The sequence below is a fragment of the Cibotium barometz genome, chromosome 13 (assembly GCF_041138505.1).
Source record: "Cibotium barometz isolate CiBa-2024 chromosome 13, ASM4113850v1, whole genome shotgun sequence".
NCBI classification, from domain to species: Eukaryota; Viridiplantae; Streptophyta; class Polypodiopsida; order Cyatheales; family Cibotiaceae; genus Cibotium; species Cibotium barometz.
Genome location: NC_141058.1, coordinates 57,524,631 through 57,668,809, shown reverse-complemented (window position 1 = coordinate 57,668,809; position 144,179 = coordinate 57,524,631).

The following is a 144,179-nucleotide window of genomic DNA, read 5'->3' as shown; positions in this document are numbered from 1 at the left end:
AGGGCCCACATTTGTGAATATCCTCTCATGAACTTTTCTACTATTAGCTAGAATCTTCTCATCCAACCATCCTACACTTGCACATTCTGACTCTAAAAGATATGATTTCGTTGAAAATTACTAGGTAGATATGTATACTAAGTATGGATTGCTTGCAGAAGTACATACTTTTCTTGCTTAACGCCCATCAATTCCAAGCAACGATATAGGCGGCCAAAGCATTCTAGATTTTTGGTCTAAGCCCAGAAGTGCTCTTCTTCCTTCCTTAAGAGGATTGTCCATGGATTCCTTACTACTTGATCATTCCAAGAGAATTTAGCCAGTGCAAAGAAAACACACTCCTTTGTGTGTGCTGGCTGCGCATTGCTTCCTTGGGAGGAGGATCTTGGTTGGCTAGATGCATTGTATCATCAAATAATGGTGTCATCTGTGACAACATATTGTGCTCGGTGAGAAATAGTGCAGTCATTTGACAACATATTTGTGGATTATATGTATATTAAATGCAATGCCCTTGCAAAGGAGCATCTGAGAAGGATTAAAAAGTATTTTATGAGCCACAACACAACATTTAATATATGATTAATGCATAGACCCCCTGATCCAAAATGAAACATCCTGAAAGAGCCCACATTTGTGAATATCCTCATGAATTTTTCTGCTATTATAGCTGGAATCTTCTCACATCCAACCATCCTGCACTTGCACATTTTGACTCTAAAAGATATCATTTTGTTGAAAATTACTAGGTAGATACGTATACTAAGTATGGCTTACTTGCAAACATACATACTTTTTTTGTTAGCTCATCAAATCCAGACCAAGATATAGGCGGACAAAGCATTCTAGATTTTTGAGATAATCGCAGAAGTACTCTTCTCCTCCTTGTTAAGAGGATTCTCCATGGATTCCTCACTACTTGATGATTCCAAGATAGTTCAGCCAGTGCAAAGAAAACACACTCCTTTGTGTGTGCTGGCTGCGCATTGCTTCCTTTTTGGGAGGAGGATCTTGGTTGGCTAGATGCATTGTATCATCACAAGCAATGGTGTCACAAGCCTTCCAGACCTTACGTGCATGAAATGGTTTTCATTGTCTAAAAATTTAGATTTACACAGATCTATCCAGAATCATGCTCATGTGATAAGAAATCGTGCGCATGATCACGACAGGAATCACATCAAAAGTACTATTTATTCTCAGACCTCACAACTTCCCATAGTGTTAAGAAGTCCCTACGTGCTTCTCTTCTCGATTCTGAAGATATTAGTCAACTTGATTTTGCAGGGTTTAGAGTCATAGCCGTGATCATCTTTAGAATCACCGTGATGGTCTTCACCCTAATCAGCCCAACCAATTGTTCAAATGAGTTTTATAATACCCCTAGGAACTATTTCAAATGTCTATCTTATTAAATTATAAAGTTTATGTGGTGTGCTTCCGCTTTCTTGCTGCTTGTATGCATGTTTGGTGGGAAGAGTTTGGGTGCCATAGGTATGCATCTTGTCTCTTGGAATGCACTTATCGCATGATATTACCAATTTCTTTTAAGATGATTCAATGTTCTCACCTCTCTCAAGAGTCTTTGTGAAGATCCATGGGCCAATACTAGAATGAGATAAACTTCTTTGCAGAGAGACTCAAATTGAGCAATGCATACACGCTGATCCATACATGAGCATACCCCAAGTGTGAAGTCATGAGATGAGACAATCTCATTACATCGTGGAAATCTTAAGAGACTCCTAGAGTACATGTCAAGAGCGGTATTCCAAAATGAAACATCCTAAAAGGGCCCACGTTTGTGAATATCCTCTCATGAACTTTTCTACTATTAGCTAGAATCTTCTCACATCCAACCATCCTACACTTGCACATTTTGACTCTAAAAGATATCATTTCGTTGAAAATCTAATTACTAGGTAGATATGTATACTAAGTATGGATTGCTTGCAGAAGTACATACTTTTCTTGCTTAACGCCCATCAATTCCAAGCAACGATATAGGCGGCCAAAGCATTCTAGATTTTTGGTCTAAGCCCAGAAGTGCTCTTCTTCCTTCCTTAAGAGGATTGTCCATGGATTCCTTACTACTTGATCATTCCAAGAGAATTTAGCCAGTGCAAAGAAAACACACTCCTTTGTGTGTGCTGGCTGCGCATTGCTTCCTTGGGAGGAGGATCTTGGTTGGCTAGATGCATTGTATCATCAAATAATGGTGTCATCTGTGACAACATATTATGCTCGGTGAGAAATAGTGCGGTCATTTGACAACATATTTGTGGATTATATGTATATTAAATGCAATGCCCTTGCAAAGGAGCATCTGAGAAGGATCAAAAAGTATTTTATGAGCCACAACACAACATTTAATATATGATTAACGCATAGACTCCCTGATCCAAAATGAAACATCCTGAAAGAGCCCACATTTGTGAATATCCTCATGAATTTTTCTACTATTATAGCTGGAATCTTCTCACATCCAACCATCCTACACTTGCACATTTTGACTCTAAAAGATATCATTTTGTTGAAAATTACTAGGTAGATACGTATACTAAGTATGGCTTACTTGCAAACGTACATACTTTTTTGGTTGGCCCATCAAATCCAGACCAAGATATAGGTGGACAAAGCATTCTAGATTTTTGAGATAATCCCAGAAGTACCCTTCTCCCTCCTTGTTAAGAGGATTCTCCACGGATTCCTCACTACTTTATGATTCCAAGGTAGTTCAGCCAGTGCAAAGAAAACACACTCCTTTGTGTGTGCTGGCTGCGCATTGCTTCCTTTTTGGGAGGAGGATCCTCGTTGGCTAGATGCATTGTATCATCACAGGCAATGGTGTCACAAGCCTTCCAGACCTTACGTGCATGAAATGGTTTTCATTGTCTAAAAATTTAGATTTACACAGATCCATCCAGAATCATGCTCGTGTGATAAGAAATCGTGCGCATGATCACGACAGGAATCACATAAAAATTACTGTTTATTCTCAGACCTCACAACTTTCCATAGTGCTAAGAAGTCCCTACGTGCTTCTCTTCTCGATTCTGAAGATATCAGTCGACTTGATTTTGCAGGGTTTAGAGTCACAGCCGTGATCATCTTTAGAATCACTGTGATGGTCTTCACCCTAATCAGCCCACCAAAGTGTTCAAATGAGTTTCCTAATACCCCTAGGAACTATTTCAAATGTCTATCTTATTAAATTATAAAGTTTACGCGGTGCGCTTCCGCTTTCTTGCTGCTTGTATGCATGTTTGGTGGGAAGAGTTTGGGTGCCATAGGTATGCATCTTGTCTCTTGGAAGGCACTTATCGCATGATATTACCAATTTTCTTTAAGATGATTCAGTGTCCTCACCTCTATCTTGTCAAAGTGGGGTTGGTGGAAAATAGTGGTGTCACCTGACAACATATTGGGCTTGGTGGGAAATAGCGGGGTCACTTGACAAGATATTGGTGGACTATGTGTATATTAAACACAGTGCCCTTGCAAAGGAGCGCCTAGGAAGGATAAAAAATGTTTAATCAACCACCACAGGAGCATTTAATATACGAGCAATGCATACACACTGATCCATACACGAGCGTACCCCAAGTGTAAAGTGATGATCAGACAATCTCATTGCGTCGTGGAAATCTTAAGAGACTCCTCGAGTACATGTCAAGAGCGGTATTCCAAAATGAAACATCCGCAACAAAGAGCCCATGTTTGTGAATATCCTCATGAATTTTTTTACTATTGGCTGGAATCTTCTCACATCCAACCATCCTACACTTGAACATATTGACTCTAAAAGATAAGATTTTGTTGAAAATTATTGGATAGATATGTATACTAAGTATGGCTTGCTTGATTTTTGAGTTAAGCCCAGAAGTGCCCCTTCTCCCTCCTTGTTAAGAGGATATTCTCCATGGATTCCTCACTACTTGATGACTGCGAGACAATTCAGCCAGTGCACAGAAAACACGCTCCTTTGTGTGTGCTGGCCGCGCATTGCTTCTTCCTTGTTGGGAGGAGGATCCTGGTTGGCTAGATGCATTATTATATCATCAAAGGAAATGTTGTCACAAGCCTTCCGGACTTTACGTGCAAGAAATGGTTTTCATTGTCTAAAAAGTTAGATTTGCACAGATCCATCCAGAATCATGCTCGTGTGATAAGAAATCGTGGGCATGATCACGATAGGAATCACATCAAAATTACTAGTTATTCTCAGACCTCAAAACTTTACGTAGTGTTAAGTCCCTACGTGCTTCTCTTCTGGATTCTGAAGATATTAGTGAGCTTGATTTTGCAAGGTTTAGTCACAGCCGTGATCCTCTTTAGAATCACAATGATGGTCTTCACCTAAAGCAGCCCAACGAATTGTTCAAATGGGTTTCGTGGTACCCCTAGGAACTATTTCAGATGTCTATCTTATTAAATTATCAAGTTTACGCGGTGGTGTGCTTCCGCTTTCTTGTTGCTTGTATGCATGTTTGGAGGGAAGAGTTTGGGTGTCATAGGTATGCATCTTGTCTCTTGGAATGCACTTATCGCATGATATCACCAACTATTTTTTTAAGAGGATTCAATGTCCTCACCTCTATTTTGTCGAAGTGGGGTTGGTGGGAAAATAGTGGTGTGACCGACCACATATTGGGCTTGGTGGAAAATAGTGGGGTCACTTGACAACATATTGGTGGATTATGTGTATATTGAATGCAGTGCCCTTGCAGAGAAGCGTCTAGGAAGGATTAAAAAATGTTTGATCAGCCACCACACCAGCAAACGTTTGGGCTGCTCAACCAAGGATTCTCCCATAATGGAGGCCTTACAAACTAGAGCTAGCCGCCGCCAATACCTAGAAGAGAGGGAAGCATTAATTTGCAGCAACATTTCCACCCATAGATGAGCTGCCTCTTCAGTCCAATGGTGAGTCAATGAAAATGTTTTATAGCCTCTCTCTAAGAGTCTTTGTGAAGATATCCATGCACCCCCTCAATGTCCACCCATAGATGAGCGACCTCTTCGGTCTCTAAGAGTCTTTGTGAAGATACCTATGCACCCCCTTAATCTCCACCCATACATGAGCTTACCTCTTCGGTCCAATGCCGATCAGCGAAGATGTTCTTTTAGAACATCTCTCTCAACAGTCTTTGTGAAGATATGGGGCAATACTAGAATGATATAAACTTCCTTACAGAGAGACTCAAACTGAGCAATGCATACACACTGATCCATACATGAGCATACCCCAAGTGTGAACTGATGAAGAGACAATCTCATTGCATCGTGGAAATCTTAAGGGACTCCTAGAGTACATGTCAAGAGCGGTATTCCAAAATGAAACATCCTAAAAGGGCCCACATTTGTGAATATCCTCTCATGAACTTTTCTACTATTAGCTAGAATCTTCTCATCCAACCATCCTACACTTGCACATTCTGACTCTAAAAGATATGATTTCGTTGAAAATTACTAGGTAGATATGTATACTAAGTATGGATTGCTTGCAGAAGTACATACTTTTCTTGCTTAACGCCCATCAATTCCAAGCAACGATATAGGCGGCCAAAGCATTCTAGATTTTTGGTCTAAGCCCAGAAGTGCTCTTCTTCCTTCCTTAAGAGGATTGTCCATGGATTCCTTACTACTTGATCATTCCAAGAGAATTTAGCCAGTGCAAAGAAAACACACTCCTTTGTGTGTGCTGGCTGCGCATTGCTTCCTTGGGAGGAGGATCTTGGTTGGCTAGATGCATTGTATCATCAAATAATGGTGTCATCTGTGACAACATATTGTGCTCGGTGAGAAATAGTGCAGTCATTTGACAACATATTTGTGGATTATATGTATATTAAATGCAATGCCCTTGCAAAGGAGCATCTGAGAAGGATTAAAAAGTATTTTATGAGCCACAACACAACATTTAATATATGATTAATGCATAGACCCCCTGATCCAAAATGAAACATCCTGAAAGAGCCCACATTTGTGAATATCCTCATGAATTTTTCTGCTATTATAGCTGGAATCTTCTCACATCCAACCATCCTGCACTTGCACATTTTGACTCTAAAAGATATCATTTTGTTGAAAATTACTAGGTAGATACGTATACTAAGTATGGCTTACTTGCAAACATACATACTTTTTTTGTTAGCTCATCAAATCCAGACCAAGATATAGGCGGACAAAGCATTCTAGATTTTTGAGATAATCGCAGAAGTACTCTTCTCCTCCTTGTTAAGAGGATTCTCCATGGATTCCTCACTACTTGATGATTCCAAGATAGTTCAGCCAGTGCAAAGAAAACACACTCCTTTGTGTGTGCTGGCTGCGCATTGCTTCCTTTTTGGGAGGAGGATCTTGGTTGGCTAGATGCATTGTATCATCACAAGCAATGGTGTCACAAGCCTTCCAGACCTTACGTGCATGAAATGGTTTTCATTGTCTAAAAATTTAGATTTACACAGATCTATCCAGAATCATGCTCATGTGATAAGAAATCGTGCGCATGATCACGACAGGAATCACATCAAAAGTACTATTTATTCTCAGACCTCACAACTTCCCATAGTGTTAAGAAGTCCCTACGTGCTTCTCTTCTCGATTCTGAAGATATTAGTCAACTTGATTTTGCAGGGTTTAGAGTCATAGCCGTGATCATCTTTAGAATCACCGTGATGGTCTTCACCCTAATCAGCCCAACCAATTGTTCAAATGAGTTTTATAATACCCCTAGGAACTATTTCAAATGTCTATCTTATTAAATTATAAAGTTTATGTGGTGTGCTTCCGCTTTCTTGCTGCTTGTATGCATGTTTGGTGGGAAGAGTTTGGGTGCCATAGGTATGCATCTTGTCTCTTGGAATGCACTTATCGCATGATATTACCAATTTCTTTTAAGATGATTCAATGTTCTCACCTCTCTCAAGAGTCTTTGTGAAGATCCATGGGCCAATACTAGAATGAGATAAACTTCTTTGCAGAGAGACTCAAATTGAGCAATGCATACACGCTGATCCATACATGAGCATACCCCAAGTGTGAAGTCATGAGATGAGACAATCTCATTACATCGTGGAAATCTTAAGAGACTCCTAGAGTACATGTCAAGAGCGGTATTCCAAAATGAAACATCCTAAAAGGGCCCACGTTTGTGAATATCCTCTCATGAACTTTTCTACTATTAGCTAGAATCTTCTCACATCCAACCATCCTACACTTGCACATTTTGACTCTAAAAGATATCATTTCGTTGAAAATCTAATTACTAGGTAGATATGTATACTAAGTATGGATTGCTTGCAGAAGTACATACTTTTCTTGCTTAACGCCCATCAATTCCAAGCAACGATATAGGCGGCCAAAGCATTCTAGATTTTTGGTCTAAGCCCAGAAGTGCTCTTCTTCCTTCCTTAAGAGGATTGTCCATGGATTCCTTACTACTTGATCATTCCAAGAGAATTTAGCCAGTGCAAAGAAAACACACTCCTTTGTGTGTGCTGGCTGCGCATTGCTTCCTTGGGAGGAGGATCTTGGTTGGCTAGATGCATTGTATCATCAAATAATGGTGTCATCTGTGACAACATATTATGCTCGGTGAGAAATAGTGCGGTCATTTGACAACATATTTGTGGATTATATGTATATTAAATGCAATGCCCTTGCAAAGGAGCATCTGAGAAGGATCAAAAAGTATTTTATGAGCCACAACACAACATTTAATATATGATTAACGCATAGACTCCCTGATCCAAAATGAAACATCCTGAAAGAGCCCACATTTGTGAATATCCTCATGAATTTTTCTACTATTATAGCTGGAATCTTCTCACATCCAACCATCCTACACTTGCACATTTTGACTCTAAAAGATATCATTTTGTTGAAAATTACTAGGTAGATACGTATACTAAGTATGGCTTACTTGCAAACGTACATACTTTTTTGGTTGGCCCATCAAATCCAGACCAAGATATAGGTGGACAAAGCATTCTAGATTTTTGAGATAATCCCAGAAGTACCCTTCTCCCTCCTTGTTAAGAGGATTCTCCACGGATTCCTCACTACTTTATGATTCCAAGGTAGTTCAGCCAGTGCAAAGAAAACACACTCCTTTGTGTGTGCTGGCTGCGCATTGCTTCCTTTTTGGGAGGAGGATCCTCGTTGGCTAGATGCATTGTATCATCACAGGCAATGGTGTCACAAGCCTTCCAGACCTTACGTGCATGAAATGGTTTTCATTGTCTAAAAATTTAGATTTACACAGATCCATCCAGAATCATGCTCGTGTGATAAGAAATCGTGCGCATGATCACGACAGGAATCACATAAAAATTACTGTTTATTCTCAGACCTCACAACTTTCCATAGTGCTAAGAAGTCCCTACGTGCTTCTCTTCTCGATTCTGAAGATATCAGTCGACTTGATTTTGCAGGGTTTAGAGTCACAGCCGTGATCATCTTTAGAATCACTGTGATGGTCTTCACCCTAATCAGCCCACCAAAGTGTTCAAATGAGTTTCCTAATACCCCTAGGAACTATTTCAAATGTCTATCTTATTAAATTATAAAGTTTACGCGGTGCGCTTCCGCTTTCTTGCTGCTTGTATGCATGTTTGGTGGGAAGAGTTTGGGTGCCATAGGTATGCATCTTGTCTCTTGGAAGGCACTTATCGCATGATATTACCAATTTTCTTTAAGATGATTCAGTGTCCTCACCTCTATCTTGTCAAAGTGGGGTTGGTGGAAAATAGTGGTGTCACCTGACAACATATTGGGCTTGGTGGGAAATAGCGGGGTCACTTGACAAGATATTGGTGGACTATGTGTATATTAAACACAGTGCCCTTGCAAAGGAGCGCCTAGGAAGGATAAAAAATGTTTAATCAACCACCACAGGAGCATTTAATATACGAGCAATGCATACACACTGATCCATACACGAGCGTACCCCAAGTGTAAAGTGATGATCAGACAATCTCATTGCGTCGTGGAAATCTTAAGAGACTCCTCGAGTACATGTCAAGAGCGGTATTCCAAAATGAAACATCCGCAACAAAAGAGCCCATGTTTGTGAATATCCTCATGAATTTTTTTACTATTGGCTGGAATCTTCTCACATCCAACCATCCTACACTTGAACATATTGACTCTAAAAGATAAGATTTTGTTGAAAATTATTGGATAGATATGTATACTAAGTATGGCTTGCTTGATTTTTGAGTTAAGCCCAGAAGTGCCCCTTCTCCCTCCTTGTTAAGAGGATATTCTCCATGGATTCCTCACTACTTGATGACTGCGAGACAATTCAGCCAGTGCACAGAAAACACGCTCCTTTGTGTGTGCTGGCCGCGCATTGCTTCTTCCTTGTTGGGAGGAGGATCCTGGTTGGCTAGATGCATTATTATATCATCAAAGGAAATGTTGTCACAAGCCTTCCGGACTTTACGTGCAAGAAATGGTTTTCATTGTCTAAAAAGTTAGATTTGCACAGATCCATCCAGAATCATGCTCGTGTGATAAGAAATCGTGGGCATGATCACGATAGGAATCACATCAAAATTACTAGTTATTCTCAGACCTCAAAACTTTACGTAGTGTTAAGTCCCTACGTGCTTCTCTTCTGGATTCTGAAGATATTAGTGAGCTTGATTTTGCAAGGTTTAGTCACAGCCGTGATCCTCTTTAGAATCACAATGATGGTCTTCACCTAAAGCAGCCCAACGAATTGTTCAAATGGGTTTCGTGGTACCCCTAGGAACTATTTCAGATGTCTATCTTATTAAATTATCAAGTTTACGCGGTGGTGTGCTTCCGCTTTCTTGTTGCTTGTATGCATGTTTGGAGGGAAGAGTTTGGGTGTCATAGGTATGCATCTTGTCTCTTGGAATGCACTTATCGCATGATATCACCAACTATTTTTTTAAGAGGATTCAATGTCCTCACCTCTATTTTGTCGAAGTGGGGTTGGTGGGAAAATAGTGGTGTGACCGACCACATATTGGGCTTGGTGGAAAATAGTGGGGTCACTTGACAACATATTGGTGGATTATGTGTATATTGAATGCAGTGCCCTTGCAGAGAAGCGTCTAGGAAGGATTAAAAAATGTTTGATCAGCCACCACACCAGCAAACGTTTGGGCTGCTCAACCAAGGATTCTCCCATAATGGAGGCCTTACAAACTAGAGCTAGCCGCCGCCAATACCTATAAGAGAGGGAAGCATTAATTTGCAGCAACATTTCCACCCATAGATGAGCTGCCTCTTCAGTCCAATGGTGAGTCAATGAAAATGTTTTATAGCCTCTCTCTAAGAGTCTTTGTGAAGATATCCATGCACCCCCTCAATGTCCACCCATAGATGAGCGACCTCTTCGGTCTCTAAGAGTCTTTGTGAAGATACCTATGCACCCCCTTAATCTCCACCCATACATGAGCTTACCTCTTCGGTCCAATGCCGATCAGCGAAGATGTTCTTTTAGAACATCTCTCTCAACAGTCTTTGTGAAGATATGGGGCAATACTAGAATGATATAAACTTCCTTACAGAGAGACTCAAACTGAGCAATGCATACACACTGATCCATACATGAGCATACCCCAAGTGTGAACTGATGAAGAGACAATCTCATTGCATCGTGGAAATCTTAAGGGACTCCTAGAGTACATGTCAAGAGCGGTATTCCAAAATGAAACATCCTAAAAGGGCCCACATTTGTGAATATCCTCTCATGAACTTTTCTACTATTAGCTAGAATCTTCTCATCCAACCATCCTACACTTGCACATTCTGACTCTAAAAGATATGATTTCGTTGAAAATTACTAGGTAGATATGTATACTAAGTATGGATTGCTTGCAGAAGTACATACTTTTCTTGCTTAACGCCCATCAATTCCAAGCAACGATATAGGCGGCCAAAGCATTCTAGATTTTTGGTCTAAGCCCAGAAGTGCTCTTCTTCCTTCCTTAAGAGGATTGTCCATGGATTCCTTACTACTTGATCATTCCAAGAGAATTTAGCCAGTGCAAAGAAAACACACTCCTTTGTGTGTGCTGGCTGCGCATTGCTTCCTTGGGAGGAGGATCTTGGTTGGCTAGATGCATTGTATCATCAAATAATGGTGTCATCTGTGACAACATATTGTGCTCGGTGAGAAATAGTGCAGTCATTTGACAACATATTTGTGGATTATATGTATATTAAATGCAATGCCCTTGCAAAGGAGCATCTGAGAAGGATTAAAAAGTATTTTATGAGCCACAACACAACATTTAATATATGATTAATGCATAGACCCCCTGATCCAAAATGAAACATCCTGAAAGAGCCCACATTTGTGAATATCCTCATGAATTTTTCTGCTATTATAGCTGGAATCTTCTCACATCCAACCATCCTGCACTTGCACATTTTGACTCTAAAAGATATCATTTTGTTGAAAATTACTAGGTAGATACGTATACTAAGTATGGCTTACTTGCAAACATACATACTTTTTTTGTTAGCTCATCAAATCCAGACCAAGATATAGGCGGACAAAGCATTCTAGATTTTTGAGATAATCGCAGAAGTACTCTTCTCCTCCTTGTTAAGAGGATTCTCCATGGATTCCTCACTACTTGATGATTCCAAGATAGTTCAGCCAGTGCAAAGAAAACACACTCCTTTGTGTGTGCTGGCTGCGCATTGCTTCCTTTTTGGGAGGAGGATCTTGGTTGGCTAGATGCATTGTATCATCACAAGCAATGGTGTCACAAGCCTTCCAGACCTTACGTGCATGAAATGGTTTTCATTGTCTAAAAATTTAGATTTACACAGATCTATCCAGAATCATGCTCATGTGATAAGAAATCGTGCGCATGATCACGACAGGAATCACATCAAAAGTACTATTTATTCTCAGACCTCACAACTTCCCATAGTGTTAAGAAGTCCCTACGTGCTTCTCTTCTCGATTCTGAAGATATTAGTCAACTTGATTTTGCAGGGTTTAGAGTCATAACCGTGATCATCTTTAGAATCACCGTGATGGTCTTCACCCTAATCAGCCCAACCAATTGTTCAAATGAGTTTTATAATACCCCTAGGAACTATTTCAAATGTCTATCTTATTAAATTATAAAGTTTATGTGGTGTGCTTCCGCTTTCTTGCTGCTTGTATGCATGTTTGGTGGGAAGAGTTTGGGTGCCATAGGTATGCATCTTGTCTCTTGGAATGCACTTATCGCATGATATTACCAATTTCTTTTAAGATGATTCAATGTTCTCACCTCTCTCAAGAGTCTTTGTGAAGATCCATGGGCCAATACTAGAATGAGATAAACTTCTTTGCAGAGAGACTCAAATTGAGCAATGCATACACGCTGATCCATACATGAGCATACCCCAAGTGTGAAGTCATGAGATGAGACAATCTCATTACATCGTGGAAATCTTAAGAGACTCCTAGAGTACATGTCGAGCGGTATTCCAAAATGAAACATCCTAAAAGGGCCCACGTTTGTGAATATCCTCTCATGAACTTTTCTACTATTAGCTAGAATCTTCTCACATCCAACCATCCTACACTTGCACATTTTGACTCTAAAAGATATCATTTCGTTGAAAATCTAATTACTAGGTAGATATGTATACTAAGTATGGATTGCTTGCAGAAGTACATACTTTTCTTGCTTAACGCCCATCAATTCCAAGCAACGATATAGGCGGCCAAAGCATTCTAGATTTTTGGTCTAAGCCCAGAAGTGCTCTTCTTCCTTCCTTAAGAGGATTGTCCATGGATTCCTTACTACTTGATCATTCCAAGAGAATTTAGCCAGTGCAAAGAAAACACACTCCTTTGTGTGTGCTGGCTGCGCATTGCTTCCTTGGGAGGAGGATCTTGGTTGGCTAGATGCATTGTATCATCAAATAATGGTGTCATCTGTGACAACATATTATGCTCGGTGAGAAATAGTGCGGTCATTTGACAACATATTTGTGGATTATATGTATATTAAATGCAATGCCCTTGCAAAGGAGCATCTGAGAAGGATCAAAAAGTATTTTATGAGCCACAACACAACATTTAATATATGATTAACGCATAGACTCCCTGATCCAAAATGAAACATCCTGAAAGAGCCCACATTTGTGAATATCCTCATGAATTTTTCTACTATTATAGCTGGAATCTTCTCACATCCAACCATCCTACACTTGCACATTTTGACTCTAAAAGATATCATTTTGTTGAAAATTACTAGGTAGATACGTATACTAAGTATGGCTTACTTGCAAACGTACATACTTTTTTGGTTGGCCCATCAAATCCAGACCAAGATATAGGTGGACAAAGCATTCTAGATTTTTGAGATAATCCCAGAAGTACCCTTCTCCCTCCTTGTTAAGAGGATTCTCCACGGATTCCTCACTACTTTATGATTCCAAGGTAGTTCAGCCAGTGCAAAGAAAACACACTCCTTTGTGTGTGCTGGCTGCGCATTGCTTCCTTTTTGGGAGGAGGATCCTCGTTGGCTAGATGCATTGTATCATCACAGGCAATGGTGTCACAAGCCTTCCAGACCTTACGTGCATGAAATGGTTTTCATTGTCTAAAAATTTAGATTTACACAGATCCATCCAGAATCATGCTCGTGTGATAAGAAATCGTGCGCATGATCACGACAGGAATCACATAAAAATTACTGTTTATTCTCAGACCTCACAACTTTCCATAGTGCTAAGAAGTCCCTACGTGCTTCTCTTCTCGATTCTGAAGATATCAGTCGACTTGATTTTGCAGGGTTTAGAGTCACAGCCGTGATCATCTTTAGAATCACTGTGATGGTCTTCACCCTAATCAGCCCACCAAAGTGTTCAAATGAGTTTCCTAATACCCCTAGGAACTATTTCAAATGTCTATCTTATTAAATTATAAAGTTTACGCGGTGCGCTTCCGCTTTCTTGCTGCTTGTATGCATGTTTGGTGGGAAGAGTTTGGGTGCCATAGGTATGCATCTTGTCTCTTGGAAGGCACTTATCGCATGATATTACCAATTTTCTTTAAGATGATTCAGTGTCCTCACCTCTATCTTGTCAAAGTGGGGTTGGTGGAAAATAGTGGTGTCACCTGACAACATATTGGGCTTGGTGGGAAATAGCGGGGTCACTTGACAAGATATTGGTGGACTATGTGTATATTAAACACAGTGCCCTTGCAAAGGAGCGCCTAGGAAGGATAAAAAATGTTTAATCAACCACCACAGGAGCATTTAATATACGAGCAATGCATACACACTGATCCATACACGAGCGTACCCCAAGTGTAAAGTGATGATCAGACAATCTCATTGCGTCGTGGAAATCTTAAGAGACTCCTCGAGTACATGTCAAGAGCGGTATTCCAAAATGAAACATCCGCAACAAAAGAGCCCATGTTTGTGAATATCCTCATGAATTTTTTTACTATTGGCTGGAATCTTCTCACATCCAACCATCCTACACTTGAACATATTGACTCTAAAAGATAAGATTTTGTTGAAAATTATTGGATAGATATGTATACTAAGTATGGCTTGCTTGATTTTTGAGTTAAGCCCAGAAGTGCCCCTTCTCCCTCCTTGTTAAGAGGATATTCTCCATGGATTCCTCACTACTTGATGACTGCGAGACAATTCAGCCAGTGCACAGAAAACACGCTCCTTTGTGTGTGCTGGCCGCGCATTGCTTCTTCCTTGTTGGGAGGAGGATCCTGGTTGGCTAGATGCATTATTATATCATCAAAGGAAATGTTGTCACAAGCCTTCCGGACTTTACGTGCAAGAAATGGTTTTCATTGTCTAAAAAGTTAGATTTGCACAGATCCATCCAGAATCATGCTCGTGTGATAAGAAATCGTGGGCATGATCACGATAGGAATCACATCAAAATTACTAGTTATTCTCAGACCTCAAAACTTTACGTAGTGTTAAGTCCCTACGTGCTTCTCTTCTGGATTCTGAAGATATTAGTGAGCTTGATTTTGCAAGGTTTAGTCACAGCCGTCATCCTCTTTAGAATCACAATGATGGTCTTCACCTAAAGCAGCCCAACGAATTGTTCAAATGGGTTTCGTGGTACCCCTAGGAACTATTTCAGATGTCTATCTTATTAAATTATCAAGTTTACGCGGTGGTGTGCTTCCGCTTTCTTGTTGCTTGTATGCATGTTTGGAGGGAAGAGTTTGGGTGTCATAGGTATGCATCTTGTCTCTTGGAATGCACTTATCGCATGATATCACCAACTATTTTTTTAAGAGGATTCAATGTCCTCACCTCTATTTTGTCGAAGTGGGGTTGGTGGGAAAATAGTGGTGTGACCGACCACATATTGGGCTTGGTGGAAAATAGTGGGGTCACTTGACAACATATTGGTGGATTATGTGTATATTGAATGCAGTGCCCTTGCAGAGAAGCGTCTAGGAAGGATTAAAAAATGTTTGATCAGCCACCACACCAGCAAACGTTTGGGCTGCTCAACCAAGGATTCTCCCATAATGGAGGCCTTACAAACTAGAGCTAGCCGCCGCCAATACCTACAAGAGAGGGAAGCATTAATTTGCAGCAACATTTCCACCCATAGATGAGCTGCCTCTTCAGTCCAATGGTGAGTCAATGAAAATGTTTTATAGCCTCTCTCTAAGAGTCTTTGTGAAGATATCCATGCACCCCCTCAATGTCCACCCATAGATGAGCGACCTCTTCGGTCTCTAAGAGTCTTTGTGAAGATACCTATGCACCCCCTTAATCTCCACCCATACATGAGCTTACCTCTTCGGTCCAATGCCGATCAGCGAAGATGTTCTTTTAGAACATCTCTCTCAACAGTCTTTGTGAAGATATGGGGCAATACTAGAATGATATAAACTTCCTTACAGAGAGACTCAAACTGAGCAGTGCATACACACTGATCCATACATGAGCATACCCCAAGTGTGAACTGATGAAGAGACAATCTCATTGCATCGTGGAAATCTTAAGGGACTCCTAGAGTACATGTCAAGAGCGGTATTCCAAAATGAAACATCCTAAAAGGGCCCACATTTGTGAATATCCTCTCATGAACTTTTCTACTATTAGCTAGAATCTTCTCATCCAACCATCCTACACTTGCACATTCTGACTCTAAAAGATATGATTTCGTTGAAAATTACTAGGTAGATATGTATACTAAGTATGGATTGCTTGCAGAAGTACATACTTTTCTTGCTTAACGCCCATCAATTCCAAGCAACGATATAGGCGGCCAAAGCATTCTAGATTTTTGGTCTAAGCCCAGAAGTGCTCTTCTTCCTTCCTTAAGAGGATTGTCCATGGATTCCTTACTACTTGATCATTCCAAGAGAATTTAGCCAGTGCAAAGAAAACACACTCCTTTGTGTGTGCTGGCTGCGCATTGCTTCCTTGGGAGGAGGATCTTGGTTGGCTAGATGCATTGTATCATCAAATAATGGTGTCATCTGTGACAACATATTGTGCTCGGTGAGAAATAGTGCAGTCATTTGACAACATATTTGTGGATTATATGTATATTAAATGCAATGCCCTTGCAAAGGAGCATCTGAGAAGGATTAAAAAGTATTTTATGAGCCACAACACAACATTTAATATATGATTAATGCATAGACCCCCTGATCCAAAATGAAACATCCTGAAAGAGCCCACATTTGTGAATATCCTCATGAATTTTTCTGCTATTATAGCTGGAATCTTCTCACATCCAACCATCCTGCACTTGCACATTTTGACTCTAAAAGATATCATTTTGTTGAAAATTACTAGGTAGATACGTATACTAAGTATGGCTTACTTGCAAACATACATACTTTTTTTGTTAGCTCATCAAATCCAGACCAAGATATAGGCGGACAAAGCATTCTAGATTTTTGAGATAATCGCAGAAGTACTCTTCTCCTCCTTGTTAAGAGGATTCTCCATGGATTCCTCACTACTTGATGATTCCAAGATAGTTCAGCCAGTGCAAAGAAAACACACTCCTTTGTGTGTGCTGGCTGCGCATTGCTTCCTTTTTGGGAGGAGGATCTTGGTTGGCTAGATGCATTGTATCATCACAAGCAATGGTGTCACAAGCCTTCCAGACCTTACGTGCATGAAATGGTTTTCATTGTCTAAAAATTTAGATTTACACAGATCTATCCAGAATCATGCTCATGTGATAAGAAATCGTGCGCATGATCACGACAGGAATCACATCAAAAGTACTATTTATTCTCAGACCTCACAACTTCCCATAGTGTTAAGAAGTCCCTACGTGCTTCTCTTCTCGATTCTGAAGATATTAGTCAACTTGATTTTGCAGGGTTTAGAGTCATAGCCGTGATCATCTTTAGAATCACCGTGATGGTCTTCACCCTAATCAGCCCAACCAATTGTTCAAATGAGTTTTATAATACCCCTAGGAACTATTTCAAATGTCTATCTTATTAAATTATAAAGTTTATGTGGTGTGCTTCCGCTTTCTTGCTGCTTGTATGCATGTTTGGTGGGAAGAGTTTGGGTGCCATAGGTATGCATCTTGTCTCTTGGAATGCACTTATCGCATGATATTACCAATTTCTTTTAAGATGATTCAATGTTCTCACCTCTCTCAAGAGTCTTTGTGAAGATCCATGGGCCAATACTAGAATGAGATAAACTTCTTTGCAGAGAGACTCAAATTGAGCAATGCATACACGCTGATCCATACATGAGCATACCCCAAGTGTGAAGTCATGAGATGAGACAATCTCATTACATCGTGGAAATCTTAAGAGACTCCTAGAGTACATGTCAAGAGCGGTATTCCAAAATGAAACATCCTAAAAGGGCCCACGTTTGTGAATATCCTCTCATGAACTTTTCTACTATTAGCTAGAATCTTCTCACATCCAACCATCCTACACTTGCACATTTTGACTCTAAAAGATATCATTTCGTTGAAAATCTAATTACTAGGTAGATATGTATACTAAGTATGGATTGCTTGCAGAAGTACATACTTTTCTTGCTTAACGCCCATCAATTCCAAGCAACGATATAGGCGGCCAAAGCATTCTAGATTTTTGGTCTAAGCCCAGAAGTGCTCTTCTTCCTTCCTTAAGAGGATTGTCCATGGATTCCTTACTACTTGATCATTCCAAGAGAATTTAGCCAGTGCAAAGAAAACACACTCCTTTGTGTGTGCTGGCTGCGCATAATAATGCATCTAGCCAACCAGGATCCTCCTCCCAACAAGGAAGAAGCAATGCGCGGCCAGCACACACAAAGGAGCGTGTTTTCTGTGCACTGGCTGAATTGTCTCGCAGTCATCAAGTAGTGAGGAATCCATGGAGAATATCCTCTTAACAAGGAGGGAGAAGGGGCACTTCTGGGCTTAACTCAAAAATCAAGCAAGCCATACTTAGTATACATATCTATCCAATAATTTTTAACAAAATCTTATCTTTTAGAGTCAATATGTTCAAGTGTAGGATGGTTGGATGTGAGAAGATTCCAGCCAATAGTAAAAAAATTCATGAGGATATTCACAAACATGGGCTCTTTGTTGCGGATGTTTCATTTTGGAATACCGCTCTTGACATGTACTCGAGGAGTCTCTTAAGATTTCCACGACGCAATGAGATTGTCTGATCATCACTTTACACTTGGGGTACGCTCGTGTATGGATCAGTGTGTATGCATTGCTCGTATATTAAATGCTCCTGTGGTGGTTGATTAAACATTTTTTATCCTTCCTAGGCGCTCCTTTGCAAGGGCACTGTGTTTAATATACACATAGTCCACCAATATCTTGTCAAGTGACCCCGCTATTTCCCACCAAGCCCAATATGTTGTCAGGTGACACCACTATTTTCCACCAACCCCACTTTGACAAGATAGAGGTGAGGACACTGAATCATCTTAAAGAAAATTGGTAATATCATGCGATAAGTGCCTTCCAAGAGACAAGATGCATACCTATGGCACCCAAACTCTTCCCACCAAACATGCATACAAGCAGCAAGAAAGCGGAAGCGCACCGCGTAAACTTTATAATTTAATAAGATAGACATTTGAAATAGTTCCTAGGGGTATTAGGAAACTCATTTGAACACTTTGGTGGGCTGATTAGGGTGAAGACCATCACAGTGATTCTAAAGATGATCACGGCTGTGACTCTAAACCCTGCAAAATCAAGTCGACTGATATCTTCAGAATCGAGAAGAGAAGCACGTAGGGACTTCTTAGCACTATGGAAAGTTGTGAGGTCTGAGAATAAACAGTAATTTTTATGTGATTCCTGTCGTGATCATGCGCACGATTTCTTATCACACGAGCATGATTCTGGATGGATCTGTGTAAATCTAAATTTTTAGACAATGAAAACCATTTCATGCACGTAAGGTCTGGAAGGCTTGTGACACCATTGCCTGTGATGATACAATGCATCTAGCCAACGAGGATCCTCCTCCCAAAAAGGAAGCAATGCGCAGCCAGCACACACAAAGGAGTGTGTTTTCTTTGCACTGGCTGAACTACCTTGGAATCATAAAGTAGTGAGGAATCCGTGGAGAATCCTCTTAACAAGGAGGGAGAAGGGTACTTCTGGGATTATCTCAAAAATCTAGAATGCTTTGTCCACCTATATCTTGGTCTGGATTTGATGGGCCAACCAAAAAAGTATGTACGTTTGCAAGTAAGCCATACTTAGTATACGTATCTACCTAGTAATTTTCAACAAAATGATATCTTTTAGAGTCAAAATGTGCAAGTGTAGGATGGTTGGATGTGAGAAGATTCCAGCTATAATAGTAGAAAAATTCATGAGGATATTCACAAATGTGGGCTCTTTCAGGATGTTTCATTTTGGATCAGGGAGTCTATGCGTTAATCATATATTAAATGTTGTGTTGTGGCTCATAAAATACTTTTTGATCCTTCTCAGATGCTCCTTTGCAAGGGCATTGCATTTAATATACATATAATCCACAAATATGTTGTCAAATGACCGCACTATTTCTCACCGAGCATAATATGTTGTCACAGATGACACCATTATTTGATGATACAATGCATCTAGCCAACCAAGATCCTCCTCCCAAGGAAGCAATGCGCAGCCAGCACACACAAAGGAGTGTGTTTTCTTTGCACTGGCTAAATTCTCTTGGAATGATCAAGTAGTAAGGAATCCATGGACAATCCTCTTAAGGAAGGAAGAAGAGCACTTCTGGGCTTAGACCAAAAATCTAGAATGCTTTGGCCGCCTATATCGTTGCTTGGAATTGATGGGCGTTAAGCAAGAAAAGTATGTACTTCTGCAAGCAATCCATACTTAGTATACATATCTACCTAGTAATTAGATTTTCAACGAAATGATATCTTTTAGAGTCAAAATGTGCAAGTGTAGGATGGTTGGATGTGAGAAGATTCTAGCTAATAGTAGAAAAGTTCATGAGAGGATATTCACAAACGTGGGCCCTTTTAGGATGTTTCATTTTGGAATACCGCTCTTGACATGTACTCTAGGAGTCTCTTAAGATTTCCACGATGTAATGAGATTGTCTCATCTCATGACTTCACACTTGGGGTATGCTCATGTATGGATCAGCGTGTATGCATTGCTCAATTTGAGTCTCTCTGCAAAGAAGTTTATCTCATTCTAGTATTGGCCCATGGATCTTCACAAAGACTCTTGAGAGAGGTGAGAACATTGAATCATCTTAAAAGAAATTGGTAATATCATGCGATAAGTGCATTCCAAGAGACAAGATGCATACCTATGGCACCCAAACTCTTCCCACCAAACATGCATACAAGCAGCAAGAAAGCGGAAGCACACCACATAAACTTTATAATTTAATAAGATAGACATTTGAAATAGTTCCTAGGGGTATTATAAAACTCATTTGAACAATTGGTTGGGCTGATTAGGGTGAAGACCATCACGGTGATTCTAAAGATGATCACGGCTATGACTCTAAACCCTGCAAAATCAAGTTGACTAATATCTTCAGAATCGAGAAGAGAAGCACGTAGGGACTTCTTAACACTATGGGAAGTTGTGAGGTCTGAGAATAAATAGTACTTTTGATGTGATTCCTGTCGTGATCATGCGCACGATTTCTTATCACATGAGCATGATTCTGGATAGATCTGTGTAAATCTAAATTTTTAGACAATGAAAACCATTTCATGCACGTAAGGTCTGGAAGGCTTGTGACACCATTGCTTGTGATGATACAATGCATCTAGCCAACCAAGATCCTCCTCCCAAAAAGGAAGCAATGCGCAGCCAGCACACACAAAGGAGTGTGTTTTCTTTGCACTGGCTGAACTATCTTGGAATCATCAAGTAGTGAGGAATCCATGGAGAATCCTCTTAACAAGGAGGAGAAGAGTACTTCTGCGATTATCTCAAAAATCTAGAATGCTTTGTCCGCCTATATCTTGGTCTGGATTTGATGAGCTAACAAAAAAAGTATGTATGTTTGCAAGTAAGCCATACTTAGTATACGTATCTACCTAGTAATTTTCAACAAAATGATATCTTTTAGAGTCAAAATGTGCAAGTGCAGGATGGTTGGATGTGAGAAGATTCCAGCTATAATAGCAGAAAAATTCATGAGGATATTCACAAATGTGGGCTCTTTCAGGATGTTTCATTTTGGATCAGGGGGTCTATGCATTAATCATATATTAAATGTTGTGTTGTGGCTCATAAAATACTTTTTAATCCTTCTCAGATGCTCCTTTGCAAGGGCATTGCATTTAATATACATATAATCCACAAATATGTTGTCAAATGACTGCACTATTTCTCACCGAGCACAATATGTTGTCACAGATGACACCATTATTTGATGATACAATGCATCTAGCCAACCAAGATCCTCCTCCCAAGGAAGCAATGCGCAGCCAGCACACACAAAGGAGTGTGTTTTCTTTGCACTGGCTAAATTCTCTTGGAATGATCAAGTAGTAAGGAATCCATGGACAATCCTCTTAAGGAAGGAAGAAGAGCACTTCTGGGCTTAGACCAAAAATCTAGAATGCTTTGGCCGCCTATATCGTTGCTTGGAATTGATGGGCGTTAAGCAAGAAAAGTATGTACTTCTGCAAGCAATCCATACTTAGTATACATATCTACCTAGTAATTTTCAACGAAATCATATCTTTTAGAGTCAGAATGTGCAAGTGTAGGATGGTTGGATGAGAAGATTCTAGCTAATAGTAGAAAAGTTCATGAGAGGATATTCACAAATGTGGGCCCTTTTAGGATGTTTCATTTTGGAATACCGCTCTTGACATGTACTCTAGGAGTCCCTTAAGATTTCCACGATGCAATGAGATTGTCTCTTCATCAGTTCACACTTGGGGTATGCTCATGTATGGATCAGTGTGTATGCACTGCTCAGTTTGAGTCTCTCTGTAAGGAAGTTTATATCATTCTAGTATTGCCCCATATCTTCACAAAGACTGTTGAGAGAGATGTTCTAAAAGAACATCTTCGCTGATCGGCATTGGACCGAAGAGGTAAGCTCATGTATGGGTGGAGATTAAGGGGGTGCATAGGTATCTTCACAAAGACTCTTAGAGACCGAAGAGGTCGCTCATCTATGGGTGGACATTGAGGGGGTGCATGGATATCTTCACAAAGACTCTTAGAGAGAGGCTATAAAACATTTTCATTGACTCACCATTGGACTGAAGAGGCAGCTCATCTATGGGTGGAAATGTTGCTGCAAATTAATGCTTCCCTCTCTTGTAGGTATTGGCGGCGGCTAGCTCTAGTTTGTAAGGCCTCCATTATGGGAGAATCCTTGGTTGAGCAGCCCAAACGTTTGCTGGTGTGGTGGCTGATCAAACATTTTTTAATCCTTCCTAGACGCTTCTCTGCAAGGGCACTGCATTCAATATACACATAATCCACCAATATGTTGTCAAGTGACCCCACTATTTTCCACCAAGCCCAATATGTGGTCGGTCACACCACTATTTTTCCACCAACCCCACTTCGACAAAATAGAGGTGAGGACATTGAATCCTCTTAAAAAAATAGTTGGTGATATCATGCGATAAGTGCATTCCAAGAGACAAGATGCATACCTATGACACCCAAACTCTTCCCTCCAAACATGCATACAAGCAACAAGAAAGCGGAAGCACACCACCGCGTAAACTTGATAATTTAATAAGATAGACATCTGAAATAGTTCCTAGGGGTACCACGAAACCCATTTGAACAATTCGTTGGGCTGCTTTAGGTGAAGACCATCATTGTGATTCTAAAGAGGATGACGGCTGTGACTAAACCTTGCAAAATCAAGCTCACTAATATCTTCAGAATCCAGAAGAGAAGCACGTAGGGACTTAACACTACGTAAAGTTTTGAGGTCTGAGAATAACTAGTAATTTTGATGTGATTCCTATCGTGATCATGCCCACGATTTCTTATCACACGAGCATGATTCTGGATGGATCTGTGCAAATCTAACTTTTTAGACAATGAAAACCATTTCTTGCACGTAAAGTCCGGAAGGCTTGTGACAACATTTCCTTTGATGATATAATAATGCATCTAGCCAACCAGGATCCTCCTCCCAACAAGGAAGAAGCAATGCGCGGCCAGCACACACAAAGGAGCGTGTTTTCTGTGCACTGGCTGAATTGTCTCGCAGTCATCAAGTAGTGAGGAATCCATGGAGAATATCCTCTTAACAAGGAGGGAGAAGGGGCACTTCTGGGCTTAACTCAAAAATCAAGCAAGCCATACTTAGTATACATATCTATCCAATAATTTTCAACAAAATCTTATCTTTTAGAGTCAATATGTTCAAGTGTAGGATGGTTGGATGTGAGAAGATTCCAGCCAATAGTAAAAAAATTCATGAGGATATTCACAAACATGGGCTCTTTTGTTGCGGATGTTTCATTTTGGAATACCGCTCTTGACATGTACTCGAGGAGTCTCTTAAGATTTCCACGACGCAATGAGATTGTCTGATCATCACTTTACACTTGGGGTACGCTCGTGTATGGATCAGTGTGTATGCATTGCTCGTATATTAAATGCTCCTGTGGTGGTTGATTAAACATTTTTTATCCTTCCTAGGCGCTCCTTTGCAAGGGCACTGTGTTTAATATACACATAGTCCACCAATATCTTGTCAAGTGACCCCGCTATTTCCCACCAAGCCCAATATGTTGTCAGGTGACACCACTATTTTCCACCAACCCCACTTTGACAAGATAGAGGTGAGGACACTGAATCATCTTAAAGAAAATTGGTAATATCATGCGATAAGTGCCTTCCAAGAGACAAGATGCATACCTATGGCACCCAAACTCTTCCCACCAAACATGCATACAAGCAGCAAGAAAGCGGAAGCGCACCGCGTAAACTTTATAATTTAATAAGATAGACATTTGAAATAGTTCCTAGGGGTATTAGGAAACTCATTTGAACACTTTGGTGGGCTGATTAGGGTGAAGACCATCACAGTGATTCTAAAGATGATCACGGCTGTGACTCTAAACCCTGCAAAATCAAGTCGACTGATATCTTCAGAATCGAGAAGAGAAGCACGTAGGGACTTCTTAGCACTATGGAAAGTTGTGAGGTCTGAGAATAAACAGTAATTTTTATGTGATTCCTGTCGTGATCATGCGCACGATTTCTTATCACACGAGCATGATTCTGGATGGATCTGTGTAAATCTAAATTTTTAGACAATGAAAACCATTTCATGCACGTAAGGTCTGGAAGGCTTGTGACACCATTGCCTGTGATGATACAATGCATCTAGCCAACGAGGATCCTCCTCCCAAAAAGGAAGCAATGCGCAGCCAGCACACACAAAGGAGTGTGTTTTCTTTGCACTGGCTGAACTACCTTGGAATCATAAAGTAGTGAGGAATCCGTGGAGAATCCTCTTAACAAGGAGGGAGAAGGGTACTTCTGGGATTATCTCAAAAATCTAGAATGCTTTGTCCACCTATATCTTGGTCTGGATTTGATGGGCCAACCAAAAAAGTATGTACGTTTGCAAGTAAGCCATACTTAGTATACGTATCTACCTAGTAATTTTCAACAAAATGATATCTTTTAGAGTCAAAATGTGCAAGTGTAGGATGGTTGGATGTGAGAAGATTCCAGCTATAATAGTAGAAAAATTCATGAGGATATTCACAAATGTGGGCTCTTTCAGGATGTTTCATTTTGGATCAGGGAGTCTATGCGTTAATCATATATTAAATGTTGTGTTGTGGCTCATAAAATACTTTTTGATCCTTCTCAGATGCTCCTTTGCAAGGGCATTGCATTTAATATACATATAATCCACAAATATGTTGTCAAATGACCGCACTATTTCTCACCGAGCATAATATGTTGTCACAGATGACACCATTATTTGATGATACAATGCATCTAGCCAACCAAGATCCTCCTCCCAAGGAAGCAATGCGCAGCCAGCACACACAAAGGAGTGTGTTTTCTTTGCACTGGCTAAATTCTCTTGGAATGATCAAGTAGTAAGGAATCCATGGACAATCCTCTTAAGGAAGGAAGAAGAGCACTTCTGGGCTTAGACCAAAAATCTAGAATGCTTTGGCCGCCTATATCGTTGCTTGGAATTGATGGGCGTTAAGCAAGAAAAGTATGTACTTCTGCAAGCAATCCATACTTAGTATACATATCTACCTAGTAATTAGATTTTCAACGAAATGATATCTTTTAGAGTCAAAATGTGCAAGTGTAGGATGGTTGGATGTGAGAAGATTCTAGCTAATAGTAGAAAAGTTCATGAGAGGATATTCACAAACGTGGGCCCTTTTAGGATGTTTCATTTTGGAATACCGCTCTTGACATGTACTCTAGGAGTCTCTTAAGATTTCCACGATGTAATGAGATTGTCTCATCTCATGACTTCACACTTGGGGTATGCTCATGTATGGATCAGCGTGTATGCATTGCTCAATTTGAGTCTCTCTGCAAAGAAGTTTATCTCATTCTAGTATTGGCCCATGGATCTTCACAAAGACTCTTGAGAGAGGTGAGAACATTGAATCATCTTAAAAGAAATTGGTAATATCATGCGATAAGTGCATTCCAAGAGACAAGATGCATACCTATGGCACCCAAACTCTTCCCACCAAACATGCATACAAGCAGCAAGAAAGCGGAAGCACACCACATAAACTTTATAATTTAATAAGATAGACATTTGAAATAGTTCCTAGGGGTATTATAAAACTCATTTGAACAATTGGTTGGGCTGATTAGGGTGAAGACCATCACGGTGATTCTAAAGATGATCACGGCTATGACTCTAAACCCTGCTGTAAGATCCCTGTTCCCACCGAGCAACGGATTCGGTTACTGGCAGCGGAAGTAGCGCTTCTCGCGCGGGACAGGGGTCCCACACTCGGGGCCTCGCCCACGGATATCCGGATAAGAGACTAATCCGTCGGTTGTTCCAAAACCGAACCCGAAAAAACTTTCTTAACCGGAAGCACGGGCGATTCCACCAGGATAACTTTTTACTCTAACGTAGTCAAGATCATTTCTGATCGAGATGATCCAATTACATCTATAAGATACTTAGTCAGTTCAAGGAAGAAACTTGCACTTGGATCATTGGGATCAACGCTTTTTTCCCCATTCAAGAGGCACAGCCGTTGATTCCTATCCATAGAACAGTTACTGTCCGGGATTTGTTTTTTTTTTTTTTCTATCGTAAAAACAAAAGTTTGAGTCTCGATTTACGGATCCATCAGTCCAGCCTAACCCCATCCGATCCCATGGGTTAGCCAACCGCCCAACCACTGTAGTGATGGGATCCAATTAAAAATTTGGTTAGGTTTTGTCCCGGGTACCAAGGAAAAGAGTTCCAAGGCCCCCTAGCCGGATGTTCATGCAAAATAAAACTAGTCACACCACTCACACACCCAATATGAAATTGCCTTTTTCAACTAGATTCAACCAGTTTAAAACAATCCTTTAATAAAACCATAGTATCATTGATCACCATCTTCCAATTTATCCAATTGATTCTTAATTTCCCATCATTCCTTCATCAGAGTATCTATGGCATCATTGGCAACTAGAACGCTCAGGAGCCGTTTCGATAGTTCCTAGCCCATAATACTTGGCAATATAATCACTTAACAAGATGGACTCTCGTTGAAGATCAGCAAGATCAACCAACAGATCCATATAAGGAGCCATGGACTCATCCATTGAAGACCAGCAAGGTCAATCAACCAGATCCATGCTCGATTTCAGAAAACAACTCCAACTCTGTTCCAATATCTTCCTCGACGCACGCGTGGGTATCCTAGGCAACCCAGAGCCCGAGCACCGTATGGTCAGCACCCTCTAGGATCCTTCGCAGGTAACCTAGCGCTTCACGCATAGGCCGCTTCCTTGGCCCCTCATCCACCGTACCGGAAGCTCACCATTTTAATCGCACCGAGGCTGGTCAAGACCTCGGTCGACCTTGCTACGCGAGACGTCCTTCATTGACTCCCCGTCAGCAGTTGCAACTTTACCATCACGACTTTAATCACAAGACGGTCAAAATGCTCCCCCCATCATTCTTGACATAAAACAATCATTTACAAACAGCATTTACAAACAGTTTACAATACAATTTCTATTTTAACTTTCATTTTTCCACATTATCCCTCATCAATCTACATTACTTATTCCATATTCCATTTATATGTATACTCATCCCATCACATCATTTCTATCTCATCACTTCAGATTCCCTCACATCACATATCGCATATTCACATCCATACATCTACATCTATATGCGTACATTCACATCTACATACATACATCTACATCTCTATGCATACATCTACATCCACATTCACATTCACCTCCATCCATCTACATCTATATGCATACATCTACCTCCACATTCACATCCACATCTATACATCTACATCTACATGCATACATCCACCTCTACATCCACATCTACATCTATACACCTACATCTACATGCATACATCCACATCTCCATTCGTATCTACATCTACATCTACATGCATCCATCCACCTCCACTTTCACATCTACATCTATACATCTACATCTACATGTATACATCCACATCTATATCTATACATCTACATCTACATACATCCATCCACCTCCACATCCACATCTACATCTATACATCTACATCTACATGTATACATCCATATCTCCATTCTCATCTACATCTATACATCTACATCTACATGCATCCATCCACATCTCCATTTACATCCTCATCTACACATCTATTTCTACATGCATACATCCACATCTCCATGCATACATCCACCTCCACATTCACACTCACATCCATACCTCTACATCTACATGCAAACATCCATATCTCCATGCATAATAATATTCTTTTATTTAATCTAGGATGATAGTTCCTAGAATATGGTAGGAATTCCTCTTTTTATGCTTTGAATGAATTTATTTTATGCGTAATTTCTATAAAAATTTTGCCATAGCTCCGCTACTATGACTGATAAATCTCAATTTTTTTTTCTAAGGGATAAAGCTCATTATTAAAGAAATAATTAGAATGGTCTCTAATTGGATCATCAATCCATAATGGTCTCTAATTGGATCATTAAGAAAACAATTAGAATGGTCTCTAATTGGATCATCAATCCATAATGGTCTCTAATTGGATCATTAAGAAAACAATTAGAATGGTCTCTAATTGGATCATCAATCCATAATGGTCTCTAATTGGATCATTAAGAAAACAATTAGAATGGTCTCTAATTGGATCATCAATCCATAATGGTCTCTAATTGGATCATTAAGAAAACAATTAGAATGGTCTTTAATTGGGTCATCAATCCATAATGGATTGAATCATCAATGTGCATAAACTAAAACCATAGCAAAAAGCCATTAATTTGGCCTCAAGCATAGCTTAATCTTGGATTAAGGAAAAGCTTTATGAAAAGCTTCATTTGGATTGAGAATGGGTCGTGAGTATGACCATTTCTTGAGTGAGAGAGAGAAATTATAAAAACCATTAGAATTTAAATATAAGTGGAAATTAACTTCTATAGCATTTATTAAATTATGTAACTCTTCACTACTATTCACCAATTAACTTCAATAGCATTAAAAAAAAAACCATACCAATTAAACTTCTCAAGCTTGAGAGGGGTTGAGAAGAGAGAATCATTGAGAAATCATAGAAAAGATCAACATTCAATATACTTACCTTATGATTTGCTTGATTCTTTATTCACGGTAGAGGCCCCCAACCAATCAATTGGTTTAGTATGTTGATGGAGCCACCAATGGGGATTGAATAAAGAGGGAAGTATCAAAAACTAGTGAAATATTAAAGAATTCACAGTTCTTGGCTTAGGTAGAGTAGAGTAACAAGGCATAAGACACTATATATTTTAGCTTAGGTGGAGTAGAGTAACAAAGCATAAGACTCTATCTAATTTGGCTTAGGTGGAGTAGAGTAACAAGCACAAGAGACTATATATTTTGGCTTAGGTGGAGTAGAGTAACAAAGCATAAGAGATTATATTTTGGCTTAGGTGGAGTAGAGTAACAAAGCATAAGAGACTATATTTTGGCTTAGGTGGAGTAGAGTAACAATGCATAAGACATTATATTTTGGCTTAGGTGGAGTAGAGTAACAAAGCATAAGAGACTATATTTTGGCTTAGGTGGAGTAGAGTAACAATGCATAAGACATTATATTTTTTTCAACAAGGGGAGGCTTCTATTTATAGGAAAATTTGAGCTCCTAACCAAACAAACTGATTCTAGAATTTTCCAAGTCAGTTTGGTTGAATTTGGACTAGATTTGGACCTAGTTTGGTTACTTTTTGATTCGGTTTGGTTCCATTTTGATTTGGTTTGGTTCAAGAGAGATGAGAGATAAAAATATCACACTATTTTTGAGTTTAAAACTCATTCAAGCATGTGAAATATGCACCTCCTTTAAAGAATTCCCCTTCCTTACATATGTGTCAAAATTTTATTGCTCATAGTTTTTTTACTAATAAACCTTGTACATTTTCAACTCTTCATCTTATGTGAAATGTGCACCTCCTTTAAAGAACTCCTCTTCCTTACATATGTGTCATAGTTTTTTTACTAATAAACCTTGTACATTTTCAACTCTTCATCTTATGTGAAATATGCACCTCCTTTAAAGAACTCCCCTTCCTTACATATGTGTTTATTTACTAATAAACCTTGTACATTTTCAACTCTTCATCTTATGTGAGCATTTACTCAATTTTTGGGTATCTTCTTTTACAAATTGGATTTATCTCCTCCCTACACATGGATTGATGCTATTGGCCCATAGGAACCTTAATTGGACCATAGTCTAAAGATTTATGAAAATCTAGACTCTTAGGCTAAGGTTCTTTATACCTATTTCCAATTAATTCCAATTGCACATTGGAAAATTCTTTTTAAATTTCTGTTTCAGGGGAGCTCATCTGAATTATAAGAGATATTTTTCTATCCAGAATTATTCAGAATCTGAATATTCTCTCTCTAGAATATTTTCTCTCTCTAGGTTAAAACAGTCACAAACAAGATCTCTTATATTTCAGGAAAGGAATTGATTACAGGAGAATATACTAGACATCAAAAAAGGGGTTGGGGGAGGAATCTTACATTCTACCCCACTTAAAAAATGCGAGATGTCCTCATCTCGCAAACTGGGATAATTTTACAAGATGCACGAATATGAGATTTAGAGAAAAATTTTAATCAAGATTAACCACCAAGAAAAGTCTTAAAGAGAGCAAGATTCAAAATAAGAACAAGATTTAAACTTTATTCATTCTCGGAACTTATACAGTAAAGATAGAGAAACTCTTTACACTTCCATAAGCCCGTCCATCATATGGTCACAAAAGCAGTCCTCACAAGCTGCACAAGTATAGGGTAACTCATCTATGGGAATGATTCTGCTGGTTATTGCCGCACATATCTCAGTGGTATGAGGTGATCTAACAAAAGGACCTCTGAGAGGCAATCCAAAAACGGGATAAAGGCATATCTTCTCATGAGGAAGAAAACACGCCAATAAGAAGACCCGCTCAGAAAACCCAAGATGCCTTGATCTCATGACGCAGTAGTATCGGGGACCCAAACCCAAAGCTTCAATAACCATGGCCAAGCGGACATTGTTACGAAAGTGCTGCTGACCCCAGGGTGTTACCCTAGTTATGTTTTGATAGGTCCGCCATTTGGTCTGCGCTACAGAAGTTCCTAGGTGAGGAAAAAGTGAGCGCTCATACTGTTCTATAAAGTCTTTCTTCACAGACTCTCTTGCGTCTTGAAGGTGAGAAATCATCAGGGATAAAACTAATTCCTGTTGCCAAGCCATGAAGGAGATTAAGAAAGAAAGGAGATTGATGGGAGTAAGATTACTGTGAGCGGCAAGTAAAAATTACGACTTATATAAAGGAAGGAGCTAGCGTAACCTAGAAGCCAACGGTAACTTGCCACTGAAGTTTTACCGTCTTTCCATGATTTGAGTTTGACACATTTTTCTATAGAAGGCATTAAGAATTTTGAGATGAGGAAATAAAAGAAACTTGTAGGCTAAGTCACCTACTTTCATTGAATTCAGATATAAGGGTCACAATATCTGGGGGATAACTTCTTATACTCCCCAAGAGATAAAGAACTTCTTTTGGGCCGTACTCGAATGAAAACCAAAACCTTGGTATCCAAAACACCGATTCTCACTTCTGGACTCATTGTTCTAAAGCCTTAAAACAGGTGGGACTCCTGAGAAGTATTCTAGGGAAAGGGTCTTCCTTTTTTAAACAGAAACTTTCTTTTATTTTAGAGAGGGAATAATTATAAGATCAGAAAGAAAGATTCTTACCCCTGTATGCTTCGAATGTTGGGGAGGAATCTTACATTCTACCCCACTTAAAAAGTGCGAGATGTCCTCATCTCGCAAGGTAGGGGACAGCTCTTTTTCTTAAGATCCAATTTTATTCTGGGGTTCCTTATATTCTGGTCAACCCAACAGAACACTGGGATAAATATCCCTTATATAGAACTCATCATTAAATAACAATTCATTCAGATCATGTCATTCATATCTTTAACATGATAATGGTCCATTAGACCCAAAAGTTTCCTTCGGAACATTCCTCCACGGAAATTTCAGTCAAGCAAGTTCTCAATTTGACATCCCTTAACTCGATCTACCGGTCAAGTATTAACAGTAGCAATCTGACAGCACAACCCACTAATCTCATAGTGATTTGCTGAATTCGTTATCATCATTCTAGTTATGAATATTCATCACAGGGACTCGTCCCATTCCCCCTCATTGTAGTTTCATTATATTTCAACTAATTTTTAAAAATCAACATTTTTCAATCAGCATTTTCAATCAGAATCCAAATCAATTCATCCATTCTCAAACAGAATTAAAAATCATATCAATCACATTCGAAATCATCATCTAGATAGCATTAACGCTTATAATTTCAAGTCTTAGATTTACCCGTATATACTGTAAGTAAAGAGCTGCAGTATACTCTCGGTATATACAGGTAGTCACGGCCCTTGGAATTATAAGGTAAATACTATCATGTCTAGGCCTCAAGCAAGTCAGGGATTCTATATAATTGCGGTACTTCCATCTGAAGACCCAATTACCAAATTACGAGTTTCAGTTTGAATATCAAATTGTATGAATTATATCACACAATTATAACCTTTTTGTGTTTCTTGATAAATTTTTGATATATTTGTCTTCTCAGTTGATCTTTATTAACCAAATGCTCTGATACCAACTGTAAGATCCCTGTTCCCACCGAGCAACGGATTCGGTTACTGGCAGCGGAAGTAGCGCTTCTCGCGCGGGACAGGGGTCCCACACTCGGGGCCTCGCCCACGGATATCCGGATAAGAGACTAATCCGTCGGTTGTTCCAAAACCGAACCCGAAAAAACTTTCTTAACCGGAAGCACGGGCGATTCCACCAGGATAACTTTTTACTCTAACGTAGTCAAGATCATTTCTGATCGAGATGATCCAATTACATCTATAAGATACTTAGTCAGTTCAAGGAAGAAACTTGCACTTGGATCATTGGGATCAACGCTTTTTTCCCCATTCAAGAGGCACAGCCGTTGATTCCTATCCATAGAACAGTTACTGTCCGGGATTTGTTTTTTTTTTTTTCTATCGTAAAAACAAAAGTTTGAGTCTCGATTTACGGATCCATCAGTCCAGCCTAACCCCATCCGATCCCATGGGTTAGCCAACCGCCCAACCACTGTAGTGATGGGATCCAATTAAAAATTTGGTTAGGTTTTGTCCCGGGTACCAAGGAAAAGAGTTCCAAGGCCCCCTAGCCGGATGTTCATGCAAAATAAAACTAGTCACACCACTCACACACCCAATATGAAATTGCCTTTTTCAACCAGATTCAACCAGTTTAAAACAATCCTTTAATAAAACCATAGTATCATTGATCACCATCTTCCAATTTATCCAATTGATTCTTAATTTCCCATCATTCCTTCATCAGAGTATCTATGGCATCATTGGCAACTAGAACGCTCAGGAGCCGTTTCGATAGTTCCTAGCCCATAATACTTGGCAATATAATCACTTAACAAGATGGACTCTCGTTGAAGATCAGCAAGATCAACCAACAGATCCATATAAGGAGCCATGGACTCATCCATTGAAGACCAGCAAGGTCAATCAACCAGATCCATGCTCGATTTCAGAAAACAACTCCAACTCTGTTCCAATATCTTCCTCGACGCACGCGTGGGTATCCTAGGCAACCCAGAGCCCGAGCACCGTATGGTCAGCACCCTCTAGGATCCTTCGCAGGTAACCTAGCGCTTCACGCATAGGCCGCTTCCTTGGCCCCTCATCCACCGTACCGGAAGCTCACCATTTTAATCGCACCGAGGCTGGTCAAGACCTCGGCCGACCTTGCTACGCGAGACGTCCTTCATTGACTCCCCGTCAGCAGTTGCAACTTTACCATCACGACTTTAATCACAAGACGGTCAAAATGCTCCCCCCATCATTCTTGACATAAAACAATCATTTACAAACAGCATTTACAAACAGTTTACAATACAATTTCTATTTTAACTTTCATTTTTCCACATTATCCCTCATCAATCTACATTACTTATTCCATATTCCATTTATATGTATACTCATCCCATCACATCATTTCTATCTCATCACTTCAGATTCCCTCACATCACATATCGCATATTCACATCCATACATCTACATCTATATGCGTACATTCACATCTACATACATACATCTACATCTCTATGCATACATCTACATCCACATTCACATTCACCTCCATCCATCTACATCTATATGCATACATCTACCTCCACATTCACATCCACATCTATACATCTACATCTACATGCATACATCCACCTCTACATCCACATCTACATCTATACACCTACATCTACATGCATACATCCACATCTCCATTCGTATCTACATCTACATCTATACATCTACATCTACATGCATCCATCCACCTCCACTTTCACATCTACATCTATACATCTACATCTACATGTATACATCCACATCTATATCTATACATCTACATCTACATACATCCATCCACCTCCACATCCACATCTACATCTATACATCTACATCTACATGTATACATCCATATCTCCATTCTCATCTACATCTATACATCTACATCTACATGCATCCATCCACATCTCCATTTACATCCTCATCTACACATCTATTTCTACATGCATACATCCACATCTCCATGCATACATCCACCTCCACATTCACACTCACATCCATACCTCTACATCTACATGCAAACATCCATATCTCCATGCATAATAATATTCTTTTATTTAATCTAGGATGATAGTTCCTAGAATATGGTAGGAATTCCTCTTTTTATGCTTTGAATGAATTTATTTTATGCGTAATTTCTATAAAAATTTTGCCATAGCTCCGCTACTATGACTGATAAATCTCAATTTTTTTTTCTAAGGGATAAAGCTCATTATTAAAGAAATAATTAGAATGGTCTCTAATTGGATCATCAATCCATAATGGTCTCTAATTGGATCATTAAGAAAACAATTAGAATGGTCTCTAATTGGATCATCAATCCATAATGGTCTCTAATTGGATCATTAAGAAAACAATTAGAATGGTCTCTAATTGGATCATCAATCCATAATGGTCTCTAATTGGATCATTAAGAAAACAATTAGAATGGTCTCTAATTGGATCATCAATCCATAATGGTCTCTAATTGGATCATTAAGAAAACAATTAGAATGGTCTTTAATTGGGTCATCAATCCATAATGGATTGAATCATCAATGTGCATAAACTAAAACCATAGCAAAAAGCCATTAATTTGGCCTCAAGCATAGCTTAATCTTGGATTAAGGAAAAGCTTTATGAAAAGCTTCATTTGGATTGAGAATGGGTCGTGAGTATGACCATTTCTTGAGTGAGAGAGAGAAATTATAAAAACCATTAGAATTTAAATATAAGTGGAAATTAACTTCTATAGCATTTATTAAATTATGTAACTCTTCACTACTATTCACCAATTAACTTCAATAGCATTAAAAAAAAAACCATACCAATTAAACTTCTCAAGCTTGAGAGGGGTTGAGAAGAGAGAATCATTGAGAAATCATAGAAAAGATCAACATTCAATATACTTACCTTATGATTTGCTTGATTCTTTATTCACGGTAGAGGCCCCCAACCAATCAATTGGTTTAGTATGTTGATGGAGCCACCAATGGGGATTGAATAAAGAGGGAAGTATCAAAAACTAGTGAAATATTAAAGAATTCACAGTTCTTGGCTTAGGTAGAGTAGAGTAACAAGGCATAAGACACTATATATTTTAGCTTAGGTGGAGTAGAGTAACAAAGCATAAGACTCTATCTAATTTGGCTTAGGTGGAGTAGAGTAACAAGCACAAGAGACTATATATTTTGGCTTAGGTGGAGTAGAGTAACAAAGCATAAGAGATTATATTTTGGCTTAGGTGGAGTAGAGTAACAAAGCATAAGAGACTATATTTTGGCTTAGGTGGAGTAGAGTAACAATGCATAAGACATTATATTTTGGCTTAGGTGGAGTAGAGTAACAAAGCATAAGAGACTATATTTTGGCTTAGGTGGAGTAGAGTAACAATGCATAAGACATTATATTTTTTTCAACAAGGGGAGGCTTCTATTTATAGGAAAATTTGAGCTCCTAACCAAACAAACTGATTCTAGAATTTTCCAAGTCAGTTTGGTTGAATTTGGACTAGATTTGGACCTAGTTTGGTTACTTTTTGATTCGGTTTGGTTCCATTTTGATTTGGTTTGGTTCAAGAGAGATGAGAGATAAAAATATCACACTATTTTTGAGTTTAAAACTCATTCAAGCATGTGAAATATGCACCTCCTTTAAAGAATTCCCCTTCCTTACATATGTGTCAAAATTTTATTGCTCATAGTTTTTTTACTAATAAACCTTGTACATTTTCAACTCTTCATCTTATGTGAAATGTGCACCTCCTTTAAAGAACTCCTCTTCCTTACATATGTGTCATAGTTTTTTTACTAATAAACCTTGTACATTTTCAACTCTTCATCTTATGTGAAATATGCACCTCCTTTAAAGAACTCCCCTTCCTTACATATGTGTTTATTTACTAATAAACCTTGTACATTTTCAACTCTTCATCTTATGTGAGCATTTACTCAATTTTTGGGTATCTTCTTTTACAAATTGGATTTATCTCCTCCCTACACATGGATTGATGCTATTGGCCCATAGGAACCTTAATTGGACCATAGTCTAAAGATTTATGAAAATCTAGACTCTTAGGCTAAGGTTCTTTATACCTATTTCCAATTAATTCCAATTGCACATTGGAAAATTCTTTTTAAATTTCTGTTTCAGGGGAGCTCATCTGAATTATAAGAGATATTTTTCTATCCAGAATTATTCAGAATCTGAATATTCTCTCTCTAGAATATTTTCTCTCTCTAGGTTAAAACAGTCACAAACAAGATCTCTTATATTTCAGGAAAGGAATTGATTACAGGAGAATATACTAGACATCAAAAAAGGGGTTGGGGGAGGAATCTTACATTCTACCCCACTTAAAAAATGCGAGATGTCCTCATCTCGCAAACTGGGATAATTTTACAAGATGCACGAATATGAGATTTAGAGAAAAATTTTAATCAAGATTAACCACCAAGAAAAGTCTTAAAGAGAGCAAGATTCAAAATAAGAACAAGATTTAAACTTTATTCATTCTCGGAACTTATACAGTAAAGATAGAGAAACTCTTTACACTTCCATAAGCCCGTCCATCATATGGTCACAAAAGCAGTCCTCACAAGCTGCACAAGTATAGGGTAACTCATCTATGGGAATGATTCTGCTGGTTATTGCCGCACATATCTCAGTGGTATGAGGTGATCTAACAAAAGGACCTCTGAGAGGCAATCCAAAAACGGGATAAAGGCATATCTTCTCATGAGGAAGAAAACACGCCAATAAGAAGACCCGCTCAGAAAACCCAAGATGCCTTGATCTCATGACGCAGTAGTATCGGGGACCCAAACCCAAAGCTTCAATAACCATGGCCAAGCGGACATTGTTACGAAAGTGCTGCTGACCCCAGGGTGTTACCCTAGTTATGTTTTGATAGGTCCGCCATTTGGTCTGCGCTACAGAAGTTCCTAGGTGAGGAAAAAGTGAGCGCTCATACTGTTCTATAAAGTCTTTCTTCACAGACTCTCTTGCGTCTTGAAGGTGAGAAATCATCAGGGATAAAACTAATTCCTGTTGCCAAGCCATGAAGGAGATTAAGAAAGAAAGGAGATTGATGGGAGTAAGATTACTGTGAGCGGCAAGTAAAAATTACGACTTATATAAAGGAAGGAGCTAGCGTAACCTAGAAGCCAACGGTAACTTGCCACTGAAGTTTTACCGTCTTTCCATGATTTGAGTTTGACACATTTTTCTATAGAAGGCATTAAGAATTTTGAGATGAGGAAATAAAAGAAACTTGTAGGCTAAGTCACCTACTTTCATTGAATTCAGATATAAGGGTCACAATATCTGGGGGATAACTTCTTATACTCCCCAAGAGATAAAGAACTTCTTTTGGGCCGTACTCGAATGAAAACCAAAACCTTGGTATCCAAAACACCGATTCTCACTTCTGGACTCATTGTTCTAAAGCCTTAAAACAGGTGGGACTCCTGAGAAGTATTCTAGGGAAAGGGTCTTCCTTTTTTAAACAGAAACTTTCTTTTATTTTAGAGAGGGAATAATTATAAGATCAGAAAGGAAGATTCTTACCCCTGTATGCTTCGAATGTTGGGGAGGAATCTTACATTCTACCCCACTTAAAAAGTGCGAGATGTCCTCATCTCGCAAGGTAGGGGACAGCTCTTTTTCTTAAGATCCAATTTTATTCTGGGGTTCCTTATATTCTGGTCAACCCAACAGAACACTGGGATAAATATCCCTTATATAGAACTCATCATTAAATAACAATTCATTCAGATCATGTCATTCATATCTTTAACATGATAATGGTCCATTAGACCCAAAAGTTTCCTTCGGAACATTCCTCCACGGAAATTTCAGTCAAGCAAGTTCTCAATTTGACATCCCTTAACTCGATCTACCGGTCAAGTATTAACAGTAGCAATCTGACAGCACAACCCACTAATCTCATAGTGATTTGCTGAATTCGTTATCATCATTCTAGTTATGAATATTCATCACAGGGACTCGTCCCATTCCCCCTCATTGTAGTTTCATTATATTTCAACTAATTTTTAAAAATCAACATTTTTCAATCAGCATTTTCAATCAGAATCCAAATCAATTCATCCATTCTCAAACAGAATTAAAAATCATATCAATCACATTCGAAATCATCATCTAGATAGCATTAACGCTTATAATTTCAAGTCTTAGATTTACCCGTATATACTGTAAGTAAAGAGCTGCAGTATACTCTCGGTATATACAGGTAGTCACGGCCCTTGGAATTATAAGGTAAATACTATCATGTCTAGGCCTCAAGCAAGTCAGGGATTCTATATAATTGCGGTACTTCCATCTGAAGACCCAATTACCAAATTACGAGTTGCAGTTTGAATATCAAATTGTATGAATTATATCACACAATTATAACCTTTTTGTGTTTCTTGATAAATTTTTGATATATTTGTCTTCTCAGTTGATCTTTATTAACCAAATGCTCTGATACCAACTGTAAGATCCCTGTTCCCACCGAGCAACGGATTCGGTTACTGGCAGCGGAAGTAGCGCTTCTCGCGCGGGACAGGGGTCCCACACTCGGGGCCTCGCCCACGGATATCCGGATAAGAGACTAATCCGTTGGTTGTTCCAAAACCGAACCCGAAAAAACTTTCTTAACCGGAAGCACGGGCGATTCCACCAGGATAACTTTTTACTCTAACGTAGTCAAGATCATTTCTGATCGAGATGATCCAATTACATCTATAAGATACTTAGTCAGTTCAAGGAAGAAACTTGCACTTGGATCATTGGGATCAACGCTTTTTTCCCCATTCAAGAGGCACAGCCGTTGATTCCTATCCATAGAACAGTTACTGTCCGGGATTTGTTTTTTTTTTTTTCTATCGTAAAAACAAAAGTTTGAGTCTCGATTTACGGATCCATCAGTCCAGCCTAACCCCATCCGATCCCATGGGTTAGCCAACCGCCCAACCACTGTAGTGATGGGATCCAATTAAAAATTTGGTTAGGTTTTGTCCCGGGTACCAAGGAAAAGAGTTCCAAGGCCCCCTAGCCGGATGTTCATGCAAAATAAAACTAGTCACACCACTCACACACCCAATATGAAATTGCCTTTTTCAACCAGATTCAACCAGTTTAAAACAATCCTTTAATAAAACCATAGTATCATTGATCACCATCTTCCAATTTATCCAATTGATTCTTAATTTCCCATCATTCCTTCATCAGAGTATCTATGGCATCATTGGCAACTAGAACGCTCAGGAGCCGTTTCGATAGTTCCTAGCCCATAATACTTGGCAATATAATCACTTAACAAGATGGACTCTCGTTGAAGATCAGCAAGATCAACCAACAGATCCATATAAGGAGCCATGGACTCATCCATTGAAGACCAGCAAGGTCAATCAACCAGATCCATGCTCGATTTCAGAAAACAACTCCAACTCTGTTCCAATATCTTCCTCGACGCACGCGTGGGTATCCTAGGCAACCCAGAGCCCGAGCACCGTATGGTCAGCACCCTCTAGGATCCTTCGCAGGTAACCTAGCGCTTCACGCATAGGCCGCTTCCTTGGCCCCTCATCCACCGTACCGGAAGCTCACCATTTTAATCGCACCGAGGCTGGTCAAGACCTCGGCCGACCTTGCTACGCGAGACGTCCTTCATTGACTCCCCGTCAGCAGTTGCAACTTTACCATCACGACTTTAATCACAAGACGGTCAAAATGCTCCCCCCATCATTCTTGACATAAAACAATCATTTACAAACAGCATTTACAAACAGTTTACAATACAATTTCTATTTTAACTTTCATTTTTCCACATTATCCCTCATCAATCTACATTACTTATTCCATATTCCATTTATATGTATACTCATCCCATCACATCATTTCTATCTCATCACTTCAGATTCCCTCACATCACATATCGCATATTCACATCCATACATCTACATCTATATGCGTACATTCACATCTACATACATACATCTACATCTCTATGCATACATCTACATCCACATTCACATTCACCTCCATCCATCTACATCTATATGCATACATCTACCTCCACATTCACATCCACATCTATACATCTACATCTACATGCATACATCCACCTCTACATCCACATCTACATCTATACACCTACATCTACATGCATACATCCACATCTCCATTCGTATCTACATCTACATCTATACATCTACATCTACATGCATCCATCCACCTCCACTTTCACATCTACATCTATACATCTACATCTACATGTATACATCCACATCTATATCTATACATCTACATCTACATACATCCATCCACCTCCACATCCACATCTACATCTATACATCTACATCTACATGTATACATCCATATCTCCATTCTCATCTACATCTATACATCTACATCTACATGCATCCATCCACATCTCCATTTACATCCTCATCTACACATCTATTTCTACATGCATACATCCACATCTCCATGCATACATCCACCTCCACATTCACACTCACATCCATACCTCTACATCTACATGCAAACATCCATATCTCCATGCATAATAATATTCTTTTATTTAATCTAGGATGATAGTTCCTAGAATATGGTAGGAATTCCTCTTTTTATGCTTTGAATGAATTTATTTTATGCGTAATTTCTATAAAAATTTTGCCATAGCTCCGCTACTATGACTGATAAATCTCAATTTTTTTTTCTAAGGGATAAAGCTCATTATTAAAGAAATAATTAGAATGGTCTCTAATTGGATCATCAATCCATAATGGTCTCTAATTGGATCATTAAGAAAACAATTAGAATGGTCTCTAATTGGATCATCAATCCATAATGGTCTCTAATTGGATCATTAAGAAAACAATTAGAATGGTCTCTAATTGGATCATCAATCCATAATGGTCTCTAATTGGATCATTAAGAAAACAATTAGAATGGTCTCTAATTGGATCATCAATCCATAATGGTCTCTAATTGGATCATTAAGAAAACAATTAGAATGGTCTTTAATTGGGTCATCAATCCATAATGGATTGAATCATCAATGTGCATAAACTAAAACCATAGCAAAAAGCCATTAATTTGGCCTCAAGCATAGCTTAATCTTGGATTAAGGAAAAGCTTTATGAAAAGCTTCATTTGGATTGAGAATGGGTCGTGAGTATGACCATTTCTTGAGTGAGAGAGAGAAATTATAAAAACCATTAGAATTTAAATATAAGTGGAAATTAACTTCTATAGCATTTATTAAATTATGTAACTCTTCACTACTATTCACCAATTAACTTCAATAGCATTAAAAAAAAAACCATACCAATTAAACTTCTCAAGCTTGAGAGGGGTTGAGAAGAGAGAATCATTGAGAAATCATAGAAAAGATCAACATTCAATATACTTACCTTATGATTTGCTTGATTCTTTATTCACGGTAGAGGCCCCCAACCAATCAATTGGTTTAGTATGTTGATGGAGCCACCAATGGGGATTGAATAAAGAGGGAAGTATCAAAAACTAGTGAAATATTAAAGAATTCACAGTTCTTGGCTTAGGTAGAGTAGAGTAACAAGGCATAAGACACTATATATTTTAGCTTAGGTGGAGTAGAGTAACAAAGCATAAGACTCTATCTAATTTGGCTTAGGTGGAGTAGAGTAACAAGCACAAGAGACTATATATTTTGGCTTAGGTGGAGTAGAGTAACAAAGCATAAGAGATTATATTTTGGCTTAGGTGGAGTAGAGTAACAAAGCATAAGAGACTATATTTTGGCTTAGGTGGAGTAGAGTAACAATGCATAAGACATTATATTTTGGCTTAGGTGGAGTAGAGTAACAAAGCATAAGAGACTATATTTTGGCTTAGGTGGAGTAGAGTAACAATGCATAAGACATTATATTTTTTTCAACAAGGGGAGGCTTCTATTTATAGGAAAATTTGAGCTCCTAACCAAACAAACTGATTCTAGAATTTTCCAAGTCAGTTTGGTTGAATTTGGACTAGATTTGGACCTAGTTTGGTTACTTTTTGATTCGGTTTGGTTCCATTTTGATTTGGTTTGGTTCAAGAGAGATGAGAGATAAAAATATCACACTATTTTTGAGTTTAAAACTCATTCAAGCATGTGAAATATGCACCTCCTTTAAAGAATTCCCCTTCCTTACATATGTGTCAAAATTTTATTGCTCATAGTTTTTTACTAATAAACCTTGTACATTTTCAACTCTTCATCTTATGTGAAATGTGCACCTCCTTTAAAGAACTCCTCTTCCTTACATATGTGTCATAGTTTTTTTACTAATAAACCTTGTACATTTTCAACTCTTCATCTTATGTGAAATATGCACCTCCTTTAAAGAACTCCCCTTCCTTACATATGTGTTTATTTACTAATAAACCTTGTACATTTTCAACTCTTCATCTTATGTGAGCATTTACTCAATTTTTGGGTATCTTCTTTTACAAATTGGATTTATCTCCTCCCTACACATGGATTGATGCTATTGGCCCATAGGAACCTTAATTGGACCATAGTCTAAAGATTTATGAAAATCTAGACTCTTAGGCTAAGGTTCTTTATACCTATTTCCAATTAATTCCAATTGCACATTGGAAAATTCTTTTTAAATTTCTGTTTCAGGGGAGCTCATCTGAATTATAAGAGATATTTTTCTATCCAGAATTATTCAGAATCTGAATATTCTCTCTCTAGAATATTTTCTCTCTCTAGGTTAAAACAGTCACAAACAAGATCTCTTATATTTCAGGAAAGGAATTGATTACAGGAGAATATACTAGACATCAAAAAAGGGGTTGGGGGAGGAATCTTACACCTGCAAAATCAAGTTGACTAATATCTTCAGAATCGAGAAGAGAAGCACGTAGGGACTTCTTAACACTATGGGAAGTTGTGAGGTCTGAGAATAAATAGTACTTTTGATGTGATTCCTGTCGTGATCATGCGCACGATTTCTTATCACATGAGCATGATTCTGGATAGATCTGTGTAAATCTAAATTTTTAGACAATGAAAACCATTTCATGCACGTAAGGTCTGGAAGGCTTGTGACACCATTGCTTGTGATGATACAATGCATCTAGCCAACCAAGATCCTCCTCCCAAAAAGGAAGCAATGCGCAGCCAGCACACACAAAGGAGTGTGTTTTCTTTGCACTGGCTGAACTATCTTGGAATCATCAAGTAGTGAGGAATCCATGGAGAATCCTCTTAACAAGGAGGAGAAGAGTACTTCTGCGATTATCTCAAAAATCTAGAATGCTTTGTCCGCCTATATCTTGGTCTGGATTTGATGAGCTAACAAAAAAAGTATGTATGTTTGCAAGTAAGCCATACTTAGTATACGTATCTACCTAGTAATTTTCAACAAAATGATATCTTTTAGAGTCAAAATGTGCAAGTGCAGGATGGTTGGATGTGAGAAGATTCCAGCTATAATAGTAGAAAAATTCATGAGGATATTCACAAATGTGGGCTCTTTCAGGATGTTTCATTTTGGATCAGGGGGTCTATGCATTAATCATATATTAAATGTTGTGTTGTGGCTCATAAAATACTTTTTAATCCTTCTCAGATGCTCCTTTGCAAGGGCATTGCATTTAATATACATATAATCCACAAATATGTTGTCAAATGACTGCACTATTTCTCACCGAGCACAATATGTTGTCACAGATGACACCATTATTTGATGATACAATGCATCTAGCCAACCAAGATCCTCCTCCCAAGGAAGCAATGCGCAGCCAGCACACACAAAGGAGTGTGTTTTCTTTGCACTGGCTAAATTCTCTTGGAATGATCAAGTAGTAAGGAATCCATGGACAATCCTCTTAAGGAAGGAAGAAGAGCACTTCTGGGCTTAGACCAAAAATCTAGAATGCTTTGGCCGCCTATATCGTTGCTTGGAATTGATGGGCGTTAAGCAAGAAAAGTATGTACTTCTGCAAGCAATCCATACTTAGTATACATATCTACCTAGTAATTTTCAACGAAATCATATCTTTTAGAGTCAGAATGTGCAAGTGTAGGATGGTTGGATGAGAAGATTCTAGCTAATAGTAGAAAAGTTCATGAGAGGATATTCACAAATGTGGGCCCTTTTAGGATGTTTCATTTTGGAATACCGCTCTTGACATGTACTCTAGGAGTCCCTTAAGATTTCCACGATGCAATGAGATTGTCTCTTCATCAGTTCACACTTGGGGTATGCTCATGTATGGATCAGTGTGTATGCATTGCTCAGTTTGAGTCTCTCTGTAAGGAAGTTTATATCATTCTAGTATTGCCCCATATCTTCACAAAGACTGTTGAGAGAGATGTTCTAAAAGAACATCTTCGCTGATCGGCATTGGACCGAAGAGGTAAGCTCATGTATGGGTGGAGATTAAGGGGGTGCATAGGTATATTCACAAAGACTCTTAGAGACCGAAGAGGTCGCTCATCTATGGGTGGACATTGAGGGGGTGCATGGATATCTTCACAAAGACTCTTAGAGAGAGGCTATAAAACATTTTCATTGACTCACCATTGGACTGAAGAGGCAGCTCATCTATGGGTGGAAATGTTGCTGCAAATTAATGCTTCCCTCTCTTGTAGGTATTGGCGGCGGCTAGCTCTAGTTTGTAAGGCCTCCATTATGGGAGAATCCTTGGTTGAGCAGCCCAAACGTTTGCTGGTGTGGTGGCTGATCAAACATTTTTTAATCCTTCCTAGACGCTTCTCTGCAAGGGCACTGCATTCAATATACACATAATCCACCAATATGTTGTCAAGTGACCCCACTATTTTCCACCAAGCCCAATATGTGGTCGGTCACACCACTATTTTCCCACCAACCCCACTTCGACAAAATAGAGGTGAGGACATTGAATCCTCTTAAAAAAATAGTTGGTGATATCATGCGATAAGTGCATTCCAAGAGACAAGATGCATACCTATGACACCCAAACTCTTCCCTCCAAACATGCATACAAGCAACAAGAAAGCGGAAGCACACCACCGCGTAAACTTGATAATTTAATAAGATAGACATCTGAAATAGTTCCTAGGGGTACCACGAAACCCATTTGAACAATTCGTTGGGCTGCTTTAGGTGAAGACCATCATTGTGATTCTAAAGAGGATCACGGCTGTGACTAAACCTTGCAAAATCAAGCTCACTAATATCTTCAGAATCCAGAAGAGAAGCACGTAGGGACTTAACACTACGTAAAGTTTTGAGGTCTGAGAATAACTAGTAATTTTGATGTGATTCCTATCGTGATCATGCCCACGATTTCTTATCACACGAGCATGATTCTGGATGGATCTGTGCAAATCTAACTTTTTAGACAATGAAAACCATTTCTTGCACGTAAAGTCCGGAAGGCTTGTGACAACATTTCCTTTGATGATATAATAATGCATCTAGCCAACCAGGATCCTCCTCCCAACAAGGAAGAAGCAATGCGTGGCCAGCACACACAAAGGAGCGTGTTTTCTGTGCACTGGCTGAATTGTCTCGCAGTCATCAAGTAGTGAGGAATCCATGGAGAATATCCTCTTAACAAGGAGGGAGAAGGGGCACTTCTGGGCTTAACTCAAAAATCAAGCAAGCCATACTTAGTATACATATCTATCCAATAATTTTCAACAAAATCTTATCTTTTAGAGTCAATATGTTCAAGTGTAGGATGGTTGGATGTGAGAAGATTCCAGCCAATAGTAAAAAAATTCATGAGGATATTCACAAACATGGGCTCTTTGTTGCGGATGTTTCATTTTGGAATACCGCTCTTGACATGTACTCGAGGAGTCTCTTAAGATTTCCACGACGCAATGAGATTGTCTGATCATCACTTTACACTTGGGGTACGCTCGTGTATGGATCAGTGTGTATGCATTGCTCGTATATTAAATGCTCCTGTGGTGGTTGATTAAACATTTTTTATCCTTCCTAGGCGCTCCTTTGCAAGGGCACTGTGTTTAATATACACATAGTCCACCAATATCTTGTCAAGTGACCCCGCTATTTCCCACCAAGCCCAATATGTTGTCAGGTGACACCACTATTTTCCACCAACCCCACTTTGACAAGATAGAGGTGAGGACACTGAATCATCTTAAAGAAAATTGGTAATATCATGCGATAAGTGCCTTCCAAGAGACAAGATGCATACCTATGGCACCCAAACTCTTCCCACCAAACATGCATACAAGCAGCAAGAAAGCGGAAGCGCACCGCGTAAACTTTATAATTTAATAAGATAGACATTTGAAATAGTTCCTAGGGGTATTAGGAAACTCATTTGAACACTTTGGTGGGCTGATTAGGGTGAAGACCATCACAGTGATTCTAAAGATGATCACGGCTGTGACTCTAAACCCTGCAAAATCAAGTCGACTGATATCTTCAGAATCGAGAAGAGAAGCACGTAGGGACTTCTTAGCACTATGGAAAGTTGTGAGGTCTGAGAATAAACAGTAATTTTTATGTGATTCCTGTCGTGATCATGCGCACGATTTCTTATCACACGAGCATGATTCTGGATGGATCTGTGTAAATCTAAATTTTTAGACAATGAAAACCATTTCATGCACGTAAGGTCTGGAAGGCTTGTGACACCATTGCCTGTGATGATACAATGCATCTAGCCAACGAGGATCCTCCTCCCAAAAAGGAAGCAATGCGCAGCCAGCACACACAAAGGAGTGTGTTTTCTTTGCACTGGCTGAACTACCTTGGAATCATAAAGTAGTGAGGAATCCGTGGAGAATCCTCTTAACAAGGAGGGAGAAGGGTACTTCTGGGATTATCTCAAAAATCTAGAATGCTTTGTCCACCTATATCTTGGTCTGGATTTGATGGGCCAACCAAAAAAGTATGTACGTTTGCAAGTAAGCCATACTTAGTATACGTATCTACCTAGTAATTTTCAACAAAATGATATCTTTTAGAGTCAAAATGTGCAAGTGTAGGATGGTTGGATGTGAGAAGATTCCAGCTATAATAGTAGAAAAATTCATGAGGATATTCACAAATGTGGGCTCTTTCAGGATGTTTCATTTTGGATCAGGGAGTCTATGCGTTAATCATATATTAAATGTTGTGTTGTGGCTCATAAAATACTTTTTGATCCTTCTCAGATGCTCCTTTGCAAGGGCATTGCATTTAATATACATATAATCCACAAATATGTTGTCAAATGACCGCACTATTTCTCACCGAGCATAATATGTTGTCACAGATGACACCATTATTTGATGATACAATGCATCTAGCCAACCAAGATCCTCCTCCCAAGGAAGCAATGCGCAGCCAGCACACACAAAGGAGTGTGTTTTCTTTGCACTGGCTAAATTCTCTTGGAATGATCAAGTAGTAAGGAATCCATGGACAATCCTCTTAAGGAAGGAAGAAGAGCACTTCTGGGCTTAGACCAAAAATCTAGAATGCTTTGGCCGCCTATATCGTTGCTTGGAATTGATGGGCGTTAAGCAAGAAAAGTATGTACTTCTGCAAGCAATCCATACTTAGTATACATATCTACCTAGTAATTAGATTTTCAACGAAATGATATCTTTTAGAGTCAAAATGTGCAAGTGTAGGATGGTTGGATGTGAGAAGATTCTAGCTAATAGTAGAAAAGTTCATGAGAGGATATTCACAAACGTGGGCCCTTTTAGGATGTTTCATTTTGGAATACCACTCTTGACATGTACTCTAGGAGTCTCTTAAGATTTCCACGATGTAATGAGATTGTCTCATCTCATGACTTCACACTTGGGGTATGCTCATGTATGGATCAGCGTGTATGCATTGCTCAATTTGAGTCTCTCTGCAAAGAAGTTTATCTCATTCTAGTATTGGCCCATGGATCTTCACAAAGACTCTTGAGAGAGGTGAGAACATTGAATCATCTTAAAAGAAATTGGTAATATCATGCGATAAGTGCATTCCAAGAGACAAGATGCATACCTATGGCACCCAAACTCTTCCCACCAAACATGCATACAAGCAGCAAGAAAGCGGAAGCACACCACATAAACTTTATAATTTAATAAGATAGACATTTGAAATAGTTCCTAGGGGTATTATAAAACTCATTTGAACAATTGGTTGGGCTGATTAGGGTGAAGACCATCACGGTGATTCTAAAGATGATCACGGCTATGACTCTAAACCCTGCAAAATCAAGTTGACTAATATCTTCAGAATCGAGAAGAGAAGCACGTAGGGACTTCTTAACACTATGGGAAGTTGTGAGGTCTGAGAATAAATAGTACTTTTGATGTGATTCCTGTCGTGATCATGCGCACGATTTCTTATCACATGAGCATGATTCTGGATAGATCTGTGTAAATCTAAATTTTTAGACAATGAAAACCATTTCATGCACGTAAGGTCTGGAAGGCTTGTGACACCATTGCTTGTGATGATACAATGCATCTAGCCAACCAAGATCCTCCTCCCAAAAAGGAAGCAATGCGCAGCCAGCACACACAAAGGAGTGTGTTTTCTTTGCACTGGCTGAACTATCTTGGAATCATCAAGTAGTGAGGAATCCATGGAGAATCCTCTTAACAAGGAGGAGAAGAGTACTTCTGCGATTATCTCAAAAATCTAGAATGCTTTGTCCGCCTATATCTTGGTCTGGATTTGATGAGCTAACAAAAAAAGTATGTATGTTTGCAAGTAAGCCATACTTAGTATACGTATCTACCTAGTAATTTTCAACAAAATGATATCTTTTAGAGTCAAAATGTGCAAGTGCAGGATGGTTGGATGTGAGAAGATTCCAGCTATAATAGCAGAAAAATTCATGAGGATATTCACAAATGTGGGCTCTTTCAGGATGTTTCATTTTGGATCAGGGGGTCTATGCATTAATCATATATTAAATGTTGTGTTGTGGCTCATAAAATACTTTTTAATCCTTCTCAAATGCTCCTTTGCAAGGGCATTGCATTTAATATACATATAATCCACAAATATGTTGTCAAATGACTGCACTATTTCTCACCGAGCACAATATGTTGTCACAGATGACACCATTATTTGATGATACAATGCATCTAGCCAACCAAGATCCTCCTCCCAAGGAAGCAATGCGCAGCCAGCACACACAAAGGAGTGTGTTTTCTTTGCACTGGCTAAATTCTCTTGGAATGATCAAGTAGTAAGGAATCCATGGACAATCCTCTTAAGGAAGGAAGAAGAGCACTTCTGGGCTTAGACCAAAAATCTAGAATGCTTTGGCCGCCTATATCGTTGCTTGGAATTGATGGGCGTTAAGCAAGAAAAGTATGTACTTCTGCAAGCAATCCATACTTAGTATACATATCTACCTAGTAATTTTCAACGAAATCATATCTTTTAGAGTCAGAATGTGCAAGTGTAGGATGGTTGGATGAGAAGATTCTAGCTAATAGTAGAAAAGTTCATGAGAGGATATTCACAAATGTGGGCCCTTTTAGGATGTTTCATTTTGGAATACCGCTCTTGACATGTACTCTAGGAGTCCCTTAAGATTTCCACGATGCAATGAGATTGTCTCTTCATCAGTTCACACTTGGGGTATGCTCATGTATGGATCAGTGTGTATGCATTGCTCAGTTTGAGTCTCTCTGTAAGGAAGTTTATATCATTCTAGTATTGCCCCATATCTTCACAAAGACTGTTGAGAGAGATGTTCTAAAAGAACATCTTCGCTGATCGGCATTGGACCGAAGAGGTAAGCTCATGTATGGGTGGAGATTAAGGGGGTGCATAGGTATCTTCACAAAGACTCTTAGAGACCGAAGAGGTCGCTCATCTATGGGTGGACATTGAGGGGGTGCATGGATATCTTCACAAAGACTCTTAGAGAGAGGCTATAAAACATTTTCATTGACTCACCATTGGACTGAAGAGGCAGCTCATCTATGGGTGGAAATGTTGCTGCAAATTAATGCTTCCCTCTCTTGTAGGTATTGGCGGCGGCTAGCTCTAGTTTGTAAGGCCTCCATTATGGGAGAATCCTTGGTTGAGCAGCCCAAACGTTTGCTGGTGTGGTGGCTGATCAAACATTTTTTAATCCTTCCTAGACGCTTCTCTGCAAGGGCACTGCATTCAATATACACATAATCCACCAATATGTTGTCAAGTGACCCCACTATTTTCCACCAAGCCCAATATGTGGTCGGTCACACCACTATTTTCCCACCAACCCCACTTCGACAAAATAGAGGTGAGGACATTGAATCCTCTTAAAAAAATAGTTGGTGATATCATGCGATAAGTGCATTCCAAGAGACAAGATGCATACCTATGACACCCAAACTCTTCCCTCCAAACATGCATACAAGCAACAAGAAAGCGGAAGCACACCACCGCGTAAACTTGATAATTTAATAAGATAGACATCTGAAATAGTTCCTAGGGGTACCACGAAACCCATTTGAACAATTCGTTGGGCTGCTTTAGGTGAAGACCATCATTGTGATTCTAAAGAGGATCACGGCTGTGACTAAACCTTGCAAAATCAAGCTCACTAATATCTTCAGAATCCAGAAGAGAAGCACGTAGGGACTTAACACTACGTAAAGTTTTGAGGTCTGAGAATAACTAGTAATTTTGATGTGATTCCTATCGTGATCATGCCCACGATTTCTTATCACACGAGCATGATTCTGGATGGATCTGTGCAAATCTAACTTTTTAGACAATGAAAACCATTTCTTGCACGTAAAGTCCGGAAGGCTTGTGACAACATTTCCTTTGATGATATAATAATGCATCTAGCCAACCAGGATCCTCCTCCCAACAAGGAAGAAGCAATGCGCGGCCAGCACACACAAAGGAGCGTGTTTTCTGTGCACTGGCTGAATTGTCTCGCAGTCATCAAGTAGTGAGGAATCCATGGAGAATATCCTCTTAACAAGGAGGGAGAAGGGGCACTTCTGGGCTTAACTCAAAAATCAAGCAAGCCATACTTAGTATACATATCTATCCAATAATTTTCAACAAAATCTTATCTTTTAGAGTCAATATGTTCAAGTGTAGGATGGTTGGATGTGAGAAGATTCCAGCCAATAGTAAAAAAATTCATGAGGATATTCACAAACATGGGCTCTTTTGTTGCGGATGTTTCATTTTGGAATACCGCTCTTGACATGTACTCGAGGAGTCTCTTAAGATTTCCACGACGCAATGAGATTGTCTGATCATCACTTTACACTTGGGGTACGCTCGTGTATGGATCAGTGTGTATGCATTGCTCGTATATTAAATGCTCCTGTGGTGGTTGATTAAACATTTTTTATCCTTCCTAGGCGCTCCTTTGCAAGGGCACTGTGTTTAATATACACATAGTCCACCAATATCTTGTCAAGTGACCCCGCTATTTCCCACCAAGCCCAATATGTTGTCAGGTGACACCACTATTTTCCACCAACCCCACTTTGACAAGATAGAGGTGAGGACACTGAATCATCTTAAAGAAAATTGGTAATATCATGCGATAAGTGCCTTCCAAGAGACAAGATGCATACCTATGGCACCCAAACTCTTCCCACCAAACATGCATACAAGCAGCAAGAAAGCGGAAGCGCACCGCGTAAACTTTATAATTTAATAAGATAGACATTTGAAATAGTTCCTAGGGGTATTAGGAAACTCATTTGAACACTTTGGTGGGCTGATTAGGGTGAAGACCATCACAGTGATTCTAAAGATGATCACGGCTGTGACTCTAAACCCTGCAAAATCAAGTCGACTGATATCTTCAGAATCGAGAAGAGAAGCACGTAGGGACTTCTTAGCACTATGGAAAGTTGTGAGGTCTGAGAATAAACAGTAATTTTTATGTGATTCCTGTCGTGATCATGCGCACGATTTCTTATCACACGAGCATGATTCTGGATGGATCTGTGTAAATCTAAATTTTTAGACAATGAAAACCATTTCATGCACGTAAGGTCTGGAAGGCTTGTGACACCATTGCCTGTGATGATACAATGCATCTAGCCAACGAGGATCCTCCTCCCAAAAAGGAAGCAATGCGCAGCCAGCACACACAAAGGAGTGTGTTTTCTTTGCACTGGCTGAACTACCTTGGAATCATAAAGTAGTGAGGAATCCGTGGAGAATCCTCTTAACAAGGAGGGAGAAGGGTACTTCTGGGATTATCTCAAAAATCTAGAATGCTTTGTCCACCTATATCTTGGTCTGGATTTGATGGGCCAACCAAAAAAGTATGTACGTTTGCAAGTAAGCCATACTTAGTATACGTATCTACCTAGTAATTTTCAACAAAATGATATCTTTTAGAGTCAAAATGTGCAAGTGTAGGATGGTTGGATGTGAGAAGATTCCAGCTATAATAGTAGAAAAATTCATGAGGATATTCACAAATGTGGGCTCTTTCAGGATGTTTCATTTTGGATCAGGGAGTCTATGCGTTAATCATATATTAAATGTTGTGTTGTGGCTCATAAAATACTTTTTGATCCTTCTCAGATGCTCCTTTGCAAGGGCATTGCATTTAATATACATATAATCCACAAATATGTTGTCAAATGACCGCACTATTTCTCACCGAGCATAATATGTTGTCACAGATGACACCATTATTTGATGATACAATGCATCTAGCCAACCAAGATCCTCCTCCCAAGGAAGCAATGCGCAGCCAGCACACACAAAGGAGTGTGTTTTCTTTGCACTGGCTAAATTCTCTTGGAATGATCAAGTAGTAAGGAATCCATGGACAATCCTCTTAAGGAAGGAAGAAGAGCACTTCTGGGCTTAGACCAAAAATCTAGAATGCTTTGGCCGCCTATATCGTTGCTTGGAATTGATGGGCGTTAAGCAAGAAAAGTATGTACTTCTGCAAGCAATCCATACTTAGTATACATATCTACCTAGTAATTAGATTTTCAACGAAATGATATCTTTTAGAGTCAAAATGTGCAAGTGTAGGATGGTTGGATGTGAGAAGATTCTAGCTAATAGTAGAAAAGTTCATGAGAGGATATTCACAAACGTGGGCCCTTTTAGGATGTTTCATTTTGGAATACCGCTCTTGACATGTACTCTAGGAGTCTCTTAAGATTTCCACGATGTAATGAGATTGTCTCATCTCATGACTTCACACTTGGGGTATGCTCATGTATGGATCAGCGTGTATGCATTGCTCAATTTGAGTCTCTCTGCAAAGAAGTTTATCTCATTCTAGTATTGGCCCATGGATCTTCACAAAGACTCTTGAGAGAGGTGAGAACATTGAATCATCTTAAAAGAAATTGGTAATATCATGCGATAAGTGCATTCCAAGAGACAAGATGCATACCTATGGCACCCAAACTCTTCCCACCAAACATGCATACAAGCAGCAAGAAAGCGGAAGCACACCACATAAACTTTATAATTTAATAAGATAGACATTTGAAATAGTTCCTAGGGGTATTATAAAACTCATTTGAACAATTGGTTGGGCTGATTAGGGTGAAGACCATCACGGTGATTCTAAAGATGATCACGGCTATGACTCTAAACCCTGCAAAATCAAGTTGACTAATATCTTCAGAATCGAGAAGAGAAGCACGTAGGGACTTCTTAACACTATGGGAAGTTGTGAGGTCTGAGAATAAATAGTACTTTTGATGTGATTCCTGTCGTGATCATGCGCACGATTTCTTATCACATGAGCATGATTCTGGATAGGTCTGTGTAAATCTAAATTTTTAGACAATGAAAACCATTTCATGCACGTAAGGTCTGGAAGGCTTGTGACACCATTGCTTGTGATGATACAATGCATCTAGCCAACCAAGATCCTCCTCCCAAAAAGGAAGCAATGCGCAGCCAGCACACACAAAGGAGTGTGTTTTCTTTGCACTGGCTGAACTATCTTGGAATCATCAAGTAGTGAGGAATCCATGGAGAATCCTCTTAACAAGGAGGAGAAGAGTACTTCTGCGATTATCTCAAAAATCTAGAATGCTTTGTCCGCCTATATCTTGGTCTGGATTTGATGAGCTAACAAAAAAAGTATGTATGTTTGCAAGTAAGCCATACTTAGTATACGTATCTACCTAGTAATTTTCAACAAAATGATATCTTTTAGAGTCAAAATGTGCAAGTGCAGGATGGTTGGATGTGAGAAGATTCCAGCTATAATAGCAGAAAAATTCATGAGGATATTCACAAATGTGGGCTCTTTCAGGATGTTTCATTTTGGATCAGGGGGTCTATGCATTAATCATATATTAAATGTTGTGTTGTGGCTCATAAAATACTTTTTAATCCTTCTCAGATGCTCCTTTGCAAGGGCATTGCATTTAATATACATATAATCCACAAATATGTTGTCAAATGACTGCACTATTTCTCACCGAGCACAATATGTTGTCACAGATGACACCATTATTTGATGATACAATGCATCTAGCCAACCAAGATCCTCCTCCCAAGGAAGCAATGCGCAGCCAGCACACACAAAGGAGTGTGTTTTCTTTGCACTGGCTAAATTCTCTTGGAATGATCAAGTAGTAAGGAATCCATGGACAATCCTCTTAAGGAAGGAAGAAGAGCACTTCTGGGCTTAGACCAAAAATCTAGAATGCTTTGGCCGCCTATATCGTTGCTTGGAATTGATGGGCGTTAAGCAAGAAAAGTATGTACTTCTGCAAGCAATCCATACTTAGTATACATATCTACCTAGTAATTTTCAACGAAATCATATCTTTTAGAGTCAGAATGTGCAAGTGTAGGATGGTTGGATGAGAAGATTCTAGCTAATAGTAGAAAAGTTCATGAGAGGATATTCACAAATGTGGGCCCTTTTAGGATGTTTCATTTTGGAATACCGCTCTTGACATGTACTCTAGGAGTCCCTTAAGATTTCCACGATGCAATGAGATTGTCTCTTCATCAGTTCACACTTGGGGTATGCTCATGTATGGATCAGTGTGTATGCATTGCTCAGTTTGAGTCTCTCTGTAAGGAAGTTTATATCATTCTAGTATTGCCCCATATCTTCACAAAGACTGTTGAGAGAGATGTTCTAAAAGAACATCTTCGCTGATCGGCATTGGACCGAAGAGGTAAGCTCATGTATGGGTGGAGATTAAGGGGGTGCATAGGTATCTTCACAAAGACTCTTAGAGACCGAAGAGGTCGCTCATCTATGGGTGGACATTGAGGGGGTGCATGGATATCTTCACAAAGACTCTTAGAGAGAGGCTATAAAACATTTTCATTGACTCACCATTGGACTGAAGAGGCAGCTCATCTATGGGTGGAAATGTTGCTGCAAATTAATGCTTCCCTCTCTTGTAGGTATTGGCGGCGGCTAGCTCTAGTTTGTAAGGCCTCCATTATGGGAGAATCCTTGGTTGAGCAGCCCAAACGTTTGCTGGTGTGGTGGCTGATCAAACATTTTTTAATCCTTCCTAGACGCTTCTCTGCAAGGGCACTGCATTCAATATACACATAATCCACCAATATGTTGTCAAGTGACCCCACTATTTTCCACCAAGCCCAATATGTGGTCGGTCACACCACTATTTTCCCACCAACCCCACTTCGACAAAATAGAGGTGAGGACATTGAATCCTCTTAAAAAAATAGTTGGTGATATCATGCGATAAGTGCATTCCAAGAGACAAGATGCATACCTATGACACCCAAACTCTTCCCTCCAAACATGCATACAAGCAACAAGAAAGCGGAAGCACACCACCGCGTAAACTTGATAATTTAATAAGATAGACATCTGAAATAGTTCCTAGGGGTACCACGAAACCCATTTGAACAATTCGTTGGGCTGCTTTAGGTGAAGACCATCATTGTGATTCTAAAGAGGATCACGGCTGTGACTAAACCTTGCAAAATCAAGCTCACTAATATCTTCAGAATCCAGAAGAGAAGCACGTAGGGACTTAACACTACGTAAAGTTTTGAGGTCTGAGAATAACTAGTAATTTTGATGTGATTCCTATCGTGATCATGCCCACGATTTCTTATCACACGAGCATGATTCTGGATGGATCTGTGCAAATCTAACTTTTTAGACAATGAAAACCATTTCTTGCACGTAAAGTCCGGAAGGCTTGTGACAACATTTCCTTTGATGATATAATAATGCATCTAGCCAACCAGGATCCTCCTCCCAACAAGGAAGAAGCAATGCGCGGCCAGCACACACAAAGGAGCGTGTTTTCTGTGCACTGGCTGAATTGTCTCGCAGTCATCAAGTAGTGAGGAATCCATGGAGAATATCCTCTTAACAAGGAGGGAGAAGGGGCACTTCTGGGCTTAACTCAAAAATCAAGCAAGCCATACTTAGTATACATATCTATCCAATAATTTTCAACAAAATCTTATCTTTTAGAGTCAATATGTTCAAGTGTAGGATGGTTGGATGTGAGAAGATTCCAGCCAATAGTAAAAAAATTCATGAGGATATTCACAAACATGGGCTCTTTTGTTGCGGATGTTTCATTTTGGAATACCGCTCTTGACATGTACTCGAGGAGTCTCTTAAGATTTCCACGACGCAATGAGATTGTCTGATCATCACTTTACACTTGGGGTACGCTCGTGTATGGATCAGTGTGTATGCATTGCTCGTATATTAAATGCTCCTGTGGTGGTTGATTAAACATTTTTTATCCTTCCTAGGCGCTCCTTTGCAAGGGCACTGTGTTTAATATACACATAGTCCACCAATATCTTGTCAAGTGACCCCGCTATTTCCCACCAAGCCCAATATGTTGTCAGGTGACACCACTATTTTCCACCAACCCCACTTTGACAAGATAGAGGTGAGGACACTGAATCATCTTAAAGAAAATTGGTAATATCATGCGATAAGTGCCTTCCAAGAGACAAGATGCATACCTATGGCACCCAAACTCTTCCCACCAAACATGCATACAAGCAGCAAGAAAGCGGAAGCGCACCGCGTAAACTTTATAATTTAATAAGATAGACATTTGAAATAGTTCCTAGGGGTATTAGGAAACTCATTTGAACACTTTGGTGGGCTGATTAGGGTGAAGACCATCACAGTGATTCTAAAGATGATCACGGCTGTGACTCTAAACCCTGCAAAATCAAGTCGACTGATATCTTCAGAATCGAGAAGAGAAGCACGTAGGGACTTCTTAGCACTATGGAAAGTTGTGAGGTCTGAGAATAAACAGTAATTTTTATGTGATTCCTGTCGTGATCATGCGCACGATTTCTTATCACACGAGCATGATTCTGGATGGATCTGTGTAAATCTAAATTTTTAGACAATGAAAACCATTTCATGCACGTAAGGTCTGGAAGGCTTGTGACACCATTGCCTGTGATGATACAATGCATCTAGCCAACGAGGATCCTCCTCCCAAAAAGGAAGCAATGCGCAGCCAGCACACACAAAGGAGTGTGTTTTCTTTGCACTGGCTGAACTACCTTGGAATCATAAAGTAGTGAGGAATCCGTGGAGAATCCTCTTAACAAGGAGGGAGAAGGGTACTTCTGGGATTATCTCAAAAATCTAGAATGCTTTGTCCACCTATATCTTGGTCTGGATTTGATGGGCCAACCAAAAAAGTATGTACGTTTGCAAGTAAGCCATACTTAGTATACGTATCTACCTAGTAATTTTCAACAAAATGATATCTTTTAGAGTCAAAATGTGCAAGTGTAGGATGGTTGGATGTGAGAAGATTCCAGCTATAATAGTAGAAAAATTCATGAGGATATTCACAAATGTGGGCTCTTTCAGGATGTTTCATTTTGGATCAGGGAGTCTATGCGTTAATCATATATTAAATGTTGTGTTGTGGCTCATAAAATACTTTTTGATCCTTCTCAGATGCTCCTTTGCAAGGGCATTGCATTTAATATACATATAATCCACAAATATGTTGTCAAATGACCGCACTATTTCTCACCGAGCATAATATGTTGTCACAGATGACACCATTATTTGATGATACAATGCATCTAGCCAACCAAGATCCTCCTCCCAAGGAAGCAATGCGCAGCCAGCACACACAAAGGAGTGTGTTTTCTTTGCACTGGCTAAATTCTCTTGGAATGATCAAGTAGTAAGGAATCCATGGACAATCCTCTTAAGGAAGGAAGAAGAGCACTTCTGGGCTTAGACCAAAAATCTAGAATGCTTTGGCCGCCTATATCGTTGCTTGGAATTGATGGGCGTTAAGCAAGAAAAGTATGTACTTCTGCAAGCAATCCATACTTAGTATACATATCTACCTAGTAATTAGATTTTCAACGAAATGATATCTTTTAGAGTCAAAATGTGCAAGTGTAGGATGGTTGGATGTGAGAAGATTCTAGCTAATAGTAGAAAAGTTCATGAGAGGATATTCACAAACGTGGGCCCTTTTAGGATGTTTCATTTTGGAATACCGCTCTTGACATGTACTCTAGGAGTCTCTTAAGATTTCCACGATGTAATGAGATTGTCTCATCTCATGACTTCACACTTGGGGTATGCTCATGTATGGATCAGCGTGTATGCATTGCTCAATTTGAGTCTCTCTGCAAAGAAGTTTATCTCATTCTAGTATTGGCCCATGGATCTTCACAAAGACTCTTGAGAGAGGTGAGAACATTGAATCATCTTAAAAGAAATTGGTAATATCATGCGATAAGTGCATTCCAAGAGACAAGATGCATACCTATGGCACCCAAACTCTTCCCACCAAACATGCATACAAGCAGCAAGAAAGCGGAAGCACACCACATAAACTTTATAATTTAATAAGATAGACATTTGAAATAGTTCCTAGGGGTATTATAAAACTCATTTGAACAATTGGTTGGGCTGATTAGGGTGAAGACCATCACGGTGATTCTAAAGATGATCACGGCTATGACTCTAAACCCTGCAAAATCAAGTTGACTAATATCTTCAGAATCGAGAAGAGAAGCACGTAGGGACTTCTTAACACTATGGGAAGTTGTGAGGTCTGAGAATAAATAGTACTTTTGATGTGATTCCTGTCGTGATCATGCGCACGATTTCTTATCACATGAGCATGATTCTGGATAGATCTGTGTAAATCTAAATTTTTAGACAATGAAAACCATTTCATGCACGTAAGGTCTGGAAGGCTTGTGACACCATTGCTTGTGATGATACAATGCATCTAGCCAACCAAGATCCTCCTCCCAAAAAGGAAGCAATGCGCAGCCAGCACACACAAAGGAGTGTGTTTTCTTTGCACTGGCTGAACTATCTTGGAATCATCAAGTAGTGAGGAATCCATGGAGAATCCTCTTAACAAGGAGGAGAAGAGTACTTCTGCGATTATCTCAAAAATCTAGAATGCTTTGTCCGCCTATATCTTGGTCTGGATTTGATGAGCTAACAAAAAAAGTATGTATGTTTGCAAGTAAGCCATACTTAGTATACGTATCTACCTAGTAATTTTCAACAAAATTATATCTTTTAGAGTCAAAATGTGCAAGTGCAGGATGGTTGGATGTGAGAAGATTCCAGCTATAATAGCAGAAAAATTCATGAGGATATTCACAAATGTGGGCTCTTTCAGGATGTTTCATTTTGGATCAGGGGGTCTATGCATTAATCATATATTAAATGTTGTGTTGTGGCTCATAAAATACTTTTTAATCCTTCTCAGATGCTCCTTTGCAAGGGCATTGCATTTAATATACATATAATCCACAAATATGTTGTCAAATGACTGCACTATTTCTCACCGAGCACAATATGTTGTCACAGATGACACCATTATTTGATGATACAATGCATCTAGCCAACCAAGATCCTCCTCCCAAGGAAGCAATGCGCAGCCAGCACACACAAAGGAGTGTGTTTTCTTTGCACTGGCTAAATTCTCTTGGAATGATCAAGTAGTAAGGAATCCATGGACAATCCTCTTAAGGAAGGAAGAAGAGCACTTCTGGGCTTAGACCAAAAATCTAGAATGCTTTGGCCGCCTATATCGTTGCTTGGAATTGATGGGCGTTAAGCAAGAAAAGTATGTACTTCTGCAAGCAATCCATACTTAGTATACATATCTACCTAGTAATTTTCAACGAAATCATATCTTTTAGAGTCAGAATGTGCAAGTGTAGGATGGTTGGATGAGAAGATTCTAGCTAATAGTAGAAAAGTTCATGAGAGGATATTCACAAATGTGGGCCCTTTTAGGATGTTTCATTTTGGAATACCGCTCTTGACATGTACTCTAGGAGTCCCTTAAGATTTCCACGATGCAATGAGATTGTCTCTTCATCAGTTCACACTTGGGGTATGCTCATGTATGGATCAGTGTGTATGCATTGCTCAGTTTGAGTCTCTCTGTAAGGAAGTTTATATCATTCTAGTATTGCCCCATATCTTCACAAAGACTGTTGAGAGAGATGTTCTAAAAGAACATCTTCGCTGATCGGCATTGGACCGAAGAGGTAAGCTCATGTATGGGTGGAGATTAAGGGGGTGCATAGGTATCTTCACAAAGACTCTTAGAGACCGAAGAGGTCGCTCATCTATGGGTGGACATTGAGGGGGTGCATGGATATCTTCACAAAGACTCTTAGAGAGAGGCTATAAAACATTTTCATTGACTCACCATTGGACTGAAGAGGCAGCTCATCTATGGGTGGAAATGTTGCTGCAAATTAATGCTTCCCTCTCTTGTAGGTATTGGCGGCGGCTAGCTCTAGTTTGTAAGGCCTCCATTATGGGAGAATCCTTGGTTGAGCAGCCCAAACGTTTGCTGGTGTGGTGGCTGATCAAACATTTTTTAATCCTTCCTAGACGCTTCTCTGCAAGGGCACTGCATTCAATATACACATAATCCACCAATATGTTGTCAAGTGACCCCACTATTTTCCACCAAGCCCAATATGTGGTCGGTCACACCACTATTTTCCCACCAACCCCACTTCGACAAAATAGAGGTGAGGACATTGAATCCTCTTAAAAAAATAGTTGGTGATATCATGCGATAAGTGCATTCCAAGAGACAAGATGCATACCTATGACACCCAAACTCTTCCCTCCAAACATGCATACAAGCAACAAGAAAGCGGAAGCACACCACCGCGTAAACTTGATAATTTAATAAGATAGACATCTGAAATAGTTCCTAGGGGTACCACGAAACCCATTTGAACAATTCGTTGGGCTGCTTTAGGTGAAGACCATCATTGTGATTCTAAAGAGGATCACGGCTGTGACTAAACCTTGCAAAATCAAGCTCACTAATATCTTCAGAATCCAGAAGAGAAGCACGTAGGGACTTAACACTACGTAAAGTTTTGAGGTCTGAGAATAACTAGTAATTTTGATGTGATTCCTATCGTGATCATGCCCACGATTTCTTATCACACGAGCATGATTCTGGATGGATCTGTGCAAATCTAACTTTTTAGACAATGAAAACCATTTCTTGCACGTAAAGTCCGGAAGGCTTGTGACAACATTTCCTTTGATGATATAATAATGCATCTAGCCAACCAGGATCCTCCTCCCAACAAGGAAGAAGCAATGCGCGGCCAGCACACACAAAGGAGCGTGTTTTCTGTGCACTGGCTGAATTGTCTCGCAGTCATCAAGTAGTGAGGAATCCATGGAGAATATCCTCTTAACAAGGAGGGAGAAGGGGCACTTCTGGGCTTAACTCAAAAATCAAGCAAGCCATACTTAGTATACATATCTATCCAATAATTTTCAACAAAATCTTATCTTTTAGAGTCAATATGTTCAAGTGTAGGATGGTTGGATGTGAGAAGATTCCAGCCAATAGTAAAAAAATTCATGAGGATATTCACAAACATGGGCTCTTTGTTGCGGATGTTTCATTTTGGAATACCGCTCTTGACATGTACTCGAGGAGTCTCTTAAGATTTCCACGACGCAATGAGATTGTCTGATCATCACTTTACACTTGGGGTACGCTCGTGTATGGATCAGTGTGTATGCATTGCTCGTATATTAAATGCTCCTGTGGTGGTTGATTAAACATTTTTTATCCTTCCTAGGCGCTCCTTTGCAAGGGCACTGTGTTTAATATACACATAGTCCACCAATATCTTGTCAAGTGACCCCGCTATTTCCCACCAAGCCCAATATGTTGTCAGGTGACACCACTATTTTCCACCAACCCCACTTTGACAAGATAGAGGTGAGGACACTGAATCATCTTAAAGAAAATTGGTAATATCATGCGATAAGTGCCTTCCAAGAGACAAGATGCATACCTATGGCACCCAAACTCTTCCCACCAAACATGCATACAAGCAGCAAGAAAGCGGAAGCGCACCGCGTAAACTTTATAATTTAATAAGATAGACATTTGAAATAGTTCCTAGGGGTATTAGGAAACTCATTTGAACACTTTGGTGGGCTGATTAGGGTGAAGACCATCACAGTGATTCTAAAGATGATCACGGCTGTGACTCTAAACCCTGCAAAATCAAGTCGACTGATATCTTCAGAATCGAGAAGAGAAGCACGTAGGGACTTCTTAGCACTATGGAAAGTTGTGAGGTCTGAGAATAAACAGTAATTTTTATGTGATTCCTGTCGTGATCATGCGCACGATTTCTTATCACACGAGCATGATTCTGGATGGATCTGTGTAAATCTAAATTTTTAGACAATGAAAACCATTTCATGCACGTAAGGTCTGGAAGGCTTGTGACACCATTGCCTGTGATGATACAATGCATCTAGCCAACGAGGATCCTCCTCCCAAAAAGGAAGCAATGCGCAGCCAGCACACACAAAGGAGTGTGTTTTCTTTGCACTGGCTGAACTACCTTGGAATCATAAAGTAGTGAGGAATCCGTGGAGAATCCTCTTAACAAGGAGGGAGAAGGGTACTTCTGGGATTATCTCAAAAATCTAGAATGCTTTGTCCACCTATATCTTGGTCTGGATTTGATGGGCCAACCAAAAAAGTATGTACGTTTGCAAGTAAGCCATACTTAGTATACGTATCTACCTAGTAATTTTCAACAAAATGATATCTTTTAGAGTCAAAATGTGCAAGTGTAGGATGGTTGGATGTGAGAAGATTCCAGCTATAATAGTAGAAAAATTCATGAGGATATTCACAAATGTGGGCTCTTTCAGGATGTTTCATTTTGGATCAGGGAGTCTATGCGTTAATCATATATTAAATGTTGTGTTGTGGCTCATAAAATACTTTTTGATCCTTCTCAGATGCTCCTTTGCAAGGGCATTGCATTTAATATACATATAATCCACAAATATGTTGTCAAATGACCGCACTATTTCTCACCGAGCATAATATGTTGTCACAGATGACACCATTATTTGATGATACAATGCATCTAGCCAACCAAGATCCTCCTCCCAAGGAAGCAATGCGCAGCCAGCACACACAAAGGAGTGTGTTTTCTTTGCACTGGCTAAATTCTCTTGGAATGATCAAGTAGTAAGGAATCCATGGACAATCCTCTTAAGGAAGGAAGAAGAGCACTTCTGGGCTTAGACCAAAAATCTAGAATGCTTTGGCCGCCTATATCGTTGCTTGGAATTGATGGGCGTTAAGCAAGAAAAGTATGTACTTCTGCAAGCAATCCATACTTAGTATACATATCTACCTAGTAATTAGATTTTCAACGAAATGATATCTTTTAGAGTCAAAATGTGCAAGTGTAGGATGGTTGGATGTGAGAAGATTCTAGCTAATAGTAGAAAAGTTCATGAGAGGATATTCACAAACGTGGGCCCTTTTAGGATGTTTCATTTTGGAATACCGCTCTTGACATGTACTCTAGGAGTCTCTTAAGATTTCCACGATGTAATGAGATTGTCTCATCTCATGACTTCACACTTGGGGTATGCTCATGTATGGATCAGCGTGTATGCATTGCTCAATTTGAGTCTCTCTGCAAAGAAGTTTATCTCATTCTAGTATTGGCCCATGGATCTTCACAAAGACTCTTGAGAGAGGTGAGAACATTGAATCATCTTAAAAGAAATTGGTAATATCATGCGATAAGTGCATTCCAAGAGACAAGATGCATACCTATGGCACCCAAACTCTTCCCACCAAACATGCATACAAGCAGCAAGAAAGCGGAAGCACACCACATAAACTTTATAATTTAATAAGATAGACATTTGAAATAGTTCCTAGGGGTATTATAAAACTCATTTGAACAATTGGTTGGGCTGATTAGGGTGAAGACCATCACGGTGATTCTAAAGATGATCACGGCTATGACTCTAAACCCTGCAAAATCAAGTTGACTAATATCTTCAGAATCGAGAAGAGAAGCACGTAGGGACTTCTTAACACTATGGGAAGTTGTGAGGTCTGAGAATAAATAGTACTTTTGATGTGATTCCTGTCGTGATCATGCGCACGATTTCTTATCACATGAGCATGATTCTGGATAGATCTGTGTAAATCTAAATTTTTAGACAATGAAAACCATTTCATGCACGTAAGGTCTGGAAGGCTTGTGACACCATTGCTTGTGATGATACAATGCATCTAGCCAACCAAGATCCTCCTCCCAAAAAGGAAGCAATGCGCAGCCAGCACACACAAAGGAGTGTGTTTTCTTTGCACTGGCTGAACTATCTTGGAATCATCAAGTAGTGAGGAATCCATGGAGAATCCTCTTAACAAGGAGGAGAAGAGTACTTCTGCGATTATCTCAAAAATCTAGAATGCTTTGTCCGCCTATATCTTGGTCTGGATTTGATGAGCTAACAAAAAAAGTATGTATGTTTGCAAGTAAGCCATACTTAGTATACGTATCTACCTAGTAATTTTCAACAAAATGATATCTTTTAGAGTCAAAATGTGCAAGTGCAGGATGGTTGGATGTGAGAAGATTCCAGCTATAATAGCAGAAAAATTCATGAGGATATTCACAAATGTGGGCTCTTTCAGGATGTTTCATTTTGGATCAGGGGGTCTATGCATTAATCATATATTAAATGTTGTGTTGTGGCTCATAAAATACTTTTTAATCCTTCTCAGATGCTCCTTTGCAAGGGCATTGCATTTAATATACATATAATCCACAAATATGTTGTCAAATGACTGCACTATTTCTCACCGAGCACAATATGTTGTCACAGATGACACCATTATTTGATGATACAATGCATCTAGCCAACCAAGATCCTCCTCCCAAGGAAGCAATGCGCAGCCAGCACACACAAAGGAGTGTGTTTTCTTTGCACTGGCTAAATTCTCTTGGAATGATCAAGTAGTAAGGAATCCATGGACAATCCTCTTAAGGAAGGAAGAAGAGCACTTCTGGGCTTAGACCAAAAATCTAGAATGCTTTGGCCGCCTATATCGTTGCTTGGAATTGATGGGCGTTAAGCAAGAAAAGTATGTACTTCTGCAAGCAATCCATACTTAGTATACATATCTACCTAGTAATTTTCAACGAAATCATATCTTTTAGAGTCAGAATGTGCAAGTGTAGGATGGTTGGATGAGAAGATTCTAGCTAATAGTAGAAAAGTTCATGAGAGGATATTCACAAATGTGGGCCCTTTTAGGATGTTTCATTTTGGAATACCGCTCTTGACATGTACTCTAGGAGTCCCTTAAGATTTCCACGATGCAATGAGATTGTCTCTTCATCAGTTCACACTTGGGGTATGCTCATGTATGGATCAGTGTGTATGCATTGCTCAGTTTGAGTCTCTCTGTAAGGAAGTTTATATCATTCTAGTATTGCCCCATATCTTCACAAAGACTGTTGAGAGAGATGTTCTAAAAGAACATCTTCGCTGATCGGCATTGGACCGAAGAGGTAAGCTCATGTATGGGTGGAGATTAAGGGGGTGCATAGGTATCTTCACAAAGACTCTTAGAGACCGAAGAGGTCGCTCATCTATGGGTGGACATTGAGGGGGTGCATGGATATCTTCACAAAGACTCTTAGAGAGAGGCTATAAAACATTTTCATTGACTCACCATTGGACTGAAGAGGCAGCTCATCTATGGGTGGAAATGTTGCTGCAAATTAATGCTTCCCTCTCTTGTAGGTATTGGCGGCGGCTAGCTCTAGTTTGTAAGGCCTCCATTATGGGAGAATCCTTGGTTGAGCAGCCCAAACGTTTGCTGGTGTGGTGGCTGATCAAACATTTTTTAATCCTTCCTAGACGCTTCTCTGCAAGGGCACTGCATTCAATATACACATAATCCACCAATATGTTGTCAAGTGACCCCACTATTTTCCACCAAGCCCAATATGTGGTCGGTCACACCACTATTTTCCCACCAACCCCACTTCGACAAAATAGAGGTGAGGACATTGAATCCTCTTAAAAAAATAGTTGGTGATATCATGCGATAAGTGCATTCCAAGAGACAAGATGCATACCTATGACACCCAAACTCTTCCCTCCAAACATGCATACAAGCAACAAGAAAGCGGAAGCACACCACCGCGTAAACTTGATAATTTAATAAGATAGACATCTGAAATAGTTCCTAGGGGTACCACGAAACCCATTTGAACAATTCGTTGGGCTGCTTTAGGTGAAGACCATCATTGTGATTCTAAAGAGGATCACGGCTGTGACTAAACCTTGCAAAATCAAGCTCACTAATATCTTCAGAATCCAGAAGAGAAGCACGTAGGGACTTAACACTACGTAAAGTTTTGAGGTCTGAGAATAACTAGTAATTTTGATGTGATTCCTATCGTGATCATGCCCACGATTTCTTATCACACGAGCATGATTCTGGATGGATCTGTGCAAATCTAACTTTTTAGACAATGAAAACCATTTCTTGCACGTAAAGTCCGGAAGGCTTGTGACAACATTTCCTTTGATGATATAATAATGCATCTAGCCAACCAGGATCCTCCTCCCAACAAGGAAGAAGTAATGCGCGGCCAGCACACACAAAGGAGCGTGTTTTCTGTGCACTGGCTGAATTGTCTCGCAGTCATCAAGTAGTGAGGAATCCATGGAGAATATCCTCTTAACAAGGAGGGAGAAGGGGCACTTCTGGGCTTAACTCAAAAATCAAGCAAGCCATACTTAGTATACATATCTATCCAATAATTTTCAACAAAATCTTATCTTTTAGAGTCAATATGTTCAAGTGTAGGATGGTTGGATGTGAGAAGATTCCAGCCAATAGTAAAAAAATTCATGAGGATATTCACAAACATGGGCTCTTTGTTGCGGATGTTTCATTTTGGAATACCGCTCTTGACATGTACTCGAGGAGTCTCTTAAGATTTCCACGACGCAATGAGATTGTCTGATCATCACTTTACACTTGGGGTACGCTCGTGTATGGATCAGTGTGTATGCATTGCTCGTATATTAAATGCTCCTGTGGTGGTTGATTAAACATTTTTTATCCTTCCTAGGCGCTCCTTTGCAAGGGCACTGTGTTTAATATACACATAGTCCACCAATATCTTGTCAAGTGACCCCGCTATTTCCCACCAAGCCCAATATGTTGTCAGGTGACACCACTATTTTCCACCAACCCCACTTTGACAAGATAGAGGTGAGGACACTGAATCATCTTAAAGAAAATTGGTAATATCATGCGATAAGTGCCTTCCAAGAGACAAGATGCATACCTATGGCACCCAAACTCTTCCCACCAAACATGCATACAAGCAGCAAGAAAGCGGAAGCGCACCGCGTAAACTTTATAATTTAATAAGATAGACATTTGAAATAGTTCCTAGGGGTATTAGGAAACTCATTTGAACACTTTGGTGGGCTGATTAGGGTGAAGACCATCACAGTGATTCTAAAGATGATCACGGCTGTGACTCTAAACCCTGCAAAATCAAGTCGACTGATATCTTCAGAATCGAGAAGAGAAGCACGTAGGGACTTCTTAGCACTATGGAAAGTTGTGAGGTCTGAGAATAAACAGTAATTTTTATGTGATTCCTGTCGTGATCATGCGCACGATTTCTTATCACACGAGCATGATTCTGGATGGATCTGTGTAAATCTAAATTTTTAGACAATGAAAACCATTTCATGCACGTAAGGTCTGGAAGGCTTGTGACACCATTGCCTGTGATGATACAATGCATCTAGCCAACGAGGATCCTCCTCCCAAAAAGGAAGCAATGCGCAGCCAGCACACACAAAGGAGTGTGTTTTCTTTGCACTGGCTGAACTACCTTGGAATCATAAAGTAGTGAGGAATCCGTGGAGAATCCTCTTAACAAGGAGGGAGAAGGGTACTTCTGGGATTATCTCAAAAATCTAGAATGCTTTGTCCACCTATATCTTGGTCTGGATTTGATGGGCCAACCAAAAAAGTATGTACGTTTGCAAGTAAGCCATACTTAGTATACGTATCTACCTAGTAATTTTCAACAAAATGATATCTTTTAGAGTCAAAATGTGCAAGTGTAGGATGGTTGGATGTGAGAAGATTCCAGCTATAATAGTAGAAAAATTCATGAGGATATTCACAAATGTGGGCTCTTTCAGGATGTTTCATTTTGGATCAGGGAGTCTATGCGTTAATCATATATTAAATGTTGTGTTGTGGCTCATAAAATACTTTTTGATCCTTCTCAGATGCTCCTTTGCAAGGGCATTGCATTTAATATACATATAATCCACAAATATGTTGTCAAATGACCGCACTATTTCTCACCGAGCATAATATGTTGTCACAGATGACACCATTATTTGATGATACAATGCATCTAGCCAACCAAGATCCTCCTCCCAAGGAAGCAATGCGCAGCCAGCACACACAAAGGAGTGTGTTTTCTTTGCACTGGCTAAATTCTCTTGGAATGATCAAGTAGTAAGGAATCCATGGACAATCCTCTTAAGGAAGGAAGAAGAGCACTTCTGGGCTTAGACCAAAAATCTAGAATGCTTTGGCCGCCTATATCGTTGCTTGGAATTGATGGGCGTTAAGCAAGAAAAGTATGTACTTCTGCAAGCAATCCATACTTAGTATACATATCTACCTAGTAATTAGATTTTCAACGAAATGATATCTTTTAGAGTCAAAATGTGCAAGTGTAGGATGGTTGGATGTGAGAAGATTCCAGCTAATAGTAGAAAAGTTCATGAGAGGATATTCACAAACGTGGGCCCTTTTAGGATGTTTCATTTTGGAATACCGCTCTTGACATGTACTCTAGGAGTCTCTTAAGATTTCCACGATGTAATGAGATTGTCTCATCTCATGACTTCACACTTGGGGTATGCTCATGTATGGATCAGCGTGTATGCATTGCTCAATTTGAGTCTCTCTGCAAAGAAGTTTATCTCATTCTAGTATTGGCCCATGGATCTTCACAAAGACTCTTGAGAGAGGTGAGAACATTGAATCATCTTAAAAGAAATTGGTAATATCATGCGATAAGTGCATTCCAAGAGACAAGATGCATACCTATGGCACCCAAACTCTTCCCACCAAACATGCATACAAGCAGCAAGAAAGCGGAAGCACACCACATAAACTTTATAATTTAATAAGATAGACATTTGAAATAGTTCCTAGGGGTATTATAAAACTCATTTGAACAATTGGTTGGGCTGATTAGGGTGAAGACCATCACGGTGATTCTAAAGATGATCACGGCTATGACTCTAAACCCTGCAAAATCAAGTTGACTAATATCTTCAGAATCGAGAAGAGAAGCACGTAGGGACTTCTTAACACTATGGGAAGTTGTGAGGTCTGAGAATAAATAGTACTTTTGATGTGATTCCTGTCGTGATCATGCGCACGATTTCTTATCACATGAGCATGATTCTGGATAGATCTGTGTAAATCTAAATTTTTAGACAATGAAAACCATTTCATGCACGTAAGGTCTGGAAGGCTTGTGACACCATTGCTTGTGATGATACAATGCATCTAGCCAACCAAGATCCTCCTCCCAAAAAGGAAGCAATGCGCAGCCAGCACACACAAAGGAGTGTGTTTTCTTTGCACTGGCTGAACTATCTTGGAATCATCAAGTAGTGAGGAATCCATGGAGAATCCTCTTAACAAGGAGGAGAAGAGTACTTCTGCGATTATCTCAAAAATCTAGAATGCTTTGTCCGCCTATATCTTGGTCTGGATTTGATGAGCTAACAAAAAAAGTATGTATGTTTGCAAGTAAGCCATACTTAGTATACGTATCTACCTAGTAATTTTCAACAAAATGATATCTTTTAGAGTCAAAATGTGCAAGTGCAGGATGGTTGGATGTGAGAAGATTCCAGCTATAATAGCAGAAAAATTCATGAGGATATTCACAAATGTGGGCTCTTTCAGGATGTTTCATTTTGGATCAGGGGGTCTATGCATTAATCATATATTAAATGTTGTGTTGTGGCTCATAAAATACTTTTTAATCCTTCTCAGATGCTCCTTTGCAAGGGCATTGCATTTAATATACATATAATCCACAAATATGTTGTCAAATGACTGCACTATTTCTCACCGAGCACAATATGTTGTCACAGATGACACCATTATTTGATGATACAATGCATCTAGCCAACCAAGATCCTCCTCCCAAGGAAGCAATGCGCAGCCAGCACACACAAAGGAGTGTGTTTTCTTTGCACTGGCTAAATTCTCTTGGAATGATCAAGTAGTAAGGAATCCATGGACAATCCTCTTAAGGAAGGAAGAAGAGCACTTCTGGGCTTAGACCAAAAATCTAGAATGCTTTGGCCGCCTATATCGTTGCTTGGAATTGATGGGCGTTAAGCAAGAAAAGTATGTACTTCTGCAAGCAATCCATACTTAGTATACATATCTACCTAGTAATTTTCAACGAAATCATATCTTTTAGAGTCAGAATGTGCAAGTGTAGGATGGTTGGATGAGAAGATTCTAGCTAATAGTAGAAAAGTTCATGAGAGGATATTCACAAATGTGGGCCCTTTTAGGATGTTTCATTTTGGAATACCGCTCTTGACATGTACTCTAGGAGTCCCTTAAGATTTCCACGATGCAATGAGATTGTCTCTTCATCAGTTCACACTTGGGGTATGCTCATGTATGGATCAGTGTGTATGCATTGCTCAGTTTGAGTCTCTCTGTAAGGAAGTTTATATCATTCTAGTATTGCCCCATATCTTCACAAAGACTGTTGAGAGAGATGTTCTAAAAGAACATCTTCGCTGATCGGCATTGGACCGAAGAGGTAAGCTCATGTATGGGTGGAGATTAAGGGGGTGCATAGGTATCTTCACAAAGACTCTTAGAGACCGAAGAGGTCGCTCATCTATGGGTGGACATTGAGGGGGTGCATGGATATCTTCACAAAGACTCTTAGAGAGAGGCTATAAAACATTTTCATTGACTCACCATTGGACTGAAGAGGCAGCTCATCTATGGGTGGAAATGTTGCTGCAAATTAATGCTTCCCTCTCTTGTAGGTATTGGCGGCGGCTAGCTCTAGTTTGTAAGGCCTCCATTATGGGAGAATCCTTGGTTGAGCAGCCCAAACGTTTGCTGGTGTGGTGGCTGATCAAACATTTTTTAATCCTTCCTAGACGCTTCTCTGCAAGGGCACTGCATTCAATATACACATAATCCACCAATATGTTGTCAAGTGACCCCACTATTTTCCACCAAGCCCAATATGTGGTCGGTCACACCACTATTTTCCCACCAACCCCACTTCGACAAAATAGAGGTGAGGACATTGAATCCTCTTAAAAAAATAGTTGGTGATATCATGCGATAAGTGCATTCCAAGAGACAAGATGCATACCTATGACACCCAAACTCTTCCCTCCAAACATGCATACAAGCAACAAGAAAGCGGAAGCACACCACCGCGTAAACTTGATAATTTAATAAGATAGACATCTGAAATAGTTCCTAGGGGTACCACGAAACCCATTTGAACAATTCGTTGGGCTGCTTTAGGTGAAGACCATCATTGTGATTCTAAAGAGGATCACGGCTGTGACTAAACCTTGCAAAATCAAGCTCACTAATATCTTCAGAATCCAGAAGAGAAGCACGTAGGGACTTAACACTACGTAAAGTTTTGAGGTCTGAGAATAACTAGTAATTTTGATGTGATTCCTATCGTGATCATGCCCACGATTTCTTATCACACGAGCATGATTCTGGATGGATCTGTGCAAATCTAACTTTTTAGACAATGAAAACCATTTCTTGCACGTAAAGTCCGGAAGGCTTGTGACAACATTTCCTTTGATGATATAATAATGCATCTAGCCAACCAGGATCCTCCTCCCAACAAGGAAGAAGCAATGCGCGGCCAGCACACACAAAGGAGCGTGTTTTCTGTGCACTGGCTGAATTGTCTCGCAGTCATCAAGTAGTGAGGAATCCATGGAGAATATCCTCTTAACAAGGAGGGAGAAGGGGCACTTCTGGGCTTAACTCAAAAATCAAGCAAGCCATACTTAGTATACATATCTATCCAATAATTTTCAACAAAATCTTATCTTTTAGAGTCAATATGTTCAAGTGTAGGATGGTTGGATGTGAGAAGATTCCAGCCAATAGTAAAAAAATTCATGAGGATATTCACAAACATGGGCTCTTTGTTGCGGATGTTTCATTTTGGAATACCGCTCTTGACATGTACTCGAGGAGTCTCTTAAGATTTCCACGACGCAATGAGATTGTCTGATCATCACTTTACACTTGGGGTACGCTCGTGTATGGATCAGTGTGTATGCATTGCTCGTATATTAAATGCTCCTGTGGTGGTTGATTAAACATTTTTTATCCTTCCTAGGCGCTCCTTTGCAAGGGCACTGTGTTTAATATACACATAGTCCACCAATATCTTGTCAAGTGACCCCGCTATTTCCCACCAAGCCCAATATGTTGTCAGGTGACACCACTATTTTCCACCAACCCCACTTTGACAAGATAGAGGTGAGGACACTGAATCATCTTAAAGAAAATTGGTAATATCATGCGATAAGTGCCTTCCAAGAGACAAGATGCATACCTATGGCACCCAAACTCTTCCCACCAAACATGCATACAAGCAGCAAGAAAGCGGAAGCGCACCGCGTAAACTTTATAATTTAATAAGATAGACATTTGAAATAGTTCCTAGGGGTATTAGGAAACTCATTTGAACACTTTGGTGGGCTGATTAGGGTGAAGACCATCACAGTGATTCTAAAGATGATCACGGCTGTGACTCTAAACCCTGCAAAATCAAGTCGACTGATATCTTCAGAATCGAGAAGAGAAGCACGTAGGGACTTCTTAGCACTATGGAAAGTTGTGAGGTCTGAGAATAAACAGTAATTTTTATGTGATTCCTGTCGTGATCATGCGCACGATTTCTTATCACACGAGCATGATTCTGGATGGATCTGTGTAAATCTAAATTTTTAGACAATGAAAACCATTTCATGCACGTAAGGTCTGGAAGGCTTGTGACACCATTGCCTGTGATGATACAATGCATCTAGCCAACGAGGATCCTCCTCCCAAAAAGGAAGCAATGCGCAGCCAGCACACACAAAGGAGTGTGTTTTCTTTGCACTGGCTGAACTACCTTGGAATCATAAAGTAGTGAGGAATCCGTGGAGAATCCTCTTAACAAGGAGGGAGAAGGGTACTTCTGGGATTATCTCAAAAATCTAGAATGCTTTGTCCACCTATATCTTGGTCTGGATTTGATGGGCCAACCAAAAAAGTATGTACGTTTGCAAGTAAGCCATACTTAGTATACGTATCTACCTAGTAATTTTCAACAAAATGATATCTTTTAGAGTCAAAATGTGCAAGTGTAGGATGGTTGGATGTGAGAAGATTCCAGCTATAATAGTAGAAAAATTCATGAGGATATTCACAAATGTGGGCTCTTTCAGGATGTTTCATTTTGGATCAGGGAGTCTATGCGTTAATCATATATTAAATGTTGTGTTGTGGCTCATAAAATACTTTTTGATCCTTCTCAGATGCTCCTTTGCAAGGGCATTGCATTTAATATACATATAATCCACAAATATGTTGTCAAATGACCGCACTATTTCTCACCGAGCATAATATGTTGTCACAGATGACACCATTATTTGATGATACAATGCATCTAGCCAACCAAGATCCTCCTCCCAAGGAAGCAATGCGCAGCCAGCACACACAAAGGAGTGTGTTTTCTTTGCACTGGCTAAATTCTCTTGGAATGATCAAGTAGTAAGGAATCCATGGACAATCCTCTTAAGGAAGGAAGAAGAGCACTTCTGGGCTTAGACCAAAAATCTAGAATGCTTTGGCCGCCTATATCGTTGCTTGGAATTGATGGGCGTTAAGCAAGAAAAGTATGTACTTCTGCAAGCAATCCATACTTAGTATACATATCTACCTAGTAATTAGATTTTCAACGAAATGATATCTTTTAGAGTCAAAATGTGCAAGTGTAGGATGGTTGGATGTGAGAAGATTCTAGCTAATAGTAGAAAAGTTCATGAGAGGATATTCACAAACGTGGGCCCTTTTAGGATGTTTCATTTTGGAATACCGCTCTTGACATGTACTCTAGGAGTCTCTTAAGATTTCCACGATGTAATGAGATTGTCTCATCTCATGACTTCACACTTGGGGTATGCTCATGTATGGATCAGCGTGTATGCATTGCTCAATTTGAGTCTCTCTGCAAAGAAGTTTATCTCATTCTAGTATTGGCCCATGGATCTTCACAAAGACTCTTGAGAGAGGTGAGAACATTGAATCATCTTAAAAGAAATTGGTAATATCATGCGATAAGTGCATTCCAAGAGACAAGATGCATACCTATGGCACCCAAACTCTTCCCACCAAACATGCATACAAGCAGCAAGAAAGCGGAAGCACACCACATAAACTTTATAATTTAATAAGATAGACATTTGAAATAGTTCCTAGGGGTATTATAAAACTCATTTGAACAATTGGTTGGGCTGATTAGGGTGAAGACCATCACGGTGATTCTAAAGATGATCACGGCTATGACTCTAAACCCTGCAAAATCAAGTTGACTAATATCTTCAGAATCGAGAAGAGAAGCACGTAGGGACTTCTTAACACTATGGGAAGTTGTGAGGTCTGAGAATAAATAGTACTTTTGATGTGATTCCTGTCGTGATCATGCGCACGATTTCTTATCACATGAGCATGATTCTGGATAGATCTGTGTAAATCTAAATTTTTAGACAATGAAAACCATTTCATGCACGTAAGGTCTGGAAGGCTTGTGACACCATTGCTTGTGATGATACAATGCATCTAGCCAACCAAGATCCTCCTCCCAAAAAGGAAGCAATGCGCAGCCAGCACACACAAAGGAGTGTGTTTTCTTTGCACTGGCTGAACTATCTTGGAATCATCAAGTAGTGAGGAATCCATGGAGAATCCTCTTAACAAGGAGGAGAAGAGTACTTCTGCGATTATCTCAAAAATCTAGAATGCTTTGTCCGCCTATATCTTGGTCTGGATTTGATGAGCTAACAAAAAAAGTATGTATGTTTGCAAGTAAGCCATACTTAGTATACGTATCTACCTAGTAATTTTCAACAAAATGATATCTTTTAGAGTCAAAATGTGCAAGTGCAGGATGGTTGGATGTGAGAAGATTCCAGCTATAATAGCAGAAAAATTCATGAGGATATTCACAAATGTGGGCTCTTTCAGGATGTTTCATTTTGGATCAGGGGGTCTATGCATTAATCATATATTAAATGTTGTGTTGTGGCTCATAAAATACTTTTTAATCCTTCTCAGATGCTCCTTTGCAAGGGCATTGCATTTAATATACATATAATCCACAAATATGTTGTCAAATGACTGCACTATTTCTCACCGAGCACAATATGTTGTCACAGATGACACCATTATTTGATGATACAATGCATCTAGCCAACCAAGATCCTCCTCCCAAGGAAGCAATGCGCAGCCAGCACACACAAAGGAGTGTGTTTTCTTTGCACTGGCTAAATTCTCTTGGAATGATCAAGTAGTAAGGAATCCATGGACAATCCTCTTAAGGAAGGAAGAAGAGCACTTCTGGGCTTAGACCAAAAATCTAGAATGCTTTGGCCGCCTATATCGTTGCTTGGAATTGATGGGCGTTAAGCAAGAAAAGTATGTACTTCTGCAAGCAATCCATACTTAGTATACATATCTACCTAGTAATTTTCAACGAAATCATATCTTTTAGAGTCAGAATGTGCAAGTGTAGGATGGTTGGATGAGAAGATTCTAGCTAATAGTAGAAAAGTTCATGAGAGGATATTCACAAATGTGGGCCCTTTTAGGATGTTTCATTTTGGAATACCGCTCTTGACATGTACTCTAGGAGTCCCTTAAGATTTCCACGATGCAATGAGATTGTCTCTTCATCAGTTCACACTTGGGGTATGCTCATGTATGGATCAGTGTGTATGCATTGCTCAGTTTGAGTCTCTCTGTAAGGAAGTTTATATCATTCTAGTATTGCCCCATATCTTCACAAAGACTGTTGAGAGAGATGTTCTAAAAGAACATCTTCGCTGATCGGCATTGGACCGAAGAGGTAAGCTCATGTATGGGTGGAGATTAAGGGGGTGCATAGGTATCTTCACAAAGACTCTTAGAGACCGAAGAGGTCGCTCATCTATGGGTGGACATTGAGGGGGTGCATGGATATCTTCACAAAGACTCTTAGAGAGAGGCTATAAAACATTTTCATTGACTCACCATTGGACTGAAGAGGCAGCTCATCTATGGGTGGAAATGTTGCTGCAAATTAATGCTTCCCTCTCTTGTAGGTATTGGCGGCGGCTAGCTCTAGTTTGTAAGGCCTCCATTATGGGAGAATCCTTGGTTGAGCAGCCCAAACGTTTGCTGGTGTGGTGGCTGATCAAACATTTTTTAATCCTTCCTAGACGCTTCTCTGCAAGGGCACTGCATTCAATATACACATAATCCACCAATATGTTGTCAAGTGACCCCACTATTTTCCACCAAGCCCAATATGTGGTCGGTCACACCACTATTTTCCCACCAACCCCACTTCGACAAAATAGAGGTGAGGACATTGAATCCTCTTAAAAAAATAGTTGGTGATATCATGCGATAAGTGCATTCCAAGAGACAAGATGCATACCTATGACACCCAAACTCTTCCCTCCAAACATGCATACAAGCAACAAGAAAGCGGAAGCACACCACCGCGTAAACTTGATAATTTAATAAGATAGACATCTGAAATAGTTCCTAGGGGTACCACGAAACCCATTTGAACAATTCGTTGGGCTGCTTTAGGTGAAGACCATCATTGTGATTCTAAAGAGGATCACGGCTGTGACTAAACCTTGCAAAATCAAGCTCACTAATATCTTCAGAATCCAGAAGAGAAGCACGTAGGGACTTAACACTACGTAAAGTTTTGAGGTCTGAGAATAACTAGTAATTTTGATGTGATTCCTATCGTGATCATGCCCACGATTTCTTATCACACGAGCATGATTCTGGATGGATCTGTGCAAATCTAACTTTTTAGACAATGAAAACCATTTCTTGCACGTAAAGTCCGGAAGGCTTGTGACAACATTTCCTTTGATGATATAATAATGCATCTAGCCAACCAGGATCCTCCTCCCAACAAGGAAGAAGCAATGCGCGGCCAGCACACACAAAGGAGCGTGTTTTCTGTGCACTGGCTGAATTGTCTCGCAGTCATCAAGTAGTGAGGAATCCATGGAGAATATCCTCTTAACAAGGAGGGAGAAGGGGCACTTCTGGGCTTAACTCAAAAATCAAGCAAGCCATACTTAGTATACATATCTATCCAATAATTTTCAACAAAATCTTATCTTTTAGAGTCAATATGTTCAAGTGTAGGATGGTTGGATGTGAGAAGATTCCAGCCAATAGTAAAAAAATTCATGAGGATATTCACAAACATGGGCTCTTTGTTGCGGATGTTTCATTTTGGAATACCGCTCTTGACATGTACTCGAGGAGTCTCTTAAGATTTCCACGACGCAATGAGATTGTCTGATCATCACTTTACACTTGGGGTACGCTCGTGTATGGATCAGTGTGTATGCATTGCTCGTATATTAAATGCTCCTGTGGTGGTTGATTAAACATTTTTTATCCTTCCTAGGCGCTCCTTTGCAAGGGCACTGTGTTTAATATACACATAGTCCACCAATATCTTGTCAAGTGACCCCGCTATTTCCCACCAAGCCCAATATGTTGTCAGGTGACACCACTATTTTCCACCAACCCCACTTTGACAAGATAGAGGTGAGGACACTGAATCATCTTAAAGAAAATTGGTAATATCATGCGATAAGTGCCTTCCAAGAGACAAGATGCATACCTATGGCACCCAAACTCTTCCCACCAAACATGCATACAAGCAGCAAGAAAGCGGAAGCGCACCGCGTAAACTTTATAATTTAATAAGATAGACATTTGAAATAGTTCCTAGGGGTATTAGGAAACTCATTTGAACACTTTGGTGGGCTGATTAGGGTGAAGACCATCACAGTGATTCTAAAGATGATCACGGCTGTGACTCTAAACCCTGCAAAATCAAGTCGACTGATATCTTCAGAATCGAGAAGAGAAGCACGTAGGGACTTCTTAGCACTATGGAAAGTTGTGAGGTCTGAGAATAAACAGTAATTTTTATGTGATTCCTGTCGTGATCATGCGCACGATTTCTTATCACACGAGCATGATTCTGGATGGATCTGTGTAAATCTAAATTTTTAGACAATGAAAACCATTTCATGCACGTAAGGTCTGGAAGGCTTGTGACACCATTGCCTGTGATGATACAATGCATCTAGCCAACGAGGATCCTCCTCCCAAAAAGGAAGCAATGCGCAGCCAGCACACACAAAGGAGTGTGTTTTCTTTGCACTGGCTGAACTACCTTGGAATCATAAAGTAGTGAGGAATCCGTGGAGAATCCTCTTAACAAGGAGGGAGAAGGGTACTTCTGGGATTATCTCAAAAATCTAGAATGCTTTGTCCACCTATATCTTGGTCTGGATTTGATGGGCCAACCAAAAAAGTATGTACGTTTGCAAGTAAGCCATACTTAGTATACGTATCTACCTAGTAATTTTCAACAAAATGATATCTTTTAGAGTCAAAATGTGCAAGTGTAGGATGGTTGGATGTGAGAAGATTCCAGCTATAATAGTAGAAAAATTCATGAGGATATTCACAAATGTGGGCTCTTTCAGGATGTTTCATTTTGGATCAGGGAGTCTATGCGTTAATCATATATTAAATGTTGTGTTGTGGCTCATAAAATACTTTTTGATCCTTCTCAGATGCTCCTTTGCAAGGGCATTGCATTTAATATACATATAATCCACAAATATGTTGTCAAATGACCGCACTATTTCTCACCGAGCATAATATGTTGTCACAGATGACACCATTATTTGATGATACAATGCATCTAGCCAACCAAGATCCTCCTCCCAAGGAAGCAATGCGCAGCCAGCACACACAAAGGAGTGTGTTTTCTTTGCACTGGCTAAATTCTCTTGGAATGATCAAGTAGTAAGGAATCCATGGACAATCCTCTTAAGGAAGGAAGAAGAGCACTTCTGGGCTTAGACCAAAAATCTAGAATGCTTTGGCCGCCTATATCGTTGCTTGGAATTGATGGGCGTTAAGCAAGAAAAGTATGTACTTCTGCAAGCAATCCATACTTAGTATACATATCTACCTAGTAATTAGATTTTCAACGAAATGATATCTTTTAGAGTCAAAATGTGCAAGTGTAGGATGGTTGGATGTGAGAAGATTCTAGCTAATAGTAGAAAAGTTCATGAGAGGATATTCACAAACGTGGGCCCTTTTAGGATGTTTCATTTTGGAATACCGCTCTTGACATGTACTCTAGGAGTCTCTTAAGATTTCCACGATGTAATGAGATTGTCTCATCTCATGACTTCACACTTGGGGTATGCTCATGTATGGATCAGCGTGTATGCATTGCTCAATTTGAGTCTCTCTGCAAAGAAGTTTATCTCATTCTAGTATTGGCCCATGGATCTTCACAAAGACTCTTGAGAGAGGTGAGAACATTGAATCATCTTAAAAGAAATTGGTAATATCATGCGATAAGTGCATTCCAAGAGACAAGATGCATACCTATGGCACCCAAACTCTTCCCACCAAACATGCATACAAGCAGCAAGAAAGCGGAAGCACACCACATAAACTTTATAATTTAATAAGATAGACATTTGAAATAGTTCCTAGGGGTATTATAAAACTCATTTGAACAATTGGTTGGGCTGATTAGGGTGAAGACCATCACGGTGATTCTAAAGATGATCACGGCTATGACTCTAAACCCTGCAAAATCAAGTTGACTAATATCTTCAGAATCGAGAAGAGAAGCACGTAGGGACTTCTTAACACTATGGGAAGTTGTGAGGTCTGAGAATAAATAGTACTTTTGATGTGATTCCTGTCGTGATCATGCGCACGATTTCTTATCACATGAGCATGATTCTGGATAGATCTGTGTAAATCTAAATTTTTAGACAATGAAAACCATTTCATGCACGTAAGGTCTGGAAGGCTTGTGACACCATTGCTTGTGATGATACAATGCATCTAGCCAACCAAGATCCTCCTCCCAAAAAGGAAGCAATGCGCAGCCAGCACACACAAAGGAGTGTGTTTTCTTTGCACTGGCTGAACTATCTTGGAATCATCAAGTAGTGAGGAATCCATGGAGAATCCTCTTAACAAGGAGGAGAAGAGTACTTCTGCGATTATCTCAAAAATCTAGAATGCTTTGTCCGCCTATATCTTGGTCTGGATTTGATGAGCTAACAAAAAAAGTATGTATGTTTGCAAGTAAGCCATACTTAGTATACGTATCTACCTAGTAATTTTCAACAAAATGATATCTTTTAGAGTCAAAATGTGCAAGTGCAGGATGGTTGGATGTGAGAAGATTCCAGCTATAATAGCAGAAAAATTCATGAGGATATTCACAAATGTGGGCTCTTTCAGGATGTTTCATTTTGGATCAGGGGGTCTATGCATTAATCATATATTAAATGTTGTGTTGTGGCTCATAAAATACTTTTTAATCCTTCTCAGATGCTCCTTTGCAAGGGCATTGCATTTAATATACATATAATCCACAAATATGTTGTCAAATGACTGCACTATTTCTCACCGAGCACAATATGTTGTCACAGATGACACCATTATTTGATGATACAATGCATCTAGCCAACCAAGATCCTCCTCCCAAGGAAGCAATGCGCAGCCAGCACACACAAAGGAGTGTGTTTTCTTTGCACTGGCTAAATTCTCTTGGAATGATCAAGTAGTAAGGAATCCATGGACAATCCTCTTAAGGAAGGAAGAAGAGCACTTCTGGGCTTAGACCAAAAATCTAGAATGCTTTGGCCGCCTATATCGTTGCTTGGAATTGATGGGCGTTAAGCAAGAAAAGTATGTACTTCTGCAAGCAATCCATACTTAGTATACATATCTACCTAGTAATTTTCAACGAAATCATATCTTTTAGAGTCAGAATGTGCAAGTGTAGGATGGTTGGATGAGAAGATTCTAGCTAATAGTAGAAAAGTTCATGAGAGGATATTCACAAATGTGGGCCCTTTTAGGATGTTTCATTTTGGAATACCGCTCTTGACATGTACTCTAGGAGTCCCTTAAGATTTCCACGATGCAATGAGATTGTCTCTTCATCAGTTCACACTTGGGGTATGCTCATGTATGGATCAGTGTGTATGCATTGCTCAGTTTGAGTCTCTCTGTAAGGAAGTTTATATCATTCTAGTATTGCCCCATATCTTCACAAAGACTGTTGAGAGAGATGTTCTAAAAGAACATCTTCGCTGATCGGCATTGGACCGAAGAGGTAAGCTCATGTATGGGTGGAGATTAAGGGGGTGCATAGGTATCTTCACAAAGACTCTTAGAGACCGAAGAGGTCGCTCATCTATGGGTGGACATTGAGGGGGTGCATGGATATCTTCACAAAGACTCTTAGAGAGAGGCTATAAAACATTTTCATTGACTCACCATTGGACTGAAGAGGCAGCTCATCTATGGGTGGAAATGTTGCTGCAAATTAATGCTTCCCTCTCTTATAGGTATTGGCGGCGGCTAGCTCTAGTTTGTAAGGCCTCCATTATGGGAGAATCCTTGGTTGAGCAGCCCAAACGTTTGCTGGTGTGGTGGCTGATCAAACATTTTTTAATCCTTCCTAGACGCTTCTCTGCAAGGGCACTGCATTCAATATACACATAATCCACCAATATGTTGTCAAGTGACCCCACTATTTTCCACCAAGCCCAATATGTGGTCGGTCACACCACTATTTTCCCACCAACCCCACTTCGACAAAATAGAGGTGAGGACATTGAATCCTCTTAAAAAAATAGTTGGTGATATCATGCGATAAGTGCATTCCAAGAGACAAGATGCATACCTATGACACCCAAACTCTTCCCTCCAAACATGCATACAAGCAACAAGAAAGCGGAAGCACACCACCGCGTAAACTTGATAATTTAATAAGATAGACATCTGAAATAGTTCCTAGGGGTACCACGAAACCCATTTGAACAATTCGTTGGGCTGCTTTAGGTGAAGACCATCATTGTGATTCTAAAGAGGATCACGGCTGTGACTAAACCTTGCAAAATCAAGCTCACTAATATCTTCAGAATCCAGAAGAGAAGCACGTAGGGACTTAACACTACGTAAAGTTTTGAGGTCTGAGAATAACTAGTAATTTTGATGTGATTCCTATCGTGATCATGCCCACGATTTCTTATCACACGAGCATGATTCTGGATGGATCTGTGCAAATCTAACTTTTTAGACAATGAAAACCATTTCTTGCACGTAAAGTCCGGAAGGCTTGTGACAACATTTCCTTTGATGATATAATAATGCATCTAGCCAACCAGGATCCTCCTCCCAACAAGGAAGAAGCAATGCGCGGCCAGCACACACAAAGGAGCGTGTTTTCTGTGCACTGGCTGAATTGTCTCGCAGTCATCAAGTAGTGAGGAATCCATGGAGAATATCCTCTTAACAAGGAGGGAGAAGGGGCACTTCTGGGCTTAACTCAAAAATCAAGCAAGCCATACTTAGTATACATATCTATCCAATAATTTTCAACAAAATCTTATCTTTTAGAGTCAATATGTTCAAGTGTAGGATGGTTGGATGTGAGAAGATTCCAGCCAATAGTAAAAAAATTCATGAGGATATTCACAAACATGGGCTCTTTGTTGCGGATGTTTCATTTTGGAATACCGCTCTTGACATGTACTCGAGGAGTCTCTTAAGATTTCCACGACGCAATGAGATTGTCTGATCATCACTTTACACTTGGGGTACGCTCGTGTATGGATCAGTGTGTATGCATTGCTCGTATATTAAATGCTCCTGTGGTGGTTGATTAAACATTTTTTATCCTTCCTAGGCGCTCCTTTGCAAGGGCACTGTGTTTAATATACACATAGTCCACCAATATCTTGTCAAGTGACCCCGCTATTTCCCACCAAGCCCAATATGTTGTCAGGTGACACCACTATTTTCCACCAACCCCACTTTGACAAGATAGAGGTGAGGACACTGAATCATCTTAAAGAAAATTGGTAATATCATGCGATAAGTGCCTTCCAAGAGACAAGATGCATACCTATGGCACCCAAACTCTTCCCACCAAACATGCATACAAGCAGCAAGAAAGCGGAAGCGCACCGCGTAAACTTTATAATTTAATAAGATAGACATTTGAAATAGTTCCTAGGGGTATTAGGAAACTCATTTGAACACTTTGGTGGGCTGATTAGGGTGAAGACCATCACAGTGATTCTAAAGATGATCACGGCTGTGACTCTAAACCCTGCAAAATCAAGTCGACTGATATCTTCAGAATCGAGAAGAGAAGCACGTAGGGACTTCTTAGCACTATGGAAAGTTGTGAGGTCTGAGAATAAACAGTAATTTTTATGTGATTCCTGTCGTGATCATGCGCACGATTTCTTATCACACGAGCATGATTCTGGATGGATCTGTGTAAATCTAAATTTTTAGACAATGAAAACCATTTCATGCACGTAAGGTCTGGAAGGCTTGTGACACCATTGCCTGTGATGATACAATGCATCTAGCCAACGAGGATCCTCCTCCCAAAAAGGAAGCAATGCGCAGCCAGCACACACAAAGGAGTGTGTTTTCTTTGCACTGGCTGAACTACCTTGGAATCATAAAGTAGTGAGGAATCCGTGGAGAATCCTCTTAACAAGGAGGGAGAAGGGTACTTCTGGGATTATCTCAAAAATCTAGAATGCTTTGTCCACCTATATCTTGGTCTGGATTTGATGGGCCAACCAAAAAAGTATGTACGTTTGCAAGTAAGCCATACTTAGTATACGTATCTACCTAGTAATTTTCAACAAAATGATATCTTTTAGAGTCAAAATGTGCAAGTGTAGGATGGTTGGATGTGAGAAGATTCCAGCTATAATAGTAGAAAAATTCATGAGGATATTCACAAATGTGGGCTCTTTCAGGATGTTTCATTTTGGATCAGGGAGTCTATGCGTTAATCATATATTAAATGTTGTGTTGTGGCTCATAAAATACTTTTTGATCCTTCTCAGATGCTCCTTTGCAAGGGCATTGCATTTAATATACATATAATCCACAAATATGTTGTCAAATGACCGCACTATTTCTCACCGAGCATAATATGTTGTCACAGATGACACCATTATTTGATGATACAATGCATCTAGCCAACCAAGATCCTCCTCCCAAGGAAGCAATGCGCAGCCAGCACACACAAAGGAGTGTGTTTTCTTTGCACTGGCTAAATTCTCTTGGAATGATCAAGTAGTAAGGAATCCATGGACAATCCTCTTAAGGAAGGAAGAAGAGCACTTCTGGGCTTAGACCAAAAATCTAGAATGCTTTGGCCGCCTATATCGTTGCTTGGAATTGATGGGCGTTAAGCAAGAAAAGTATGTACTTCTGCAAGCAATCCATACTTAGTATACATATCTACCTAGTAATTAGATTTTCAACGAAATGATATCTTTTAGAGTCAAAATGTGCAAGTGTAGGATGGTTGGATGTGAGAAGATTCTAGCTAATAGTAGAAAAGTTCATGAGAGGATATTCACAAACGTGGGCCCTTTTAGGATGTTTCATTTTGGAATACCGCTCTTGACATGTACTCTAGGAGTCTCTTAAGATTTCCACGATGTAATGAGATTGTCTCATCTCATGACTTCACACTTGGGGTATGCTCATGTATGGATCAGCGTGTATGCATTGCTCAATTTGAGTCTCTCTGCAAAGAAGTTTATCTCATTCTAGTATTGGCCCATGGATCTTCACAAAGACTCTTGAGAGAGGTGAGAACATTGAATCATCTTAAAAGAAATTGGTAATATCATGCGATAAGTGCATTCCAAGAGACAAGATGCATACCTATGGCACCCAAACTCTTCCCACCAAACATGCATACAAGCAGCAAGAAAGCGGAAGCACACCACATAAACTTTATAATTTAATAAGATAGACATTTGAAATAGTTCCTAGGGGTATTATAAAACTCATTTGAACAATTGGTTGGGCTGATTAGGGTGAAGACCATCACGGTGATTCTAAAGATGATCACGGCTATGACTCTAAACCCTGCAAAATCAAGTTGACTAATATCTTCAGAATCGAGAAGAGAAGCACGTAGGGACTTCTTAACACTATGGGAAGTTGTGAGGTCTGAGAATAAATAGTACTTTTGATGTGATTCCTGTCGTGATCATGCGCACGATTTCTTATCACATGAGCATGATTCTGGATAGATCTGTGTAAATCTAAATTTTTAGACAATGAAAACCATTTCATGCACGTAAGGTCTGGAAGGCTTGTGACACCATTGCTTGTGATGATACAATGCATCTAGCCAACCAAGATCCTCCTCCCAAAAAGGAAGCAATGCGCAGCCAGCACACACAAAGGAGTGTGTTTTCTTTGCACTGGCTGAACTATCTTGGAATCATCAAGTAGTGAGGAATCCATGGAGAATCCTCTTAACAAGGAGGAGAAGAGTACTTCTGCGATTATCTCAAAAATCTAGAATGCTTTGTCCGCCTATATCTTGGTCTGGATTTGATGAGCTAACAAAAAAAGTATGTATGTTTGCAAGTAAGCCATACTTAGTATACGTATCTACCTAGTAATTTTCAACAAAATTATATCTTTTAGAGTCAAAATGTGCAAGTGCAGGATGGTTGGATGTGAGAAGATTCCAGCTATAATAGCAGAAAAATTCATGAGGATATTCACAAATGTGGGCTCTTTCAGGATGTTTCATTTTGGATCAGGGGGTCTATGCATTAATCATATATTAAATGTTGTGTTGTGGCTCATAAAATACTTTTTAATCCTTCTCAGATGCTCCTTTGCAAGGGCATTGCATTTAATATACATATAATCCACAAATATGTTGTCAAATGACTGCACTATTTCTCACCGAGCACAATATGTTGTCACAGATGACACCATTATTTGATGATACAATGCATCTAGCCAACCAAGATCCTCCTCCCAAGGAAGCAATGCGCAGCCAGCACACACAAAGGAGTGTGTTTTCTTTGCACTGGCTAAATTCTCTTGGAATGATCAAGTAGTAAGGAATCCATGGACAATCCTCTTAAGGAAGGAAGAAGAGCACTTCTGGGCTTAGACCAAAAATCTAGAATGCTTTGGCCGCCTATATCGTTGCTTGGAATTGATGGGCGTTAAGCAAGAAAAGTATGTACTTCTGCAAGCAATCCATACTTAGTATACATATCTACCTAGTAATTTTCAACGAAATCATATCTTTTAGAGTCAGAATGTGCAAGTGTAGGATGGTTGGATGAGAAGATTCTAGCTAATAGTAGAAAAGTTCATGAGAGGATATTCACAAATGTGGGCCCTTTTAGGATGTTTCATTTTGGAATACCACTCTTGACATGTACTCTAGGAGTCCCTTAAGATTTCCACGATGCAATGAGATTGTCTCTTCATCAGTTCACACTTGGGGTATGCTCATGTATGGATCAGTGTGTATGCATTGCTCAGTTTGAGTCTCTCTGTAAGGAAGTTTATATCATTCTAGTATTGCCCCATATCTTCACAAAGACTGTTGAGAGAGATGTTCTAAAAGAACATCTTCGCTGATCGGCATTGGACCGAAGAGGTAAGCTCATGTATGGGTGGAGATTAAGGGGGTGCATAGGTATCTTCACAAAGACTCTTAGAGACCGAAGAGGTCGCTCATCTATGGGTGGACATTGAGGGGGTGCATGGATATCTTCACAAAGACTCTTAGAGAGAGGCTATAAAACATTTTCATTGACTCACCATTGGACTGAAGAGGCAGCTCATCTATGGGTGGAAATGTTGCTGCAAATTAATGCTTCCCTCTCTTGTAGGTATTGGCGGCGGCTAGCTCTAGTTTGTAAGGCCTCCATTATGGGAGAATCCTTGGTTGAGCAGCCCAAACGTTTGCTGGTGTGGTGGCTGATCAAACATTTTTTAATCCTTCCTAGACGCTTCTCTGCAAGGGCACTGCATTCAATATACACATAATCCACCAATATGTTGTCAAGTGACCCCACTATTTTCCACCAAGCCCAATATGTGGTCGGTCACACCACTATTTTCCCACCAACCCCACTTCGACAAAATAGAGGTGAGGACATTGAATCCTCTTAAAAAAATAGTTGGTGATATCATGCGATAAGTGCATTCCAAGAGACAAGATGCATACCTATGACACCCAAACTGTTCCCTCCAAACATGCATACAAGCAACAAGAAAGCGGAAGCACACCACCGCGTAAACTTGATAATTTAATAAGATAGACATCTGAAATAGTTCCTAGGGGTACCACGAAACCCATTTGAACAATTCGTTGGGCTGCTTTAGGTGAAGACCATCATTGTGATTCTAAAGAGGATCACGGCTGTGACTAAACCTTGCAAAATCAAGCTCACTAATATCTTCAGAATCCAGAAGAGAAGCACGTAGGGACTTAACACTACGTAAAGTTTTGAGGTCTGAGAATAACTAGTAATTTTGATGTGATTCCTATCGTGATCATGCCCACGATTTCTTATCACACGAGCATGATTCTGGATGGATCTGTGCAAATCTAACTTTTTAGACAATGAAAACCATTTCTTGCACGTAAAGTCCGGAAGGCTTGTGACAACATTTCCTTTGATGATATAATAATGCATCTAGCCAACCAGGATCCTCCTCCCAACAAGGAAGAAGCAATGCGCGGCCAGCACACACAAAGGAGCGTGTTTTCTGTGCACTGGCTGAATTGTCTCGCAGTCATCAAGTAGTGAGGAATCCATGGAGAATATCCTCTTAACAAGGAGGGAGAAGGGGCACTTCTGGGCTTAACTCAAAAATCAAGCAAGCCATACTTAGTATACATATCTATCCAATAATTTTCAACAAAATCTTATCTTTTAGAGTCAATATGTTCAAGTGTAGGATGGTTGGATGTGAGAAGATTCCAGCCAATAGTAAAAAAATTCATGAGGATATTCACAAACATGGGCTCTTTGTTGCGGATGTTTCATTTTGGAATACCGCTCTTGACATGTACTCGAGGAGTCTCTTAAGATTTCCACGACGCAATGAGATTGTCTGATCATCACTTTACACTTGGGGTACGCTCGTGTATGGATCAGTGTGTATGCATTGCTCGTATATTAAATGCTCCTGTGGTGGTTGATTAAACATTTTTTATCCTTCCTAGGCGCTCCTTTGCAAGGGCACTGTGTTTAATATACACATAGTCCACCAATATCTTGTCAAGTGACCCCGCTATTTCCCACCAAGCCCAATATGTTGTCAGGTGACACCACTATTTTCCACCAACCCCACTTTGACAAGATAGAGGTGAGGACACTGAATCATCTTAAAGAAAATTGGTAATATCATGCGATAAGTGCCTTCCAAGAGACAAGATGCATACCTATGGCACCCAAACTCTTCCCACCAAACATGCATACAAGCAGCAAGAAAGCGGAAGCGCACCGCGTAAACTTTATAATTTAATAAGATAGACATTTGAAATAGTTCCTAGGGGTATTAGGAAACTCATTTGAACACTTTGGTGGGCTGATTAGGGTGAAGACCATCACAGTGATTCTAAAGATGATCACGGCTGTGACTCTAAACCCTGCAAAATCAAGTCGACTGATATCTTCAGAATCGAGAAGAGAAGCACGTAGGGACTTCTTAGCACTATGGAAAGTTGTGAGGTCTGAGAATAAACAGTAATTTTTATGTGATTCCTGTCGTGATCATGCGCACGATTTCTTATCACACGAGCATGATTCTGGATGGATCTGTGTAAATCTAAATTTTTAGACAATGAAAACCATTTCATGCACGTAAGGTCTGGAAGGCTTGTGACACCATTGCCTGTGATGATACAATGCATCTAGCCAACGAGGATCCTCCTCCCAAAAAGGAAGCAATGCGCAGCCAGCACACACAAAGGAGTGTGTTTTCTTTGCACTGGCTGAACTACCTTGGAATCATAAAGTAGTGAGGAATCCGTGGAGAATCCTCTTAACAAGGAGGGAGAAGGGTACTTCTGGGATTATCTCAAAAATCTAGAATGCTTTGTCCACCTATATCTTGGTCTGGATTTGATGGGCCAACCAAAAAAGTATGTACGTTTGCAAGTAAGCCATACTTAGTATACGTATCTACCTAGTAATTTTCAACAAAATGATATCTTTTAGAGTCAAAATGTGCAAGTGTAGGATGGTTGGATGTGAGAAGATTCCAGCTATAATAGTAGAAAAATTCATGAGGATATTCACAAATGTGGGCTCTTTCAGGATGTTTCATTTTGGATCAGGGAGTCTATGCGTTAATCATATATTAAATGTTGTGTTGTGGCTCATAAAATACTTTTTGATCCTTCTCAGATGCTCCTTTGCAAGGGCATTGCATTTAATATACATATAATCCACAAATATGTTGTCAAATGACCGCACTATTTCTCACCGAGCATAATATGTTGTCACAGATGACACCATTATTTGATGATACAATGCATCTAGCCAACCAAGATCCTCCTCCCAAGGAAGCAATGCGCAGCCAGCACACACAAAGGAGTGTGTTTTCTTTGCACTGGCTAAATTCTCTTGGAATGATCAAGTAGTAAGGAATCCATGGACAATCCTCTTAAGGAAGGAAGAAGAGCACTTCTGGGCTTAGACCAAAAATCTAGAATGCTTTGGCCGCCTATATCGTTGCTTGGAATTGATGGGCGTTAAGCAAGAAAAGTATGTACTTCTGCAAGCAATCCATACTTAGTATACATATCTACCTAGTAATTAGATTTTCAACGAAATGATATCTTTTAGAGTCAAAATGTGCAAGTGTAGGATGGTTGGATGTGAGAAGATTCTAGCTAATAGTAGAAAAGTTCATGAGAGGATATTCACAAACGTGGGCCCTTTTAGGATGTTTCATTTTGGAATACCGCTCTTGACATGTACTCTAGGAGTCTCTTAAGATTTCCACGATGTAATGAGATTGTCTCATCTCATGACTTCACACTTGGGGTATGCTCATGTATGGATCAGCGTGTATGCATTGCTCAATTTGAGTCTCTCTGCAAAGAAGTTTATCTCATTCTAGTATTGGCCCATGGATCTTCACAAAGACTCTTGAGAGAGGTGAGAACATTGAATCATCTTAAAAGAAATTGGTAATATCATGCGATAAGTGCATTCCAAGAGACAAGATGCATACCTATGGCACCCAAACTCTTCCCACCAAACATGCATACAAGCAGCAAGAAAGCGGAAGCACACCACATAAACTTTATAATTTAATAAGATAGACATTTGAAATAGTTCCTAGGGGTATTATAAAACTCATTTGAACAATTGGTTGGGCTGATTAGGGTGAAGACCATCACGGTGATTCTAAAGATGATCACGGCTATGACTCTAAACCCTGCAAAATCAAGTTGACTAATATCTTCAGAATCGAGAAGAGAAGCACGTAGGGACTTCTTAACACTATGGGAAGTTGTGAGGTCTGAGAATAAATAGTACTTTTGATGTGATTCCTGTCGTGATCATGCGCACGATTTCTTATCACATGAGCATGATTCTGGATAGATCTGTGTAAATCTAAATTTTTAGACAATGAAAACCATTTCATGCACGTAAGGTCTGGAAGGCTTGTGACACCATTGCTTGTGATGATACAATGCATCTAGCCAACCAAGATCCTCCTCCCAAAAAGGAAGCAATGCGCAGCCAGCACACACAAAGGAGTGTGTTTTCTTTGCACTGGCTGAACTATCTTGGAATCATCAAGTAGTGAGGAATCCATGGAGAATCCTCTTAACAAGGAGGAGAAGAGTACTTCTGCGATTATCTCAAAAATCTAGAATGCTTTGTCCGCCTATATCTTGGTCTGGATTTGATGAGCTAACAAAAAAAGTATGTATGTTTGCAAGTAAGCCATACTTAGTATACGTATCTACCTAGTAATTTTCAACAAAATGATATCTTTTAGAGTCAAAATGTGCAAGTGCAGGATGGTTGGATGTGAGAAGATTCCAGCTATAATAGCAGAAAAATTCATGAGGATATTCACAAATGTGGGCTCTTTCAGGATGTTTCATTTTGGATCAGGGGGTCTATGCATTAATCATATATTAAATGTTGTGTTGTGGCTCATAAAATACTTTTTAATCCTTCTCAGATGCTCCTTTGCAAGGGCATTGCATTTAATATACATATAATCCACAAATATGTTGTCAAATGACTGCACTATTTCTCACCGAGCACAATATGTTGTCACAGATGACACCATTATTTGATGATACAATGCATCTAGCCAACCAAGATCCTCCTCCCAAGGAAGCAATGCGCAGCCAGCACACACAAAGGAGTGTGTTTTCTTTGCACTGGCTAAATTCTCTTGGAATGATCAAGTAGTAAGGAATCCATGGACAATCCTCTTAAGGAAGGAAGAAGAGCACTTCTGGGCTTAGACCAAAAATCTAGAATGCTTTGGCCGCCTATATCGTTGCTTGGAATTGATGGGCGTTAAGCAAGAAAAGTATGTACTTCTGCAAGCAATCCATACTTAGTATACATATCTACCTAGTAATTTTCAACGAAATCATATCTTTTAGAGTCAGAATGTGCAAGTGTAGGATGGTTGGATGAGAAGATTCTAGCTAATAGTAGAAAAGTTCATGAGAGGATATTCACAAATGTGGGCCCTTTTAGGATGTTTCATTTTGGAATACCGCTCTTGACATGTACTCTAGGAGTCCCTTAAGATTTCCACGATGCAATGAGATTGTCTCTTCATCAGTTCACACTTGGGGTATGCTCATGTATGGATCAGTGTGTATGCATTGCTCAGTTTGAGTCTCTCTGTAAGGAAGTTTATATCATTCTAGTATTGCCCCATATCTTCACAAAGACTGTTGAGAGAGATGTTCTAAAAGAACATCTTCGCTGATCGGCATTGGACCGAAGAGGTAAGCTCATGTATGGGTGGAGATTAAGGGGGTGCATAGGTATCTTCACAAAGACTCTTAGAGACCGAAGAGGTCGCTCATCTATGGGTGGACATTGAGGGGGTGCATGGATATCTTCACAAAGACTCTTAGAGAGAGGCTATAAAACATTTTCATTGACTCACCATTGGACTGAAGAGGCAGCTCATCTATGGGTGGAAATGTTGCTGCAAATTAATGCTTCCCTCTCTTGTAGGTATTGGCGGCGGCTAGCTCTAGTTTGTAAGGCCTCCATTATGGGAGAATCCTTGGTTGAGCAGCCCAAACGTTTGCTGGTGTGGTGGCTGATCAAACATTTTTTAATCCTTCCTAGACGCTTCTCTGCAAGGGCACTGCATTCAATATACACATAATCCACCAATATGTTGTCAAGTGACCCCACTATTTTCCACCAAGCCCAATATGTGGTCGGTCACACCACTATTTTCCCACCAACCCCACTTCGACAAAATAGAGGTGAGGACATTGAATCCTCTTAAAAAAATAGTTGGTGATATCATGCGATAAGTGCATTCCAAGAGACAAGATGCATACCTATGACACCCAAACTCTTCCCTCCAAACATGCATACAAGCAACAAGAAAGCGGAAGCACACCACCGCGTAAACTTGATAATTTAATAAGATAGACATCTGAAATAGTTCCTAGGGGTACCACGAAACCCATTTGAACAATTCGTTGGGCTGCTTTAGGTGAAGACCATCATTGTGATTCTAAAGAGGATCACGGCTGTGACTAAACCTTGCAAAATCAAGCTCACTAATATCTTCAGAATCCAGAAGAGAAGCACGTAGGGACTTAACACTACGTAAAGTTTTGAGGTCTGAGAATAACTAGTAATTTTGATGTGATTCCTATCGTGATCATGCCCACGATTTCTTATCACACGAGCATGATTCTGGATGGATCTGTGCAAATCTAACTTTTTAGACAATGAAAACCATTTCTTGCACGTAAAGTCCGGAAGGCTTGTGACAACATTTCCTTTGATGATATAATAATGCATCTAGCCAACCAGGATCCTCCTCCCAACAAGGAAGAAGCAATGCGCGGCCAGCACACACAAAGGAGCGTGTTTTCTGTGCACTGGCTGAATTGTCTCGCAGTCATCAAGTAGTGAGGAATCCATGGAGAATATCCTCTTAACAAGGAGGGAGAAGGGGCACTTCTGGGCTTAACTCAAAAATCAAGCAAGCCATACTTAGTATACATATCTATCCAATAATTTTCAACAAAATCTTATCTTTTAGAGTCAATATGTTCAAGTGTAGGATGGTTGGATGTGAGAAGATTCCAGCCAATAGTAAAAAAATTCATGAGGATATTCACAAACATGGGCTCTTTTGTTGCGGATGTTTCATTTTGGAATACCGCTCTTGACATGTACTCGAGGAGTCTCTTAAGATTTCCACGACGCAATGAGATTGTCTGATCATCACTTTACACTTGGGGTACGCTCGTGTATGGATCAGTGTGTATGCATTGCTCGTATATTAAATGCTCCTGTGGTGGTTGATTAAACATTTTTTATCCTTCCTAGGCGCTCCTTTGCAAGGGCACTGTGTTTAATATACACATAGTCCACCAATATCTTGTCAAGTGACCCCGCTATTTCCCACCAAGCCCAATATGTTGTCAGGTGACACCACTATTTTCCACCAACCCCACTTTGACAAGATAGAGGTGAGGACACTGAATCATCTTAAAGAAAATTGGTAATATCATGCGATAAGTGCCTTCCAAGAGACAAGATGCATACCTATGGCACCCAAACTCTTCCCACCAAACATGCATACAAGCAGCAAGAAAGCGGAAGCGCACCGCGTAAACTTTATAATTTAATAAGATAGACATTTGAAATAGTTCCTAGGGGTATTAGGAAACTCATTTGAACACTTTGGTGGGCTGATTAGGGTGAAGACCATCACAGTGATTCTAAAGATGATCACGGCTGTGACTCTAAACCCTGCAAAATCAAGTCGACTGATATCTTCAGAATCGAGAAGAGAAGCACGTAGGGACTTCTTAGCACTATGGAAAGTTGTGAGGTCTGAGAATAAACAGTAATTTTTATGTGATTCCTGTCGTGATCATGCGCACGATTTCTTATCACACGAGCATGATTCTGGATGGATCTGTGTAAATCTAAATTTTTAGACAATGAAAACCATTTCATGCACGTAAGGTCTGGAAGGCTTGTGACACCATTGCCTGTGATGATACAATGCATCTAGCCAACGAGGATCCTCCTCCCAAAAAGGAAGCAATGCGCAGCCAGCACACACAAAGGAGTGTGTTTTCTTTGCACTGGCTGAACTACCTTGGAATCATAAAGTAGTGAGGAATCCGTGGAGAATCCTCTTAACAAGGAGGGAGAAGGGTACTTCTGGGATTATCTCAAAAATCTAGAATGCTTTGTCCACCTATATCTTGGTCTGGATTTGATGGGCCAACCAAAAAAGTATGTACGTTTGCAAGTAAGCCATACTTAGTATACGTATCTACCTAGTAATTTTCAACAAAATGATATCTTTTAGAGTCAAAATGTGCAAGTGTAGGATGGTTGGATGTGAGAAGATTCCAGCTATAATAGTAGAAAAATTCATGAGGATATTCACAAATGTGGGCTCTTTCAGGATGTTTCATTTTGGATCAGGGAGTCTATGCGTTAATCATATATTAAATGTTGTGTTGTGGCTCATAAAATACTTTTTGATCCTTCTCAGATGCTCCTTTGCAAGGGCATTGCATTTAATATACATATAATCCACAAATATGTTGTCAAATGACCGCACTATTTCTCACCGAGCACAATATGTTGTCACAGATGACACCATTATTTGATGATACAATGCATCTAGCCAACCAAGATCCTCCTCCCAAGGAAGCAATGCGCAGCCAGCACACACAAAGGAGTGTGTTTTCTTTGCACTGGCTAAATTCTCTTGGAATGATCAAGTAGTAAGGAATCCATGGACAATCCTCTTAAGGAAGGAAGAAGAGCACTTCTGGGCTTAGACCAAAAATCTAGAATGCTTTGGCCGCCTATATCGTTGCTTGGAATTGATGGGCGTTAAGCAAGAAAAGTATGTACTTCTGCAAGCAATCCATACTTAGTATACATATCTACCTAGTAATTAGATTTTCAACGAAATGATATCTTTTAGAGTCAAAATGTGCAAGTGTAGGATGGTTGGATGTGAGAAGATTCTAGCTAATAGTAGAAAAGTTCATGAGAGGATATTCACAAACGTGGGCCCTTTTAGGATGTTTCATTTTGGAATACCGCTCTTGACATGTACTCTAGGAGTCTCTTAAGATTTCCACGATGTAATGAGATTGTCTCATCTCATGACTTCACACTTGGGGTATGCTCATGTATGGATCAGCGTGTATGCATTGCTCAATTTGAGTCTCTCTGCAAAGAAGTTTATCTCATTCTAGTATTGGCCCATGGATCTTCACAAAGACTCTTGAGAGAGGTGAGAACATTGAATCATCTTAAAAGAAATTGGTAATATCATGCGATAAGTGCATTCCAAGAGACAAGATGCATACCTATGGCACCCAAACTCTTCCCACCAAACATGCATACAAGCAGCAAGAAAGCGGAAGCACACCACATAAACTTTATAATTTAATAAGATAGACATTTGAAATAGTTCCTAGGGGTATTATAAAACTCATTTGAACAATTGGTTGGGCTGATTAGGGTGAAGACCATCACGGTGATTCTAAAGATGATCACGGCTATGACTCTAAACCCTGCAAAATCAAGTTGACTAATATCTTCAGAATCGAGAAGAGAAGCACGTAGGGACTTCTTAACACTATGGGAAGTTGTGAGGTCTGAGAATAAATAGTACTTTTGATGTGATTCCTGTCGTGATCATGCGCACGATTTCTTATCACATGAGCATGATTCTGGATAGATCTGTGTAAATCTAAATTTTTAGACAATGAAAACCATTTCATGCACGTAAGGTCTGGAAGGCTTGTGACACCATTGCTTGTGATGATACAATGCATCTAGCCAACCAAGATCCTCCTCCCAAAAAGGAAGCAATGCGCAGCCAGCACACACAAAGGAGTGTGTTTTCTTTGCACTGGCTGAACTATCTTGGAATCATCAAGTAGTGAGGAATCCATGGAGAATCCTCTTAACAAGGAGGAGAAGAGTACTTCTGCGATTATCTCAAAAATCTAGAATGCTTTGTCCGCCTATATCTTGGTCTGGATTTGATGAGCTAACAAAAAAAGTATGTATGTTTGCAAGTAAGCCATACTTAGTATACGTATCTACCTAGTAATTTTCAACAAAATGATATCTTTTAGAGTCAAAATGTGCAAGTGCAGGATGGTTGGATGTGAGAAGATTCCAGCTATAATAGCAGAAAAATTCATGAGGATATTCACAAATGTGGGCTCTTTCAGGATGTTTCATTTTGGATCAGGGGGTCTATGCATTAATCATATATTAAATGTTGTGTTGTGGCTCATAAAATACTTTTTAATCCTTCTCAGATGCTCCTTTGCAAGGGCATTGCATTTAATATACATATAATCCACAAATATGTTGTCAAATGACTGCACTATTTCTCACCGAGCACAATATGTTGTCACAGATGACACCATTATTTGATGATACAATGCATCTAGCCAACCAAGATCCTCCTCCCAAGGAAGCAATGCGCAGCCAGCACACACAAAGGAGTGTGTTTTCTTTGCACTGGCTAAATTCTCTTGGAATGATCAAGTAGTAAGGAATCCATGGACAATCCTCTTAAGGAAGGAAGAAGAGCACTTCTGGGCTTAGACCAAAAATCTAGAATGCTTTGGCCGCCTATATCGTTGCTTGGAATTGATGGGCGTTAAGCAAGAAAAGTATGTACTTCTGCAAGCAATCCATACTTAGTATACATATCTACCTAGTAATTTTCAACGAAATCATATCTTTTAGAGTCAGAATGTGCAAGTGTAGGATGGTTGGATGAGAAGATTCTAGCTAATAGTAGAAAAGTTCATGAGAGGATATTCACAAATGTGGGCCCTTTTAGGATGTTTCATTTTGGAATACCGCTCTTGACATGTACTCTAGGAGTCCCTTAAGATTTCCACGATGCAATGAGATTGTCTCTTCATCAGTTCACACTTGGGGTATGCTCATGTATGGATCAGTGTGTATGCATTGCTCAGTTTGAGTCTCTCTGTAAGGAAGTTTATATCATTCTAGTATTGCCCCATATCTTCACAAAGACTGTTGAGAGAGATGTTCTAAAAGAACATCTTCGCTGATCGGCATTGGACCGAAGAGGTAAGCTCATGTATGGGTGGAGATTAAGGGGGTGCATAGGTATCTTCACAAAGACTCTTAGAGACCGAAGAGGTCGCTCATCTATGGGTGGACATTGAGGGGGTGCATGGATATCTTCACAAAGACTCTTAGAGAGAGGCTATAAAACATTTTCATTGACTCACCATTGGACTGAAGAGGCAGCTCATCTATGGGTGGAAATGTTGCTGCAAATTAATGCTTCCCTCTCTTGTAGGTATTGGCGGCGGCTAGCTCTAGTTTGTAAGGCCTCCATTATGGGAGAATCCTTGGTTGAGCAGCCCAAACGTTTGCTGGTGTGGTGGCTGATCAAACATTTTTTAATCCTTCCTAGACGCTTCTCTGCAAGGGCACTGCATTCAATATACACATAATCCACCAATATGTTGTCAAGTGACCCCACTATTTTCCACCAAGCCCAATATGTGGTCGGTCACACCACTATTTTCCCACCAACCCCACTTCGACAAAATAGAGGTGAGGACATTGAATCCTCTTAAAAAAATAGTTGGTGATATCATGCGATAAGTGCATTCCAAGAGACAAGATGCATACCTATGACACCCAAACTCTTCCCTCCAAACATGCATACAAGCAACAAGAAAGCGGAAGCACACCACCACGTAAACTTGATAATTTAATAAGATAGACATCTGAAATAGTTCCTAGGGGTACCACGAAACCCATTTGAACAATTCGTTGGGCTGCTTTAGGTGAAGACCATCATTGTGATTCTAAAGAGGATCACGGCTGTGACTAAACCTTGCAAAATCAAGCTCACTAATATCTTCAGAATCCAGAAGAGAAGCACGTAGGGACTTAACACTACGTAAAGTTTTGAGGTCTGAGAATAACTAGTAATTTTGATGTGATTCCTATCGTGATCATGCCCACGATTTCTTATCACACGAGCATGATTCTGGATGGATCTGTGCAAATCTAACTTTTTAGACAATGAAAACCATTTCTTGCACGTAAAGTCCGGAAGGCTTGTGACAACATTTCCTTTGATGATATAATAATGCATCTAGCCAACCAGGATCCTCCTCCCAACAAGGAAGAAGCAATGCGCGGCCAGCACACACAAAGGAGCGTGTTTTCTGTGCACTGGCTGAATTGTCTCGCAGTCATCAAGTAGTGAGGAATCCATGGAGAATATCCTCTTAACAAGGAGGGAGAAGGGGCACTTCTGGGCTTAACTCAAAAATCAAGCAAGCCATACTTAGTATACATATCTATCCAATAATTTTCAACAAAATCTTATCTTTTAGAGTCAATATGTTCAAGTGTAGGATGGTTGGATGTGAGAAGATTCCAGCCAATAGTAAAAAAATTCATGAGGATATTCACAAACATGGGCTCTTTTGTTGCGGATGTTTCATTTTGGAATACCGCTCTTGACATGTACTCGAGGAGTCTCTTAAGATTTCCACGACGCAATGAGATTGTCTGATCATCACTTTACACTTGGGGTACGCTCGTGTATGGATCAGTGTGTATGCATTGCTCGTATATTAAATGCTCCTGTGGTGGTTGATTAAACATTTTTTATCCTTCCTAGGCGCTCCTTTGCAAGGGCACTGTGTTTAATATACACATAGTCCACCAATATCTTGTCAAGTGACCCCGCTATTTCCCACCAAGCCCAATATGTTGTCAGGTGACACCACTATTTTCCACCAACCCCACTTTGACAAGATAGAGGTGAGGACACTGAATCATCTTAAAGAAAATTGGTAATATCATGCGATAAGTGCCTTCCAAGAGACAAGATGCATACCTATGGCACCCAAACTCTTCCCACCAAACATGCATACAAGCAGCAAGAAAGCGAAAGCGCACCGCGTAAACTTTATAATTTAATAAGATAGACATTTGAAATAGTTCCTAGGGGTATTAGGAAACTCATTTGAACACTTTGGTGGGCTGATTAGGGTGAAGACCATCACAGTGATTCTAAAGATGATCACGGCTGTGACTCTAAACCCTGCAAAATCAAGTCGACTGATATCTTCAGAATCGAGAAGAGAAGCACGTAGGGACTTCTTAGCACTATGGAAAGTTGTGAGGTCTGAGAATAAACAGTAATTTTTATGTGATTCCTGTCGTGATCATGCGCACGATTTCTTATCACACGAGCATGATTCTGGATGGATCTGTGTAAATCTAAATTTTTAGACAATGAAAACCATTTCATGCACGTAAGGTCTGGAAGGCTTGTGACACCATTGCCTGTGATGATACAATGCATCTAGCCAACGAGGATCCTCCTCCCAAAAAGGAAGCAATGCGCAGCCAGCACACACAAAGGAGTGTGTTTTCTTTGCACTGGCTGAACTACCTTGGAATCATAAAGTAGTGAGGAATCCGTGGAGAATCCTCTTAACAAGGAGGGAGAAGGGTACTTCTGGGATTATCTCAAAAATCTAGAATGCTTTGTCCACCTATATCTTGGTCTGGATTTGATGGGCCAACCAAAAAAGTATGTACGTTTGCAAGTAAGCCATACTTAGTATACGTATCTACCTAGTAATTTTCAACAAAATGATATCTTTTAGAGTCAAAATGTGCAAGTGTAGGATGGTTGGATGTGAGAAGATTCCAGCTATAATAGTAGAAAAATTCATGAGGATATTCACAAATGTGGGCTCTTTCAGGATGTTTCATTTTGGATCAGGGAGTCTATGCGTTAATCATATATTAAATGTTGTGTTGTGGCTCATAAAATACTTTTTGATCCTTCTCAGATGCTCCTTTGCAAGGGCATTGCATTTAATATACATATAATCCACAAATATGTTGTCAAATGACCGCACTATTTCTCACCGAGCACAATATGTTGTCACAGATGACACCATTATTTGATGATACAATGCATCTAGCCAACCAAGATCCTCCTCCCAAGGAAGCAATGCGCAGCCAGCACACACAAAGGAGTGTGTTTTCTTTGCACTGGCTAAATTCTCTTGGAATGATCAAGTAGTAAGGAATCCATGGACAATCCTCTTAAGGAAGGAAGAAGAGCACTTCTGGGCTTAGACCAAAAATCTAGAATGCTTTGGCCGCCTATATCGTTGCTTGGAATTGATGGGCGTTAAGCAAGAAAAGTATGTACTTCTGCAAGCAATCCATACTTAGTATACATATCTACCTAGTAATTAGATTTTCAACGAAATGATATCTTTTAGAGTCAAAATGTGCAAGTGTAGGATGGTTGGATGTGAGAAGATTCTAGCTAATAGTAGAAAAGTTCATGAGAGGATATTCACAAACGTGGGCCCTTTTAGGATGTTTCATTTTGGAATACCGCTCTTGACATGTACTCTAGGAGTCTCTTAAGATTTCCACGATGTAATGAGATTGTCTCATCTCATGACTTCACACTTGGGGTATGCTCATGTATGGATCAGCGTGTATGCATTGCTCAATTTGAGTCTCTCTGCAAAGAAGTTTATCTCATTCTAGTATTGGCCCATGGATCTTCACAAAGACTCTTGAGAGAGGTGAGAACATTGAATCATCTTAAAAGAAATTGGTAATATCATGCGATAAGTGCATTCCAAGAGACAAGATGCATACCTATGGCACCCAAACTCTTCCCACCAAACATGCATACAAGCAGCAAGAAAGCGGAAGCACACCACATAAACTTTATAATTTAATAAGATAGACATTTGAAATAGTTCCTAGGGGTATTATAAAACTCATTTGAACAATTGGTTGGGCTGATTAGGGTGAAGACCATCACGGTGATTCTAAAGATGATCACGGCTATGACTCTAAACCCTGCAAAATCAAGTTGACTAATATCTTCAGAATCGAGAAGAGAAGCACGTAGGGACTTCTTAACACTATGGGAAGTTGTGAGGTCTGAGAATAAATAGTACTTTTGATGTGATTCCTGTCGTGATCATGCGCACGATTTCTTATCACATGAGCATGATTCTGGATAGATCTGTGTAAATCTAAATTTTTAGACAATGAAAACCATTTCATGCACGTAAGGTCTGGAAGGCTTGTGACACCATTGCTTGTGATGATACAATGCATCTAGCCAACCAAGATCCTCCTCCCAAAAAGGAAGCAATGCGCAGCCAGCACACACAAAGGAGTGTGTTTTCTTTGCACTGGCTGAACTATCTTGGAATCATCAAGTAGTGAGGAATCCATGGAGAATCCTCTTAACAAGGAGGAGAAGAGTACTTCTGCGATTATCTCAAAAATCTAGAATGCTTTGTCCGCCTATATCTTGGTCTGGATTTGATGAGCTAACAAAAAAAGTATGTATGTTTGCAAGTAAGCCATACTTAGTATACGTATCTACCTAGTAATTTTCAACAAAATGATATCTTTTAGAGTCAAAATGTGCAAGTGCAGGATGGTTGGATGTGAGAAGATTCCAGCTATAATAGCAGAAAAATTCATGAGGATATTCACAAATGTGGGCTCTTTCAGGATGTTTCATTTTGGATCAGGGGGTCTATGCATTAATCATATATTAAATGTTGTGTTGTGGCTCATAAAATACTTTTTAATCCTTCTCAGATGCTCCTTTGCAAGGGCATTGCATTTAATATACATATAATCCACAAATATGTTGTCAAATGACTGCACTATTTCTCACCGAGCACAATATGTTGTCACAGATGACACCATTATTTGATGATACAATGCATCTAGCCAACCAAGATCCTCCTCCCAAGGAAGCAATGCGCAGCCAGCACACACAAAGGAGTGTGTTTTCTTTGCACTGGCTAAATTCTCTTGGAATGATCAAGTAGTAAGGAATCCATGGACAATCCTCTTAAGGAAGGAAGAAGAGCACTTCTGGGCTTAGACCAAAAATCTAGAATGCTTTGGCCGCCTATATCGTTGCTTGGAATTGATGGGCGTTAAGCAAGAAAAGTATGTACTTCTGCAAGCAATCCATACTTAGTATACATATCTACCTAGTAATTTTCAACGAAATCATATCTTTTAGAGTCAGAATGTGCAAGTGTAGGATGGTTGGATGAGAAGATTCTAGCTAATAGTAGAAAAGTTCATGAGAGGATATTCACAAATGTGGGCCCTTTTAGGATGTTTCATTTTGGAATACCGCTCTTGACATGTACTCTAGGAGTCCCTTAAGATTTCCACGATGCAATGAGATTGTCTCTTCATCAGTTCACACTTGGGGTATGCTCATGTATGGATCAGTGTGTATGCATTGCTCAGTTTGAGTCTCTCTGTAAGGAAGTTTATATCATTCTAGTATTGCCCCATATCTTCACAAAGACTGTTGAGAGAGATGTTCTAAAAGAACATCTTCGCTGATCGGCATTGGACCGAAGAGGTAAGCTCATGTATGGGTGGAGATTAAGGGGGTGCATAGGTATCTTCACAAAGACTCTTAGAGACCGAAGAGGTCGCTCATCTATGGGTGGACATTGAGGGGGTGCATGGATATCTTCACAAAGACTCTTAGAGAGAGGCTATAAAACATTTTCATTGACTCACCATTGGACTGAAGAGGCAGCTCATCTATGGGTGGAAATGTTGCTGCAAATTAATGCTTCCCTCTCTTGTAGGTATTGGCGGCGGCTAGCTCTAGTTTGTAAGGCCTCCATTATGGGAGAATCCTTGGTTGAGCAGCCCAAACGTTTGCTGGTGTGGTGGCTGATCAAACATTTTTTAATCCTTCCTAGACGCTTCTCTGCAAGGGCACTGCATTCAATATACACATAATCCACCAATATGTTGTCAAGTGACCCCACTATTTTCCACCAAGCCCAATATGTGGTCGGTCACACCACTATTTTCCCACCAACCCCACTTCGACAAAATAGAGGTGAGGACATTGAATCCTCTTAAAAAAATAGTTGGTGATATCATGCGATAAGTGCATTCCAAGAGACAAGATGCATACCTATGACACCCAAACTCTTCCCTCCAAACATGCATACAAGCAACAAGAAAGCGGAAGCACACCACCGCGTAAACTTGATAATTTAATAAGATAGACATCTGAAATAGTTCCTAGGGGTACCACGAAACCCATTTGAACAATTCGTTGGGCTGCTTTAGGTGAAGACCATCATTGTGATTCTAAAGAGGATCACGGCTGTGACTAAACCTTGCAAAATCAAGCTCACTAATATCTTCAGAATCCAGAAGAGAAGCACGTAGGGACTTAACACTACGTAAAGTTTTGAGGTCTGAGAATAACTAGTAATTTTGATGTGATTCCTATCGTGATCATGCCCACGATTTCTTATCACACGAGCATGATTCTGGATGGATCTGTGCAAATCTAACTTTTTAGACAATGAAAACCATTTCTTGCACGTAAAGTCCGGAAGGCTTGTGACAACATTTCCTTTGATGATATAATAATGCATCTAGCCAACCAGGATCCTCCTCCCAACAAGGAAGAAGCAATGCGCGGCCAGCACACACAAAGGAGCGTGTTTTCTGTGCACTGGCTGAATTGTCTCGCAGTCATCAAGTAGTGAGGAATCCATGGAGAATATCCTCTTAACAAGGAGGGAGAAGGGGCACTTCTGGGCTTAACTCAAAAATCAAGCAAGCCATACTTAGTATACATATCTATCCAATAATTTTCAACAAAATCTTATCTTTTAGAGTCAATATGTTCAAGTGTAGGATGGTTGGATGTGAGAAGATTCCAGCCAATAGTAAAAAAATTCATGAGGATATTCACAAACATGGGCTCTTTTGTTGCGGATGTTTCATTTTGGAATACCGCTCTTGACATGTACTCGAGGAGTCTCTTAAGATTTCCACGACGCAATGAGATTGTCTGATCATCACTTTACACTTGGGGTACGCTCGTGTATGGATCAGTGTGTATGCATTGCTCGTATATTAAATGCTCCTGTGGTGGTTGATTAAACATTTTTTATCCTTCCTAGGCGCTCCTTTGCAAGGGCACTGTGTTTAATATACACATAGTCCACCAATATCTTGTCAAGTGACCCCGCTATTTCCCACCAAGCCCAATATGTTGTCAGGTGACACCACTATTTTCCACCAACCCCACTTTGACAAGATAGAGGTGAGGACACTGAATCATCTTAAAGAAAATTGGTAATATCATGCGATAAGTGCCTTCCAAGAGACAAGATGCATACCTATGGCACCCAAACTCTTCCCACCAAACATGCATACAAGCAGCAAGAAAGCGGAAGCGCACCGCGTAAACTTTATAATTTAATAAGATAGACATTTGAAATAGTTCCTAGGGGTATTAGGAAACTCATTTGAACACTTTGGTGGGCTGATTAGGGTGAAGACCATCACAGTGATTCTAAAGATGATCACGGCTGTGACTCTAAACCCTGCAAAATCAAGTCGACTGATATCTTCAGAATCGAGAAGAGAAGCACGTAGGGACTTCTTAGCACTATGGAAAGTTGTGAGGTCTGAGAATAAACAGTAATTTTTATGTGATTCCTGTCGTGATCATGCGCACGATTTCTTATCACACGAGCATGATTCTGGATGGATCTGTGTAAATCTAAATTTTTAGACAATGAAAACCATTTCATGCACGTAAGGTCTGGAAGGCTTGTGACACCATTGCCTGTGATGATACAATGCATCTAGCCAACGAGGATCCTCCTCCCAAAAAGGAAGCAATGCGCAGCCAGCACACACAAAGGAGTGTGTTTTCTTTGCACTGGCTGAACTACCTTGGAATCATAAAGTAGTGAGGAATCCGTGGAGAATCCTCTTAACAAGGAGGGAGAAGGGTACTTCTGGGATTATCTCAAAAATCTAGAATGCTTTGTCCACCTATAGCTTGGTCTGGATTTGATGGGCCAACCAAAAAAGTATGTACGTTTGCAAGTAAGCCATACTTAGTATACGTATCTACCTAGTAATTTTCAACAAAATGATATCTTTTAGAGTCAAAATGTGCAAGTGTAGGATGGTTGGATGTGAGAAGATTCCAGCTATAATAGTAGAAAAATTCATGAGGATATTCACAAATGTGGGCTCTTTCAGGATGTTTCATTTTGGATCAGGGAGTCTATGCGTTAATCATATATTAAATGTTGTGTTGTGGCTCATAAAATACTTTTTGATCCTTCTCAGATGCTCCTTTGCAAGGGCATTGCATTTAATATACATATAATCCACAAATATGTTGTCAAATGACCGCACTATTTCTCACCGAGCATAATATGTTGTCACAGATGACACCATTATTTGATGATACAATGCATCTAGCCAACCAAGATCCTCCTCCCAAGGAAGCAATGCGCAGCCAGCACACACAAAGGAGTGTGTTTTCTTTGCACTGGCTAAATTCTCTTGGAATGATCAAGTAGTAAGGAATCCATGGACAATCCTCTTAAGGAAGGAAGAAGAGCACTTCTGGGCTTAGACCAAAAATCTAGAATGCTTTGGCCGCCTATATCGTTGCTTGGAATTGATGGGCGTTAAGCAAGAAAAGTATGTACTTCTGCAAGCAATCCATACTTAGTATACATATCTACCTAGTAATTAGATTTTCAACGAAATGATATCTTTTAGAGTCAAAATGTGCAAGTGTAGGATGGTTGGATGTGAGAAGATTCTAGCTAATAGTAGAAAAGTTCATGAGAGGATATTCACAAACGTGGGCCCTTTTAGGATGTTTCATTTTGGAATACCGCTCTTGACATGTACTCTAGGAGTCTCTTAAGATTTCCACGATGTAATGAGATTGTCTCATCTCATGACTTCACACTTGGGGTATGCTCATGTATGGATCAGCGTGTATGCATTGCTCAATTTGAGTCTCTCTGCAAAGAAGTTTATCTCATTCTAGTATTGGCCCATGGATCTTCACAAAGACTCTTGAGAGAGGTGAGAACATTGAATCATCTTAAAAGAAATTGGTAATATCATGCGATAAGTGCATTCCAAGAGACAAGATGCATACCTATGGCACCCAAACTCTTCCCACCAAACATGCATACAAGCAGCAAGAAAGCGGAAGCACACCACATAAACTTTATAATTTAATAAGATAGACATTTGAAATAGTTCCTAGGGGTATTATAAAACTCATTTGAACAATTGGTTGGGCTGATTAGGGTGAAGACCATCACGGTGATTCTAAAGATGATCACGGCTATGACTCTAAACCCTGCAAAATCAAGTTGACTAATATCTTCAGAATCGAGAAGAGAAGCACGTAGGGACTTCTTAACACTATGGGAAGTTGTGAGGTCTGAGAATAAATAGTACTTTTGATGTGATTCCTGTCGTGATCATGCGCACGATTTCTTATCACATGAGCATGATTCTGGATAGATCTGTGTAAATCTAAATTTTTAGACAATGAAAACCATTTCATGCACGTAAGGTCTGGAAGGCTTGTGACACCATTGCTTGTGATGATACAATGCATCTAGCCAACCAAGATCCTCCTCCCAAAAAGGAAGCAATGCGCAGCCAGCACACACAAAGGAGTGTGTTTTCTTTGCACTGGCTGAACTATCTTGGAATCATCAAGTAGTGAGGAATCCATGGAGAATCCTCTTAACAAGGAGGAGAAGAGTACTTCTGCGATTATCTCAAAAATCTAGAATGCTTTGTCCGCCTATATCTTGGTCTGGATTTGATGAGCTAACAAAAAAAGTATGTATGTTTGCAAGTAAGCCATACTTAGTATACGTATCTACCTAGTAATTTTCAACAAAATGATATCTTTTAGAGTCAAAATGTGCAAGTGCAGGATGGTTGGATGTGAGAAGATTCCAGCTATAATAGCAGAAAAATTCATGAGGATATTCACAAATGTGGGCTCTTTCAGGATGTTTCATTTTGGATCAGGGGGTCTATGCATTAATCATATATTAAATGTTGTGTTGTGGCTCATAAAATACTTTTTAATCCTTCTCAGATGCTCCTTTGCAAGGGCATTGCATTTAATATACATATAATCCACAAATATGTTGTCAAATGACTGCACTATTTCTCACCGAGCACAATATGTTGTCACAGATGACACCATTATTTGATGATACAATGCATCTAGCCAACCAAGATCCTCCTCCCAAGGAAGCAATGCGCAGCCAGCACACACAAAGGAGTGTGTTTTCTTTGCACTGGCTAAATTCTCTTGGAATGATCAAGTAGTAAGGAATCCATGGACAATCCTCTTAAGGAAGGAAGAAGAGCACTTCTGGGCTTAGACCAAAAATCTAGAATGCTTTGGCCGCCTATATCGTTGCTTGGAATTGATGGGCGTTAAGCAAGAAAAGTATGTACTTCTGCAAGCAATCCATACTTAGTATACATATCTACCTAGTAATTTTCAACGAAATCATATCTTTTAGAGTCAGAATGTGCAAGTGTAGGATGGTTGGATGAGAAGATTCTAGCTAATAGTAGAAAAGTTCATGAGAGGATATTCACAAATGTGGGCCCTTTTAGGATGTTTCATTTTGGAATACCGCTCTTGACATGTACTCTAGGAGTCCCTTAAGATTTCCACGATGCAATGAGATTGTCTCTTCATCAGTTCACACTTGGGGTATGCTCATGTATGGATCAGTGTGTATGCATTGCTCAGTTTGAGTCTCTCTGTAAGGAAGTTTATATCATTCTAGTATTGCCCCATATCTTCACAAAGACTGTTGAGAGAGATGTTCTAAAAGAACATCTTCGCTGATCGGCATTGGACCGAAGAGGTAAGCTCATGTATGGGTGGAGATTAAGGGGGTGCATAGGTATCTTCACAAAGACTCTTAGAGACCGAAGAGGTCGCTCATCTATGGGTGGACATTGAGGGGGTGCATGGATATCTTCACAAAGACTCTTAGAGAGAGGCTATAAAACATTTTCATTGACTCACCATTGGACTGAAGAGGCAGCTCATCTATGGGTGGAAATGTTGCTGCAAATTAATGCTTCCCTCTCTTGTAGGTATTGGCGGCGGCTAGCTCTAGTTTGTAAGGCCTCCATTATGGGAGAATCCTTGGTTGAGCAGCCCAAACGTTTGCTGGTGTGGTGGCTGATCAAACATTTTTTAATCCTTCCTAGACGCTTCTCTGCAAGGGCACTGCATTCAATATACACATAATCCACCAATATGTTGTCAAGTGACCCCACTATTTTCCACCAAGCCCAATATGTGGTCGGTCACACCACTATTTTCCCACCAACCCCACTTCGACAAAATAGAGGTGAGGACATTGAATCCTCTTAAAAAAATAGTTGGTGATATCATGCGATAAGTGCATTCCAAGAGACAAGATGCATACCTATGACACCCAAACTCTTCCCTCCAAACATGCATACAAGCAACAAGAAAGCGGAAGCACACCACCGCGTAAACTTGATAATTTAATAAGATAGACATCTGAAATAGTTCCTAGGGGTACCACGAAACCCATTTGAACAATTCGTTGGGCTGCTTTAGGTGAAGACCATCATTGTGATTCTAAAGAGGATCACGGCTGTGACTAAACCTTGCAAAATCAAGCTCACTAATATCTTCAGAATCCAGAAGAGAAGCACGTAGGGACTTAACACTACGTAAAGTTTTGAGGTCTGAGAATAACTAGTAATTTTGATGTGATTCCTATCGTGATCATGCCCACGATTTCTTATCACACGAGCATGATTCTGGATGGATCTGTGCAAATCTAACTTTTTAGACAATGAAAACCATTTCTTGCACGTAAAGTCCGGAAGGCTTGTGACAACATTTCCTTTGATGATATAATAATGCATCTAGCCAACCAGGATCCTCCTCCCAACAAGGAAGAAGCAATGCGCGGCCAGCACACACAAAGGAGCGTGTTTTCTGTGCACTGGCTGAATTGTCTCGCAGTCATCAAGTAGTGAGGAATCCATGGAGAATATCCTCTTAACAAGGAGGGAGAAGGGGCACTTCTGGGCTTAACTCAAAAATCAAGCAAGCCATACTTAGTATACATATCTATCCAATAATTTTCAACAAAATCTTATCTTTTAGAGTCAATATGTTCAAGTGTAGGATGGTTGGATGTGAGAAGATTCCAGCCAATAGTAAAAAAATTCATGAGGATATTCACAAACATGGGCTCTTTTGTTGCGGATGTTTCATTTTGGAATACCGCTCTTGACATGTACTCGAGGAGTCTCTTAAGATTTCCACGACGCAATGAGATTGTCTGATCATCACTTTACACTTGGGGTACGCTCGTGTATGGATCAGTGTGTATGCATTGCTCGTATATTAAATGCTCCTGTGGTGGTTGATTAAACATTTTTTATCCTTCCTAGGCGCTCCTTTGCAAGGGCACTGTGTTTAATATACACATAGTCCACCAATATCTTGTCAAGTGACCCCGCTATTTCCCACCAAGCCCAATATGTTGTCAGGTGACACCACTATTTTCCACCAACCCCACTTTGACAAGATAGAGGTGAGGACACTGAATCATCTTAAAGAAAATTGGTAATATCATGCGATAAGTGCCTTCCAAGAGACAAGATGCATACCTATGGCACCCAAACTCTTCCCACCAAACATGCATACAAGCAGCAAGAAAGCGGAAGCGCACCGCGTAAACTTTATAATTTAATAAGATAGACATTTGAAATAGTTCCTAGGCGTATTAGGAAACTCATTTGAACACTTTGGTGGGCTGATTAGGGTGAAGACCATCACAGTGATTCTAAAGATGATCACGGCTGTGACTCTAAACCCTGCAAAATCAAGTCGACTGATATCTTCAGAATCGAGAAGAGAAGCACGTAGGGACTTCTTAGCACTATGGAAAGTTGTGAGGTCTGAGAATAAACAGTAATTTTTATGTGATTCCTGTCGTGATCATGCGCACGATTTCTTATCACACGAGCATGATTCTGGATGGATCTGTGTAAATCTAAATTTTTAGACAATGAAAACCATTTCATGCACGTAAGGTCTCGAAGGCTTGTGACACCATTGCCTGTGATGATACAATGCATCTAGCCAACGAGGATCCTCCTCCCAAAAAGGAAGCAATGCGCAGCCAGCACACACAAAGGAGTGTGTTTTCTTTGCACTGGCTGAACTACCTTGGAATCATAAAGTAGTGAGGAATCCGTGGAGAATCCTCTTAACAAGGAGGGAGAAGGGTACTTCTGGGATTATCTCAAAAATCTAGAATGCTTTGTCCACCTATATCTTGGTCTGGATTTGATGGGCCAACCAAAAAAGTATGTACGTTTGCAAGTAAGCCATACTTAGTATACGTATCTACCTAGTAATTTTCAACAAAATGATATCTTTTAGAGTCAAAATGTGCAAGTGTAGGATGGTTGGATGTGAGAAGATTCCAGCTATAATAGTAGAAAAATTCATGAGGATATTCACAAATGTGGGCTCTTTCAGGATGTTTCATTTTGGATCAGGGAGTCTATGCGTTAATCATATATTAAATGTTGTGTTGTGGCTCATAAAATACTTTTTGATCCTTCTCAGATGCTCCTTTGCAAGGGCATTGCATTTAATATACATATAATCCACAAATATGTTGTCAAATGACCGCACTATTTCTCACCGAGCATAATATGTTGTCACAGATGACACCATTATTTGATGATACAATGCATCTAGCCAACCAAGATCCTCCTCCCAAGGAAGCAATGCGCAGCCAGCACACACAAAGGAGTGTGTTTTCTTTGCACTGGCTAAATTCTCTTGGAATGATCAAGTAGTAAGGAATCCATGGACAATCCTCTTAAGGAAGGAAGAAGAGCACTTCTGGGCTTAGACCAAAAATCTAGAATGCTTTGGCCGCCTATATCGTTGCTTGGAATTGATGGGCGTTAAGCAAGAAAAGTATGTACTTCTGCAAGCAATCCATACTTAGTATACATATCTACCTAGTAATTAGATTTTCAACGAAATGATATCTTTTAGAGTCAAAATGTGCAAGTGTAGGATGGTTGGATGTGAGAAGATTCCAGCTAATAGTAGAAAAGTTCATGAGAGGATATTCACAAACGTGGGCCCTTTTAGGATGTTTCATTTTGGAATACCGCTCTTGACATGTACTCTAGGAGTCTCTTAAGATTTCCACGATGTAATGAGATTGTCTCATCTCATGACTTCACACTTGGGGTATGCTCATGTATGGATCAGCGTGTATGCATTGCTCAATTTGAGTCTCTCTGCAAAGAAGTTTATCTCATTCTAGTATTGGCCCATGGATCTTCACAAAGACTCTTGAGAGAGGTGAGAACATTGAATCATCTTAAAAGAAATTGGTAATATCATGCGATAAGTGCATTCCAAGAGACAAGATGCATACCTATGGCACCCAAACTCTTCCCACCAAACATGCATACAAGCAGCAAGAAAGCGGAAGCACACCACATAAACTTTATAATTTAATAAGATAGACATTTGAAATAGTTCCTAGGGGTATTATAAAACTCATTTGAACAATTGGTTGGGCTGATTAGGGTGAAGACCATCACGGTGATTCTAAAGATGATCACGGCTATGACTCTAAACCCTGCAAAATCAAGTTGACTAATATCTTCAGAATCGAGAAGAGAAGCACGTAGGGACTTCTTAACACTATGGGAAGTTGTGAGGTCTGAGAATAAATAGTACTTTTGATGTGATTCCTGTCGTGATCATGCGCACGATTTCTTATCACATGAGCATGATTCTGGATAGATCTGTGTAAATCTAAATTTTTAGACAATGAAAACCATTTCATGCACGTAAGGTCTGGAAGGCTTGTGACACCATTGCTTGTGATGATACAATGCATCTAGCCAACCAAGATCCTCCTCCCAAAAAGGAAGCAATGCGCAGCCAGCACACACAAAGGAGTGTGTTTTCTTTGCACTGGCTGAACTATCTTGGAATCATCAAGTAGTGAGGAATCCATGGAGAATCCTCTTAACAAGGAGGAGAAGAGTACTTCTGCGATTATCTCAAAAATCTAGAATGCTTTGTCCGCCTATATCTTGGTCTGGATTTGATGAGCTAACAAAAAAAGTATGTATGTTTGCAAGTAAGCCATACTTAGTATACGTATCTACCTAGTAATTTTCAACAAAATGATATCTTTTAGAGTCAAAATGTGCAAGTGCAGGATGGTTGGATGTGAGAAGATTCCAGCTATAATAGCAGAAAAATTCATGAGGATATTCACAAATGTGGGCTCTTTCAGGATGTTTCATTTTGGATCAGGGGGTCTATGCATTAATCATATATTAAATGTTGTGTTGTGGCTCATAAAATACTTTTTAATCCTTCTCAGATGCTCCTTTGCAAGGGCATTGCATTTAATATACATATAATCCACAAATATGTTGTCAAATGACTGCACTATTTCTCACCGAGCACAATATGTTGTCACAGATGACACCATTATTTGATGATACAATGCATCTAGCCAACCAAGATCCTCCTCCCAAGGAAGCAATGCGCAGCCAGCACACACAAAGGAGTGTGTTTTCTTTGCACTGGCTAAATTCTCTTGGAATGATCAAGTAGTAAGGAATCCATGGACAATCCTCTTAAGGAAGGAAGAAGAGCACTTCTGGGCTTAGACCAAAAATCTAGAATGCTTTGGCCGCCTATATCGTTGCTTGGAATTGATGGGCGTTAAGCAAGAAAAGTATGTACTTCTGCAAGCAATCCATACTTAGTATACATATCTACCTAGTAATTTTCAACGAAATCATATCTTTTAGAGTCAGAATGTGCAAGTGTAGGATGGTTGGATGAGAAGATTCTAGCTAATAGTAGAAAAGTTCATGAGAGGATATTCACAAATGTGGGCCCTTTTAGGATGTTTCATTTTGGAATACCGCTCTTGACATGTACTCTAGGAGTCCCTTAAGATTTCCACGATGCAATGAGATTGTCTCTTCATCAGTTCACACTTGGGGTATGCTCATGTATGGATCAGTGTGTATGCATTGCTCAGTTTGAGTCTCTCTGTAAGGAAGTTTATATCATTCTAGTATTGCCCCATATCTTCACAAAGACTGTTGAGAGAGATGTTCTAAAAGAACATCTTCGCTGATCGGCATTGGACCGAAGAGGTAAGCTCATGTATGGGTGGAGATTAAGGGGGTGCATAGGTATCTTCACAAAGACTCTTAGAGACCGAAGAGGTCGCTCATCTATGGGTGGACATTGAGGGGGTGCATGGATATCTTCACAAAGACTCTTAGAGAGAGGCTATAAAACATTTTCATTGACTCACCATTGGACTGAAGAGGCAGCTCATCTATGGGTGGAAATGTTGCTGCAAATTAATGCTTCCCTCTCTTGTAGGTATTGGCGGCGGCTAGCTCTAGTTTGTAAGGCCTCCATTATGGGAGAATCCTTGGTTGAGCAGCCCAAACGTTTGCTGGTGTGGTGGCTGATCAAACATTTTTTAATCCTTCCTAGACGCTTCTCTGCAAGGGCACTGCATTCAATATACACATAATCCACCAATATGTTGTCAAGTGACCCCACTATTTTCCACCAAGCCCAATATGTGGTCGGTCACACCACTATTTTCCCACCAACCCCACTTCGACAAAATAGAGGTGAGGACATTGAATCCTCTTAAAAAAATAGTTGGTGATATCATGCGATAAGTGCATTCCAAGAGACAAGATGCATACCTATGACACCCAAACTCTTCCCTCCAAACATGCATACAAGCAACAAGAAAGCGGAAGCACACCACCGCGTAAACTTGATAATTTAATAAGATAGACATCTGAAATAGTTCCTAGGGGTACCACGAAACCCATTTGAACAATTCGTTGGGCTGCTTTAGGTGAAGACCATCATTGTGATTCTAAAGAGGATCACGGCTGTGACTAAACCTTGCAAAATCAAGCTCACTAATATCTTCAGAATCCAGAAGAGAAGCACGTAGGGACTTAACACTACGTAAAGTTTTGAGGTCTGAGAATAACTAGTAATTTTGATGTGATTCCTATCGTGATCATGCCCACGATTTCTTATCACACGAGCATGATTCTGGATGGATCTGTGCAAATCTAACTTTTTAGACAATGAAAACCATTTCTTGCACGTAAAGTCCGGAAGGCTTGTGACAACATTTCCTTTGATGATATAATAATGCATCTAGCCAACCAGGATCCTCCTCCCAACAAGGAAGAAGCAATGCGCGGCCAGCACACACAAAGGAGCGTGTTTTCTGTGCACTGGCTGAATTGTCTCGCAGTCATCAAGTAGTGAGGAATCCATGGAGAATATCCTCTTAACAAGGAGGGAGAAGGGGCACTTCTGGGCTTAACTCAAAAATCAAGCAAGCCATACTTAGTATACATATCTATCCAATAATTTTCAACAAAATCTTATCTTTTAGAGTCAATATGTTCAAGTGTAGGATGGTTGGATGTGAGAAGATTCCAGCCAATAGTAAAAAAATTCATGAGGATATTCACAAACATGGGCTCTTTGTTGCGGATGTTTCATTTTGGAATACCGCTCTTGACATGTACTCGAGGAGTCTCTTAAGATTTCCACGACGCAATGAGATTGTCTGATCATCACTTTACACTTGGGGTACGCTCGTGTATGGATCAGTGTGTATGCATTGCTCGTATATTAAATGCTCCTGTGGTGGTTGATTAAACATTTTTTATCCTTCCTAGGCGCTCCTTTGCAAGGGCACTGTGTTTAATATACACATAGTCCACCAATATCTTGTCAAGTGACCCCGCTATTTCCCACCAAGCCCAATATGTTGTCAGGTGACACCACTATTTTCCACCAACCCCACTTTGACAAGATAGAGGTGAGGACACTGAATCATCTTAAAGAAAATTGGTAATATCATGCGATAAGTGCCTTCCAAGAGACAAGATGCATACCTATGGCACCCAAACTCTTCCCACCAAACATGCATACAAGCAGCAAGAAAGCGGAAGCGCACCGCGTAAACTTTATAATTTAATAAGATAGACATTTGAAATAGTTCCTAGGCGTATTAGGAAACTCATTTGAACACTTTGGTGGGCTGATTAGGGTGAAGACCATCACAGTGATTCTAAAGATGATCACGGCTGTGACTCTAAACCCTGCAAAATCAAGTCGACTGATATCTTCAGAATCGAGAAGAGAAGCACGTAGGGACTTCTTAGCACTATGGAAAGTTGTGAGGTCTGAGAATAAACAGTATTTTTTATGTGATTCCTGTCGTGATCATGCGCACGATTTCTTATCACACGAGCATGATTCTGGATGGATCTGTGTAAATCTAAATTTTTAGACAATGAAAACCATTTCATGCACGTAAGGTCTGGAAGGCTTGTGACACCATTGCCTGTGATGATACAATGCATCTAGCCAACGAGGATCCTCCTCCCAAAAAGGAAGCAATGCGCAGCCAGCACACACAAAGGAGTGTGTTTTCTTTGCACTGGCTGAACTACCTTGGAATCATAAAGTAGTGAGGAATCCGTGGAGAATCCTCTTAACAAGGAGGGAGAAGGGTACTTCTGGGATTATCTCAAAAATCTAGAATGCTTTGTCCACCTATATCTTGGTCTGGATTTGATGGGCCAACCAAAAAAGTATGTACGTTTGCAAGTAAGCCATACTTAGTATACGTATCTACCTAGTAATTTTCAACAAAATGATATCTTTTAGAGTCAAAATGTGCAAGTGTAGGATGGTTGGATGTGAGAAGATTCCAGCTATAATAGTAGAAAAATTCATGAGGATATTCACAAATGTGGGCTCTTTCAGGATGTTTCATTTTGGATCAGGGAGTCTATGCGTTAATCATATATTAAATGTTGTGTTGTGGCTCATAAAATACTTTTTGATCCTTCTCAGATGCTCCTTTGCAAGGGCATTGCATTTAATATACATATAATCCACAAATATGTTGTCAAATGACCGCACTATTTCTCACCGAGCATAATATGTTGTCACAGATGACACCATTATTTGATGATACAATGCATCTAGCCAACCAAGATCCTCCTCCCAAGGAAGCAATGCGCAGCCAGCACACACAAAGGAGTGTGTTTTCTTTGCACTGGCTAAATTCTCTTGGAATGATCAAGTAGTAAGGAATCCATGGACAATCCTCTTAAGGAAGGAAGAAGAGCACTTCTGGGCTTAGACCAAAAATCTAGAATGCTTTGGCCGCCTATATCGTTGCTTGGAATTGATGGGCGTTAAGCAAGAAAAGTATGTACTTCTGCAAGCAATCCATACTTAGTATACATATCTACCTAGTAATTAGATTTTCAACGAAATGATATCTTTTAGAGTCAAAATGTGCAAGTGTAGGATGGTTGGATGTGAGAAGATTCTAGCTAATAGTAGAAAAGTTCATGAGAGGATATTCACAAACGTGGGCCCTTTTAGGATGTTTCATTTTGGAATACCGCTCTTGACATGTACTCTAGGAGTCTCTTAAGATTTCCACGATGTAATGAGATTGTCTCATCTCATGACTTCACACTTGGGGTATGCTCATGTATGGATCAGCGTGTATGCATTGCTCAATTTGAGTCTCTCTGCAAAGAAGTTTATCTCATTCCAGTATTGGCCCATGGATCTTCACAAAGACTCTTGAGAGAGGTGAGAACATTGAATCATCTTAAAAGAAATTGGTAATATCATGCGATAAGTGCATTCCAAGAGACAAGATGCATACCTATGGCACCCAAACTCTTCCCACCAAACATGCATACAAGCAGCAAGAAAGCGGAAGCACACCACATAAACTTTATAATTTAATAAGATAGACATTTGAAATAGTTCCTAGGGGTATTATAAAACTCATTTGAACAATTGGTTGGGCTGATTAGGGTGAAGACCATCACGGTGATTCTAAAGATGATCACGGCTATGACTCTAAACCCTGCAAAATCAAGTTGACTAATATCTTCAGAATCGAGAAGAGAAGCACGTAGGGACTTCTTAACACTATGGGAAGTTGTGAGGTCTGAGAATAAATAGTACTTTTGATGTGATTCCTGTCGTGATCATGCGCACGATTTCTTATCACATGAGCATGATTCTGGATAGATCTGTGTAAATCTAAATTTTTAGACAATGAAAACCATTTCATGCACGTAAGGTCTGGAAGGCTTGTGACACCATTGCTTGTGATGATACAATGCATCTAGCCAACCAAGATCCTCCTCCCAAAAAGGAAGCAATGCGCAGCCAGCACACACAAAGGAGTGTGTTTTCTTTGCACTGGCTGAACTATCTTGGAATCATCAAGTAGTGAGGAATCCATGGAGAATCCTCTTAACAAGGAGGAGAAGAGTACTTCTGCGATTATCTCAAAAATCTAGAATGCTTTGTCCGCCTATATCTTGGTCTGGATTTGATGAGCTAACAAAAAAAGTATGTATGTTTGCAAGTAAGCCATACTTAGTATACGTATCTACCTAGTAATTTTCAACAAAATGATATCTTTTAGAGTCAAAATGTGCAAGTGCAGGATGGTTGGATGTGAGAAGATTCCAGCTATAATAGCAGAAAAATTCATGAGGATATTCACAAATGTGGGCTCTTTCAGGATGTTTCATTTTGGATCAGGGGGTCTATGCATTAATCATATATTAAATGTTGTGTTGTGGCTCATAAAATACTTTTTAATCCTTCTCAGATGCTCCTTTGCAAGGGCATTGCATTTAATATACATATAATCCACAAATATGTTGTCAAATGACTGCACTATTTCTCACCGAGCACAATATGTTGTCACAGATGACACCATTATTTGATGATACAATGCATCTAGCCAACCAAGATCCTCCTCCCAAGGAAGCAATGCGCAGCCAGCACACACAAAGGAGTGTGTTTTCTTTGCACTGGCTAAATTCTCTTGGAATGATCAAGTAGTAAGGAATCCATGGACAATCCTCTTAAGGAAGGAAGAAGAGCACTTCTGGGCTTAGACCAAAAATCTAGAATGCTTTGGCCGCCTATATCGTTGCTTGGAATTGATGGGCGTTAAGCAAGAAAAGTATGTACTTCTGCAAGCAATCCATACTTAGTATACATATCTACCTAGTAATTTTCAACGAAATCATATCTTTTAGAGTCAGAATGTGCAAGTGTAGGATGGTTGGATGAGAAGATTCTAGCTAATAGTAGAAAAGTTCATGAGAGGATATTCACAAATGTGGGCCCTTTTAGGATGTTTCATTTTGGAATACCGCTCTTGACATGTACTCTAGGAGTCCCTTAAGATTTCCACGATGCAATGAGATTGTCTCTTCATCAGTTCACACTTGGGGTATGCTCATGTATGGATCAGTGTGTATGCATTGCTCAGTTTGAGTCTCTCTGTAAGGAAGTTTATATCATTCTAGTATTGCCCCATATCTTCACAAAGACTGTTGAGAGAGATGTTCTAAAAGAACATCTTCGCTGATCGGCATTGGACCGAAGAGGTAAGCTCATGTATGGGTGGAGATTAAGGGGGTGCATAGGTATCTTCACAAAGACTCTTAGAGACCGAAGAGGTCGCTCATCTATGGGTGGACATTGAGGGGGTGCATGGATATCTTCACAAAGACTCTTAGAGAGAGGCTATAAAACATTTTCATTGACTCACCATTGGACTGAAGAGGCAGCTCATCTATGGGTGGAAATGTTGCTGCAAATTAATGCTTCCCTCTCTTGTAGGTATTGGCGGCGGCTAGCTCTAGTTTGTAAGGCCTCCATTATGGGAGAATCCTTGGTTGAGCAGCCCAAACGTTTGCTGGTGTGGTGGCTGATCAAACATTTTTTAATCCTTCCTAGACGCTTCTCTGCAAGGGCACTGCATTCAATATACACATAATCCACCAATATGTTGTCAAGTGACCCCACTATTTTCCACCAAGCCCAATATGTGGTCGGTCACACCACTATTTTCCCACCAACCCCACTTCGACAAAATAGAGGTGAGGACATTGAATCCTCTTAAAAAAATAGTTGGTGATATCATGCGATAAGTGCATTCCAAGAGACAAGATGCATACCTATGACACCCAAACTCTTCCCTCCAAACATGCATACAAGCAACAAGAAAGCGGAAGCACACCACCGCGTAAACTTGATAATTTAATAAGATAGACATCTGAAATAGTTCCTAGGGGTACCACGAAACCCATTTGAACAATTCGTTGGGCTGCTTTAGGTGAAGACCATCATTGTGATTCTAAAGAGGATCACGGCTGTGACTAAACCTTGCAAAATCAAGCTCACTAATATCTTCAGAATCCAGAAGAGAAGCACGTAGGGACTTAACACTACGTAAAGTTTTGAGGTCTGAGAATAACTAGTAATTTTGATGTGATTCCTATCGTGATCATGCCCACGATTTCTTATCACACGAGCATGATTCTGGATGGATCTGTGCAAATCTAACTTTTTAGACAATGAAAACCATTTCTTGCACGTAAAGTCCGGAAGGCTTGTGACAACATTTCCTTTGATGATATAATAATGCATCTAGCCAACCAGGATCCTCCTCCCAACAAGGAAGAAGCAATGCGCGGCCAGCACACACAAAGGAGCGTGTTTTCTGTGCACTGGCTGAATTGTCTCGCAGTCATCAAGTAGTGAGGAATCCATGGAGAATATCCTCTTAACAAGGAGGGAGAAGGGGCACTTCTGGGCTTAACTCAAAAATCAAGCAAGCCATACTTAGTATACATATCTATCCAATAATTTTCAACAAAATCTTATCTTTTAGAGTCAATATGTTCAAGTGTAGGATGGTTGGATGTGAGAAGATTCCAGCCAATAGTAAAAAAATTCATGAGGATATTCACAAACATGGGCTCTTTTGTTGCGGATGTTTCATTTTGGAATACCGCTCTTGACATGTACTCGAGGAGTCTCTTAAGATTTCCACGACGCAATGAGATTGTCTGATCATCACTTTACACTTGGGGTACGCTCGTGTATGGATCAGTGTGTATGCATTGCTCGTATATTAAATGCTCCTGTGGTGGTTGATTAAACATTTTTTATCCTTCCTAGGCGCTCCTTTGCAAGGGCACTGTGTTTAATATACACATAGTCCACCAATATCTTGTCAAGTGACCCCGCTATTTCCCACCAAGCCCAATATGTTGTCAGGTGACACCACTATTTTCCACCAACCCCACTTTGACAAGATAGAGGTGAGGACACTGAATCATCTTAAAGAAAATTGGTAATATCATGCGATAAGTGCCTTCCAAGAGACAAGATGCATACCTATGGCACCCAAACTCTTCCCACCAAACATGCATACAAGCAGCAAGAAAGCGGAAGCGCACCGCGTAAACTTTATAATTTAATAAGATAGACATTTGAAATAGTTCCTAGGGGTATTAGGAAACTCATTTGAACACTTTGGTGGGCTGATTAGGGTGAAGACCATCACAGTGATTCTAAAGATGATCACGGCTGTGACTCTAAACCCTGCAAAATCAAGTCGACTGATATCTTCAGAATCGAGAAGAGAAGCACGTAGGGACTTCTTAGCACTATGGAAAGTTGTGAGGTCTGAGAATAAACAGTAATTTTTATGTGATTCCTGTCGTGATCATGCGCACGATTTCTTATCACACGAGCATGATTCTGGATGGATCTGTGTAAATCTAAATTTTTAGACAATGAAAACCATTTCATGCACGTAAGGTCTGGAAGGCTTGTGACACCATTGCCTGTGATGATACAATGCATCTAGCCAACCAGGATCCTCCTCCCAAAAAGGAAGCAATGCGCAGCCAGCACACACAAAGGAGTGTGTTTTCTTTGCACTGGCTGAACTACCTTGGAATCATAAAGTAGTGAGGAATCCGTGGAGAATCCTCTTAACAAGGAGGGAGAAGGGTACTTCTGGGATTATCTCAAAAATCTAGAATGCTTTGTCCACCTATATCTTGGTCTGGATTTGATGGGCCAACCAAAAAAGTATGTACGTTTGCAAGTAAGCCATACTTAGTATACGTATCTACCTAGTAATTTTCAACAAAATGATATCTTTTAGAGTCAAAATGTGCAAGTGTAGGATGGTTGGATGTGAGAAGATTCCAGCTATAATAGTAGAAAAATTCATGAGGATATTCACAAATGTGGGCTCTTTCAGGATGTTTCATTTTGGATCAGGGAGTCTATGCGTTAATCATATATTAAATGTTGTGTTGTGGCTCATAAAATACTTTTTGATCCTTCTCAGATGCTCCTTTGCAAGGGCATTGCATTTAATATACATATAATCCACAAATATGTTGTCAAATGACCGCACTATTTCTCACCGAGCATAATATGTTGTCACAGATGACACCATTATTTGATGATACAATGCATCTAGCCAACCAAGATCCTCCTCCCAAGGAAGCAATGCGCAGCCAGCACACACAAAGGAGTGTGTTTTCTTTGCACTGGCTAAATTCTCTTGGAATGATCAAGTAGTAAGGAATCCATGGACAATCCTCTTAAGGAAGGAAGAAGAGCACTTCTGGGCTTAGACCAAAAATCTAGAATGCTTTGGCCGCCTATATCGTTGCTTGGAATTGATGGGCGTTAAGCAAGAAAAGTATGTACTTCTGCAAGCAATCCATACTTAGTATACATATCTACCTAGTAATTAGATTTTCAACGAAATGATATCTTTTAGAGTCAAAATGTGCAAGTGTAGGATGGTTGGATGTGAGAAGATTCTAGCTAATAGTAGAAAAGTTCATGAGAGGATATTCACAAACGTGGGCCCTTTTAGGATGTTTCATTTTGGAATACCGCTCTTGACATGTACTCTAGGAGTCTCTTAAGATTTCCACGATGTAATGAGATTGTCTCATCTCATGACTTCACACTTGGGGTATGCTCATGTATGGATCAGCGTGTATGCATTGCTCAATTTGAGTCTCTCTGCAAAGAAGTTTATCTCATTCCAGTATTGGCCCATGGATCTTCACAAAGACTCTTGAGAGAGGTGAGAACATTGAATCATCTTAAAAGAAATTGGTAATATCATGCGATAAGTGCATTCCAAGAGATAAGATGCATACCTATGGCACCCAAACTCTTCCCACCAAACATGCATACAAGCAGCAAGAAAGCGGAAGCACACCACATAAACTTTATAATTTAATAAGATAGACATTTGAAATAGTTCCTAGGGGTATTATAAAACTCATTTGAACAATTGGTTGGGCTGATTAGGGTGAAGACCATCACGGTGATTCTAAAGATGATCACGGCTATGACTCTAAACCCTGCAAAATCAAGTTGACTAATATCTTCAGAATCGAGAAGAGAAGCACGTAGGGACTTCTTAACACTATGGGAAGTTGTGAGGTCTGAGAATAAATAGTACTTTTGATGTGATTCCTGTCGTGATCATGCGCACGATTTCTTATCACATGAGCATGATTCTGGATAGATCTGTGTAAATCTAAATTTTTAGACAATGAAAACCATTTCATGCACGTAAGGTCTGGAAGGCTTGTGACACCATTGCTTGTGATGATACAATGCATCTAGCCAACCAAGATCCTCCTCCCAAAAAGGAAGCAATGCGTAGCCAGCACACACAAAGGAGTGTGTTTTCTTTGCACTGGCTGAACTATCTTGGAATCATCAAGTAGTGAGGAATCCATGGAGAATCCTCTTAACAAGGAGGAGAAGAGTACTTCTGCGATTATCTCAAAAATCTAGAATGCTTTGTCCGCCTATATCTTGGTCTGGATTTGATGAGCTAACAAAAAAAGTATGTATGTTTGCAAGTAAGCCATACTTAGTATACGTATCTACCTAGTAATTTTCAACAAAATGATATCTTTTAGAGTCAAAATGTGCAAGTGCAGGATGGTTGGATGTGAGAAGATTCCAGCTATAATAGCAGAAAAATTCATGAGGATATTCACAAATGTGGGCTCTTTCAGGATGTTTCATTTTGGATCAGGGGGTCTATGCATTAATCATATATTAAATGTTGTGTTGTGGCTCATAAAATACTTTTTAATCCTTCTCAGATGCTCCTTTGCAAGGGCATTGCATTTAATATACATATAATCCACAAATATGTTGTCAAATGACTGCACTATTTCTCACCGAGCACAATATGTTGTCACAGATGACACCATTATTTGATGATACAATGCATCTAGCCAACCAAGATCCTCCTCCCAAGGAAGCAATGCGCAGCCAGCACACACAAAGGAGTGTGTTTTCTTTGCACTGGCTAAATTCTCTTGGAATGATCAAGTAGTAAGGAATCCATGGACAATCCTCTTAAGGAAGGAAGAAGAGCACTTCTGGGCTTAGACCAAAAATCTAGAATGCTTTGGCCGCCTATATCGTTGCTTGGAATTGATGGGCGTTAAGCAAGAAAAGTATGTACTTCTGCAAGCAATCCATACTTAGTATACATATCTACCTAGTAATTTTCAACGAAATCATATCTTTTAGAGTCAGAATGTGCAAGTGTAGGATGGTTGGATGAGAAGATTCTAGCTAATAGTAGAAAAGTTCATGAGAGGATATTCACAAATGTGGGCCCTTTTAGGATGTTTCATTTTGGAATACCGCTCTTGACATGTACTCTAGGAGTCCCTTAAGATTTCCACGATGCAATGAGATTGTCTCTTCATCAGTTCACACTTGGGGTATGCTCATGTATGGATCAGTGTGTATGCATTGCTCAGTTTGAGTCTCTCTGTAAGGAAGTTTATATCATTCTAGTATTGCCCCATATCTTCACAAAGACTGTTGAGAGAGATGTTCTAAAAGAACATCTTCGCTGATCGGCATTGGACCGAAGAGGTAAGCTCATGTATGGGTGGAGATTAAGGGGGTGCATAGGTATCTTCACAAAGACTCTTAGAGACCGAAGAGGTCGCTCATCTATGGGTGGACATTGAGGGGGTGCATGGATATCTTCACAAAGACTCTTAGAGAGAGGCTATAAAACATTTTCATTGACTCACCATTGGACTGAAGAGGCAGCTCATCTATGGGTGGAAATGTTGCTGCAAATTAATGCTTCCCTCTCTTGTAGGTATTGGCGGCGGCTAGCTCTAGTTTGTAAGGCCTCCATTATGGGAGAATCCTTGGTTGAGCAGCCCAAACGTTTGCTGGTGTGGTGGCTGATCAAACATTTTTTAATCCTTCCTAGACGCTTCTCTGCAAGGGCACTGCATTCAATATACACATAATCCACCAATATGTTGTCAAGTGACCCCACTATTTTCCACCAAGCCCAATATGTGGTCGGTCACACCACTATTTTCCCACCAACCCCACTTCGACAAAATAGAGGTGAGGACATTGAATCCTCTTAAAAAAATAGTTGGTGATATCATGCGATAAGTGCATTCCAAGAGACAAGATGCATACCTATGACACCCAAACTCTTCCCTCCAAACATGCATACAAGCAACAAGAAAGCGGAAGCACACCACCGCGTAAACTTGATAATTTAATAAGATAGACATCTGAAATAGTTCCTAGGGGTACCACGAAACCCATTTGAACAATTCGTTGGGCTGCTTTAGGTGAAGACCATCATTGTGATTCTAAAGAGGATCACGGCTGTGACTAAACCTTGCAAAATCAAGCTCACTAATATCTTCAGAATCCAGAAGAGAAGCACGTAGGGACTTAACACTACGTAAAGTTTTGAGGTCTGAGAATAACTAGTAATTTTGATGTGATTCCTATCGTGATCATGCCCACGATTTCTTATCACACGAGCATGATTCTGGATGGATCTGTGCAAATCTAACTTTTTAGACAATGAAAACCATTTCTTGCACGTAAAGTCCGGAAGGCTTGTGACAACATTTCCTTTGATGATATAATAATGCATCTAGCCAACCAGGATCCTCCTCCCAACAAGGAAGAAGCAATGCGCGGCCAGCACACACAAAGGAGCGTGTTTTCTGTGCACTGGCTGAATTGTCTCGCAGTCATCAAGTAGTGAGGAATCCATGGAGAATATCCTCTTAACAAGGAGGGAGAAGGGGCACTTCTGGGCTTAACTCAAAAATCAAGCAAGCCATACTTAGTATACATATCTATCCAATAATTTTCAACAAAATCTTATCTTTTAGAGTCAATATGTTCAAGTGTAGGATGGTTGGATGTGAGAAGATTCCAGCCAATAGTAAAAAAATTCATGAGGATATTCACAAACATGGGCTCTTTGTTGCGGATGTTTCATTTTGGAATACCGCTCTTGACATGTACTCGAGGAGTCTCTTAAGATTTCCACGACGCAATGAGATTGTCTGATCATCACTTTACACTTGGGGTACGCTCGTGTATGGATCAGTGTGTATGCATTGCTCGTATATTAAATGCTCCTGTGGTGGTTGATTAAACATTTTTTATCCTTCCTAGGCGCTCCTTTGCAAGGGCACTGTGTTTAATATACACATAGTCCACCAATATCTTGTCAAGTGACCCCGCTATTTCCCACCAAGCCCAATATGTTGTCAGGTGACACCACTATTTTCCACCAACCCCACTTTGACAAGATAGAGGTGAGGACACTGAATCATCTTAAAGAAAATTGGTAATATCATGCGATAAGTGCCTTCCAAGAGACAAGATGCATACCTATGGCACCCAAACTCTTCCCACCAAACATGCATACAAGCAGCAAGAAAGCGGAAGCGCACCGCGTAAACTTTATAATTTAATAAGATAGACATTTGAAATAGTTCCTAGGCGTATTAGGAAACTCATTTGAACACTTTGGTGGGCTGATTAGGGTGAAGACCATCACAGTGATTCTAAAGATGATCACGGCTGTGACTCTAAACCCTGCAAAATCAAGTCGACTGATATCTTCAGAATCGAGAAGAGAAGCACGTAGGGACTTCTTAGCACTATGGAAAGTTGTGAGGTCTGAGAATAAACAGTATTTTTTATGTGATTCCTGTCGTGATCATGCGCACGATTTCTTATCACACGAGCATGATTCTGGATGGATCTGTGTAAATCTAAATTTTTAGACAATGAAAACCATTTCATGCACGTAAGGTCTGGAAGGCTTGTGACACCATTGCCTGTGATGATACAATGCATCTAGCCAACGAGGATCCTCCTCCCAAAAAGGAAGCAATGCGCAGCCAGCACACACAAAGGAGTGTGTTTTCTTTGCACTGGCTGAACTACCTTGGAATCATAAAGTAGTGAGGAATCCGTGGAGAATCCTCTTAACAAGGAGGGAGAAGGGTACTTCTGGGATTATCTCAAAAATCTAGAATGCTTTGTCCACCTATATCTTGGTCTGGATTTGATGGGCCAACCAAAAAAGTATGTACGTTTGCAAGTAAGCCATACTTAGTATACGTATCTACCTAGTAATTTTCAACAAAATGATATCTTTTAGAGTCAAAATGTGCAAGTGTAGGATGGTTGGATGTGAGAAGATTCCAGCTATAATAGTAGAAAAATTCATGAGGATATTCACAAATGTGGGCTCTTTCAGGATGTTTCATTTTGGATCAGGGAGTCTATGCGTTAATCATATATTAAATGTTGTGTTGTGGCTCATAAAATACTTTTTGATCCTTCTCAGATGCTCCTTTGCAAGGGCATTGCATTTAATATACATATAATCCACAAATATGTTGTCAAATGACCGCACTATTTCTCACCGAGCATAATATGTTGTCACAGATGACACCATTATTTGATGATACAATGCATCTAGCCAACCAAGATCCTCCTCCCAAGGAAGCAATGCGCAGCCAGCACACACAAAGGAGTGTGTTTTCTTTGCACTGGCTAAATTCTCTTGGAATGATCAAGTAGTAAGGAATCCATGGACAATCCTCTTAAGGAAGGAAGAAGAGCACTTCTGGGCTTAGACCAAAAATCTAGAATGCTTTGGCCGCCTATATCGTTGCTTGGAATTGATGGGCGTTAAGCAAGAAAAGTATGTACTTCTGCAAGCAATCCATACTTAGTATACATATCTACCTAGTAATTAGATTTTCAACGAAATGATATCTTTTAGAGTCAAAATGTGCAAGTGTAGGATGGTTGGATGTGAGAAGATTCTAGCTAATAGTAGAAAAGTTCATGAGAGGATATTCACAAACGTGGGCCCTTTTAGGATGTTTCATTTTGGAATACCGCTCTTGACATGTACTCTAGGAGTCTCTTAAGATTTCCACGATGTAATGAGATTGTCTCATCTCATGACTTCACACTTGGGGTATGCTCATGTATGGATCAGCGTGTATGCATTGCTCAATTTGAGTCTCTCTGCAAAGAAGTTTATCTCATTCCAGTATTGGCCCATGGATCTTCACAAAGACTCTTGAGAGAGGTGAGAACATTGAATCATCTTAAAAGAAATTGGTAATATCATGCGATAAGTGCATTCCAAGAGACAAGATGCATACCTATGGCACCCAAACTCTTCCCACCAAACATGCATACAAGCAGCAAGAAAGCGGAAGCACACCACATAAACTTTATAATTTAATAAGATAGACATTTGAAATAGTTCCTAGGGGTATTATAAAACTCATTTGAACAATTGGTTGGGCTGATTAGGGTGAAGACCATCACGGTGATTCTAAAGATGATCACGGCTATGACTCTAAACCCTGCAAAATCAAGTTGACTAATATCTTCAGAATCGAGAAGAGAAGCACGTAGGGACTTCTTAACACTATGGGAAGTTGTGAGGTCTGAGAATAAATAGTACTTTTGATGTGATTCCTGTCGTGATCATGCGCACGATTTCTTATCACATGAGCATGATTCTGGATAGATCTGTGTAAATCTAAATTTTTAGACAATGAAAACCATTTCATGCACGTAAGGTCTGGAAGGCTTGTGACACCATTGCTTGTGATGATACAATGCATCTAGCCAACCAAGATCCTCCTCCCAAAAAGGAAGCAATGCGCAGCCAGCACACACAAAGGAGTGTGTTTTCTTTGCACTGGCTGAACTATCTTGGAATCATCAAGTAGTGAGGAATCCATGGAGAATCCTCTTAACAAGGAGGAGAAGAGTACTTCTGCGATTATCTCAAAAATCTAGAATGCTTTGTCCGCCTATATCTTGGTCTGGATTTGATGAGCTAACAAAAAAAGTATGTATGTTTGCAAGTAAGCCATACTTAGTATACGTATCTACCTAGTAATTTTCAACAAAATGATATCTTTTAGAGTCAAAATGTGCAAGTGCAGGATGGTTGGATGTGAGAAGATTCCAGCTATAATAGCAGAAAAATTCATGAGGATATTCACAAATGTGGGCTCTTTCAGGATGTTTCATTTTGGATCAGGGGGTCTATGCATTAATCATATATTAAATGTTGTGTTGTGGCTCATAAAATACTTTTTAATCTTTCTCAGATGCTCCTTTGCAAGGGCATTGCATTTAATATACATATAATCCACAAATATGTTGTCAAATGACTGCACTATTTCTCACCGAGCACAATATGTTGTCACAGATGACACCATTATTTGATGATACAATGCATCTAGCCAACCAAGATCCTCCTCCCAAGGAAGCAATGCGCAGCCAGCACACACAAAGGAGTGTGTTTTCTTTGCACTGGCTAAATTCTCTTGGAATGATCAAGTAGTAAGGAATCCATGGACAATCCTCTTAAGGAAGGAAGAAGAGCACTTCTGGGCTTAGACCAAAAATCTAGAATGCTTTGGCCGCCTATATCGTTGCTTGGAATTGATGGGCGTTAAGCAAGAAAAGTATGTACTTCTGCAAGCAATCCATACTTAGTATACATATCTACCTAGTAATTTTCAACGAAATCATATCTTTTAGAGTCAGAATGTGCAAGTGTAGGATGGTTGGATGAGAAGATTCTAGCTAATAGTAGAAAAGTTCATGAGAGGATATTCACAAATGTGGGACCTTTTAGGATGTTTCATTTTGGAATACCGCTCTTGACATGTACTCTAGGAGTCCCTTAAGATTTCCACGATGCAATGAGATTGTCTCTTCATCAGTTCACACTTGGGGTATGCTCATGTATGGATCAGTGTGTATGCATTGCTCAGTTTGAGTCTCTCTGTAAGGAAGTTTATATCATTCTAGTATTGCCCCATATCTTCACAAAGACTGTTGAGAGAGATGTTCTAAAAGAACATCTTCGCTGATCGGCATTGGACCGAAGAGGTAAGCTCATGTATGGGTGGAGATTAAGGGGGTGCATAGGTATCTTCACAAAGACTCTTAGAGACCGAAGAGGTCGCTCATCTATGGGTGGACATTGAGGGGGTGCATGGATATCTTCACAAAGACTCTTAGAGAGAGGCTATAAAACATTTTCATTGACTCACCATTGGACTGAAGAGGCAGCTCATCTATGGGTGGAAATGTTGCTGCAAATTAATGCTTCCCTCTCTTGTAGGTATTGGCGGCGGCTAGCTCTAGTTTGTAAGGCCTCCATTATGGGAGAATCCTTGGTTGAGCAGCCCAAACGTTTGCTGGTGTGGTGGCTGATCAAACATTTTTTAATCCTTCCTAGACGCTTCTCTGCAAGGGCACTGCATTCAATATACACATAATCCACCAATATGTTGTCAAGTGACCCCACTATTTTCCACCAAGCCCAATATGTGGTCGGTCACACCACTATTTTCCCACCAACCCCACTTCGACAAAATAGAGGTGAGGACATTGAATCCTCTTAAAAAAATAGTTGGTGATATCATGCGATAAGTGCATTCCAAGAGACAAGATGCATACCTATGACACCCAAACTCTTCCCTCCAAACATGCATACAAGCAACAAGAAAGCGGAAGCACACCACCGCGTAAACTTGATAATTTAATAAGATAGACATCTGAAATAGTTCCTAGGGGTACCACGAAACCCATTTGAACAATTCGTTGGGCTGCTTTAGGTGAAGACCATCATTGTGATTCTAAAGAGGATCACGGCTGTGACTAAACCTTGCAAAATCAAGCTCACTAATATCTTCAGAATCCAGAAGAGAAGCACGTAGGGACTTAACACTACGTAAAGTTTTGAGGTCTGAGAATAACTAGTAATTTTGATGTGATTCCTATCGTGATCATGCCCACGATTTCTTATCACACGAGCATGATTCTGGATGGATCTGTGCAAATCTAACTTTTTAGACAATGAAAACCATTTCTTGCACGTAAAGTCCGGAAGGCTTGTGACAACATTTCCTTTGATGATATAATAATGCATCTAGCCAACCAGGATCCTCCTCCCAACAAGGAAGAAGCAATGCGCGGCCAGCACACACAAAGGAGCGTGTTTTCTGTGCACTGGCTGAATTGTCTCGCAGTCATCAAGTAGTGAGGAATCCATGGAGAATATCCTCTTAACAAGGAGGGAGAAGGGGCACTTCTGGGCTTAACTCAAAAATCAAGCAAGCCATACTTAGTATACATATCTATCCAATAATTTTCAACAAAATCTTATCTTTTAGAGTCAATATGTTCAAGTGTAGGATGGTTGGATGTGAGAAGATTCCAGCCAATAGTAAAAAAATTCATGAGGATATTCACAAACATGGGCTCTTTGTTGCGGATGTTTCATTTTGGAATACCGCTCTTGACATGTACTCGAGGAGTCTCTTAAGATTTCCACGACGCAATGAGATTGTCTGATCATCACTTTACACTTGGGGTACGCTCGTGTATGGATCAGTGTGTATGCATTGCTCGTATATTAAATGCTCCTGTGGTGGTTGATTAAACATTTTTTATCCTTCCTAGGCGCTCCTTTGCAAGGGCACTGTGTTTAATATACACATAGTCCACCAATATCTTGTCAAGTGACCCCGCTATTTCCCACCAAGCCCAATATGTTGTCAGGTGACACCACTATTTTCCACCAACCCCACTTTGACAAGATAGAGGTGAGGACACTGAATCATCTTAAAGAAAATTGGTAATATCATGCGATAAGTGCCTTCCAAGAGACAAGATGCATACCTATGGCACCCAAACTCTTCCCACCAAACATGCATACAAGCAGCAAGAAAGCGGAAGCGCACCGCGTAAACTTTATAATTTAATAAGATAGACATTTGAAATAGTTCCTAGGGGTATTAGGAAACTCATTTGAACACTTTGGTGGGCTGATTAGGGTGAAGACCATCACAGTGATTCTAAAGATGATCACGGCTGTGACTCTAAACCCTGCAAAATCAAGTCGACTGATATCTTCAGAATCGAGAAGAGAAGCACGTAGGGACTTCTTAGCACTATGGAAAGTTGTGAGGTCTGAGAATAAACAGTAATTTTTATGTGATTCCTGTCGTGATCATGCGCACGATTTCTTATCACACGAGCATGATTCTGGATGGATCTGTGTAAATCTAAATTTTTAGACAATGAAAACCATTTCATGCACGTAAGGTCTGGAAGGCTTGTGACACCATTGCCTGTGATGATACAATGCATCTAGCCAACGAGGATCCTCCTCCCAAAAAGGAAGCAATGCGCAGCCAGCACACACAAAGGAGTGTGTTTTCTTTGCACTGGCTGAACTACCTTGGAATCATAAAGTAGTGAGGAATCCGTGGAGAATCCTCTTAACAAGGAGGGAGAAGGGTACTTCTGGGATTATCTCAAAAATCTAGAATGCTTTGTCCACCTATATCTTGGTCTGGATTTGATGGGCCAACCAAAAAAGTATGTACGTTTGCAAGTAAGCCATACTTAGTATACGTATCTACCTAGTAATTTTCAACAAAATGATATCTTTTAGAGTCAAAATGTGCAAGTGTAGGATGGTTGGATGTGAGAAGATTCCAGCTATAATAGTAGAAAAATTCATGAGGATATTCACAAATGTGGGCTCTTTCAGGATGTTTCATTTTGGATCAGGGAGTCTATGCGTTAATCATATATTAAATGTTGTGTTGTGGCTCATAAAATACTTTTTGATCCTTCTCAGATGCTCCTTTGCAAGGGCATTGCATTTAATATACATATAATCCACAAATATGTTGTCAAATGACCGCACTATTTCTCACCGAGCATAATATGTTGTCACAGATGACACCATTATTTGATGATACAATGCATCTAGCCAACCAAGATCCTCCTCCCAAGGAAGCAATGCGCAGCCAGCACACACAAAGGAGTGTGTTTTCTTTGCACTGGCTAAATTCTCTTGGAATGATCAAGTAGTAAGGAATCCATGGACAATCCTCTTAAGGAAGGAAGAAGAGCACTTCTGGGCTTAGACCAAAAATCTAGAATGCTTTGGCCGCCTATATCGTTGCTTGGAATTGATGGGCGTTAAGCAAGAAAAGTATGTACTTCTGCAAGCAATCCATACTTAGTATACATATCTACCTAGTAATTAGATTTTCAACGAAATGATATCTTTTAGAGTCAAAATGTGCAAGTGTAGGATGGTTGGATGTGAGAAGATTCTAGCTAATAGTAGAAAAGTTCATGAGAGGATATTCACAAACGTGGGCCCTTTTAGGATGTTTCATTTTGGAATACCGCTCTTGACATGTACTCTAGGAGTCTCTTAAGATTTCCACGATGTAATGAGATTGTCTCATCTCATGACTTCACACTTGGGGTATGCTCATGTATGGATCAGCGTGTATGCATTGCTCAATTTGAGTCTCTCTGCAAAGAAGTTTATCTCATTCTAGTATTGGCCCATGGATCTTCACAAAGACTCTTGAGAGAGGTGAGAACATTGAATCATCTTAAAAGAAATTGGTAATATCATGCGATAAGTGCATTCCAAGAGATAAGATGCATACCTATGGCACCCAAACTCTTCCCACCAAACATGCATACAAGCAGCAAGAAAGCGGAAGCACACCACATAAACTTTATAATTTAATAAGATAGACATTTGAAATAGTTCCTAGGGGTATTATAAAACTCATTTGAACAATTGGTTGGGCTGATTAGGGTGAAGACCATCACGGTGATTCTAAAGATGATCACGGCTATGACTCTAAACCCTGCAAAATCAAGTTGACTAATATCTTCAGAATCGAGAAGAGAAGCACGTAGGGACTTCTTAACACTATGGGAAGTTGTGAGGTCTGAGAATAAATAGTACTTTTGATGTGATTCCTGTCGTGATCATGCGCACGATTTCTTATCACATGAGCATGATTCTGGATAGATCTGTGTAAATCTAAATTTTTAGACAATGAAAACCATTTCATGCACGTAAGGTCTGGAAGGCTTGTGACACCATTGCTTGTGATGATACAATGCATCTAGCCAACCAAGATCCTCCTCCCAAAAAGGAAGCAATGCGCAGCCAGCACACACAAAGGAGTGTGTTTTCTTTGCACTGGCTGAACTATCTTGGAATCATCAAGTAGTGAGGAATCCATGGAGAATCCTCTTAACAAGGAGGAGAAGAGTACTTCTGCGATTATCTCAAAAATCTAGAATGCTTTGTCCGCCTATATCTTGGTCTGGATTTGATGAGCTAACAAAAAAAGTATGTATGTTTGCAAGTAAGCCATACTTAGTATACGTATCTACCTAGTAATTTTCAACAAAATGATATCTTTTAGAGTCAAAATGTGCAAGTGCAGGATGGTTGGATGTGAGAAGATTCCAGCTATAATAGCAGAAAAATTCATGAGGATATTCACAAATGTGGGCTCTTTCAGGATGTTTCATTTTGGATCAGGGGGTCTATGCATTAATCATATATTAAATGTTGTGTTGTGGCTCATAAAATACTTTTTAATCCTTCTCAGATGCTCCTTTGCAAGGGCATTGCATTTAATATACATATAATCCACAAATATGTTGTCAAATGACTGCACTATTTCTCACCGAGCACAATATGTTGTCACAGATGACACCATTATTTGATGATACAATGCATCTAGCCAACCAAGATCCTCCTCCCAAGGAAGCAATGCGCAGCCAGCACACACAAAGGAGTGTGTTTTCTTTGCACTGGCTAAATTCTCTTGGAATGATCAAGTAGTAAGGAATCCATGGACAATCCTCTTAAGGAAGGAAGAAGAGCACTTCTGGGCTTAGACCAAAAATCTAGAATGCTTTGGCCGCCTATATCGTTGCTTGGAATTGATGGGCGTTAAGCAAGAAAAGTATGTACTTCTGCAAGCAATCCATACTTAGTATACATATCTACCTAGTAATTTTCAACGAAATCATATCTTTTAGAGTCAGAATGTGCAAGTGTAGGATGGTTGGATGAGAAGATTCTAGCTAATAGTAGAAAAGTTCATGAGAGGATATTCACAAATGTGGGCCCTTTTAGGATGTTTCATTTTGGAATACCGCTCTTGACATGTACTCTAGGAGTCCCTTAAGATTTCCACGATGCAATGAGATTGTCTCTTCATCAGTTCACACTTGGGGTATGCTCATGTATGGATCAGTGTGTATGCATTGCTCAGTTTGAGTCTCTCTGTAAGGAAGTTTATATCATTCTAGTATTGCCCCATATCTTCACAAAGACTGTTGAGAGAGATGTTCTAAAAGAACATCTTCGCTGATCGGCATTGGACCGAAGAGGTAAGCTCATGTATGGGTGGAGATTAAGGGGGTGCATAGGTATCTTCACAAAGACTCTTAGAGACCGAAGAGGTCGCTCATCTATGGGTGGACATTGAGGGGGTGCATGGATATCTTCACAAAGACTCTTAGAGAGAGGCTATAAAACATTTTCATTGACTCACCATTGGACTGAAGAGGCAGCTCATCTATGGGTGGAAATGTTGCTGCAAATTAATGCTTCCCTCTCTTGTAGGTATTGGCGGCGGCTAGCTCTAGTTTGTAAGGCCTCCATTATGGGAGAATCCTTGGTTGAGCAGCCCAAACGTTTGCTGGTGTGGTGGCTGATCAAACATTTTTTAATCCTTCCTAGACGCTTCTCTGCAAGGGCACTGCATTCAATATACACATAATCCACCAATATGTTGTCAAGTGACCCCACTATTTTCCACCAAGCCCAATATGTGGTCGGTCACACCACTATTTTCCCACCAACCCCACTTCGACAAAATAGAGGTGAGGACATTGAATCCTCTTAAAAAAATAGTTGGTGATATCATGCGATAAGTGCATTCCAAGAGACAAGATGCATACCTATGACACCCAAACTCTTCCCTCCAAACATGCATACAAGCAACAAGAAAGCGGAAGCACACCACCGCGTAAACTTGATAATTTAATAAGATAGACATCTGAAATAGTTCCTAGGGGTACCACGAAACCCATTTGAACAATTCGTTGGGCTGCTTTAGGTGAAGACCATCATTGTGATTCTAAAGAGGATCACGGCTGTGACTAAACCTTGCAAAATCAAGCTCACTAATATCTTCAGAATCCAGAAGAGAAGCACGTAGGGACTTAACACTACGTAAAGTTTTGAGGTCTGAGAATAACTAGTAATTTTGATGTGATTCCTATCGTGATCATGCCCACGATTTCTTATCACACGAGCATGATTCTGGATGGATCTGTGCAAATCTAACTTTTTAGACAATGAAAACCATTTCTTGCACATAAAGTCCGGAAGGCTTGTGACAACATTTCCTTTGATGATATAATAATGCATCTAGCCAACCAGGATCCTCCTCCCAACAAGGAAGAAGCAATGCGCGGCCAGCACACACAAAGGAGCGTGTTTTCTGTGCACTGGCTGAATTGTCTCGCAGTCATCAAGTAGTGAGGAATCCATGGAGAATATCCTCTTAACAAGGAGGGAGAAGGGGCACTTCTGGGCTTAACTCAAAAATCAAGCAAGCCATACTTAGTATACATATCTATCCAATAATTTTCAACAAAATCTTATCTTTTAGAGTCAATATGTTCAAGTGTAGGATGGTTGGATGTGAGAAGATTCCAGCCAATAGTAAAAAAATTCATGAGGATATTCACAAACATGGGCTCTTTGTTGCGGATGTTTCATTTTGGAATACCGCTCTTGACATGTACTCGAGGAGTCTCTTAAGATTTCCACGACGCAATGAGATTGTCTGATCATCACTTTACACTTGGGGTACGCTCGTGTATGGATCAGTGTGTATGCATTGCTCGTATATTAAATGCTCCTGTGGTGGTTGATTAAACATTTTTTATCCTTCCTAGGCGCTCCTTTGCAAGGGCACTGTGTTTAATATACACATAGTCCACCAATATCTTGTCAAGTGACCCCGCTATTTCCCACCAAGCCCAATATGTTGTCAGGTGACACCACTATTTTCCACCAACCCCACTTTGACAAGATAGAGGTGAGGACACTGAATCATCTTAAAGAAAATTGGTAATATCATGCGATAAGTGCCTTCCAAGAGACAAGATGCATACCTATGGCACCCAAACTCTTCCCACCAAACATGCATACAAGCAGCAAGAAAGCGGAAGCGCACCGCGTAAACTTTATAATTTAATAAGATAGACATTTGAAATAGTTCCTAGGGGTATTAGGAAACTCATTTGAACACTTTGGTGGGCTGATTAGGGTGAAGACCATCACAGTGATTCTAAAGATGATCACGGCTGTGACTCTAAACCCTGCAAAATCAAGTCGACTGATATCTTCAGAATCGAGAAGAGAAGCACGTAGGGACTTCTTAGCACTATGGAAAGTTGTGAGGTCTGAGAATAAACAGTAATTTTTATGTGATTCCTGTCGTGATCATGCGCACGATTTCTTATCACACGAGCATGATTCTGGATGGATCTGTGTAAATCTAAATTTTTAGACAATGAAAACCATTTCATGCACGTAAGGTCTGGAAGGCTTGTGACACCATTGCCTGTGATGATACAATGCATCTAGCCAACGAGGATCCTCCTCCCAAAAAGGAAGCAATGCGCAGCCAGCACACACAAAGGAGTGTGTTTTCTTTGCACTGGCTGAACTACCTTGGAATCATAAAGTAGTGAGGAATCCGTGGAGAATCCTCTTAACAAGGAGGGAGAAGGGTACTTCTGGGATTATCTCAAAAATCTAGAATGCTTTGTCCACCTATATCTTGGTCTGGATTTGATGGGCCAACCAAAAAAGTATGTACGTTTGCAAGTAAGCCATACTTAGTATACGTATCTACCTAGTAATTTTCAACAAAATGATATCTTTTAGAGTCAAAATGTGCAAGTGTAGGATGGTTGGATGTGAGAAGATTCCAGCTATAATAGTAGAAAAATTCATGAGGATATTCACAAATGTGGGCTCTTTCAGGATGTTTCATTTTGGATCAGGGAGTCTATGCGTTAATCATATATTAAATGTTGTGTTGTGGCTCATAAAATACTTTTTGATCCTTCTCAGATGCTCCTTTGCAAGGGCATTGCATTTAATATACATATAATCCACAAATATGTTGTCAAATGACCGCACTATTTCTCACCGAGCATAATATGTTGTCACAGATGACACCATTATTTGATGATACAATGCATCTAGCCAACCAAGATCCTCCTCCCAAGGAAGCAATGCGCAGCCAGCACACACAAAGGAGTGTGTTTTCTTTGCACTGGCTAAATTCTCTTGGAATGATCAAGTAGTAAGGAATCCATGGACAATCCTCTTAAGGAAGGAAGAAGAGCACTTCTGGGCTTAGACCAAAAATCTAGAATGCTTTGGCCGCCTATATCGTTGCTTGGAATTGATGGGCGTTAAGCAAGAAAAGTATGTACTTCTGCAAGCAATCCATACTTAGTATACATATCTACCTAGTAATTAGATTTTCAACGAAATGATATCTTTTAGAGTCAAAATGTGCAAGTGTAGGATGGTTGGATGTGAGAAGATTCTAGCTAATAGTAGAAAAGTTCATGAGAGGATATTCACAAACGTGGGCCCTTTTAGGATGTTTCATTTTGGAATACCGCTCTTGACATGTACTCTAGGAGTCTCTTAAGATTTCCACGATGTAATGAGATTGTCTCATCTCATGACTTCACACTTGGGGTATGCTCATGTATGGATCAGCGTGTATGCATTGCTCAATTTGAGTCTCTCTGCAAAGAAGTTTATCTCATTCTAGTATTGGCCCATGGATCTTCACAAAGACTCTTGAGAGAGGTGAGAACATTGAATCATCTTAAAAGAAATTGGTAATATCATGCGATAAGTGCATTCCAAGAGATAAGATGCATACCTATGGCACCCAAACTCTTCCCACCAAACATGCATACAAGCAGCAAGAAAGCGGAAGCACACCACATAAACTTTATAATTTAATAAGATAGACATTTGAAATAGTTCCTAGGGGTATTATAAAACTCATTTGAACAATTGGTTGGGCTGATTAGGGTGAAGACCATCACGGTGATTCTAAAGATGATCACGGCTATGACTCTAAACCCTGCAAAATCAAGTTGACTAATATCTTCAGAATCGAGAAGAGAAGCACGTAGGGACTTCTTAACACTATGGGAAGTTGTGAGGTCTGAGAATAAATAGTACTTTTGATGTGATTCCTGTCGTGATCATGCGCACGATTTCTTATCACATGAGCATGATTCTGGATAGATCTGTGTAAATCTAAATTTTTAGACAATGAAAACCATTTCATGCACGTAAGGTCTGGAAGGCTTGTGACACCATTGCTTGTGATGATACAATGCATCTAGCCAACCAAGATCCTCCTCCCAAAAAGGAAGCAATGCGCAGCCAGCACACACAAAGGAGTGTGTTTTCTTTGCACTGGCTGAACTATCTTGGAATCATCAAGTAGTGAGGAATCCATGGAGAATCCTCTTAACAAGGAGGAGAAGAGTACTTCTGCGATTATCTCAAAAATCTAGAATGCTTTGTCCGCCTATATCTTGGTCTGGATTTGATGAGCTAACAAAAAAAGTATGTATGTTTGCAAGTAAGCCATACTTAGTATACGTATCTACCTAGTAATTTTCAACAAAATGATATCTTTTAGAGTCAAAATGTGCAAGTGCAGGATGGTTGGATGTGAGAAGATTCCAGCTATAATAGCAGAAAAATTCATGAGGATATTCACAAATGTGGGCTCTTTCAGGATGTTTCATTTTGGATCAGGGGGTCTATGCATTAATCATATATTAAATGTTGTGTTGTGGCTCATAAAATACTTTTTAATCCTTCTCAGATGCTCCTTTGCAAGGGCATTGCATTTAATATACATATAATCCACAAATATGTTGTCAAATGACTGCACTATTTCTCACCGAGCACAATATGTTGTCACAGATGACACCATTATTTGATGATACAATGCATCTAGCCAACCAAGATCCTCCTCCCAAGGAAGCAATGCGCAGCCAGCACACACAAAGGAGTGTGTTTTCTTTGCACTGGCTAAATTCTCTTGGAATGATCAAGTAGTAAGGAATCCATGGACAATCCTCTTAAGGAAGGAAGAAGAGCACTTCTGGGCTTAGACCAAAAATCTAGAATGCTTTGGCCGCCTATATCGTTGCTTGGAATTGATGGGCGTTAAGCAAGAAAAGTATGTACTTCTGCAAGCAATCCATACTTAGTATACATATCTACCTAGTAATTTTCAACGAAATCATATCTTTTAGAGTCAGAATGTGCAAGTGTAGGATGGTTGGATGAGAAGATTCTAGCTAATAGTAGAAAAGTTCATGAGAGGATATTCACAAATGTGGGCCCTTTTAGGATGTTTCATTTTGGAATACCGCTCTTGACATGTACTCTAGGAGTCCCTTAAGATTTCCACGATGCAATGAGATTGTCTCTTCATCAGTTCACACTTGGGGTATGCTCATGTATGGATCAGTGTGTATGCATTGCTCAGTTTGAGTCTCTCTGTAAGGAAGTTTATATCATTCTAGTATTGCCCCATATCTTCACAAAGACTGTTGAGAGAGATGTTCTAAAAGAACATCTTCGCTGATCGGCATTGGACCGAAGAGGTAAGCTCATGTATGGGTGGAGATTAAGGGGGTGCATAGGTATCTTCACAAAGACTCTTAGAGACCGAAGAGGTCGCTCATCTATGGGTGGACATTGAGGGGGTGCATGGATATCTTCACAAAGACTCTTAGAGAGAGGCTATAAAACATTTTCATTGACTCACCATTGGACTGAAGAGGCAGCTCATCTATGGGTGGAAATGTTGCTGCAAATTAATGCTTCCCTCTCTTGTAGGTATTGGCGGCGGCTAGCTCTAGTTTGTAAGGCCTCCATTATGGGAGAATCCTTGGTTGAGCAGCCCAAACGTTTGCTGGTGTGGTGGCTGATCAAACATTTTTTAATCCTTCCTAGACGCTTCTCTGCAAGGGCACTGCATTCAATATACACATAATCCACCAATATGTTGTCAAGTGACCCCACTATTTTCCACCAAGCCCAATATGTGGTCGGTCACACCACTATTTTCCCACCAACCCCACTTCGACAAAATAGAGGTGAGGACATTGAATCCTCTTAAAAAAATAGTTGGTGATATCATGCGATAAGTGCATTCCAAGAGACAAGATGCATACCTATGACACCCAAACTCTTCCCTCCAAACATGCATACAAGCAACAAGAAAGCGGAAGCACACCACCGCGTAAACTTGATAATTTAATAAGATAGACATCTGAAATAGTTCCTAGGGGTACCACGAAACCCATTTGAACAATTCGTTGGGCTGCTTTAGGTGAAGACCATCATTGTGATTCTAAAGAGGATCACGGCTGTGACTAAACCTTGCAAAATCAAGCTCACTAATATCTTCAGAATCCAGAAGAGAAGCACGTAGGGACTTAACACTACGTAAAGTTTTGAGGTCTGAGAATAACTAGTAATTTTGATGTGATTCCTATCGTGATCATGCCCACGATTTCTTATCACACGAGCATGATTCTGGATGGATCTGTGCAAATCTAACTTTTTAGACAATGAAAACCATTTCTTGCACGTAAAGTCCGGAAGGCTTGTGACAACATTTCCTTTGATGATATAATAATGCATCTAGCCAACCAGGATCCTCCTCCCAACAAGGAAGAAGCAATGCGCGGCCAGCACACACAAAGGAGCGTGTTTTCTGTGCACTGGCTGAATTGTCTCGCAGTCATCAAGTAGTGAGGAATCCATGGAGAATATCCTCTTAACAAGGAGGGAGAAGGGGCACTTCTGGGCTTAACTCAAAAATCAAGCAAGCCATACTTAGTATACATATCTATCCAATAATTTTCAACAAAATCTTATCTTTTAGAGTCAATATGTTCAAGTGTAGGATGGTTGGATGTGAGAAGATTCCAGCCAATAGTAAAAAAATTCATGAGGATATTCACAAACATGGGCTCTTTGTTGCGGATGTTTCATTTTGGAATACCGCTCTTGACATGTACTCGAGGAGTCTCTTAAGATTTCCACGACGCAATGAGATTGTCTGATCATCACTTTACACTTGGGGTACGCTCGTGTATGGATCAGTGTGTATGCATTGCTCGTATATTAAATGCTCCTGTGGTGGTTGATTAAACATTTTTTATCCTTCCTAGGCGCTCCTTTGCAAGGGCACTGTGTTTAATATACACATAGTCCACCAATATCTTGTCAAGTGACCCCGCTATTTCCCACCAAGCCCAATATGTTGTCAGGTGACACCACTATTTTCCACCAACCCCACTTTGACAAGATAGAGGTGAGGACACTGAATCATCTTAAAGAAAATTGGTAATATCATGCGATAAGTGCCTTCCAAGAGACAAGATGCATACCTATGGCACCCAAACTCTTCCCACCAAACATGCATACAAGCAGCAAGAAAGCGGAAGCGCACCGCGTAAACTTTATAATTTAATAAGATAGACATTTGAAATAGTTCCTAGGGGTATTAGGAAACTCATTTGAACACTTTGGTGGGCTGATTAGGGTGAAGACCATCACAGTGATTCTAAAGATGATCACGGCTGTGACTCTAAACCCTGCAAAATCAAGTCGACTGATATCTTCAGAATCGAGAAGAGAAGCACGTAGGGACTTCTTAGCACTATGGAAAGTTGTGAGGTCTGAGAATAAACAGTAATTTTTATGTGATTCCTGTCGTGATCATGCGCACGATTTCTTATCACACGAGCATGATTCTGGATGGATCTGTGTAAATCTAAATTTTTAGACAATGAAAACCATTTCATGCACGTAAGGTCTGGAAGGCTTGTGACACCATTGCCTGTGATGATACAATGCATCTAGCCAACGAGGATCCTCCTCCCAAAAAGGAAGCAATGCGCAGCCAGCACACACAAAGGAGTGTGTTTTCTTTGCACTGGCTGAACTACCTTGGAATCATAAAGTAGTGAGGAATCCGTGGAGAATCCTCTTAACAAGGAGGGAGAAGGGTACTTCTGGGATTATCTCAAAAATCTAGAATGCTTTGTCCACCTATATCTTGGTCTGGATTTGATGGGCCAACCAAAAAAGTATGTACGTTTGCAAGTAAGCCATACTTAGTATACGTATCTACCTAGTAATTTTCAACAAAATGATATCTTTTAGAGTCA